The sequence below is a fragment of the Callorhinus ursinus genome, unplaced genomic scaffold, assembly GCF_003265705.2.
Source record: "Callorhinus ursinus isolate GAN/ISIS: 27379988/994484 unplaced genomic scaffold, GSC_fseal_2.0 scaffold21, whole genome shotgun sequence".
Lineage (NCBI taxonomy): Eukaryota > Metazoa > Chordata > Mammalia > Carnivora > Otariidae > Callorhinus > Callorhinus ursinus.
The window spans coordinates 15,976,670-16,120,848 of NW_027397083.1; the positions used below are offsets into that span (position 1 = coordinate 15,976,670).

The 144,179-nt window shown below is 38.3% G+C and overlaps 1 protein-coding gene across 7 annotated transcripts; it reads right to left on the reverse strand.

Moving 5' to 3' along the window:
• Positions 1-19,555: 19,555 nt before the first annotated feature.
• HIPK3 (homeodomain interacting protein kinase 3) lies at positions 19,556-111,335 on the reverse strand. Of its 7 annotated transcripts, none has more exons than XM_025879023.2 (17): positions 111,273-111,335; positions 78,526-79,624; positions 44,132-44,255; positions 37,044-37,163; positions 36,311-36,397; positions 35,625-35,809; positions 34,399-34,558; positions 33,878-34,001; positions 28,629-28,750; positions 28,239-28,363; positions 27,987-28,148; positions 27,767-27,829; positions 27,179-27,475; positions 26,742-26,882; positions 24,778-25,013; positions 24,360-24,487; positions 19,556-23,501 (listed from the first exon to the last, which is right to left on the reverse strand). In XM_025879023.2, the coding sequence occupies exons 1-17, from the start codon at positions 111,292-111,294 to the stop codon at positions 23,025-23,027; spliced, it is 3,672 nt and encodes a 1,223-aa protein (XP_025734808.2). In that variant the 5' UTR covers positions 111,295-111,335; the 3' UTR covers positions 19,556-23,024. The 7 variants fall into 7 exon arrangements, with proteins under 7 accessions (XP_025734808.2, XP_073760892.1, XP_025734809.1 ...); XM_073904791.1 differs by having other exon boundaries at positions 28,239-28,366; XM_025879024.2 differs by lacking the exon at positions 111,273-111,335 and adding an exon at positions 110,082-110,606 and having other exon boundaries at positions 28,239-28,366.
• Between the last annotated feature and the right edge of the window lie 32,844 nt (positions 111,336-144,179).

A 144,179-nucleotide genomic window follows, 5' to 3' on the forward strand; every position in this document is an offset into this window, starting at 1 on the left:
TGACCTCAGGAAAAAACTAAAACTCAGTATCCCACTTTCAGAAAACCGGAGATGTCTACCCAAAATGCCAAGGTTATCTACCCAAGATAAATAAAAACCTATGTCCACACAAATACTTGAATATAAATATTTGAAGCAGCATTATTCACAATAGCCAAAAATTATAAAATCCAAATTTCCACCAACTGGTGGGTAAATAAAATGTGCTACAACGGCATATTATTCATCAATAAAAAGGAACAGAGCTTTGAAACAGGCTACAATACAGATAAGCCTTGAGAATATTATGCTGAGTGAAAGCAGCCAGCCACAAAAGGCCAAATATCATATGATTCCATTTATATGAAATGTCCAGAAAAGGCAAACTCAAAGAGAGAGAAAGTAGAATAGTGGTTGCCCAAGGCTAGGGAAAAAAAATGGGGACTGGCCGACTGTAAATGGGCACAAGATTTCTTTTTATGGTGATAAAAATGTTCTAAATTACATCATGGTTACAGATATATCTCTGTAAATAAACTAAGTCAATTTTTTTTAAAGATTTTATTTATTTATTTCACAGAGACACAGCGAGAGAGGGAACACAAGCAGGGGGAGTGGGAGCAGGAGAAGCAGGCTCCCCGCCGAGCAGGGAGCCTGATGTGGGGCTCCATCCCAGGACCCTGGGATCATGACCTGAGCTGAAGGCAGCCGCTTAACGACTGAACCAACCAAGTGCCCCTAAAATGTCATTTTTTTCTTAAGATTTATTTATTTTAGAGAGAGAGCACAAGTGGGAGGGCAGACAGAGAGGGAGAGAGAATCTCAAGTAGATTCCCCATTAAGCACACAGCCCAACGCGGGGTTCCATCTCTCGACTCAGAGATCATGCCCTGAGTGGAAACCAAGAGTCAGACGTTTAACCGACTGAGCCACCCAGGTGCCCCATATACTAAGCTTCATTTAAAACTAGTGCGTTTTGGAGGAGCAAGATGGCGGAGGACTAGGAGACCTAAATTTCATCTGGTCCCAGGAATTCAGCTGGATAGGGATCAAACCATTCTGAACACCTGCGAACTCAACAGGAGATCGAGGAAAAGAATAGCAACAACTCTCTGAACGGAAAAGCCACTACTTTCTGGAAGGTAGGACGTGTGGAGAAGTGAATCCGAGGCAATATTCGGGAGGATAGACGGCGGGGGAGGGGGCCTCCGTGGGCCGCTTCTGCCAAGTGATAGAGCCGCGGAGCACGAAATCGGAACTTCTAGAAGTCGGCTCCGCTGAGGGACGTCACTCCAGTGGCTAAGCGGGGGGGGGTGGAATCCTCCCGGGACAGTGTGGTCTCAGGACCCTTGGGGTCACAGAAAGACCGGGGGTGCCTGAGTACGGCAGAGCTCCCAGGTATTGGAGCGGGGAAGCCGGCTGCAGAGACGGAGCCGAGGCGCGGGCTCTCAGCTCGGGGTTGCCATAAACTGTGATCCACGGCCCAGTCGGGCCACTGCTCCTCCAGCAGGGACCCAACAAGCAGCAGATCCGGGGAGGAGCGGCGCGGGAGCACACTGGAGGGATCGGATCTGCTGGGTTTGGAGACTCCACACAGGGTCGGGTGCCAGAGAGAGAAACGCTCCGTCACAGGCTGGGTGAGCATGGAGTGCGGCCGGAGAACTGGGTGACGGGAGTGACTGACTGCTTTTGTCGGGGGTGGGGCCCCGAGTTCTCAGCTCCTCCGGGCAGAGATTGGGAGGGCGCCATTTTCACTGTCGTCCACCAAAGCTGTACGGAAAGCTTGCAGGGAACAAAAGCTCCCGAGAGCAAACCCGAGCAGCTTGCTTAGCCAGGACCGGCAAGGGCGGGGCAATTCCGCCTTCGGCAAAGACATTTGGGAACCACAGCAACAGGCCCCTCCCTCCCCCAGAAGGTCAGCATGAACAGCCAGCAAGCCAAGACCAAGTTTACCGATCAAGGAGAACGGGAGAACTCCAGCGCTAGGGGAATACTGCACATAGAATCCATGGCTTTTTTCCCATGATGCTTTAGTCTTTCAAAGTTAATTTTTTAAATTTTCTTTTTCTATTTTTTAGTTGAATTTTTCTTCTTTCCTTTTTCAATGAACATCTTATCAATTCCCTTTTTAAAATCTTTTTTAACTTTAATAGTCATGTTCTATCCCTTCATCATATTTAACCTCATTTTTTGTATATATATATATATATATATATATGTTTTTCTTTCTTTAAAATTTTAGGATACAGGGGCGCCAGGGTGGCTCAGTCGTTAAGTGTCTGCCTTCAGCTCAGGTCATGGTCCCAGGGTCCTGGGATCGAGCCCCGCATTGGGCTCCCTGCTCAGCGGGAAGCCTGCTTCTCCCTCTCCTGCTCCCCCTGCTTGTGTTCCTTCTCTTGCTGTTTCTCTGTCAAATAAATAAAATCTTTTAAAAAAATAAAATAATAAAATAAAATTTTAGGATACAGGGCCGCCTGGGTAGCTCAGTTGTTAAGCAGATGCCTTCGGCTCAGGTCATGATCCCAGGGTCCTGGGATCAAGCCCCGCATCGGGCTCCCTGCTCAGCAGGAAGCCTGCTTCTCCCTCTCCCACTCCCCCTGCTTGTGTTCCCTCTCTCGCTGTGTCTCTCTCTGTCAAATAAATAAATAAAATCTTAAAAAAAAGTTTAGGATATAGTTTCTTCTAACAGACCAAAATATATCCTAAATCTAGGACTTTGTCCTAGTCTCCTGCCTGATCACATTCTCTTTTTTTTGTTAATTTCTTTTTGTTCTTTTTTCAACCAACTTCTTACCAATTCCTTTTTTAAAATCTTTTTTAATTTTCATCTTTACAGTCATATTCCATCCGTTCTTTGTATTTACCCATATATGTGTGTGTGTGTATGTGTATATATATAGATAGATAGATAGATATCTATCTATATATATATATATAAGTTTTCCTTTCTTTAAAATTTTGGGAGGCAGTTTTTTCTAACACACCAAAATACACCCAAAATCTAGTGTGTGGCTCTGTTCTATTCACCAGCCTGATCATATTCTTTTTTTTTTTCCCCTTTCTTTTCCCCCCAGTTTTGGGTCTCTTCTGATTTGTTAATGTTTATTTTTCTGGAGTGTATTGGAGCAAATTATAGCTGAGAACATCCCTGATTTGGGGAAGGAAACAGGCATCAAAATCCAGGAGGCACAGAGAACCCCTCTCAAAATCAATAAAAATAGGTCAACATCCTGACATCTAATAGTAAAACTCACAAGTCTCAGAGACAAAGAGAAAATCCTGAAAGCAGGTTGGGATGAGAAGTCCGTAACCTACAGTGGCAGAAACATTAGATTGGCAGCAGACCTATCCACAGAGACCTGGCAGGCCAGAAAGGACTGGCATGATATATTCAGAGCACTAAACGAGAAAAGTATGCAGCCAAGAATACTGTCCAGCTTATCCAGCTAGACTGTCATTGAAAACAGAAGGAGAGATAAAAAGCTTCCAGGACAAACAAAAGCTAAAAGAATTTGCCAACACCAAACTAGCCCTACAAGAAACATTGACAGGGGTCCTCTAAGCAAAGAAAGAGCCTAAAAGTAACATAGACCAGAAAGGAACAGAGACAATATACAGTAACAGTCACCTTACAGACAATACAATGGCACTAAATTCATATCTTTCAATAGTTACCCTGAATGTAAATGGGCGAAATGCCCCAATCAACAGACACAGGGTCTCAGATTGGATAAAAAAGCAAGACCCATCGATATGCTGTCTGCAAGAGACTCATTTTAGACCCAAAGACACCCCCAGATTTAAAGTGAGGGTGTGGAAAACCATTTATCACGTTAATGGACATCAAAGGAAAGCTGGGGTGGCAATCCTTATATCAGACAAATTAGATTTTAAACCAAGGACTATAATAAAAGATGAGGAAGGGCACTACATCATACTTAAACGGTCTATCCAACAAGAAGATCTAACAGTTTTTATTTTATTTTTTTTTAAAGATTTTATTTATTTATTTGAGAGAGAGAGAATGAGAGATAGAGAGCACGAGAGGGAAGAGGGTCAGAGGGAGAAGCAGACTCCCTGCCGAGCAGGGAGCCTGATGTGGGACTCGATCCCGGGACTCCAGGATCATGACCTGGGCCGAAAGCAGTCGCTTAACCAACTGAGCCACCCAGGCTCCAATCTAACAGTTTTTAAATATCTCTGCCCCTAACATGGGAGTAGCCAATTATGTAAGCCAATTAATAACAAAATCAAAGAAACACATCGACAAAAATATAGTAATAGTAGGGGACTTTAACACCCCCCTCACTGAAATGGACAGATCATCTAAGCAAAAGATCAACAAGGAAATAAAGGCTTTAAATGACACAATGGACCAGATGGACTTCACAGATATATTCAGAACATTCTATCCCAAAGCAACAGAATACACATTCTTCTCTAGTGCACATGGAACATTCTCCAGAATAGATCACACCCTGGGTCACAAATCAGGTCTCAACCAGTACCAAAAGATTGGGATCATTCCCTGCATATTTTCACACCACAGTGCTTTGAAACTAGAACTCAGTCACAAGAGGAAAGTTGGAAAGAACTCAAATACATGGAGGCTAAAGAGCATCCTACTAAAGAATGAATGGGTCAGCCAGGAAATTAAAGAAGAATTTAAAAATTCATGGAAACAATGAAAATGAAAACATAATTGTTCAAAATCTTGGGATGCAGCAAAGGCAGACCTAAGAGGAGAGTATATGGTGTTACAAACCTTTCTCAAGAAACAAGAAAGGTTTCAAATACACAACCTAACCCTACACCTAAAGGAGCTGGAGAAAGAACAGTAAATAAAGCCCAAACCCAGCAGGAGAAGAGAAATAATAAAGATCAGAGCAGAAATCAATGAAATAAGAACCAAAGGAATAGTAGAACAGATCAACAAAACTAGGAGCTCGTTTTTTGAAAGAATAAGATTGATAAACCCTTGGCCAGACTTATCAAAAAGAAAAGAGAAAGGACCCAAATAAATAACATCATGATTGAAAGAGGAGAGATCACAACCAAAACCAAAGAAATACAAACAATTATAAGAACATTTTATGAGCAACTACATGCCCCCAAGTTAGACTATCTGGAAGAAATGGATGCATTCCTAGAGACGTATAAGCTACCAAAACCGAACCAGGAAGAAATAGAAAACCTGAACAGACCCATAACCAGTAAGGAAATTGAAGCAGTAATCAAAAATCTCCCAACAAACAAGAGCCCAGGTCCAGATGGCTTCCCACAGGAATTCTACCAAACTTTTAAAGAAGAATTAATACCTATTCTTCTGAAACTGTTCCAGAAAATAGAAATGGAAGGAAAACTTCCAAACTCATTTTTTGAGGCCAGCATTACCTTGATCCCCAAACCAGACAAAGACCCCATCAAAAAGGAGAACTACAGACCAATATCCTTGATGAACATGGATGCAAACGTTCTCACCAAAATACTAGCCAGTAGGATCCAACAGTACATTAGAAGGATTATTCACCATGACCAAGTGGGGTTTATTCCTGGGCTGCAAGTTTGGTTCAACATCCGCTAATCAATCAATGTGATGCAATACATTAATTAAAGAAAGAACTAGAACCATATGATCCTCTCAATAAATGCATTTGACAAAATACAGCATCCTTTCTTGATTAAAACTCTTCACAGTGTAGGGATAGAGGGTATATACCTCGATATCATAAAAGCTATCTATGAAAAACCCACAGCGAATATCATTCTCAATGGGGAAAAACTGAGAGCTTTCCCCCTAAGGTCAGGTACACGGCAGGCATGTCCACTATCACCACTGCTTTTCAACGTAGTATTAGAAGTCCTAGCCACAGCAATCAGACAACAAAAAGAAAGAAAAAGCATCTGAGTCGGCAAAGAAGTGAAACTCTCACTCTTTGCAGATATATGATACTTTATGTGGAAAACCCAAAAGACTCCACCCCAAAACTGCTAGAACTCATACAGGAATTCAGTAAAGTGGCAGGATATAAAATCAACGCACAGCGGGGCACCTGGGTGGCTCAGATGGTTAAGCGTCTGCCTTCGGCTCAGGTCATGATCCCAGGGTCCTGGGATCGAGTCCCGCATCGGGCTCCCTGCTCCTTGGGAGCCTGCTTCTCCCTCTGCCTCTCTCTCTCTGTCTCTCATGAATAAATAAATAAAATCTTTAAAAAAAAAATCAATGCACAGAAATCAGTTGCATTTCTATATGCTAACAATGAGACAGAGAAAGAGAAATTAAGGAATCGATCCTATTTACACAATTCACAGCACTCACCATAGCACATACCCTTCCCAGTGTCCATCACCCAGCCACCCCATCCCTCCCACCCCCCTCCACTCCAGCAACCCTGTTTGTTTCCTGAGATTAAGAATATCTTATGGTTTGTCTCCCTCTCTGGTTTTGTCTTGTTTCATTTTTCCCTCCCTTCCCCTATGATCCTCTGTCTTGTTTCTGAAATTCCTCATATCAGTGAGATCATATGATACGTTTCTTTCTCTGACTGACTTATTTAGCTTAGCATAATACCTTCTAGTTCCATTCATATCGTTGCAAATGCCATGATTTCATTTTTTGATGGCTGCATAATCCAGTGTGTGTGTGTGTGTGTGTGTGCGCTTGTGTGTGTGTGTGTACACACCACATCTTCTTTGTCCATTCATCTGTTGATGGACATCTTGGCTCTTTCCATAGTTTGGCTATTGTGGACATTGCTGCTATAAACATTGGGATGCATATGCCCCTTCGGATGACTACATTTGTATTTAAAATTTCATTTTAAAGGTCTATTACTTTTTGTAAAAAAGAAAACCCACTAAAGAGTCAACAGAATTTGCATTGGAAAGGGAGGTGGGTGGGGGGATGGGGTAACTGGGTGATGGGCAGTAAGGTGGGCACGTGATGTGATGACCATTGCTGTTATACACAACTAATAAATCATTGAACACTAAAAAAAAGTGTTCATTGTAGCACTATTGGTAATAAAACAAATGTTCATTTTTATTTGAAAATCCTTCTTCTATTTCATTTGAAAAGAGGAGCAAGGTCTGCTTCCTTCATTTTACTTCCCCTTCTGCTTTTTTTTTTTAAAAAGATTTATTTATCTATTTTGAGAGAGTGAGAATGAGAGAGAGAGAGAGAGAGAGCACATGAGAGGGGGGAGGGCCAGAGGGAGAAGCAGGTTCCTCGCTGAGCAGGGAGCCCGATGCGGGACTCGATCCCGGGACTCCAGGATCATGACCTGAGCCGAAGGCAGTCAGTTAACCAACTGAGCCACCCAGGCGCCCCCCTTCTGCTTTTGAAAGGCAGTTTTCCCAAGTTTAATGCAAGAATATCTGACTGTTTAGAAAAGAGATATTGCCACAATCTCTGGACCGTTTCCAGGGTTATGTTTTTACTGAGCTTCATCTTTCCAGAATTGGCAAAACACTGTCCAGTCTTTGTTACGATTCTGTAATAAATGTGTATTTTTAAAAAATTTTTGGACATTACGGGAATAAAGGTATGTATGTATGAATGTGTATATATTATATATATGACATCTATTTTGGAAAATGTTTGTCCTGCTGTACCTCATCTTTCGGAGGTGTGCATGGGTGCAATATATGAAAATGGGACATTTTGGAACTTCTTGTTCATGGGGTTTTATCACCCTGTGCACTCAAGGACCAGATTTTCAGGAGCCAAGGACATCCATATGCAAGTGAATGTGATGGGACTGAAAGAAGTGAACTGAGACAATACCCTCTGGCTGTTGGAACAGAAGCATTTCACAGGAAGAGAAAAAAAGATCAATCCTGTATTTTCTGACACATAAAAGCTTCTTTTTGTAGTGAAGTAGAAAAGCTCTCCTCAAAAAAAAATAATAAAATAAATAAAGGTCTATCATTTTTGAAAGTCTGTAAGACCTGTAATATAAACAACATCCTATCAAGGATTTAGCCCACCAGCAAGAAACACCAACCCTCCCAACCAATCAATGCCCCTTTTTTGTTTGACAAAAACAGCTTTATTCTATTAGGAAGTCCAATCATATGCATCTTCAGACCAGGTCAAACTGTCACTCCTTTAGAGGCAACATGCACAATAATAAAAGCATCTTCCATTCTTTTTTTTTTAAGATTTTATTTATTTATTTATTTGAGAGAGGGAGAGAGAGAGAGAAACAGCATGAGAGGGGAGAGGGTCAGAGGGAGAAGCATCGGCTCTCCCGCCGAGCCGGGAGCCCGATGCGGGACTCGATCCCAGGACTCTGGGATCATGACCTGAGCCGAAGGCAGTTGCCCAACCAACTGAGCCACCCAGGCACACAACATCTTCCATTCTTAAGTACCTGTTAGGTGCCTGACAGTAGACTTTTTTTTGTATGTGAATCCAATCCTATCTATCATTTCTTCACAGTGTCAGATTTAAGCCATTTTAATCTTTCCTATTTCATTCATCGATAAACCTTTGTTGAGCACCTACTATATGCCTAACCCTGTGCTCACTGGGGCTATGAAGATGAGTAAGACAAAATCCATGTCCTCAAGGGTCTCAGGATATAGCAATGGAGAAATAAAATTAAAAAACAATTACTTCTGGCAGAGGTGAAAATGACATAAGGAAGGAGAGATTAAATCTCTTCCTGAGTCAGGGGAAGCTGACAGAGGAGGTCCCTGGCACTTGAGCTGGGACAGAACAGACAGATAAGATGGAGGCAAGAGAGAGGGTATTTGAGCCACGCAAAAATGGGAGTTACAAGTCAACAGGTGCCTTCAGCAAAGACCAAGGAGCTGATATGGCTGCTTAGTATGAGGAGAAAAGCAATGAGAGATTCTGTTGCTGAGTCAGACAATGGACGTGTCATAGAGAGTTTAACATCCTCCCAGGAGATTTGGACATTTTCCTGAAAGTGATAGTCAAGATTTTAAAGCAAGCAAGCATCCATTGGCTCCTGGAAACTCCAGGATTTCCACATGAGGAGCTTTGGGGAAACTGACCAAGACTTGCCTTGAAACTGAATTGGTTAGACAGAGCTCTGCTTTCACCAGGACTGTGGGTTACTTGCACTCCCTCCCCTGCCCCAAGCGTCTCCTTGTCACCTCCACCGCGACTATCTTAATTGGAATTGAATTCTGGTAAGACTGTAGGGCGAGTAGGAAGAAGGTTGGAGCTGGGAGTAGGGGTGGACAGGAGGCAAGGCAGTCAGACCAGAGCGTTAGTTGAGGCGAGTTCCTAAGCTGAGTCAAGACAGCACAGTGGCGGTGGTGAGGGGGACACAGGAATGGTGTTGACGTGGGTCTGACAGGGCGGACGCGATAGGACGGGGAGGAATTGAGGACGACATTCAGTTTTGGGGGTTGGGGTGAATGAGGATGCCGTTTCCCAAGATCCGGGAATAAAGAAAAGGGAGTTTGGGGGATAAGGAAAACACAAGCTAGAAAGGGCATCTGGGTGGAGATGCCTATTAGGCCCGAGCTTCACCAATTTTAATGTGTACGTGAATTTGTGGTCCTCGCTAAAATGAAGATTCTGGTTAAGTTTGTGGTCATCTGAGTCTGCTTTTCTTTTTCAGATTTATTTTAGAGAGAGAAAGAGCATGCATGCGGGGGGGGGGAGGGGGGGGGGGGGGGGGGGGGGGGGAGGGAAGTGGGGGAGAAGGAGAGAAGCAGACCCCCCACGGAGCGGGGAGCCTGATGTGGGGCTTGATCCCACCACCCTGAGATCATGACCTGAGCCGAAATCAAGAATTGGGTGCTCAACCCACTGGGCCACCCAGGTGCTCCCTGAGTCTGCTTTTCTAAAAAAATCCCTAAGTGATGCTGATCCTGATTGATAGGCCACACTTGGAGTAACAAGACATTAGGCCGTCGACTATAGGGCTTTTTTCTTATCTCAATAACGGAATTTTTTAAAAAATCAAGTCCCCGATAGTTTTTGAGAAGCTAGCTCTGTCTCCTCACAAGGAAAAACAAAAACCAGCTTTCTTTCCATTCTTTACTCCCCTGTCAGATTATACTTCCCCACCCATTGCTATGTGACTTGCAGTATCTTTCCGTGCTGGTTCTTTTTCCCCTCCCCATTGATATTTGGCATGGCCATGTGACCTCTGGGCTAAAGAATGTGACAGTAGAGACAGTGGGCCAGTTCCATTCATAGGCAAGAACCATGGCAGGGTCTAACTCTGTGTCTTTTCCCTCCTCCATTAGGACAGCACGTCCAATAGTTATTACTCCTTCAGTCCAGATACAAAAATGAAGGAAGCCCATGGACGATACATGGCCTGCACCGAGGAGCAGGGCTGCCACCAACCTGGGACCAGTATATCACAAGAGCAAGAGATAAGGCTGTGTTGTTTTCAGCTACTGAGATTTGGGGGTCATTTGTGACTGCAGTATAACACAGCAAAAGTTGACCAATAGATTATCGCAGCTATTAATGAAAGAAATAAGGCTAGGAAGGAATTAAAGGAGCTAAAATACATATTGCATTCTTTTGAAATTATTAAATGTTCGAATACATCCTCTTCCTGGATATTAAGAAGATATAGAATGAGGTTGTGGGCTTATGGTAACCCTCGAGATGATTTGAATGAAAGTTATCAGAAAAGTTGAAAGAATATCAGCCTTGGAATGATGGCTCTAGCTATGCCATTCTTCTTGTGAACTGAGCGAGTCACGGCCCTCTGCTGTTCACATAAATGAGGGAAGTGAAAGTACTAAATGCTGTATGGATGTGCTGGATCTGGCTGTACCAGCTTATTAGAGTCCGTTGTTAAACTTGCAGGAATTTTGTGAACCAGTTGTTTAAACACACTCATTATTAAAAATTGAATTACATAAAGTTACAATTAGGGGTGCCTGACTGGCTCAGTTCATAGGGTGTGCGGCCCTTGATCTCCAGGTTGCAAGTGCAAGCCCCATGTTGGGTGTAGAGATTACTTAAATATATAAACTAAAAAATAAATAAAGTTACAATTAAATTGTATTAAAAACAAAGGTAGGCTCCTGGCTGGCTCAGCTGGTAGAGCATGTGGCTCTTGATCTCAGGGCCGTGAGTTCAAGCCCCACATTCGGTATGGAGCCTACTTTAAAAACAACAACAACAACAAAAACAAAATATAAACAAAACCCCTTCTATTTGGAATGCCTGGCTAGCTCAGCCGGTTAAGCATCTGCCTTCGGCTCAGGTCATGATCCCAGGGTCCAGGGATCAAGTCCCGCATCAGGATCCCTGCCCAGCGTGGAGCCTGCTCCCTCTGCCTGCCACTCCCCCTGCTTGTGCTCTCTCTCTCTCTCTCTCCCTCTCTTTCTCCCAAATAAATAAAATCTTAAAAAAAAAAAAAGGTAATCAGTACAAACAACCCTCACTTTACACGGTTCCAATATGCACGAATTGCAGTTACCACAGTTTAGTTAAAAAACACAGTCTGCCACTGTGGGCCAGTTCCATTCATAGGCAAGATTCAGATTTTAGTTACCACAGTATATTTACTATGAGTGATAGCATGAGGTTTGTACTTTGCTGTTGGCTCTCCAGTCCATAAATCACCATATAAATAATAGATATGCTTCATAATCAGTGACCGGTCACAGCACGTCTTTCAAAGACTGTTGGTGATTGATCACTGCTCATCTGTTAATCAGTTCATGCAGACAACAAAGCATGGAGTTGTGTTAACCACTTGTCTTCTAGTGACAAACACATGTGGCATTTTACAAACACGGATAATGAAAAAAGGGAACTGTCCAACAGAGATGTAAGTGCAGCAAAGAAATGAAAATTGATAATGCTGGAGGCCAAATCTGAATCAAAGGTGAATGGACTCATCAGAGAAATAGCTGGTTGTGGGGATACTGACAGGTTGCTGTTTGGAGTGGTACAGATAAAGCCAGAGGAACTTAGTGAAGGCAAAGTCATCGACATGAATGAGCCAAGTGTTCGTGACAGAAAGGATGAAGAAATCCAGAGAAGTGATACCAGGAAAAAAAAAATTCACATTAGAAGGATTCTCAGAGATATTTCATGACATTCGAAGCACAAGGGATAAAATGTCAGAAGCTGATCCAAAGTGAGAAAGGAGCGTGACAATTCACCACAGTGAAGAAAAGATGCGTTGTGCGTTATACAATGAGAAGTATACAAGCACCACTAAACCTTCATTCTCAATGTTTCTAATGTCTTAAATTAGTATACTATATAAATATTAGCCTATTTTTTCATTTCCCTATATACATTTATAACCAATAGTACGAAAGTTTGGGGCGCCTGGGTGGCTCAGTTGGTTAAGCGACTGCCTTCGGCTCAGGTCATGATCCTGGAGTCCCGGGATCGAGTCCCGCATCGGGCTCCCTGCTCGGCAGGGAGACTGCTTCTCCCTCTGACCCTCTTCCCTCTCGTGCTCTCTATCTCTCATTCTCTCTCAAATAAATAAATAAAATCTTAAAAAAAAATAGTATGAAAGTTTGTAATGCTTTAACAAAAAAATATTGAAGGTCATGGAACAATTGTAATTTTTCCCATTGATTATGAAGATCACTTAGCATGGTTTTAGCTTGCACGGGCATTTTGAAGGTCCCCCAGTACTATCCAAATGAGGCCTGCTTGTTCACAAAGCTCACCGCTCCCTAATTACTTGACTACATTTTATTATTACCTGTGCTCTTGCAGTTATTTCTATTTTATCGATATAGTGGAAATACTGCATAATGGTCCACATCTCTTTCCAACTTTATGTTCAATGACATCATGTAAGTAGCTTGAAATTGTCTGTGGTGGGAGTTGAAACACTACAAATCAGAGTTTGGTTTATTGCTTTGTTGATTATCTAGACTTAGGTGATGGAGAAAATGTTAATGCAAGTTAGAAGTGTATCATGTCTGCAGCTGTCCATTGTAAGTAGCACAAAAAAAAAATGAGAGAAGGCATGTTTCCCAATGTTTGAAAACTATCATCAAATTGAGCAAAGAATTCACTCATGTCATTGGCAACAAGTGAAGTTCCAAGATCTGTCTTTGCTGTTTCACTTCAGTCTTAAATGTAAAAGAAAAGGACAATGAACATTCAGGTCAGAACTGCCCTTGTTCATCAATAACATAAGCAATTTCTTTGCTAAGTGAGATAGTAATCAAGTATTTATTCATAGCCTGATTTTGTCAAATTGTGATTTAGCTAGAACCAAAGGTTGGCTATAGATACAAGAGTTTGACAAAACTCAAGAAACGCATCCTGTGAGAATTGGGTATGTGGAAATAATCCTAAAAGTATTACATATTTTACTATCATTTGTGTGCCACATTCTTTTTTTTTAAAGATTTTATTTATTTATTTGAGAGAGAGAGAGAATGAGAGATAGAAAGCATGAGAGGGAAGAGGGTCAGAGGGAGAAGCAGACTCCCTGCCGAGCAGGAAGCCCGATGTGGGACTCGATCCTGGGACTCCAGGATCATGACCTGAGCCGAAGGCAGTCGTTTAACCAACTGAGCCACCCAGGCGCCCCCACATTTTTTTTTAAAAGATTTATTTATTTATTTTAGAGAGAAAGCGGGGGAGGGGCAGAGAGAAAGGGAGAGAAACTGACTCCCTGCTGACCACGGAGCCCACATAGTGGGCTCGACACAGGGCTCCATCTCATGACCCTGAGATCACAACCTGAGCCGAAATCAAGAGGTGGACCCTTAACCGACTGAGCCACCCAGGTGCCGCTGTGTGCTCCACTCTATTAATTACATTTATAACAAACTTATGTAGGTACATATACAGGCAGCCTTCATCTGCCGTGTCCTTCCTCAGGCAGTTGTCAAACATTTACCAGCACTGGGTTTAGAGAAGGTGGTGAGGGGAATTTCCACAATCTTTGGAGTCAAGTGGGGTCTTGCATCTCAGCACCGCTTCTTTCTGTGTTATCTGAAGTAAATTATGGAGCCTCTCTAAGCCTTTTCTTTCTTCTGCAAAGTAAAAAATAAAAATAAAAATCTTGGCACTGCAAGGGGTTGCTGTGAGGAGGATGCCATGTCCCTCCCCTTCCGGCTGCCAAATCCTCTTAAATCTGATTTCCTTTGCTGGAGATGAAATGATCCACACATTGTTGGACTACAGAGCAAGTCTATATGGCAGCTGAGGAATGGATGGATGAAAGGATGTCTTCCTTTGATTCCATGATAAACCAACCAGTTTAAGTAGTCTAAGGATTTGCTGAGGCTTGGAATCCTCTCTCATTTTTTCAAAATCTATCTACCAAAGTTAGAAACGTCTCACATTATATTATCAGTGTTCATGGGACATAGCCTACCCTGCCCCTATTTCTGTTTTGTTACTTTCATTCAAGTTACGGGGCCAAACTTGAGAGAAAAATTGGAGAACACTTTCTCCCCCTACTGGCCATACCACAATGAAGCAACACGGTAAGAAACAGAATTATTAACTGTCAAAACAGAAAGGAAACTCAAAGAATATTCCAGCAGACTGGTTACCCACAAACTAACCTGGCCTTGCAGATACTGGCGTTGCCAGTATTTTACCAACATCCATTTTCTCAAAAAACTGTAAGTTGATACACATTGGGTCAACCATCCAGCATGCATTTCCCGCTCCCTTTGGACAGGGCTTGACTCTCCACTGCGCCACAGTCCCCACTCTAATTCACATACTTAGGTCGTCTGCCCAGCCCTTGCTGCTTGAGTTTGCACCCCCAAACTCTCTTAATTTGCCAGTGAATAAACTGAAGCCCAAACTTGTTCAAAACCATACCACCTAATTAGTACCAAGGCAGGTGATAAAATTTGAACCTCCTAAATGCTATTCAGCAAGTATTTGTTGATTTCATTCATTCATTTTGCAAATGTTTTAGTGCTTACTATGGCCAGGCACATAGTAAGTGCCAAAGATACTGAGTATACAAGATAAAAATGGCCTTTGCATTCAGAGTTTAGTTGGTGGGAAAAGCAGACAGGGAATTAAAAGAAATACGATGAAAGTGACAAAGGCAAGGATGGGGGCTATGGTGTCGGGGCAGCACAATCCCTGCTCTCGTCGCCTCATCACCTGGTTCAATTCAATCAGCATGGTGAAGACAATGCAAATATTACTAAGACTTATTGAATAATGCCCTCCAACCCTAGGGTCCACATTTACTGCACATTCACTGGCACAAGTGCTAACCACTGGGGAAACAGCTATAAACACAGCACTTATTAGATGAATCCTACTTACATGCATGCCCTCTAAATTATCAATCATTCTTCTCCTCATTCACTCTGGCTTCGAATTACCATCTGCAATCAATGCACAAGGCCAAGAGGAAGTCAAGATCAGCAATAGTCACAAGAGAGTTAACAGAGGTGGGCAGCAGTTGCTTGGCAAGCGACATCTGTCTGCAGAAAAAGTAGTCAGATTTGAGCTTGAGTGATGGGGAGACAGGATGAAAGCTAAACTAAGAGTAGGAACTACTCTTGGTCAGCAACACTCCAAAAGACAAAGGGATTACCTATGTGTAGGACATAGACATTATTCAAACTAGGTCCTTTGAAACCTGGGCTCTTTGGAGAAATGACCAATTCCAGATCCAAGGCCAGAAGAATACAAGGTGAGCCTAAGACACTTTATTGGGCCAGAGAACAAGGAAACATTGAGACTAATGCAGTGATGTCAAAAGGATTCAGTAAACTAAAATTAACTTACTGAATAAAGCAAAATCCATGAATCCATAATGATTGGGGGGGCGGGGGAGGGAGGGGGAGCAAGCTCAGGGAGAAAGCCAGAAAGTCTTTCTTTATAGAACAATGATGAATGATGCTGGGTAATGAATGTACAAGGAATGACAAAATTGAAAATCAGCATTTGCAACCCCCAGTGTAATAACTGATTCAGACAACAGACATCAAGGGATGCTAAAGCCACTGAGGAAGATGTTATGCAATTCCCACAGTGCCACCCCACAGATGACAATGGAGAGATCTGCTACCAACCTTTTATCCCAGTGTCATGACTGATAACGGACAACCTGAAATTATGTGTTTCTTGATGTGATGCAATAAGGATACATCTCCTATAATTCTTGCAATGAACAAATAATTCAATGAACAAACATTGAAACTCATCAAGCCACTAGACCGAACTTGTACTTTACAGAAAAGATAGAGAGGAACTAGTTAGGGTGAAGAAACAAATTCAGAATGTAGGACATTCTAGCCTAAATTCTTAAAAAATGTCATAAAAATAGAGGACTGCTCTGATTTAAGAGTAGTCAAAGATACATGTCATAACCAAATGTAATGGGTGAATCTTGATGGGTTCCTGTAGTTGAGGGAAGAAGGGAAGAGTTATAAAAGATACTGAAACACCTGGGAAAATTTGATTATGGAATGGACGCTATAAAATCATTAACGTGGCTGGGTGTTATGAAGTTTTGTGGTTCGTTGAAGAATGTCATTGAGAATGTCATTCTTACCGTCTCAATGCTCGTGGTACAAGTTGGAAGTCTTGGGATCTAAAATTGCTTACATTATTTTAACTATCTGAACACTTACATTTCAATGAGTTTTCAAAATCTGTTTTTCTGCATTTCCCAAGTATATTATAATAATGTATTATTCTTATGATGGAAAAATATGAAATGTTAACATTTTATTTTTTCTATTTCAAATGACCATACTTCTAATTAGGGAACTACATGGGTTCTCGTAAGATAAAATAATGCCATAAAATAAAAAATTGACACAAAAGTTAACATGAAATGAATCACAGACCTAATAAAACTTAAAACCATAAAACGTCTGGCAGAGAACAAAGAAGAAAAGTCTTTGCAGCTGTGAGATAGGCAACAGTTTCTTAGGACACAAAAAGCACAAATGGTAAGAGAATATACTGAGAAACTGGACTCTATCAAAATTCAAAGCCTTTGCTCTTCCCAATACCCTGTAAAGAAAATGAAAGGACAAGTCACAACCTGGGAGAAAATATTCGTAATACAAACGTCTTGACATAGGACTGGTAGCTAGCATCTCTCATCTGAACTATTTCAACAACCTCGTCGTATCTAGTCTTCCAGCTTCCCCTCTGGCCCTGCCTGTCTGCCTGCTTAAAGTCCTCCCAAGGCATCCCATTAACATCTGATATTAAATCTAGACGCCTTTCTTTGGCAAAGACCTACATGCTCACCCATCTAGTTCTATCTTCTAGCTTCTGCTCCCAATTGCATGCTTTTTCTTCAGCCTCACAGGCCACTTTCCTGGTTTGCCCATATTAAAGTCACTGAATCAGCATACTGTATTTATCCCACTTACCCTAAGTGGGCTTATTTGCTTTCAATCTTTCCCTCCCACTAACAGGAAAGATTGTTAAGATCAAGAGAAACTTCTGTTTTGTCCCCTGATACATGCCTAGTATATAGTGCTTGAAACATGGTAGCTGCTTCATGAGTGTTATTGAATGATTCATGACACCTACTGTGTGCCCGGCACTGTGCTAAGTGCTGACTGAATGGTTTATACATGTTGCTCAAAGACTTTTCATCTCTTTAAAAAAAGAATTTTTTTTTTTTTACCTCCCTTGATCCATTTAAAATGGCTGAGTACTTCTTGGTACAAGTATCCCCCACTTTTCAAAAATTTGGATTATGGCACTTCTTCACTTTTAAGAAAGACTTTATCAGTACCTGTTTTTGCTAACCAAAAGAGGATTTCGGTTTTTATGAAGAGGCAAAAAGGGAAGAAAAGAGCCTTCAGCAGGTTTGTTGGCAGAAAGCCATAATAGCGGCAGCGCTCCAGAGCAGAAAGAGCGGCCCCCCCAAGCCCCCTCCTGGGGAGCCACACTCGGCATCCCAGCACCAAGCAGTCATAGCTTTGACCTGTGTTTGTAAACATCTGTGCTTTATCTCCATTTATTTGGTAGGGCTGTGTCCTGAGGGATCAGAAAAACCTGAGAGAGCTTATTTTTGGCATCTGGGAAAGCTCAAAAGCTTTTCCATTAAAATTAATGGTAATTGCTTCTTTACACCATTTTGGCTTACGAAAGGTTTCAAAGGCGTGCCCTACTTTCCATAGTGGAGAAACTTGTCTTCTCAAGAAGCCAATTTACTCTATTTTCAAGTAAATTACAAAATCTGGATCTCATCTATATGTAGGATCAGTGCTTTGGGCTAAACGGAAATCTTCACATTACTTTGAATAAATCACACCCACAAGAATGACTAAAATGAAAGAAAAAAATATGATGTGTGAGGACATAAAGTAACTGGAACTCTCATATTACTGCTATTGAGGGTAAATTGAATTTAACACTTTGGAATATTGTTTTAGTTATCTAATAATGTGGATACACCCTATGACCCAGCTCCATAGCTGCATATATGCCCAAAGGAAATGCATACATGTGTTCTCCAGAAGATATGGACAAAAACACCATCAAATAAATTATTATGTAAGCACACAAGAAAAGAACAATCAAAAGAACACTATACAGCAATGGGAATAAATGAGCCACTGCTAAACACAATATGGATGTATCTTACAGAAAAAATGTCGAACAAGAGAAGCCAGACACAAAAGTGCTTATGTCATACTTCAATTAAAAGTTTGCCGAGAGATTATGTATTCTCACTGTTCTGGCAGAATGCTCCCCCCAAAAACTCTCCTAAACTTCAATCCTTGAAGTATGAGATAGTATTTGAGGACCTAACTTAAATTGGCCTACTACAACTATATTCTTTTGAACTGTTTTCCTAGAGAGAAAGAGAGATGGAGCGTGAGTGAGCATGGGGGTGGGGAGGGGCAGAGGGAGAGAGAAAATCTTAAGCAGGTTCCACGCCCAGCACAGAACCCAACACAGGGCTCGATCTCACGACCCTGAGATCATGACCTGAGCTGAAATCAAGAGTCAGACGCTTAACCGACTGTGCCATCCAGGCATCCCCTTGAAGTCTCATGTTTTACATCTTAAAAATATATGTGAATTCCCTACTCTTCATTCAAGCATATTAAACAGAAATATTTACCTCAAAAAATATTCAAGGAAACAGTATTTAGGGGAAACAGGCTGTGGGTATCTTGTGGATGCAGGACTTCTGGCACACTGCCCCAGGCCTCAGTTTAAAAAGAACTGGTGCAGGGGTGCCTGGGTGGCTCAGTCAGTTAAGCGTCTGACTCTTGATTTTGGTTCAGGTCATGATCTCCTGGTCATGACACTCAGCAGGGAGTCCTCTGGACGTTCTCTCTCTCCCTCTGCCCCTCCCCCTACTCCTGCACACACTCTCCCTCAATCTTTAAAAAAACAAAACAAAACAAAAAAGGACTGGTGGGAAGTAGATTAGTTATGATTAGACAGCCTCATTCATAGATGAGATTCACCACTCAGCAGTGGGACTCCAGACAACTTATGTAAATACTTTGAACCTATTTCTTCATTTACATAATGGTGAAGATAATAATACCTATCTCACAAGTGGTTTTGAGAATTAAATGAGATGACTGATATAAGTTAGGTACTAAGTGTTACTACCCTTTTCCTTCCCTCCCCTGTAAGCAGTCCTAGGGTGGAAAAAAAGGCAACAAGCTGTTTGCTGCAATATATATATTTTAATTCAAAGTGAATCGACAGTAATACACCATAAATTCTTATTTTGACACTCACCAAAATAGTCACCTGGAAAACCCGCTTTTTGTGACAAAGTACAGAAGGCTTGGTCACATTTAAATCACTGAGAACTAGAGAGAAATACTAGCGCAAACCGTAATAGACATTACATCCATAAAAATTTTCCCAGTCCTTATTGTAATATTGCACAGTGCAATTGCTACATGGCAAACTAGTGTAGCATAGAAAAGCAAAAACAAACCAAAGAAAGAAAGCCACAAGTCTAAAATTGTTAAACAGTTAACAGTTCAAACTTAGTAATCAAATCTATTATCATTGGGTTCATTAAAACAAATCTTCCTACACCTTGCAGTGTATGATTTAACTTTTACTTAACACAAACCAAGATTAAAATTAGTAGTAGAGAATTGAAAAAGTGAAAAGGCTTTCCTACTATAGTAACATATTTAAACACCCTGAAGGAAAAGAAAAGTAAGTATCAGGGTATTCGGTAAAAAAAAAAAAATAATTTGCAAATTAAAATAGTATGCAAATATGCAACTTGGAAGTCATGCAGTGTTTTATTTAAGAAAGCAGTAAAACCAAAGAAAACTGGTAAAATGGTTTTAAAGAAGGTATAAATCCAAATTCTTTTGTCGATATGTTGAATTTAAAAGTTAGCAGGATTTTGACATTTTTAGTTTTTTAAACACATTAAAAAGCCCATGATTAGAATCGGTTAAGAGCAGTGTACTCAACTAGGGTACGCCTTTATCAAACTTGACTATTACGAAAACATTTACTGTCCATTTAACAAGACCATCTGAGTCCTGGAACTGAAATACAGAAAATACGACATTCCAGGGTAGTAAATCTGGCCCTGAACGAATATAAAACTGTGTCAGTTTTGTACCTGTTGTACAAACAGAAATCAATCCTTTGCACTTGGTGTTTCTGAAACATCCGCTGCCAGCACTGATTCTTTTCCAAGAAGTGAGCAGATACCAGTGATCTGCCGGACCATATAAATAAAAATTAATAAGCTGTGGAGGGCAGCAAGTTTACTTAAATAGTGACTCCATAAATTTGCCATCTGTAAATAATCTTTTAAATTAATCTTAGGCTACTCCTTTTTTCTGTGTAATATATATATGTATATATATTTCTATTTATATAAAATGCATAGAATTGATTACTAAAAACACTGAAACTTGTGGGGAAAATTAAGTCCTTCATTTTCAGTGTGACTAAAAATGTACTGCTGGTTTTTTTATTTTATGATCTAATACTGTAATTTTTAAAATCAATTTCAGGCACATTTATTTCATTGATGATTATTAAATAAAACACTGCTTGTGTTAATGGAGTAAAGAAAAGTTTATCCATTATTAGCTTATTGTCAACGCTGTATTAGAGCCGTACTAGTGGTATGCAATTCATTTATCAAAGAAATGCTGTAAATCCAAAACATTTGGAGAGTTTTACACTCAAATGCTTTGTACTGTTTATTCCAGTAAATGCTGTAAGATTATATTCCAGATTTTTAAGGAAAAAAAGTTAAGTCAAGCCTGCAAGATACAGCTTTCTCAAGTGTCTACAATGCCAGTATGAAAATAAAAAATTAAGTTACATTGATACATCCAAGTTTTTTATATGCAGTGATGAGCACAAACATTAATAGAGATAAAATACTGATGCAAATAACACACCCCAAAATAACATATGCAATTATTTTCCATCATTTACAATACAGTAGTTACAATGACACTCCAAACAGAAAAGCAAAGTAAAAAATCAAAACCCCAACTTCTATTTCATGTAATTAGACTTATACAGAAATTAGAAGGCTAAATAACAACTAGTTAATCACCTAATTTCACAGCTATCTGAAGTGGCAATCGTTATATAGCAGCTTATCTATGATACATTCAAGATAAATGATACAATTTATTACTTGCCCATAAGCTAAAACACAGCCTGTTTAATACCTTTCCTTAAATTCCACCTCTACACTACAATATACTTGAGGTCTATGCAAAAAAGTAGCTACCTTTTATATAGGAAATGGATGATTAAGTCTTTGGTGCTGTAAAAGCAACTTCATTTAAACATAACCACCAACCACCAAAAAAGAAAAAAAAAAGAAAAAGAAAATAAGAAGGGAAAAACCCAAGACACACTTCCTAGGAAAGAAAAAGCATGTAATTTCTGTCCCTGACGGAATGTATTAAATAAGCAAACACCACCAACAAGCAAAACAAGTACTACAATGTAAAAATACTTAAAAAAAAGAAAAAACCCTCTCACATGCATAAATGAACAATTGCACACAAAGAACTCACATCTTTTCAAGCTTCAATAGTAAATATTCTGCTACTATTTATTAAATACTGCATGGTTTGCCCAAGCTAAGATGAAACCACATCATGAATCAATGAGCATTTTGCATTTTCTTTCATTACCTACTCAAAGTCATGCCTACTGCACCTCTAAACATTTTATTAAATCCAATTATACAGCAAACACTCCCAAAATAAACTTAGATTGTATTGCAGTTTCACTTAACAGTATATAAAATGCTGTGTTGTGACAGATATCAACTATCCATTAGATACTGAATCAATTTTTCTTAAGCACTACTAACTGCTTGCTTTTCTTGAAGCTAGATCATTCTGAAAAATCAGACAGCAGAATTCAGCTATAGCAAACATGCTGCCCTCTTAGTAAGGAAAAAACAGCTACAACCTGAAATCATACCACACAAAACCAAAAATGAACATTACTCTATCAAAAGAAAACTAAAGAGTAGATCTGAATTTTAAGTGCTGCAGTCCTCAACATTTATATATAGGTAATAACATTAACAACCTCAAATATTTAAGGCACTATGTGTGGGAACGGTTTACAATGCAGCTGAGATTATTAGAACAACATTTAAGAGCAAAGTCTAGGCAACATTTTGCCCATGCAAAGACACATGCAAATGTAAAGAACAATAGCTCAATTTCTTAGGTAAGGGACCCAACATTTATACACTAAGACACAGATAATACAATTCACTTGTATGCTGTAATTCTGACATATGTGCATCTGTTGCTCTAAGTCTGTACACAGAATGGCTTCCCAAATGTGGATGTGTCTTGCACTAGTTAGAAGGCAATTTTATAAAAAATAGCAGGAGCAAAACTGGACTTCTGCTCCCATAAGTCACCTGTCTAGAGTTACTACATAAGAAGATAACATGACCAAAGACAAGTTATACCAAATGTGCAAAACACAGTAAAAGTGAGTTTTTTTTTTTAAAGCTCAAAGTTGTTTAAATTGCACCCAAGTCTACATGATTCAAAAATAATTTTCTTGTGCCATGGCTAATATTTATTAAATACCATGTTTTTATTTTTAATCAAATGTTTATATCATTGAGCTTCCTCAATATACTCTTTTTGAGTGTTCACATATATGGATACTGGCTGAGTTTTGTTGGACTCAATGGAAATCCAGTATATGCAGGTGATGCTGCAATGTAAGAATGTGGTGGGAAGATTGGTTTGTACGGAGTCTGATGAATGGTTGGGGATGGTAACAGACGGGGATTTATGCCCACTGGGACTTGGTGAACTATGCCACTGGGATGCGAGATATTGTAAGTTGGATGCTGTAACATAGGTCTTGAGGTACATGGAGAGGCTAAGAGGTGGGCCACTGGTGCAGCACTACTGAGGGGAGCTGATGATGGGTATGGAAGTAGAGTAGGCTGTCCTCCAAGATGCGCATTTCCAGCCAGATGGGCATGCATGGCTGTGTGATTGGGGCTTCCATGAGAAAGAGTGAATGGATTACTAGTAACACTAGTAGGGATATAAGCTTGCTGTCTTCGATGTCCGAAGTTTCCATTCCACTCTTGATGCCCAGATCCAAAGTGCTGAATCTATCCAAAAACAAATGAAAAAAGACTGAATACATATTTTATAAGTTAAAAAGAAAGGAAGAAAGGGAAATTACAATACACTCTGTGACTGATCATCCACAGAGGATCTCTCAGATCTCTACTTCTACTCAGCACAGAGAAGAGTGAAATATCAATTTTATACATACTAGTATTAAACATGTTAACATTTATTACCATGTATTTGATAATATTAACACTGCCACTACCACTGCTGCTGGGACCACCAGCCCCCCCGTCACCACTAATCACAACCATCTGGGGAGCACTTATTTTACGGAAAGCTAACACTGTACATATGTGACATTATTTAATTCCACAACAACCCTACAACATAGCTATCGTTCCCATTAACTGTGGTCCAGATTTGTTGAAGAGACCTGGCTGAAGTAATATACATAGTACTTGGCAAAGCCAGGATTTGAACACAGGTCAGACGCCAGTACCCGTTACCTTTTCTTTCCCAGAGTGAAACACAACTGCTGAGCACAGTACTGACCAGATGGAAAGTACTCCGTAAGGTAGGACTATTACCACAACTGACACAACAAAGGCAGCCATCAATCCGTTAGTGTGCAATCTGAGTGGACGGGTCTGAGACAACAGACATACTAAAAAATCATTTAAGAGAATCTAAAAGCCTAATGTTTCTGAAGAATTCAGGTTCTAGGATAATCTGCTTCATTATCCTATTATGAGGCCGATTTCTCCTTAGTCACGTGAGATAATGAAAAGGGATACATTTTTCAAGACTGTATACAGTGTCAGAATCTTTTTTCCTCCAAATGAAACACTGCTGATTTTGAATCCCAAAAACTCTTAGAACTTCACAAACCATACCTGACTGAAATTCAAATGCTGCTGCTGGAATGCTGATGTCAGTTTCTGCTGACGATTACCCACCGTGGAAGGCTGGTTTAATCTCCCAGGAGCAGATCGGCCTTTTATTAATGGCTGGCATATAGAATCTGGCAACGAACAAAACAGAAGACAGTTGATGCTTTTCCCTTCTCATATAAAAATTAGAAAGGTCTTTAGATATTTTACACAGTACTGATTTGACAACTTTAAAATTAAATAAGAAGATATCTCATGGTTCCAGCACCAAATGATATTAGGAAAGATTTCCCTTCTATGACAGATTAGGCAGGATCAAGTTGGAAATTCAGAGATGACTTCTGGCAATGTTGTTCTCTAAGGTTCCCCAATTAAGACTTTTTGAAGGGCTAGTCAGGGAAATAGGGCGGACTCAGTTTACCTGTGTTTGCCATATGCTCGTCGGCATTTAATCCATTCTCTAGTCCCATTGGTGGCACCACAACAGTACAAACAGCTGGTTTGGTTTCCGTGTTGGCCGAGCTCACCAGTTCTGTGTTTTGATGAGCATCCTCCACAAAGCTGCTCTCTGCAAAGGGACTGTCATGTCCCGAAGAGTCTGACGTTGGAGAGCCATCCACAGTATCACAACCACTTTCCTGTTCTTCATCTGACATACTATAAGAAAGCATTTTTATGAATATGTTTTTCAACATTACATCTAAAGTTAAGTACTATCCCGGCTCCACTAAATTAATGAGAATCTTACTCAGTTATTTCATATCTAATTACAACTTCTTCCTTGTCCAGTAATATTTTTTTCATAGACATTCTAGACTCTCACATTAATTCTCTATTCAGACTGTTAACCTTAATTCTATCCTGTTTAGGTACATCATTTTGGAACTTTATTTTCTCTCCTTTCCCTTCCCGATTGATTCTTAGTAGCGGTTCATAAAATTCCACTTTACAAACTCCAGAAAATCTCATCAAGACACTACAAAAGATGCACTATTCTGGATAATTTAAATGAAATGTAAAAACATATAGTCATGTGACCTGAATATTTCAAATTAAATTCTAATGTTAGGATTCATATCTTTAGTGGTAATTGGGGTCCTTTTAACTAAACAGTTATCTGAAAGGTCTTCCCCAGCTCTCCAAAGGCCTAGCCAAAGTCCCATTATTTCCCTTCTCTTCCTGGGCCCCCGAGGCCATGACAAATTCTCCCCTCTCTCCGAGAGCAGTGATGGTCTATTTTAATCATTCATTTCCTACTTAACAATTTGAAGCACCTTTATATATATATACTTTTAGTTATATTTATTTGTATTTATATGTAATATTTTTATATAGACATATTTACAGAGATGAATATATATATTATGAATATATTTATATATATATGCCAACTGCCAAACCATATTATAAGCAATTCACAAAAAGATGTGTTAAAACTTCTTTACATCTTCCAAAGTATTCAATACCATATTTCCTGACTAAGGAAAAAACAGAAAACAAATGTGTAAAATTAAGACTTTTTTTTTTTTTTAAGATTTTATTTATTTATTTGACAGGGAGAGACACAGCGAGAGAGGGAACACAAGCAGCGGGAGTGGGAGATGGAGAAGCAGGCTTCCCGCTGAGCAGGGAGCCCAATGCGGGGGCTCGATCCCAGGACCCTGGGATCATGACCTCAGCCAAAGGTAGACGCTTAACAACTGAGCCACCCAGGCGCCCCTAAAATTAAGACTTAAGGATTTTTTCAAATTTTGTTTCCACTAAAAAAAAAAAAAATTTCTGAAAGTTGAAATCAAATGTATTTCACAGAGATCTTTATGGCTTATGTCTTCATGTGTTAGTGTATCATGCTGACAAGGAGAAGCTCACTAGTTTAGTGGCAATGCAATTCCCTGGCCAAAAAAAAGAGGAGGAAAGGAAATATGGATAAAACCATGCAACTCAATCACCAATGAGAGAAAAAAGCCATATTGGAATCTTTATTGATAGTGGGTTATGACTTTATTATGTAGAAATTCCTTTTATTTTGCCAAAATGTTTATTTTGTTCTATGTTCTAATTCCAAATTTAAGTAATAATTGTAGTCTATGGAGAACTTGAGGACATGGCTTTTTCTACCCTTTCAAAAACAAATGATTCTTTAAAAATCATTTATTAAAAGCTGAATTTTTCATTTAGATGTGTTCTACAACAGTAGAAAAAAGTAAAAGAAAAGTATTACTTAAAACCCAAGTTTCTAAAAAAGTGATCTGGTTAAAAATTATGTTCAAGAGAGAAACCACTGTGGTAAATGGACAGGCACTTATTAACGTAAACAACAAAAGAAATTACAGGCTTTTTAGCAGACATAGTATTTATGGTATGCCACCATTGAAATTCCCTTACCTGTTCGGTCTCTTGCAAGGGGATGGGCTGGACTGCCCGGAGGAGCTGGTGCTCAGGGTACTGTCAGGACTACTTAATGAACACATCCGATCGATATTCAAAGTGCTCTGGCAAGCTTCACAATCCAGACTATCTTTACATCTAGTGAAAGAGGGATGAGAAAACCACGGGTCAAAAAAATGAGAAGCAGCCAAAATTTACATTATTTGATTAAGGATATGAAGCAGTTCAGAGTGCCCTACATCAACAAAAGCCTAAAGCTTACTAATACAGGAGAAATGCTATAATAATCATGTTAATTACTATTCAGGATGTTTACTCCAAAGGACACTGACAGACCAGGGATAAGTCCCAGAAAGGTGTTTTTCACCACACCAGAGGGCGCCATCACTATTTAAGGTTGCGGCATGAACACAAGGAACTGTTTTGGCACTTACTCTCTGAGTGAGTGTCTCTGCGCTGTCTCCTCCTCATCAGTGTCACTGCTAATAGTAATCACACTCACTGCAGGGCTTGGGGAGTCAGCAATGATGATGGTTTGCCGCTGTTTGTCGGAAACTGATGAGTCAGACTCCTGCCGTACAGATGTTTCACAACAGTCTCTCGCCTCTCCTTCTGAGTTATGATTGTCCCGTGTTTCTATACAACGTACTTCCTCGACATCTTTCCCATTTACTAACTTTGGAGAAATAAATGTTGAATGGGGGACATTCGTATTCTGCAACGAATTACTCCTGCAATCAAAGGAATAACGTGTCATTTCTATAATCAAAATATGTACATGACATTTTTCTAAGACATCTGTTCAAATGAACAATGTGAAGCTTCACTTGTTCCAGATCATGTATATAACATACTAACATATAGATCGTTTTATAAATATATTATCTCTGGAAATATCAGTGTAGATTGAAGTTACATACATTAAAATGGTCATTTCTTGGTAAATGGGGCATCTGAGTGTCTAAAATTGTCTAAGATTATACGTAGATAATAAATCAAAAGGGCAATAAAGACAATCTTACCAACTGAAAGCATTTATTTCCTCTCTTCCTGGCTCCCATTCCATTAGTTTTACCAAAATACCTCTGAGAAATTGAGAAGGGGAGCTGGCTTAGTGTTTGCAACACAGCTATCAAAGAGGTCATTTTGAATTAAACAGAGTGACCCTTTAGTGTACATGCAAAATTTACTTTAAGGACTAATTTTCAAAATGCAGAGGAAAGTTAAAATACTGACACCAACCTGTTCTGGCACAGTTTATTTTTCTTTGCGGTGGCAGGCTGGGGCCAGACAACATGCGCAATGCCCACACTAATTGGCTGCGGGGCCGATAAAGTTATCTGATTGGTTAGAAGAGGTTGCGGCATCACTGAGCTATAATGATTACTGTGTGAAATCATTTTCCTAGGGAGAAAGTTCAGAAAAATTGAATCCCTTCTATACCAAGATCTATTCTGCAAACTTCACAAGCAAGTATTTTTGTTTTTAACTTACCCCCAGTCTCCGAGCCTTTGGGAACCAGCCACCCCGTCCGAAGTTAATGCGGTAGTAGCGGGAGCCATGGGTGTGACCTGCTGCCAGGCAGGTACGAGCATCTGCTGTGTTCTGCCAGACCACGTCTGCTGCACCAGACGCAAAAGCAAAGCCAGTTAAGTTACAAGTAATTCAGCATTACTACAGCTTAAAAATCAAAAATACATTACAGTAACAATCATTAACAATTATGTAAAAGTTAAAGCCAAAGACTACAAAAGATTGAATTCCTGTCCAGATCATTTTTACTATTTCTCAACAGCACAGGCTGATATATTACAAGTGGATCAGTGCCCTTACTTGAGTATAAGGAAGACAGCACATATGCAAAAATAACAAATTATTACCAACCTGAGAGAGAACTCCTGGTCGGATCTGTAGTGGCTGTACAGCTGGGGCCTGAGTTACAAGTGGAACTGTATTATCTACTCTTATTGAATAACTAGTAGGTTTACCATGTGTTGCAGGAATACCTATGAAAAAGAAAAATCAAAGAAAACAAAAAGAGTTCTTAAAAACTATTTCTCTGAGTTAACTTACAAAACTCTTTTTAAATTCAAAGAACTTCTAAAATTCTGATTAGGATTTTAAAACCATCTCCTACATAAAATGTTCATAACATTAACAAAGCAATCTGTTAAGAAAGTGAGGTTCTTTCTATCTACGTTTGCGGTACATCATTCCAAAAACTGATATAAAGCTACTCCTTCTACTGCTTTAAAATGCATACCACCAAGTTGAATCATTTATTTTTCTTGAAACCTCCCATTCCTTTTAAAGTTTGCTATTCTAGCTTTATTTCCTTTTCAAATAGTTTTGCCACTATGATAAAGGACATGGAAAGGTGAATCTAGCCCAACATCCTGATCTTCTAGCAAGTAATGTACATCTTCTCATATAAACTTCTTTAAAAACTCTAAAAGGATCTTACACTTTTGGCACCAAAGGGGGGGAATGTATCGTAACTTCACACTTCAATGGCCATGATGGCTTAACATGATTCAAGAAAATTCAGGGATGACACACTCATTCCAACCTCCAAAGGAAAAGCAAAAATAATCTTTCATGATGATACAGCTGAGCTTTGACCAATGTGGCTTACTCTACTAGTATTCCTAGTAGAAAGCTACTGCAGCTCCAACACAAACATGTTCCACTTTGCTCGCCCACTAGGAAAATTAGAAAGCAGAACTGCCAGTCATGTTAATCCTATTAATACCTCTGTGTCATATACTGCAAAAGTACCTTGCAAATACTGTCTTATATTAAACTTTGAGACAGTGAAATAGTATCACCCCAAATGAGAACTTTGACTCAACAAGATTTTAGGGACATCCCCCAAACTCAGAAAGCTCGGTTATGAGAATAAATTCACTACTTCACAGTTCCAGTCTCTTGTAGCAGTGACTTTCAATATAGGCTGGCAGATTATTTAAGTATCACCGGTTTTTGCATCAAAGTGATCTTAGGTGTTTCTGATCAGTCATAAGAGAAAAATATTACAATTGTTTTCTTTTACTACTGAAAAATAACCTTATAATTTTATTGCATAAATACATTATAAGTGTTAATCCTAAAGAGAATGTGAATTTGGTTGTTTGTTTATCTTCATAGAGGCTCTTCTCCCACTACCAGGGTGTTCTACCCCGAGCTCCACCTAAAAAGCTAGGATTAAGTTTAACAAAGATCTACGGATTATTTTTTTTTAACTGACCTTCTTACCCTTCCAAAAAGCATGTCTTGATCAGCAAATTCTCCAAGAAATGGAATATAAGCACACCCAGGCAGTGTAGATATATGGCAGCAATAGACAATCTCATCAGAGAAAAAATAATTCACTTTGACAAGGATGAATGGACAGGGCGAATTCTCAAATTCCAACAAAAATCAAGCTGCCCTTAAATTCTCCTCATAACTGATGCCTTGTAATGAGAAGAATTCTATTATCTTCTTTCCTCATGAGATCTAATTTATTTTTATCAAATTCAACGTGGTTAAGATCCCAATTTTCTTTTTTTTTTTTAAGATCCCAATTTTCTATACAGTTATTAGGTTAGCTAAAACTTCATCTTTGTTTGATTATATTTGCTTTAATACCTGCACAGCAGGGCACAAAAGCTTAGACTGTTCTAATACAACAGGAGAATTTTGTTGAAATCTACTTGATTCTAAAATAGCAATTTTCAACCAAAGGGGATGAATAGCCCTTCAGGTTGCCAAATAATGTTAAATGCTTGTTTAATACATACTCAAATTTGTTAAATAAAAGCTTGGCTAAGTGTTTCTTAACCTAAAAAAGGTACACTGTCATGGCTATAGTAGCTATATATCTAGATCTACATGTTATATGTATAATATGACAATGTTATGGCTATGGTACGTAGATTATCTATAACCATGGAGAATATATGAAAGGCATGATGAACCTATAGACACTGTAGCCCCAAAGTAAAAAATGTCAAGTGGAACAGACATAAAATTTATTTAAAAATACAAACTATAGGGGCACCTGGGTGGCTCAGTTGGTTAAGCGGCTGCCTTCAGCTCAGGTCATGATCCCAGGGTCCTGGGATCGAGCCCCGCATCGGGCTCCCTGCTTGGCGGGGAGCCTGCTTCTCCCTCTCCCTCTGCCTGCCTCTCTGCCTACTTGTGCTCTCTCTGTATCTCTCTGCCAAATAAATAAATAAAATCTTTAAAAAAATAAATAAAAATAAAAAAATAAAAATACAAACTATAATGGTGCCATAACTGCTAACCAACAGCTGCCCAATAACCATTTAAAATGTTTCTTCAAAATGGATTGGCAGCACATTATGAGGGAAAGCAGTAAGAAGACCAATATTGGGATTTTCTACAGAGATACCAAAGCAGATTAGAGGGAAAGCTTTCATTTCTAAGCATCACTATACTAAGACAAGAAACAAAGAACCAACATATTTATAGAACCTACATGTCCTGCTACAATGTACCTGTTACATAAGCTAACAGGTATTCTGCTTTGTCTTACTGTTAATTCTAATTCCAAAATATTGTTCTTGACATTTAAAAGGTTAATGAGTCTGATGGTATTTCCTTTTCTTTGTTACCCCTATCCTGAGCCACTCATACAGCTGTTGGCATATGTATAGAAAGGTTACTAATCTTTTATCAACTGTAAGGCACATTCAAAGAGAAAAGATTTCTCTGACACCTCATTGGATGTTTAAAGAATGATGCTTGACTGTGTTCAGAAATGTGTCTCACAAGTCTCTTAAATTTTTGCTACAAACAGAAGGTAGACTCTGAAAAAAAGAGCTGCTATTCTCAATCTTGATGAGATACCCCATACTGTAGGTGAGTGACCCTCAAGCTGACTTTGGTACACAGGGGAAAATTATTACAAAAGAATCTGGAGCGCCTGGGTGGCTCAGTTGGTTAAGTATCCAACTCTTGGTCTCAGCTCAGGTCTTGAGCTCAAGGCCGTTAAGTTCAAGCCCCACATTGGGCTCCACACTGGGTGTGGAGCCTACTTAAAAAAGAACTTAAGAATCTATTCGTTAGTACACAGTAAAAACTCATCTAAGTGAAAACGCATCTGTCAAAAACCAATTTACATGATAACTGATTAAAAAACAAAGAAGCATCAGTCTTGCATGCTCAAGTATTTAGAAGTAAAATGTCTACCACTTACTATCAAACAATGTAAGTATGTCTAGATAGAGCAAATAGGGCAAAATGTTAACACTTGTTGAATCTAGAGTAGAAGGCATTATGTTATTCTTTGAACTTTTCTATAGGTTTGAAATTTTTATAATAACAATTGAGGAAAACCGAAGAAATAAACACAACAGCATCTTTAAAAGCACTGACATCATGATGATGTGGGTTTTTTTTTATTACCCCTAGCCATGGGTTACTGTCACAGATACTTACAGACCACCTTGGCACACAATTTCATCTTAAAAATCAATCACCTAAGCTCTTGTTTTTTATCTTCAGTGCTACAAATCTTTCTCTCGATGAAACCTTATACGAAAACCCAATATATATAAAAGATGAAAATAAAGCTACCCTGGCAGAACAAAAATGGCTGCAGAGTGAACATGTTTTCACATCTCTTATTACCAGCCAATCAAGTCAACAAACATACCTCAGTGCACTATTAGGCACTGTAGGAGATATGAGAACTTTAGAAACGTTGCTCAAATCCTTAAATCAAATAAAAATTTCAAATAATGTGCAGAATACAGAAATACTAGAGCTAGAACTCTTAAAGCTCTTATCTATTCAGCCCATTTCCTTTGACTAAGGCTGAAAACAGGTTACCAGACTCATCTAGAATAACAGTGCAAAGAGCAGAGAACAGGATGGTATCCCAGGCGTCCTGACCGAGCACCGACTGCTTTTACCAACACTACTACGCAGTACTACCACCACACTTCCCAGAGTCATTTAGGGCCTCATTTGTAGTTAACCTCTTGCTTTAAGACAGACGTAGATGTTAAAGCCTAGCAAAGACAAAATGCTAGGAAAGAACCTAGAAAGTCGCGTTTTATTCTGGTTATTCCAGCCATAATATTGGCTGCTACTGTCCTTTAAGAACCACTAACAAGTGCCTGGTTTGAGAATTTATGGCCTCTTCAAAGGTATTCTGCCACTCATCTCACTTGAGGTTTTAATTTGCTTTTTATCTAAATAAGGGACATAATCTAATCGAGTCAAAATCAATCTCCCTTTTTTTAATCCTAAGGTATGGGCAAAGAACAAGACTCTAAAATTTGGGGATAAAATTCCTTTGACCAGCCATCAAAAAAAATGAAATCATGCCATTTGCAACAACATGGATGGAACTAGAGGGTATTGTACTAAGCGAAGTAAGTCAATCAGAAAAAGACAATTATCATATGATCTCACTGATATGTGGAATTTAAGAAACAAGGCAGAGGATCATAGGGGAAGAGAGGAAAAAATGAAACATGATGAAACCAGAGAGGGAGACAAACCATAAGAGACTCTTAACCTCAGGAAACAAACTGAGGGTTCCTGGAGGGGTGGGGGAGGAGGGATGGAGTAACTGGGTGATGGACACTGGGGAGGGTATGTGTTGTAATGAGCACTGGGTATAAAACCGATGAATCACAGACCTGTATCCCTGAAACAAATAATACATTATATGTTAATTAATTGAACTTAAATTTTAAAAAATTAAAAAAAAAATTCCCTCGACCAAAATTTAAAGAACTGAGTTCTCAGTCACTTTAATGTCTGGTAAGAACAGACAGGTAAAAGGTACTTACCTAAACATCTGGAGCTGTGATAACCACTAACGGACAACCCCACAGCTTTCCAAGCTCGTTAATTTCTACTAAGGTATTTCATCGTGCTAGACTCTACAGGAAATCTCATTATCATATGACCCATTTTGTTAATGATGATTACAGTGGAGCTCCGGTCAAGAGAGGAATGTCACTGGTCTAAAGGCTACCAACCAGCTTAAATTTAATTCAAATGTGGCACTAAATATATCAAAAACTATGCAACACATTTAATTACTAGATGCCTAAATTTGTTTAAAAATAATGTATGCCTAAGTTCAAAGTGTAATTTAAATCAGGGAGTACCTTGAATAGCTGGGGGACAGATAATCAGGGTCTGCTGAAAAGCATCACCACAACCAAAATGAGCAGTTCCGGCCTGTAGAGGAATTCCATGGTGCGCCACTGAATGAGCGGACGTGGTTAATGCCTGAAAGGATCAGCACAGGCGGCATTATCCTGAGCAGTCTTCTAACTGCCACACGCATGCTTTACAAATGCAATTTGAATACACTTCTTAAAATCATACTTCTGATAAAATGGACCCAGAAAATGGACTGATAAAAATGGACCCAGAAACTGATTTTACTCAACTTCACTTTTCATAGAGTTGCTGTACAGAAAGGCAGATGTGATAAAATAAATGAGCTTCAGCAGACATGCTCTGATTGTCACCCTGAAATATTCGAGATTTCACAAAATAACCAGTGAGACCCTCACTGGCACGTGACTTCTAACTGCTGACACGAGACTTCTATATACCTCAAAAGCAAAATGAGCAATCATAAGAAAAGGAGTATAAATTATTAAATACTCTAAGTTCTTACCTGATTTCTTAATGTGCCAATTTTAGTAAAATTTGCTGTCAGATTAGCAGTACTTCCTGAAGCAACTGGTCTTAGAAGGGAAGTTTTATTGTGATTATTTGTGTCACATGAGTTTGGGTGGGACTTACAAATATCCATAATATGAAAACAGGACTTTACACTGCAAAAAAAAAAAAAAAGGAAAGGAAAGGTAATAATATTATTTTAAATGTTTAGAGTAGTTTAAAATTTAAAGTTTCCAAAAGAAAAAAATTTCTACCAGAAAACCTACAAAAGATTGAATTTTAAAGCAAGTCAAAGTATCTTATATCTGCAATATTTTCTAAGACATCAAAGCAATAGTGAGCATTTTTTGACTAGCACAATTTAATTTTATGACCGCTGCCTGAAATAATTTTTCCTAAATTTCTAGATCTCTACATTCCTAAACTACTGGTACAAAGTACATGGTTATCATGTTATTTTCAAAGTGCTTATGTATGGAAATCATTAGACATTTTTAACTGTTGGGGATAGGGATGGGGAGAGTAGTTGGGCTTTATAAAAATACCAATTTTGAGGGTAATCCATAATAATTAATACTGGTTTGTCCCTGTACCTTCTTCCTTCAGTCATTAAATAATATTAAATTATATTAATATATAAAAATATTAAAATATTTTATAAAATATTAAAAGAAAAGGTGTGGGCTTTAAAGAATTCATAAGATTTGTCTAAGGTAAATCTGGTAAGACCTTCTCAATTTGAGGATATATTCTTCTCCACTAACCCATAAAAACCCTCCTTTCCTTCCACAACACAGAGGAGAAGGTGTGGGCAGGGAAAGCAAACGGTGTGAAGGGAAATTAAAGACAGAGTTTGCAGGACTCAAAAGAGGGTGGAAAACTGTTAACACTTCCTTTTATTATATATATGCCTGGTTATTAAGTGATTAATATAAAACATAAATATATAAAATACATAACATAATATATAAAAAATAAAAACAAAGTGATTTCAGTATGGTTATTTTTGGGAAAAGAACATTGGAATGCAACTCAGATTTATATTCTGGTACTAGCTGCCACTTACTAGTCCACGTGAATTTGGCCAAGTTAGCTTAACCTCTTTTGACTCCATTTACTTACATTTAATAAATATACTGAATCATCTCTCTAACACACTAATTTTCTACAGACTTAGTATTATTTCTCCAGATCATTTTAAAAGATTTTCAAGTAACATACTGGTTGCTATGAGGGAAATCTAGAAGATGTTTCATATTAACAAAAGGATGGTTCAAAGTCTCAGCTGGAGTAATTCTTAAGTCTGCATCAATCAGCAACATTTTCTTCAACAGACTAACAAATTCTCTTCTATCAGCTTTCTCAGCCAAAAGATCACTTCCTTCCAAATCCATCACTGTGTTCACCTATAAGATCAAAATTTTAAGTTGTCAAAAAAAAAAAAAAAAGCCACAGAAGGAACTATATGTTAAAGATTCAGTTTAAAAAAAATACCACAACATAGAAAAGAACAGAGGACTACAATTATTTTGAAACAAGGATGAGTAATTGAGTTTTAACAAATTTGCAAAATGTTTCAAGGTACCAAATAGTATTTAAAACAAGGGAAAAATTTTTTTAACAAATATCCACTCTAACAAAATATAAGGAAAAGAAATTGGTACAGCTAGGATTTTCCCTCTTAAAGAAAATTCTTTTTACTACTAAAGCAAAGGATGGTATAAGTTAAATATTTGATAAAGACAAATGCGATTTAGTTCCTCAAAGGAACAATTTTGTTTGAAAAGCTTAAATCCAGCAAGCAATCTATAGTTCTTTAGAAGACGATTAACATGTGGTGGCATCCTTGGCATTCAAGTGCAGCATCGTAAGCAGGGAAGACTAACAAACATGACTGTGGTACTCACATGCACTATATCATCCAGACTGTTGAATATGTACTTTCTGGCTTCTTTAGACTTCATTCCTGTCTCTGCCTCATGTTCTTCTAGTGTCTTATTGGATATATCAAAGAGGGAAAAAATATATTATTACCCACCACTTGGAAATTCTTTATTTCTTTAGTTCTGGCACATCTAGTCTAATATATTGAATATTTTAAGGCAAGGAATTCCAGAAGATTAACTATCAAAAATGTACTTTTTAAAAGTACAAAAAAAAAAAATGAGAAGCCTTGGTTCAGGTAAAATATATACATCCTATTTATATATATAATCCTATTATATCCTTTATACAAGTAACTGGTTATAAAGTTAATCTTTGAGGATTTACTAATCCCATAAAGAGCCCAGGAATAAATTAGGTACTTGGGTTATGGAGTAAATGGTGAAATTTAGTCCCTGTCCTATAAAGCTTAATAATGGGAAACTGGGTAGAGAAGATGAAACATACAACACAGAAGTAATTACATAGATAAAATCTAAAAAACCATTTAAGATGAGTTAATAATTATGTTGCCAGGTTAGAGAATGAGCTAAGTTATTTGGGGAAGGCTTTTCCCCCCCATTAAAAAGGGGGAAGGGTCAAAAATGAAAATTCAAAAGAAGAAATACAGTAAAATAAAAATAGGCATGGGGGGTATTATCCACATGATGCATCTTAGAAAAAATGTTTTCCTGAGTATTTTTTTTAATGAATTACCTTTAATCTCCAACCAGAATGAGAAATATCTGTTTCTCTGCAAAAAAATCTTGTGGATTTCGTGCCCACATTTAACAACTGTTCTCCTGGTAAACCTTGAGTCTGAGAAATATATCGAATCTGAAAAATAATTTATAAAACAGAAGAGTTTATTCTTTCATGTAATAGATAATAACTGAACACCTATTCTCTATCAGACACTAAGCTAGATGTTAGGTCAAGAATTAAATGACATAGTCTATGCCCTCAAGAAATTCTAGTGGGGAACATACAAGTAAACAATTATATTACAGGGTTGTAAGTACCATAATAAATACAAGCTTATGGGAAGACAGAGAAGGGACACCTAAAATAATTGTAGTCACATAAAGTTCCAGAAGAGGTGATGCTCAAGTTGAGTCTACAAAGACAAGCTAAGAGTTCTTTAGCCCTGGGCGCCTGGGTGGCTCAGTTGGTTGAACGACTGCCTTCGGCTCAGGTCATGATCCTGGAGTCCCGGGATCGAGTCCCACATCGGGCTCCCTGCTCAGCAGGAAGTCTGCTTCTCCCTCTGACCCTCTTCCCTCTCGTGCTCTCTGTCTCTCATTCTCTCTCTCTCAAATAAATAAATAAATAAAATCTTTAAAAAAAAAAAAAAGAGTTCTTTAGCCCTGGAAAAGTGGGGAAAACCTGACTATGATTTATGCTAAGGTTGTAATATGAGTAAATATGCAAAATCAGGAGAAAATACTGACACATTCAGATCCTGGAAGCGCAGAGGTTCACTCAGTGAAAAATGACAAGAGGTAAAACTGAACTAGCAGGCAGAGGGCTTCATCAGTAAGGTAAGAAGTTTTATCTGTCCTCTTTCCCTCTATAAGCCCCAAGTGCCCATTGTTTTATCTCTAAATCTGTATATAAATATTTATCTCTAGCCCTGGAGCTGCAGATCCAACTGCTTACTGAAATTCTCCACCTGGCTGGACCTGAGGTACCTCTAAGTGAACATATCCTAAACCCAATTTTCCCTTAAATCTGCTAATCCTCATGTATTTCCCAGCAACAAACACCAACACTAACCACCCAAACCAGAAACCTGCAACTTATACCAGACACATAGCCTCTCCCTCATCTCTCTCTCCACAACATTCAAAACCCTAACAATTTTACCTCATTAGTACTTTTCCTAACTGTCCCTTCTCTCCATCCCTCTTTTAGGTCTTCTTCAATTTTGAGTTATACAATTTCACAAGCCTCCTAATGTAGTTTATCTGCCTCCCTAATGATGCCATCCACTCACCCCCAATTCATTATTCACACTAACAGCCATTCTGGCAAAACACAAATCTGTTACTCCCCTGTATAAAATACTTCCCCTCACTCCACATCCCCTAAGCGGCTGAGTTTGAGTTCCTTGTTTTACAGAAACAGAAAGTGAAAAGTACCCCAAGGGTCCAGTACCTAGATGCTACATCAGAGTTCTCAGATGGTAGGAAAGGTCTTCAACAATTCAACAAACATACACAGGGCATTTATTATATGTCAGATGCTAAAGATATGCAAATGAATAAAACACGGTGACAATCTGCAAAAGCATATTAATTCAGAATATTTAAGCACATAATATGCAATTAAGCTAGGAAGTGCCATTATGAAGAAGAAAACAAAGTGCTAAAAGAACACAGAATAGGGTAATCAACGTACCTATGAATTTGAGAGGGCACTGAAAACAAAACAAAACAAAACAAAACAAAAATGGCAAGTGATCTTGTGAGTTTATTTTTGGTCATAATGCCTGTCCTGTCTTCTAAAGAAAAACTGTTCCATCTATACCCCCTAATACATGAAGGAACTCACCCTTTGCCTCCTCCGTCCCCAGTGAATTAAGGGTGAAAACCTGACTCAGAAGCAATTAACTCATAAATTCAAGTTGTGAACTTGGCTAGAAATAAGCTAATAAGCAAATGAGATTTACAATGTCAGGAATGTGAATTAACAAATATCAACCACTGTTGATAGCTCATGAGCTAAAGGGTTACAAAATGGAGCTGGAGTTTGGTGACCACGCTAATCTAACCAAAGTTCAGAGTGAGCAGAAACTCTGAGTAGCAAGTTAGAACCAGAACAGATAAAAGCACTTGAAGAGCAGTCAACTTATGACCCAGCTTCACCCAAAGTGAAGTTCTATCATGTCTATTAATTCCATTAAGTGCTGCTTTGAATCCAAAAGCACTTCCAACTCCAGACTTCACAAAATCCAGTCATATCACAGCTCCATACTTGGATTTTTGTGACAGTCTACACATACATACAGGAACTCTTACTTGAGCCAGCTTGAGAAGGTCTCTACGTAAGCCAAATAGCCTGACAAAAAGAACTTTAAAGATTTCCACTCCCTCATAACACTCAGGAGCTGAAATAGTCAATTTTATTTTTCTTACATAGGATATGACTTGAAATTACCAAGTAAAATAATTTGAATATAAATTCAGACTTTTAGCTGTTCTTGATGAGATTCTAAACTCCAACAAACATTTTGCAAGAACAATCAACATTACCAAGTTAATACTGTCCATCTACCCATAAAAATATTTAATTCCCTAGAATGTTTTGGATATTTCCCTGATAAACAGAAGTTCAATCCAATACATGGAACACTAATAAGACAGTATACCTACAATTAAGACAGGAAGGGTTGATTCAAGCACAGTACCAATTAACAGGGCAGCCTTCTCTAAACATGCATACCATTTGTTTGTGTACGAATGGAAAGGAAATGCACATGAGAAAATATAACATGTAAGAAATTCTCAACAAGGTCAGTGCCTAGCTGTAGAATCCAAAATTCAAAGAGGAAATTGCCTTGGAAGAACTTTAAGAAACAGATGATAAAGATGATTAAAGAGCTAGAACACAAACCCTATAATGAAGAATTAACATAATCTGCATTATTTTTTTTCCTGGTGACTCAAATGTGGCTTTTAAGTATATAATAATTTTAAGTGTACCATTAATTCTTTTTCACCTCCTTTGGGAAAAATAAACCTGTTATTGCATTAGAAGGTTAAATAAAGGTTAGATATAAGACATACCAACAAGAGTAAAGAAAGAGATAAATTACAATATATTTCATACAAAGTCTTTATTTTTGTAAATGTTCCATGTGCACCCAAAGTGTGCATTCTGCAGTTCTGCACGTAGTATTGGATGGAGTACTCTATGCCTGTGTCATTAAATCAACTTAGTTAATCACGGGCTCAAATCCTCTACATACTGATCATTTTTCTATTTTTGCTCTATCAATTATTGAAAGAAATGTGCTATCATTTCTAATTATGATTGTGGGTTTATCTATTTCTCTTCTGGTTCTGTCAGTTCTAGATTTATATTACTTTAAAGTTATTACTACATGTATAAAATATAGAATTGTCATACGTTCGTGTTGAACTCCCCAAATTAACTGGCTAAGCTTCCCCTCTTTATAAATGCTAATGTATCTGTAATGTAAGAATACTTCTATTGTTAAGAGCATTGTTATTAATAAAAGCAAAAAGGGGAAAAAAAAGAATATCTTCTACAACATATTCTGAGAAACATCTGTACCAAATGTTATCACAGGACAAACTGATCAACTAAGCTCCTGGATCCATCCCTAGAACTCAGTCTGGAGTGAGAGAACACCGGTGGAGGTGGATGGATTTGAGAAACTAACATAAAGACCATAAAACCCTCCTCCAGGGACAGCAAAGAGACAGTGGTAGGGTGAAAGTGAGGTCTGGAAGAGGGCTGGAGCACAGACTGGAGCAGGGTTTAGTTGGGCCCTTTCTTGAAAGTATCATTATCTATAAGGTAGTGTAGAGGTGGTCCACTGCTAACAGCATAGATTCTGGATTCAAACTGCCCAGGTTGGATTCTTGGGGCAAGTTCCTTAACTTCCCCACACCTTGGTTTCCTCATCTGTAAAACAGAGGCAACAGTAGTACATACTTCTAGCAGTATAGGGTTGTTGTGAGCATTAAATGAATTAAAGTGTAGGAACAGTTTCTGACACATAAAAGAGCTCAGTAAGTAATAATAATATTACCATTACCCACTGTACTGCCACTGTAAGAAAAAAAAAAAACCACATAAAGGCATACCCTATTGATGGCCTCTTCACATCCTAATTAGACAATCGTAATCCAGGAAGCTGGTAAAAATCTATGAAATCCAACCACATTAATAAACAGACTAAAGTAAAAAACAACCAAAAAAACACATGAACATTTTAATAGATGCATAAAAGCATTTGAAAGTCCAAAACCAATTCAGGATAAAATAATAATTAGAAAATTAGGAATAGAGGGAGTTCCCTTATCTTGAAAATAGACATTTATCAAAACCTATATAGCACACATCACATTTGGAAATGAGTATATAAAGTCTAAGATTGAAACCAAAACAAGAATGCTTACATCATCACTCTTACTCACTTCCACTCATATATTTTGGAAAATAACCTTTAAAATACTGAACTAATAATTATGATGTAACTATTGATGCTATATGCTAATATATTTTTTAATCATTATATTCTTTTGGAATTAAAGTACCATACATTCTGAAAATACTGTTAATATGGATCAGATTAACACCTGTTCCCAGTTTACAAAACAAAAAAATCTATCATGGAATTTTGAAAAAGCTTTGATCAGGGCTTTGTCTCAAATGACCATTGTGACTTTCGACAAGGCATTTCATTTTTCTGGGCCTCAGTTATCCCTTTTATAAAATAGGAAGGAATAGTAAATAGATAATCTGTAGGTCCTTTTCAGTACTAATGTCAGGTGTCCAAGACCAGAACTGTAGAAGTCCCAATCCAAAGTACAGCAGCAAATCAATTTGAAGTTGCCACTAGATGGTGTCCTGCTCCAGAATACCACACACGTCATAACTTGTAGTCCACAAAACCAGAGGTATACTTCTAGCATCTGACTGGAACTTCAGTTCTTCAGCAACTAAGAGACTATGGGACTCTCCCAACTAGATCACCAACTCTTTCAAAACTAGCGCCAGTCTAGCATCTGCATCAAAGTTAGGTTGGTAAAAAGCCGAAGGAAACCAGGATGTATGGAAAATGTTACAGAAACTACCTTCTAGAGATACGCTGAACATGGAGGATGAAAGGTAGAGACTATAGGAAGCCTAGCATAAAAGAGGTGGTTTATGGGTAGAAAGTCTTTGTAAGAAGATAAGAGATTAAAGTTAATGATAACATCTAATCTAATAATTAATATTAAATGACTTTTAGGCTCATCTCAGCAACACGTAAATCACCAATCCATAACCTCGCATACCTTTTTTTTAAAAATTTATTTATTTATCTGAGAGAGGCATGGGGGGGGTACAGAGGGAGAGAGAGAATCCTGAAGCAGACTCTGCACTGAGTGCAGAGCCCACTCAACATGGGGCTCGATCCCAGGACCCTAGATCACGACCAGAGCTGAAACTAAGAGATGGCTGCTTAACCAACTGAGCCACCCAGGTGCCCCCTCATACCCTTTTTGATATAGAGTTAAAGCCCTGAAAATCAGAAATAAGGCACATTTTATTGTTACAATTATGTCATGGTTGCATTAAAATGTTCTATTTTCTTTTTTTTAATATTTTATTTATTTGAGAGAGAGAGTGAGAGTGAGAGAGAGAGCGAGAGAGAGAGCGAGAGAGAGAGCACGAGAGTGGGGCGAGGGACACAGGGAAAAGCAGACTCCCCGCTGAGCAGGGAGCCCAACGTGGGACTCGATCCTGGGACTCCATGATCATGACCTGAGCTGAAGGCAGATGCTCAACCAACTGAGCCACCCAGGCACCCCAAAATGTTCTATTTTCTATTTTTTCATTAAAAGTTAAATAGTATATCATTTTAATAAAAATATTTATCTACTAGAAACAAAACTGCTGTAAGCATTTTGTTCATTTTGACTAAAGTTTTCCACTAAAATATGAGTATATATCTAATAAAGAAGATGCTATGAAACTTTTTCAAATACTGATTAAGTTTATAACTACTCCAAAAAAGAACCTTGTTATTAAAACTAAACAAAACAAAAACACAAGAAAATAGCAAACAACATTCACTGTCTAATAGCTTAGAGAGGCTAATGAACGTAACTGAAAACTATCATGGAAAGTGTTTAATGGGGGCGCCTGGGTGGCTCAGTCAGTTAAGTGTCTGACTTCAGCTCAGGTCATGATCTTGGGGACCTGGATGGAACCCGGTGTCTAGCTCCCTGCTCAGCAGGGAGTCAGCTTGTCCCTCTGCCCCTCCCCCTGCTCATGCTCTCTCAGTCTCTCAAATAAATAAATAAAATCTTAAAAAAAAGTGTTTAATGAAGTAATTTGCTGGATTCTACAGAGAATCATTTAAATAATGTTAAACTAGATTTCCAACGTCACTCAAAAACAGCTTAAAATACTAAAGAAGGTTCAGGTGACTGAAGTACTTAAGCCCAATAATGGTTGCTGATTTAAGATCAATAGTTATGATGCCTTTTATTCCTTCAGAGTGGCTGACATTTCATCTGTCATCAAAGTCTGTCACCCAAGTGTAGCTTTATTATTTAAATGGACACAGTCTAGCCCTTTAAATGTCTATAGAATAAAAATGATACAAAAAAGTGTTTTTGCAAAACTGGTATGGGGGCCTGTCGATTGTACCTTTATGAAACCTTACTTCAGCTGTTAAAAAAGTTTTTAAAAACCAAATAGTTTTGAGATCTTGAATTTAAATTCCCTAAGATCTCAGGTTTTGTCACTTTATTTTAAAGATTTTTTTTTTTTTTTTTTTTTTGTGTGGGCAGAGAGAGTGAGAGAGCACAAGTAGGGGAAGCTGCAGGCGAGGGAGAAGCAGGGTCCCTGTTGAGTAGGGAGCCCAATGTAGGGCTCGATCCCAGGACCCTGGGATTACAACCTGAGCCCAAGGCAGATGCTTAATTGAGCCACCCAGATGCCCCTTGTCATTTTATTTTAAAAAGATTTTCATGGGTATTATATACCTGGGGAAATGCATTCCTATTAGCCTATTATTTTTCTTTCCATTCTATCTAGATCTATCATGACAGTTTTGTTACCTGGTCATACTCCAAGGCTCCTGGGTAGAGAGGCCATCCAAGGAATAATTCTGCAATCACGCATCCCAATGACCACATGTCTATGGCTTCACAAAATGGCAATCCCAATATAATCTCTGGAGCTCTGAAAAAAAAAAAAAAATCACAGTGATTTTCCTTTAAAATTATCTTATATCTGACATTCTAAGAAAAGTTAGTAAAATGAGAGTAGTCAACTTCTATTTATAGTAACTCTTCACTTTTCAGAATTCTTTGAAGCCTAGACATCATCTTGAATTAAGCTTACAAGGGTACGATGAGTACAACCATTGCTAGGTTAAAATCTCTATTTAACCTTATAGAGAATTTTAGAAAAAGCACAGATCTTGTATTTGAGACTATAAGAGATTAGAAATAATACACTAGAAAGAGAACTGGCAAACTATGAAATACACGCACTGCTGACATCAACAGAACTGAAAACCAGACATTGAGAGGTAAGAGCAAAATAAGCCCAAAGACTAAAAGTGGATCTAGGCCTAGATATTACTTCAGAAAACAATAATAATTATTCACAAAACCAGGACTGTTAGTCATCAAAAGAGAAAAGACCAAGTGTAATGTATTCTGCTTTTTTTTTTTTTAAAGATTTTATTTATTTATTTGACAGAGAGAGACACAGCGACAGAGGGAACACAAGCAGGGGGTAGTGGGAGAGGGAGATGCAGACTCCCCGCAGAGCAGGGAGCCCGATGTGGGGCTCAATCCCGGGACCCTGGGATCATGACCTGAGCCAAAGGCAGACACTTAACGACTTAGCCACCTAGGTGCCCCTCAATGTATTCTGCTTTAAAAGGCAGAAAAATACAAGACATCTAAACAGCTAGAAAGCATTTTAGCTCTTGAAGAGCTTCGATTACTTGGAAAATGTATTCCATGAAAAATATCATGCCCAGATAAATTATGTGCTACTTCACATGACTTTACATGAGAAAAATTAAGATTCTGAGAGGCTTCACATAGAGCTATGTAATTCCAAAGTGAGTCATACAATCAGTTACCCTAAACAGTCTTAAATTTAAGAGAAGTTGTAAGATCAATACAATGAATGGGTTTTTTCATGAACCACTTGAGAGTAATTTGCCAAGTTAACTGTATACTTTGTATTTCCTACAAACAAGGATACTGCCCCACATCACCACAATACAATCATCAAAATCAGGAAAGGAACACTGATACATCTCTACCATCTAAGCCTCAGAGTCCCAAGTTTGGCCAATTACACCAATAATGAATGTCCTTTATGGCAAAAGGATCCAATTTAGAACCATGCATCGCATTTAGTTGTCATATCTTTTAGAATATTTCCTCAAGTCTTTCCTTGACTTCTATGACCTTGGCACAAGCTACTACAGGCCAGTTCTTTGTAGAATGTCTCTGTGGGTTTGCCTGATGTTTCCTCATAATTAGATCTGGGTTATACATCTTTGGGAAGAGTATGACAGAAGTGATGCTTTTCCTCATGATGTGCGTCAGGTGGCATACAATTTTGATTTGTTCCAGTAGTGATATGTTCACTTTGATTATTTAACATGGTATCTGCTAGATATTTCCACTATTGAGTTCCTCCTTTTCTCTCTGTAATTAAATATTTTGCAGGACTTAAATTTGAGACTATATGTGTAAGCCATTCCTATCAAATTTTAAATTTCTTCATTTATTTGCCTATGTGAGTATAAATTAATAGAATCCTATTTTATTCAATGAGTTATAATCCATTACTGTAATTATCTATTTTGATACTCTAATTTTCCCAGACTTGACCAGTCACAACTCCCTCAACGAGCTATGGGTTCTCATTACTACTGGGATGGCACTGTTCCCAGGCTCTCTCGGTATACATATTATATACAGTTAGACAAAATAAGGCTTCTGCTAATTTCTTTAACTGAGACTGCTAATTGTCATTATCTCCTAAAGCAGCGGTTCTCAATCTTGACTGCACATTACAATCACTTTGGTCCTGGCCGCACTCCATACCAATTAAATCAGAAACTCTGGGGGAGGGACTTGGGAATCAGTATTTTTGTAAAGCTCCCAGGGTGATTCCAATACATGGCCAAAGATGAGAACCAAAGCCCTAGACTCAAGTAGTTAGACCAATGGGAAGATCGCTCCATCTTCTCCCTATAGCTCTTCTGATCAGAATAAGTTCAAGGGATAATAAATAAGCTGTTTTTTTACCACTGATGTAGGATCTGTCCAATGAGTCCTCTCCTGACATCTCTGCCATAATTAATACTTAAGGTATTAATTCACAAGCATTTGTTAAAAACAAGTACGTGCTATGAGGCATAAAAGATTTTTAGAACATAGTTACAAAAGGCTTTCATTCTTTTGACAAAATCCTTAGTATAGACGTATATATGTGAATTATATTGACATAACCAAATGCTACATTGTGTAGAAAGAGGGGAAAAAAACAAGTTACACTGAGTTATCATCCTTACATATTCACAATATCGTACAAAAGAAGACAGAGAAGATCTTATCCTTTTTTGTTCACTATGGTATACACAGAACCTAGCAGAGAATATGCACTCAGTAAACATTTCTCAAATAAATGATTCCTACACAGGTTGGGTCACACAAAGCAAAGCATCAGAGTTTTCAAAATACGGGTTTGAACTAAGCTTTGAGGAACAGAAGTCTAGGCAGAAAGAAAGAAAGAGAAATGGCCACAAGAGTTAATAAAGAGTATGTATTAACCCATACTAAAAAAGATTCAAAGCAAAAAGACAGTTTCAAAAGTATGGAATAAAAAAGGATTCACTAGTGATGTTTAATCATACTAATTTGAATTCTGAAGAATTATTAAGACCAACAGATCTATAGCCATGTAAGAGTTTTATGATTATTTTGCAATATTCACTATGAAAAAGTAATGGGTTTGAAATTGGCTACTGGAATCTTCAACGTCATATCTGGCAATGAAAGAAAAGTAAGAGAATGATAGTGCCTAGGATATACAACTTAAAGAGACTGAAATTATTTGATACCTGATTAACAGTAAGAAAGGAGTTTCTATCAACTAGACAAAGAGCAATGAATTCCTTCTGCTGTTACCACTGAATGAATGAGCCAAATTTCTAATTGATGGTGACAAGAATGTGGAGACATCTTTTTAAAATCCTGACCAGGAATTGCATAAAGCCACTTCAAGCATAAAACTTGAGATACAGGGCTTTCTCTTTTTCGCCGCCATCCTGCTCTGCGTGGCTGGCTGCTTCTCGCCATGTCTTCTCACAAGACTTTCAGAATCAAGCGATTCCTGGCCAAGAAACAAAAGCAGAATCATCCCATTCCCCAGTGGATTTGGATGAAAACTGGTAATAAGATCAGGTACAACTCCAAGAGGAGGCACTGGAGAAGAACCAAGCTGGGTTTATAAGGTGTCACACATCATGAAATGACACACTTAATTGCACACATATTTAATTAAGCTGCATGAAGATCATGTGTTCTATCATTCTGTAAACATCCTTCCTACCTGGCCATAGACTTGTCTTATCATAGAAATGATTTTTCTCTCTGACTATGCCTCTGCACCAGTAGGTTGGTTCAGTACTAAATGTGAGACCTTTCGGCTCTAAAAAAAAAAACAAAAACAAAAACAAACAAACAAACAAAAAACTTGAGATACAGGGGCGCCTGGATGGCTCAGTCGTTACGCGTCTGCCTTCAGCTCAGGTCATGATCCCAGGGTCTTGGGATCGAGCCCTGCATCGGGCTCCCTGTTCAGCAGAAAGCCTGCTTCTCCCTCTCCCACTCCCCCTACTTGTGTTCCCTCTCTCACTGTGTCTCTCTCTGTCAAATAAATAAATAAAATCTTAAAAACAAAAAAACAACTTGAGATACAAAAGTTGTACTCAAGGAAGAAAACTCAAATTTCTCATTTTAAAATATAAAAGTATTTTAACTGCAAGTTTTACACAAACTCATTGTGTATTAATGCATCAGCTAGGGTCTTCAAAAAAGCAGATTAGATGTGCAAGAAATGTCTTGGAGGAAGGCAGGGAGAGGAAGCAGGAGCAGGTGAAGACAGCCCTCAGACCCCTGAGCAATTGTGACATGCGCAAAAAGAGAGGCAAAGGGAGAGGCGAATAGAGAGAACCTCCCACTACAGCGCTGTCAGGATAAAGCCTTGGCTGGGCCAATGCAGAGTCCCGAAGCAAAAGATTACCTGCTGGAGGCGCTCCCCATCAAGCAAGAACAGTTCAGCTCTAGTACCCCTACTGTGTTTGGTCACTGGCTAGAACAGCCAGGACACATATCTGAAGGTGCAACAGGTGCAGACTCTCTGTCAACTGCGCTCCCCACAGGAGGTTCTCCTGAAGGGGAATCTAAGTGACACAATTCCATGCCTGCCACAACTATCCTCCCCAAAACTTCCGTATTTTATTTTCAAATACATATATGTCATAAAGCAAATGCAACAAATTTCCTCACCACGTCCCATTTAAATGTGCCCAAACTCCAGTCTACCCTAGCATGCCATAGATACTACCATTTTCTATGCGGATCAATGTAAAAGGTTGGGAAACAATACCGTAAAGCATTCACAATCTAGATGAAGCTGCCAGAGATGTCTAAGCTCTACCAGTCAGTCTCACAATAAACTTTAAAAATTAAATTATGCATGAAAGAACAATATATCCATCTGTGAGTAATGAAGAAAGCTTAGTTTTCTGTTTTCATCTTAACTGGCTCTCAAATTCTTCCCCTGGGCTAACTATACTTTTGGATAAAAATGATCGTAACAGGGATTCTAATCTGTGGACCATTCTTAAAAAAACAAAACAAAACAAAAAAACTTCTGTCCTACTCCTAAAGGAAATTGTTTCACTTCTTTTTTCATCTATCCTAACTCCCTTCTGAGCACCTACAACGTGGCAGTGCTAAGGCTGTAACAGGGAATAGATAGAATTTGTACTTTTGGAGACCAGGCACCATTAAACATGTCTACTGAATGGAGAGTATAACAAAACCTCTTGTTTACCACTCTATAAATAAAAACTCACAATTAGAAATGTCAAACCCACAAACTAAAAAAATTAGGTCATATGGTAACAAAGGCAATCTATATCTAAAATGCACTTTCTTTAGTATTTTTTGTCAAGTGCTTTTAATCAAATTTATCAATATTCATTAAGAATAAATCCTTTCTACTCTTCTGAAACCCTGAAACACTGACATAAAATATAGTAAAGTGGGTAAGATGAAAACAAAAAATTTTTTTAACTACATAAACTGAACTCTGGGGACTTTTGCCAGAGTAGAAGAGACTGTTGGCAGTCGATGCTTCAAATAAGAACATAGTGAAATACTGTCATTCAGAAAAGAAGACGACTATTAATGAAACACTGTACTTGCTTTATCTCATCTTTATTTACTTTGGTAAGTTGAAAATTCAATTACTGGCAGAAGAAACCCAGCTCTGTTAGGAAAAAGGGTATCTCAGTTCAGGAACTCAGTATGTCTAGCTCTAGGAACAATTACATTTTTTTAAGGGGGGGCAGAGGGAGCGGGAGAGACAGAGAATCTCATGCAGACTCCCTGCTGAGCAGGGAGCCAGAAGTGGGGTTCACTCTCACAACCCTGAGACCAAGACCTGAGCCAAAATCAAGAGTCAGACACTCAACCAAATGAGCCACGCATGCACCCTAACAATTACATTCTTATCACAGAGATGCCTTGGGTCATCACTCTAAATGCCATTAAAATATGAACTCATATGATGATTTCATGGCCATCAAGAAAATGTTGATCATACTCCTAAACTTATAGAGAGTGAGTTTTCTTTTTGACATAAAGAGAATGTAATGGTTAGGCCAGCGTGAGTATCTAGTCTGCCTAACAGCTTCCCTTCTCATTAAACTTAATAAATTAGCATAATGCTGATACACTTCAGCTTCTGGTGAGTCTAGTGGCAGAACCACCCAGGTCTGGTCAAGTCTAGAACACTAATCAAATAATTTCTGAAATGCCAAGCTAAAGGCCAGAAGGTAGGTAACATCACTCACTAAGACTGAGAGGTACAGTCATCCAGGCTACTCTTGATGAAACTTCTATACCAAGTATTTACACACTTCTCTCTGCTTTTGACATTAAAAAAATATTAGAGAAATGCATACAATCTTGGAAAAGGTAAATAAATGGTAAACTCGATAAAGATAAAAATGTTGTCTAAAATGACAACAGTCTTTTCTAAGGTAGAATATGAAGAAGGCATTTTTTAAAATAACAGTATTACTAAGCTATGGTATGATTCAATGGTTTTTAGTATATTCACAGAATAGTGCAACCATCCCCACAATCAATTTCAGAACATTTCATCATCCTGAAAAGGAAACCCTATATCCATTAGCATTTACTCTCTATTCCTCCCAAACTCCTCCATCCCAGGCCACCACAAATCTACTTTTGGTCGCATTAGATCTGCCTATTCTGGACATTTCATACAAATGGAATCACAGAAAGTAATGTTTTGTGACTGGTTTCTTTCACGTGCATGTTTTCAAGACTGCAGCGTGTGCCAGTACATCACTCACTTTTACTGCTGAATAGTATTCCATTGCCTGGATATTCCGTATTTACTTAGCCACTCATCAAGGGATGGACATCTGAATTTCTTCCACTTATTTTGGCTATTATGAAAAATAGGAAGTTAACCAAGAGAGGCCATATATCAGCTCACCACGCTGCGGAGCAAGAATATACTCCAGTGCTGAAGGAGGTCAGAGCAGAGAGGCCGCACACCAAAGACAAGTACTGCCTCAGACAGAACTAGCCGGTACAGGAAGAAAATGCCTTTGATGGAACAGAAATCCAAAAGGGAAAGGAGAGTACCAGTGTAAAAAGGACTACTGATTTTTCTACTTTGTTCAACGCTGCTGTCTTTATAATTGAGTTAATCTTGTGCTACCCCTTTTCAGACCCCTAGAGCACTAAAAGGAACCTCCTGCCCATGTCCTAGCGATCCATTATACAAGACCGTGGATCAGAGGTCCAATTCCCTTCGGGTAAGGCTCATGACAACATCATGCTATGCTGGTACTAAAAAACCGTGAATCTATGCACAAAAGCTCGGGGAAAACAAATTTTGGAGTCTGGTAAGGAGGCACTGATTTCAAACAATGAAAATCATCTAAAGAGAGCTATATTTTTAACACTCAAGAGTAGGCACTTAGCTCTCCCTCCAACAGCAAGTAATTTACCTGAGCCTTCACATTTTCATTTTTTAAAAGATGGGGTTCTACCACCCCTATATTTTCCAAAGATTACCTAAAGGACTAATCTTATACTTTTACCTATAAAAGAATGTGTGTAAAATGTAAAACAGTATATACATTCCTCTAATTTATTCATCCTCCCACTGTCCGAATTCACACCTCCTCTCTTCTCAAGCCACCACCTCCTCCCTATCCTCATTCCGGACTGTTGTCCTTGCATCCTACTTTACTGAAAAAAATAGACAGAATTTGAAAGAAACTTCCACCTTCTCATCACCACATCTACTAGCCCACTTGCATCTGTCAGTGCTTCTATCTAAGGCATCGAGGCTCACTTACTGAAGTATATCACTCCACCAATTTCCCACGCTCTCTCTACCCAGCCCTCTCTTCATCTCTTTCTCTCTCTCCAGAACCATCTTGTTTTTACACTGTCCATTAGCCAATCACCCCTTTCTTTTCTCCCCCTTATACCAGTCCTCGAAAGCCCTGTTTAGAAAAGCTGCCTCCAATTCTGCCCCTGTATTGAATTTACTCTAATCAGGCTTTCATTACCCCATCATTCCACCAAAATAGCTCTTGTCAAGGTCACCATCAGCCACTGCATTGCCACATCCTCGGATTTACTGGACTTGCAGCGTCTGACACAGCTGATTATGCTCTCCTGCTTTAAACAGTCTGCATTTGTCTTCCACGACACCACTCTGCTCTGCCCTTTACCTCACTAGACTCCCTTCTCAGATTCCTTTCTAGTTCCATCTCATTTCCACAACCTTTAAATTCTGGAGGCTAAGGCTTTGGATATCCATCTTCTCTATCTATATTCACTTCCCTTAGGTGATCTCATCCAATCACAGAGTTTTAAATAGCATCTCTATTCTTAACACTCTCAAATGTGTATCTCCAACCCAACCTCTCTCCTTACCTTCAGACTTAGGTATTCAACTGTCTACTCAACATCCCTCGCTTGTCTATTAGATATCGCAAACTAAACACATTCAAAAAGAACTCCTAATTCCCCCCAATCCACTCTTTCTCCATCTCAGGAAATGACAACTCATCCTTAGTTTCTCAGGCTCATAACATGGGCGAATCAAACTTGACTCTCCTTTTTCTCTCACTTCCCACATCTATCATCAGATCCCACTGACTCCATCTTCAAAGCAGATCCAGAATCTGACCATTTTGCTCCACCTTTACTGCTGCCACCCCAATCCAAGCCACCATCACCTCTCATCTGGATAACTGCAAAAGCTTCCTAACTGTTCTTCTTGCTTCTGCCCCTGTCCTCTCCCATCTATTCTCAACTTCGCAGCCAGAGTGGTCCATTTAAAACACAAGTTGGACACATCATTCTTCTCTTCAAAATCCCCCAACAGCTTCCCATCTCAGAGTAAAGTCAATTCCTTACAATGGCCTACAAGGTCATACATGATTCAGCCCTTACCTACATCTAATATTTCCTATCACTATCCTACCTGTTTGCTCCGATCCACCCACACTAGCCTCCTTACTTTTCTAACCACAGTTCCTGTCTCAAAACCTTTGCGCTTATCTAGGAGAAGATTCCAGGCAGAAGGAATAGCAGGACTTAACCTCTGTACTATTACTTTGTTTCTGCTCAAGGACCATCTTATTAGAAAGGCCTTCCCTGACCACATTAAATAGAAAAAGTAAGCCCCTGCCAACACATACACTTACCTCTCCTCCTTTATAGTTCTCTATAGTACTTGCCACAACTAATATATATATTTGCTTATTATCTATTTTCCCTTCCCCACTAGAATATAAATTCCATGAGGGCAGGAACTTTTTTTTTTTTTAATTAATCTCTATACCCAATGTGGGGTTCAAACTCATGACCCTGAGATCAAGAGTTGCATGCTCTACTGATTTAGCCAGCCAACTGCCCCAAGGATAGGAATTTTAATTCTCTCAATGCTATATTCCCAGCACTGAGAAAACTGCCTGGCACATGGTAGGCACTCCATCATTATTTGTTCAATGAACTAATCAACTAAAGGGAGCTATTAGCATACATTGATTTGAAAATGCTAAGAATATTTTTGTTACATCAAATACATGAGCCAAACAGGTATCAACTGAGAGACTTTTACATGCCAGCCACTTTGCATTAGGGACAGCTGATATATTTTGACTATAGAAAAAAAAAAACCCACCACCATTTACTGATCGCTAACAATGGGCCAGGCATCATGGAAATAACTTTTAATGCATTATCTCATTTAAAGAAGTGTTCTGAAAAACAGATTTCTGCATTGTTCTTCTGCTCCAAGATAAAAAATGCTGGTAAACAAAATGTTCCACGTAATACAGAAGCAGCCCTCAGTTGAGTACAGCCAGCCCACAGAATCATGAGAAATAATAAATCATTGTTTTTGAAGCAACTAAGTCTGGAGTTGCCACACAGCAACAGATAAGTGATACACTGCCCCAAGTTACCCAGAAAGTGATGGAACTAAAGATTGCAAATGCCTGATTCCAAAAGTCTTTCTCTAAACCATACACCCTCAAATTATAAAATCTTTTGACTGAAAGAAACACAAAAAGTCAAATAGAAAACCTAGAAATTAACACCAAAGTCATTTTAGCAATTCAATTAAAGTTATGCTCTAGTTTTATTTTCCACAGAACAGGAAAATACTAACTGATCTATGTTTTCTAATAGTTACATAACATGAGAAAACACGTTATGTGCTTTTTTTTTGATTAACTGGTCTTTAGCTTTCCAAGACAATTAAAAAAAAAAAGGTCTTGGGGCGCTTGGGTGGCTCAGTTGTTAATGTCTGCCTTCAGCTCAGGTCATGATCCCAGGGTCCTGGGATCGAGCCCTGCATCAGGCTCTCTGCTCAGAGGGAAGCCTGCTTCTCCCTCTCCCACTCCCCCTGCTTGTGTTCCCTCTCTCGTTGTGTCTCTCTCTGTCAAATAAAATCTTAAAAAAAAAATATTGCTGCCATTTTTTAAACCAATTTTTCATGCTATATAAATCCTTTAGGAAATATATAGTAACAGCAATAACATCAAACAGTTACATAACACTATGAACCAGGCAATGCTCTAAGTGCTTTGGAAGTATTAACCATTTGATAGCCCTGCTAATCATTTTAACAGATAAAGAAACAGACACTAGGATAAATAATTTGCCTAAGGGTCACACAGTTTATGGCAAGGTACAGTTAGAATCCAAAGCCTTTGAATTCATTCAAAGGTTTAATGACTTCAGAATCCACACTTGTAACTTTTAACTACTATACTTTAACATAAATAATTCCTAGGATTACTGAAACAATCACACTTTTGTCTTACTGGAAGTTCTTCCGCTCAGATGCTATACTTACCATTAAAAGCGTTCTTCTTTTCTCTTTAAACATATCACCTTTGATTTTAAGACTAACCAGGAAATGTGAAATATAAATACACTATGTAAAAGAACTTAGTTGACATTTTACTCCTTTTCCTGATCTTTAAGCATTTACTCATCTTAACCATAAATAATCTTTCACATTAAATACACAGTCATCTGCTAGATACATCTTAGTTAAAATAAGGCTCTCATTTTGGCAGATACTGTGTTCCGAAAGATGACTGTAATATCCTTTTACAGAAACAATTAGGAAACGAGCTCAACAGTGGATGTGACCATCTACTCATAAGTACCAATTCAACATCACACACTCAATCAATTCTTACATGTCAAAGCCCTGTACCTAGCAAAAGACAGCAAAGATCTAAAGTGGTTAGAAAATGCAAGCATCAGTAAATGTGCGTTTGTATAAGTACAATCAATCTAGGAAAGGATACACACTCAAGTTTTACCGGCAATTAACTCTGAGTAATCAACCTGGCAAGGGGGGAGGGAAAAGTATACATCTCCATGACATTTTGTTATTTATTTATTTATTTAAGAGTGGGGAAAGAACACATGTGCAAGGGAAGGAGCAGAGGGAGAGGGAGAGAATCTCAGGCAAACCCTGCTCTGAGCGCAGGAGCCCGAGGTGGCGCCCAATCTCACCACCCTGAGATCATGACCTGAACTGAAATCAAATGTTGGAGGCTCAACCGACTAAGCCAACCAGGTGCCCCTCACAATGTTTCTAAAAGAAGCACCTCATAATATACAATAAAAAACTAATGTTAAAAAAAAATTGTCAGTCACCTGGACTTTATAGGAATTTCACATTTCTAATATTACCATCAAATTAGACCACATAACTGGTGTTAAGTGAACCTTGTTTCCTTTTATTATAACGAACAATCTTCTGTTGAGAGTTTCTGAGGTAGGAATACACTGCCTCTGGAAAGAAAGAGCACTGGAGGTACATCTTAGAGCCTCTCTGTCTGTAGGGAAGACTGTGAAATAGATTCTTGTAAACACAACAGTGGAACTTACACTGGAGGGACCTCTAACGATCCTTGCAAATCATAATGCTACTAAAATTTATGAAAATATCAAAGAACATTTCTACAACTGGAACTTTAACAGAAGGATGACTGTTAAAATATACTAGTGAGTTAATTTCCAGCTTGATCAGCACTCTTTTCAAAATCCTGCAGTATGGTGCTTTTTTTAAAACAACCAACAAAAAAACCTCAATGCTCTGAGAAAGGCCAATAAATTTCCAAAGAGACAATCAACCACTTTTAGAAATATTTTTCTTTTTTAAGTTATGAATGTTTTTAACATGATAAAAAGATTTGTTGCTATAGGCAATAATATCACTATAGAATATTAGACAATCACAATGACTTTTTATGACTGGAACAGCAAACTATTCAATAACATGTGTAATCAAAGGACACACTCTTAGAATAGACACTCATTCAAATGTAGCTTAAGTCGTGGGCTAAAAATATCACAATTAAAAATATCCTTATTGCAAGGCCACTTAATCTTTTAAGTATGCAGGACAATGATCCAGATCAAAGCACCAAGTACAAAGAACAGCAATGATAATAAATAATTTCAAAACCTAGTAAATGTTAAACCTGAGAGGTAGAAGATAGGAGACAGCAAAGATTTAATCTTCATCACCAAATATGCCAAATGGGATTTAGAGCCCAATGTCCAAGAAGATGGGTACAACAATAATTTGTGTATCTATGACTGATCAACAGCTAATATTTTGTAAAGATAGGTAGGGCTCAGAAACATATTCCATTTATAGACAGCACTACATCTTTCATGTTTTATCAAGAACAGTGGCAAGATGACCGAAAATTCTCATGATATGGAAGAGAAACCAGAGAAAATTATTATTAACATATATCAAGAGAGAGAAGCAAAGGAGCTGAGTTTGGAGGGGAATATGAAAAATATCTGTAAAAAATAAAGGAAAAACATAACAACTGAGTTTGAATGTGTCTGTTCTTTATGTTTGGTTACATGTTATATTGGATGAAAAAAATCAATATGTAACTATCATACAGACAAGCTATATTATTAATATCTTACATTTGTATTGCATTTGTATTTTACAACCTGTTCATATATTTTATTCTATGAGGTAACAAGATAAATGTCGTTATCCCTATTCTATAGGTGATTAGGAGGGAAGTACAAAACAATTCAAGATTTCCTAAATTTTACTACGAGATATATTTAAAATTATAATGTATCATCAGCAGGTGCCAATAGAAGCTCATAATCTATAAGGTAATATTTAAACTAAATCAGGGGCGCCTGGGTGGCTCAGTTGTTAAGATCTGCCTTCGGCTCAGGTAATGATCCCAGGGTCCTGGGATGGAGCACCGCATCGGGCTCCCTGCTCAGCGGGAGGCCTGCTTCTCCCTCTCTCACTCCCCCCGCTTGTGTTCCCTCTCTCGCTGTGTCTCTCTCTGTCAAATAAATAAATAAAATCTTTAAAAAAATAAAATAAATCAGACAACAAAAAATATTTAATTGCAATAAATGATGCAATTTTTTAAACTGTATTTATTTACTTGACAGAGAGAGAAAGCGAGCGAGCATGTGAGCACAAGTAGGGGGAGCAACAGAGGGATAGGGAGAAGCAGGCTCCTGGCTAAGCAGGGAGCCTGACTCGGGGCCTGATCCCAGGATCCTGAGGTCATGACCTGAGCCGAAGGCAGACGCTTAACTGACTGAGGCACCCATGGGCCCCAAATGATTCAATTTTATAACTTCATAATAATTACTGAAAATGACAAAAAATGTTTATTGAACTTTTTTTAAAGATTTATTTATTTATTTATTTGACAGAGAGAGAGAGACACAGCGGGAGAGGGAACACAAGCAGGGGGAGTGGGAGAGGGAGAAGCAGGCTTCCCTCTGAGCAGGGAGCCCAATGTGGGGCTCGATCCCAGGAACCTGGGATCCTGACCTGAGCCTAAGGCAGACGCTTAACGACTGGGCCACCCAGGCGCCCCTATTTATTGAACTCCTAATAGGAGTCAGATTCTATGCTAAATGTTTTACGCTCATTATCTCATTAAATCCTAACAAAACCCTCTGAGGTAGGTACTGTATTATCCCATTTTAGAGATGAGGAAACCAAAGTACAGAAGTAACTTTTCAAGGTAGGGCTTATAAATAAACCTGTGCAGTCTGAGTGAGTCCAAGCTCCTCAACACCACATAGATAAATCATCTTTATTTTATGAACTATTGCAAATGCATTATTTAATCATAAGACCATATACCTATGCATTAATAAGCAAGTAAAAGGTTAGGCATTGATTCATCAGATGATCTTACACAATCTGGTGGCCCTCTGGAACATACCATTTCTTTCTTTTTTTTTAAGATTTATCTATTTTTGAGAGAGAGTGCATGCATGAGGGGGGTGTGTATGAGCAGGGGGTAGGTGCATGAACAAGGGGTGGGGCAGAAGGAGAGGGAGAGAACCTCAAGCAAACTCCCCACTCAGGGCTAGATCTCCCAATCCTGAGATTATGACCTGAGCCAAAATCAATAGTCAGACATTTGACCAACTGAGCCACCCAGGTGTCCCTGGAGCATAATCTCTTAAAGGCCAATAATCTTTTAACAGTTAGGCAAATAAAGTACTCCTCCCTTACCTATGAGGGTTATATTCTAAGACCTTCAGTGGATGCCTGAAACCACGGATAGTACCAAACCCTACACACACACACACACACACACACACACACACACACACACACACACACACACAGTATATGTTTTCTCCTATACATACATATGATAAAGCTTAATTTATAAATTAGACACAGTAAGAGATTAACAATAACAATAAAATAGAATCATAACAATATACTGTAATAAAGGTTAAGTCAATGTAGTCTCTTTCTCTCTCTCTAAATATCTTACTGCACCATACTCACCCTTCTTCTTGTGATGATGTGAGATGATAAAATGCCTGTGTGATGAGATGAAGTGAGGTGAATGATGCAGGCATTGTAATGTTTTGACCCTCTGACAGTAAGTCAGGAGGAGGATCATTTCCTGCGGGCGGAACCGCAGAAACAGCAAAAAGCAAAACCGTGGATAAGGGGTGAATTACTGAATATTATTAGTTTTTCATGCTTTTTTCCCTTGTATGTTGACATACTTCTAGACTCATAGAAAAGTTCCAAATAATGCAAAGAATTCTTCAACCAGATTCTCCAAATGTTAACATTTTGCCACATTTGTATTATCCTCTCTTATACACACACACAAATACAATTCTTCTGAACCATCTAAGAGTTAAGTTGCAGACACGGTAACCCTTTACCCCTAAATACTTCATTGTGTACTTCCTAAAAAAAAGGACAGTCTCTTACATAGCTACAATGTATTTGTAAAAATCAGGAAATTAATACTGATAGTACTATTATTCAGATTTTGCCAACTATCCCAATAATGCCTTCCTTTATATCAAACAAACATTTGTCAGCGTTTTTGTGGTTTTCATGATACGTCATTTTTTTAATACAGGCCAGTTATTTTCTAGAATGTCCCTCAATTTGTGTTTATTTAATGTTTCCTCATGAGGTTTATGCTATTTTCAGCAGGAGTGATGCTATCTTACACTCTATTTTTAGAAGTGTACATTATACTATCATCAGTTTTTTCAAGGAATATTTATCAATATTTCTCAGAATAGATTGTTATGTGCTAGTATAATCAAGTAACAACAGACTTTGGAGTTACAGAGAACAGAATTCAAATCCCAGCTCTGGTAGCTATTTACAAAACTCTAGGCCTTAGGCAAGTTACAAATGTTACTGCCACCTCAACTCATTCATTTGCAAATGAGGGATATACTTGCCTTTCCAGATTATTGTGACAATAAAATCAAGTACTTGGCACATAATTAATAACCCTTCCCTCCAACAAAAGCATCTGAAGTTGACTAAGTGATTTCCCCAAGGTCACAGGGTCAATAAATGGCGGTGCCAAAACAGAAACTTGGGTTTAACCTTTAAATCTTGTAAGATATAAAATGTGCCTTCTACAAGCAGTCCTGTTAATATGTGTCTTATCTTCTCTATTAAGAAAAACATAAGGTCTTTAATACCAGGAGCTGTCTCTCGCTTGGTTTTACACTTCATACAGCCGCTGGCAGAGTATTTTATAAACAGAAATCACTCCTTAAAGAAGTACAATGAACACAAAATATTCAATTAGACACAATGCTTCCCCAAATATATTCCATTTTAATATACATTTTAAATTCTCAGATATTTGATAACCTACAAAATGGCCAACTACATTAAGCAATGGCTGTACCTGGAATAATAGAATTAAGGGAATATGAAAATATTAAACACTCACACATATATATTTTTCCCTACATACCTAACCCTGCATACTTTCCTACCAGAACCATTAATCCCAACAAATAAAAATTCCAAAGAATTGTTAGAAATCATTAAGAAATTTTCAAATATACTGAGTTATATTCTACCTAATAAAAGAAAATGGAAGGGTACTACGTAGCTGCTATCAGATTAATACCCCCAGGGAGAACAACTACAAAAACTGGCTGAACACACACACATACACAAAACAGCTGTGTATAGCGGCTTTGGGGTGATAGTTATGTGTCAGTGTAGGTTCATCAATTTTAACAAATTTACTGATGTAGCTGAGGGGGCGGGGGTGTCATAATGGGAGAGGCTGTTATGTATGTAGAAGCAGGAGGGATATGGGAACTCTGTGTTTTCTGCTCAATTTTGCTGCGAACCTAAAATGGCTCTAAGAAATAAAGTCTATTATTTAAAAAAAAAAAATTTGTGTGAAGTCATCAGAAAGCAGACAAGACAGCTAGGACTAGAGAGAACAAAATCCCAGAGCAAGGAGAAAACTTATTAAAGTTGACCCTTACATTTCCTTGAGGTAGTCACCAAATGACAGTGAGATATGGTGGGGGGGCGGTGGGGAGACAGAAAATAGTGGCCTAAATTTAGCCTACAGCTATTCCACTGGGCTGGGAAAACAAAAACTGGAATTCAGAACCTGCCAAGAAAGATGGGCCTTGGTGAATACTCCAAGCTTTTCAAATGAAACCACAAAGGGCTACATCCTAGGAACAAGGGCAAACTGAAATAGACAAGCCTCACCTGGAATAACATGAGCTACCTACTCTACCCGGTTTCCAGAATAAAAGAGAACTATCTCTGGAGGAAGACTTTATCATCCAGAGTCACTAACACAGCAATGTCCAACAGAGCTTTTGGCAATGACAGGACTGGTCACATGCAGCTATTGAGCACTTGAGATGTGGCTAATGTGACTGAGGAAATGAATTTTTAAATTTATTCATTTTTAATTAATTTAAATTTAAACCTAAATAGCCATGAGTGATTAGGACTACCATATTGAACAGCAGAGCTCAAGAATTTTTCATACCTAAGATTGAATACTAAAGAAACAAGCAAGCAAGCAAACAAAAAAAGTTACCAGCCTAACAGGAAATCCAATCAAATGTAAAGAAAGAAAAGATGAAAAAAGCAAATAGAAACAGCCTCACAGTTATCTAGCCAGTGAAATTATAACAGGGACTTTAAAATAACAATAAAAATGTTCAAAAAAATTTCACCAGAAAACTGAAATTTACTTTTAAATTAACAAATTCCTGATTTTAACATCACACACACACACACACACACACACACACACACACACACACACACACACACCAGACACCTCAGAGTCAACTGCTTACAACAAAGAGAAAAACTTAAATGCAGCCACAGAGGGGAAAAAGGACACATCACCATCATCAAAAGAGCCAATTTTCTATGGAAATAATGGAAGCCAAAATATAACAGAATAACATCTTCAAAGTGCTGAAAGAAAATAATTCCCAAAGTATACCTGGAGAAAATATATTTCAGAAACTAAAATATTTTTTGCAAAACTGAAACATTCTGAAATTCATCTAGAAATGCAAAGAACCAGAAACAATGCTCTGAAGAACAAGCAGGAGGACTTACACTATTAGTTATGGTAATGACACTGTGGTACTAGTGCAATAGACAAAATAATGAAAGGACAGAACAAGACAGTCCAAAACGCACACCTGGTTTACAACAAAGTTGTTACTGCTGTGCAGTGGGATAATAAATGGTGTTCAGTTAAGGGATATCTACATGGGGGGAAATGTACCTTAATCCCTACCTCACACTATACGCAAAAATCAACTCCAGAGAGATGGCATCTCTAACTAAATGTGAAAGGTAAAACAATAAAGCTTTTAGAACAAAACACAGCAAAACAAACATCTTAGTGACCCTAGAGCAGATGAAGATTTGTTAAATAGGATACAAATGGTGTTAATCTGAAGGATTTTGAAAAATGAAACTACAGTTCACCCTTGAACAATGCAGAGGAGTTAGGGGCACCAACTCCCATACAGTCAAAACTTCATGTATAACTTCTTGACTCCCCAAAAACTCAACAACAACTAATAGTCTACTGCTGACCAGAAGCCTTCATGATAATATAAAGAGTTAATAAATATATATTTTGTGTTTTAAATATACAAATAATAGATATATGTACTATATTCTCACAATAAAGTAAGCTAGAGAAAAGAAAATGTTATTAAGAAAATAATAAGGAAGATGGGGTGCCTGGCTGGCTCAGTCAGTAGAGCATGCAACTCTTGATCTAGGGGTTGCAAGTTCAAGCCCCACACTGGGTATAGGGGTTACTTAAAATCTTTTTTTAAAAAATCATAAGGAAGAGAAAATATATTTACAGTACTGTGCCGTGTTCGTAAAAAAAAAAAAAAATCCACATATAAGTGGACCCATGCAGTTTAAACCCATGTTGTTCAAGGGTCAAATATATATTTAAAAAATGAGACCATGTATTAAATTAGTCCATGTATTCACCTAAATCAGCTCTAAGAAGGTCAAAAAGAAAGCCACAGAATGAAGACATTTCTCCAAAAGGTTTCATATTGAGAACACTTTAAAAACCACAAATGAGCAAGACTGTCAAGCAAATAGAAAATTAGGCAAAAGAAACTTCACCAAATAGAACATCCAAATAGTCGATTCACATTGCAATAATGCAGCTGTAAACCTAAAATTTGTGCACTTTATACTATCTTATACTTTAATAAAATAGTTTACAAAAAATGGCTGCATTAGCCATTATTAACACAAATTCAGTTACTTCATGAAAGCTTTCAAAGGTTCTGCTCTAAAGAGGAACAGCGGCACATTATACACCATGCAGGCCACCAGGGAACAACTGGGAGACTCCTTACCATCTTGCTACAACTGCATCATTTTCCTTTAAACCATACACTCTTTTTTTTCTAATAGTTTCTATTTATAAAGCAAATACAATGTCCCAAGACTGTACTAAGTGCTTTACACTTTGAGCAGGGAGCCCGATGCGGGACTCGATCCCAGGACCCTAGAATCATGACCTGAGCTGAAGGCAGATGGTTAATTAACCATCTGAGCCACCCAGGCACCCCATATCATATATTTTGAATACTATAGTGTTTAGAAGCTTGTTACTAATTCAGTGACATTCTCTCTGGAGGAGTAGTTATATGTTAATGAGAAGCAATTTAGAGCAAACAAAATAAAGCTTTAAAAGATTCACACACATACTTCTTTCATGTTACATGGTTTCACCACATTACTCAAATATAAATTCTCTCAATGAGTTTACTCTTTCTAAACACTTCTGGAAGTATTTTGTTTGAAAATGGCATCCTGGGGATGCCTGGGTGGCTCAGCTGGTTAAGCATCTGCTTTCAGCTCAGGCCAGGATCTTGGTCCTGGGATGGAGCCCCACATTGGGCTCCCTGATCAGCGGGGAGTCTGCTTCTCTCTCTGCCTCTCCCCCTCCCGCACCGCTCATACGCACACGCGCTCTCTCAAATAAATAAATAAATAAAATCTTTCAAAAAAGAAAATGAGGGGCCCCTGGGTGGCTCAGCCGTAGAGCGTCTGCCTTCGGCTCAGGTTATGATCCCAGGGTCCTGGGATCGAGCCCCGCATCGGGCTCCCTGCTCAGCAGGGGGCCTGCTTCTCCCTCTCCCACTCCCCTGCTTGTGTTCCCTCTCCCGCTGTGTCTCTCTCTGTCAAATAAATAAATAAAATCTTAAAAAAAAAAAAATGACATCCTATTTTCAGGTGACTTTCACCAACTGATTGACTGCCAAATTCCGCAATTATGCTTTACCACTTATAAAGAAGCTATATCCTTAGATTCAAAGGATATGTTTATTATTACTTTGCTATTACTAAAAATCAAAGATACCCACATTAAAACATGTAAAAATTAAAAGAGTTATTTATAAATGCTGATATACCAACTCTCATTGAAGTATACTGGATTTCAGTTGCCTCTTCTTTAATATAAGTTAGACTAAATGTCTATGTAAATGTTTCCCACTCTAAAATTATTTGCTTCTACATAACAACATCTTTAATACAAATATTTTATCTTTAGGAACTGTTGATGATTAATTTAGCCTTGAGGAAGGAAAGAGAAAAAAACCCCCCACATTTACAATGCCAGGGAACATTCTGCTACAATATGAAACAGCTCCATACCACAGAAGAGAATGGACAATCAAAGACTTGTGATACAGGAAAAGAGATATAGGGCTCGTGTTATCAAGGCGTGTACTAGAAAATCTACTGAAAAGTTACCAAAAGCTTCCTAAGCATAACATTCTACTCATAAAGTATTTGAATCACTTTTTTGATTACTTTGTCAGCTTTTTCCAATTATACAGGACTATTTCAAGGCCAAAGTCATGCCATAATCTTGATACCACTGCAATTAGGTTTCCAAGAGGTTGTTAGTTTGTGACATTTGCTGGTAAGTACACTCTATATCAGGAACTAGGGGGTAAGAAAGCACAAAATAGTAAAAATAAATTTTCAGGTAGTTATGTCTGTGTATAGGTCTGTGATTTCTTAAATCAATCCTAACACACGTATAACAATGCAGGATAAACTATAAGAGGCAGAGACTATAGGTTAAAAAATGAATTTCTAATCTAGCACAGAAGTCTAGACCAGAACAAGGCAGGGTGAAGTGTGGCAAATTTACATGTGGGGCTATTTCAGAGATAAAAATACTAGGATTTGGTCACACTATGATTAGATATATAACAGGGAAACAAAAACAAGCCAAAAACTCAGTTTCCTACACTGAGTAACAGGGAAAATGGTTTTTCAATAATCTTTTTTTTTTTTTTTAAGAGAGAGAGCGTGTTGGGAAGGGGCAAAGGGAGAGAGAGCATCCTAAGCAGATTCTACCCCCAGATGGAGCCTGACACGGGCCTCGATCTCACAACCCTGAGCCAAAACCAAGAGTTGGACGCTTAACCAACTGAGCCACCCAGGCACCCCTTAATAATCTTGATACAGTAATACAAGACGATGAGAAGATGTAGATCTTTGGGAGAAAGATGAATCATGAATGTGAGTTAATAACATCCAGAGACTGTCTAAGGAAAGAACTAAAAACAGAAATTAGGTATTCAACGGGAGGTCAGGGCTATAGGAAGGTATCTGAAAAGCTTACCATATTAAACAAACTGAAGTCAAGGGACAGAGTAAAATCTCCAAGAGGGAAATATACTGAATGAGAAAAGGGCACAGGACTGAACTCAGGAAAATGTATTCATTTAAGAGGTGAGAAAAAGAACAAGAAAATTTGTCAGAGAAGTGAAAGAAAAAACTGAGGGTATAGTGTTCAGGAACTAACTAAGAAAGTTTCAGTAAAATAAAACACTAACAGTGCTGAAAGACAGAAGTCCAGCCACATGGGGACTTAAAAAAAAAAAAATCCATCATATTTGGTGATTAACGAACAAGTCAACAGTATCCTTCAGGAGAGGGATTTCAGGAAGATGAGGAACAATTCCTGGACAAAGAACATGGTCAAGTGGAGAGGCAGAACTGAGTTCAAATCACAGCTCTGCAATTTATAAAGCTATGTACCACCCTAGGTAGGTTGCTTATTTTTAACATACTGAATCTCAAATTCCCTCTTTGTAAAATGTAGTATTACCACTAGTCAAGGTTGTTACAAGGGTATGGGGTAATAACGAAAAGTTTCTAGCACAGTGGCTGGTACTATGTAGTCAATAAATGTTGTTATTATTATAGGAACCCTGTTTATTTTCACATTTTCACTCCCCACATAAAAAAGAACATCTACCAGTACGTCATTATGACAGAAGGCTTTTTTTCATGTACTGCAGGTGATAAAAAAATTTAAAACTTGATTTTAGTTTTTGCCTACTTAAAGCCAACAGTTTGAAAAACCAGAAATATCCTTGTGATGACAAGACTGTGAAGAAAAGAGCATTTTCAAACACTATTGGTGAGATTATAAACTAAAGTAATATGTTTTCTGGAAGGAAATTTGGCAGCACCCATCAGCAAAATGTACATACCCTCTGACCCAACAAATCTCCTAGAAATGTCATGGAAATGTACCAAACAAGTGTCCAAGGACATACAAGAAGGTTTCCTGTGGCATTATCAGAAAACAAACAAAAAGAGGACTGCTTAAAGTATAAAATATAAAAAATTATAGTATAAAACCTCAACATTAAGTGGGGAAATTGCTCCTGCTTTGCTTCAGAGACTTCTTGATTACTGAATTGTTTCTGACAGTGAGCATCCATTACTTTTATAATTAAAAAAAATTAATTGAATAATTTATTTAGTATACTGGTTTTTAGATAAATATATTCAACATTTTTTGTAATTCAGCGTTTTCCTCACAAAAGAAACATTTGTTCTTTTTAATGTCAAAGTCTAACACATACTAGATCTTTCTCCTAAGTAATACAATCTTACCACACCAGCTGATGCTTAAATTATTCACTGGCCAACAAACTGGCACTCTTCTGCAGCAGCAGGCACTCTGTTAATAACATCCACGGCAATGAATTCCATTCATAGGAAAATGCTGAAGACTCAGAAACAAACAGGCACATACATTCTGAGGTGTGTGATGTCAGGGCTGTTATCATTACATTCTACTACAGTACATTCATGAGACAATACACACCTTTAAAACAAAGCCCTACAGCACAAGGGAAAAAAAAATTGATAACCTTTGACATTAAAGGCTTTTATTCAACATAATTTTTAAAAAATCACAAAAAGAGAACTACCACATGATCAAGGCATCCCACTTTTGGGTACACAGCTAAAAGAATTAAAAGCAGGTCTTGAAGAGATATTTGTACAATCATGTTGATAGCAGCCCTATTCACAACAACCAAGAGGTAAGAGCCACCAAATGTCCAGTGCTAAAGAATGGATAAACAGGGTGCCTGGGTGGCTCAGTCGTTAAGCATCTGCCTTCGGCTCAGGGATCAAGTCCCGCACTGGGCTCCCTGCTCAGAGGGAAGCCTGCTTTTCCCTCTCCCACTCCCCCTGCTTGTGTTCCTGTTCTTGCTGTCTCTCTCTCTGTGTCAAATAAATACATAAAATCTTTAAAAAAAAAAAAAAAGAATGGATAAAATATGGAATTTTTCAGCCTTAGAAAGGAAGGAAATCCTGACACATGCTACAACATGGATGAACCTTGAGGACATTATACTAAGTGAAACACACTAGTCACCAAAAGGGAAGTACTATATGATTCTCCTTCTATGAGATATTTAAAGCAGTCAAATTTATAGAAACAAAAAGCAGAATGGTGGTGACTGGGGGCTGGGGAAAGGGGAAAAAAGGGAGCTGTTTAATGAGTACAGATTTTCAAATGTACAAGATGAAAAAGTTCTAGAGATTTGTTTTATAACAATGTGTACATCCTTAATACTAATGAGCTGCATGCTTAAAAATGTTTCAGATGATAGATATTATGTTATGCTTTTTCACAATAAAAAAATGGAAAAAAATTCTATATTAAATTTGGCCACCAAATTGATAGCTCAAGATGATAGTAGTTTACAAATTATTCCAATATGTTTTTCTAATATAGAGAGCAGAATGGACAAAAGTTTTCAGAAGAAATATGTAAAGAAAGGGGTTAGTAAGTATAAAAATGCTCTAATATTATATAGCAATTTTTATTTATTTTTATTTTTTTTAAGATTTTACTTATTTGACAGAGAAAGACACAGCAAGAGAAGGAACACAAGCAGGGGGAGTGGGAGAGGGAGAAGCAGGCTTCCCGCTGAGCAGGGAGCCCGATGCGGGGCTTGATCCCAAGACCCTGGGATCATGACCTGAGCCAAAGGCAGATGCTTAATGACTGAGCCACCCAGGGGCCCCTATATAGCAATTTTTAGAAACATAATTAATATTTCTTTCTAAATATTAACAAATATTAATATATCTAAAATTGTAATTTGATGAAATAATTTCAAAACAAAGTGTAAAAGGATGTTTTTCTTGATTCCCATTAATAATCAAGATTTCCATTTTTCACCTATTAGAAATAACAGATTGCCTAAAACTAAGTAAAAAACAGGGCACCTGGGTGGCTCAGTTGGTTGAGCATCCAACTTTTGATTTCGGCTCAGGTCATGATCTCAGGGTCCTGGGATCAAGCCCCACATCGGGCTCTGCACTGAGCATGGAGCTTGCCTAAGATTCTCTCTCTCCCTCGACCCTTTCCCCACACTCTCAAAAAAAACCCCACACAATGCTCCACCCTCCCCCTCTCAAAAAAAAAAACCCACAATGCTCTTATCACATTAAAAAAAAAAATCAGTAATTCCCTAATACCATCTAACATTCAAATTTTCTCTATTGCCTTATAACTGTCTCTTTAAACTGTTCAATTAGTATCTAAATGAGTTCACACATGAAGATTCTATTTAACAGTTTCACAGAATAATCTACAGAAACTTACACTGGGAAAAAAAAAAAGGCCAGAGGTATAGAATTAAACAAAAGCAAACTGCAAAACAGAATGTAATCTGTGAGCCTATTTTTATTTAAATGTTTTTTTAAGATTTTATTTATTCATTTGTTGGGTGGGAGGAGAGCACAAGGCAGAGAGAGCAGCAGGCTCCCCACCAAGCAAGGAGCCCAATGCATGATCCACGGATCATGACCTGAGCTGAAGGCAGACGCTTAACCGACTGAGCCATCCAGGTGCCCCTTAAATGTTTAACTTAATAAATGATAACATAAAGTAGTCATTTTTAGAAGATAAATACTAACCATGATTTGGGGGAATTATAAAACAAATCGCCCTGAAATACTTCAACTGTAAAACAAAATGTGATTTAGCTTAAAGAAATTTTAAAGGCTACATTTCACTTCCTCTGATTCACGTAGTCAGTCATGTCTAAAATACCAGTAATGGAGAGTTTTCCAGGTTCCTTTGTTTTTCTTGTTTGTTTTTGTTTGGTTTTAATGTGGAGTTTTAACACATGGTGTTAAATATATATTTAGATATAGATATCCATAGAAGTCAGGTGCATGTCTAAATTCATATACAATTTAAGTCAAGAAATATCAACCATAACAAAGCATCTTCCCCCAGGAGGGGGAGTATCCTAGTAAAAAAAAAAAGCACAATCCACTGCCACACTAATACCAATCAATCCATTTCTTTCCACAGCCACCATGTCCTCTCTGTGGATTACCTTAATGCCTCTTTCCTAATGTTTCTCCTACTCCTACTCTCAGTCTGGTCCTCTTCCCTCTCCAAATAGCAGCCAGAATGATTAAAACATAAACCATTGCAGCTACCCTCCCAACCTCAAATCACAACCCTACATTATCCATTCTACTATGCCTAAGTCTCACTGGCAGGCTTTCAGATTCTTTATCAAACTCTTTCCAACCTCAGAACCTCCACACAGGCTCTTTCTTTGCCTACGGTTCTCATTCCATCCATTCTGGTTGGTGGTCTCCCTTCAGGCCCCAGTTTAATATATCATGTCCTTAGAGATTTTTCCCTATCCACTCAATCTAAAGTCCCTACAACTGATTAGCTACTTGAAAAAAAGAAAAAAAAATTAGATCCACACCTCACACAAATTATAATAAACTTAAAATAGAGATCTAAATATTTAAAATGTAATTCAGTAAGTACTGGAAGGAAACAGGGTGAATGCCTCTTTGAACTCAGCAAGGGAAAGGCTTTCTAAGTATGACTTAAAATCCAGAGGCAATGAATGAGAAGACTGATAAAACTGACCACACTCAGGGGGCGCCCGGGTGGTTCACTCAGCTTAAGCATCCAATTTCGGCTCAGATCATGATCTCAAGGTCATGAGATGTAACCCTGCATGGCTCTATGCTCAGCGTGGAGCCTGCTTAAGATTCTCTCTCCCTCTCCTTCTGCCCCTTCACCCACCGCCACAAACTCACACTCTTAAAACACACACACACACACACATACACACACACACACAAAACTTTTTATAAGGCAAATAAAACCACAAAAAGTCAAAATGGAAAAAAATTCAACATATATGACAAATGAAGGGCTAACACCCCATATATATAAGAGATCTCTAAAACTGATGGACAAAAGACCAAACTCTTAATAGAAAAATGGGCAAAAGGCATGAACAGGCAATTCACATTTATACACACAATTTTATTTCTTTTAAAGATTCGTTTATTTATTTTAGAGAGCATGCACTCGAGCAGGGGGAGGGGCAGAGGGAGAGAAAGAAGGAGAGAAGCAGACTCCCCACTGAGCAGGGAGTCCAACACAGGGCTCAATCTCGTGACCCTGAGATCATGACCTGAGCTGAAATCAAGAGTCAGATGCTTAACTGACTGAGCCACCCAAACACCATTCATACACACAATTTTAAAATGACCCTTAAACATGAGATGTTTAACTTCCCTCATAATGAGACATGTAAAATAAAACTATATAGATTAACAATTTTGCCAATCAATTTTGATTGGCAAAACTGTTAAAGAATAACATTCTGCTAGCAAGGCTATAGAGAAATAGGCACTATCGTATTTTGCTGGTGGGAATGCAAACTGGTACAGTTCTGACTGGCAATATTTAACAAAACTATATATGCATTTACCTTTTGACTAAATAATCCCACTTCTGAAAATTTACCTTGAAGATACAACTTGAATACAAAAACAGGTATGCACAAAAACTACTCTTTGTAACTGTAATTGGGAAACACTATGTCAATAATTAGGAAAGTGGCTGAATAAACTATGGTAATCCACATAATGAAGTACTATTCAGCAATATAACAGAATGAAAAAGATCTCTATGAATTGACGTGAAGTGATTTCCAGAAAACACTGTTAAGGGACAACAGCCAAGTGCAAACAGATATCTACAGCATGTTACCTTTCCTGTAAGGAGGGAAACTGAGAAAATAAACATTTGTCTGTTTATATACCCCCTGCCAAACACACACACACACATACTAATAAAAGAAAAACTACTGATAATGGTTACTAAAAGGAGTTAGGGAGGAATGAGATAGGAAGGATGGTGAGGAGGAGAGAGTGTGACATTTCTGATGGTTTTAGCATGCTTCTAATTTATAGATCCACATTGTTTCACATAGTCAAACAAACAAAGACACAGATGGGCCCAAAATGAAATACAAAGAAATGAACTTAAATATATTTCAAATAAATAACATAATCACACTTGAAGGTGGAGGTTTGGAGAAGAACCTAAGTAACTTAAAACACAGTATTCTGACTACATGCTCCAAGTCTATGGCTAAAGAATAAAAGAACTGTATAAAAGAACTATAAATAAATATACTCTAGTTAGTAAATTAGCAATGGTATGGGTAGCAATTCCAAAATTACATTAAATGTATTCTAGAATTGAGCTAATAAGTAACATATGGTGGATAAAGAGAGCCAAGTTTCCTGGTATCATAAAAGGGATTATAAATAAAGGAAGGACAGAATGAACTCTGAGGTGTCAGAATTGGACAGAGGAGTATGAATTCATGGTTTTAATATATAAACAGATAGATACAGAATTACATAAACACACACACACACACACACACACACACACACATTTTCTAGCTTTGCCACTCAAAGGGTCTAAAAGCAGTAACACCTTAGTACCAATGAGCGCATCTGCCATTAGCATCCATCTTGTTCGCTAAACACCATTCTCCAATAAAAGGAACCAGAGCTCCTTAGAGAAATAGCCAGTATCAGGGATGGGGAAGGAAGGTACAAAGTCAGTCTGGAACATCTTGTGGTACCAGAAAGTAAGTACTCAAGGGAGGATGGGGCCACGGCAAAGGGACAGAAACAAGCTTAAAGTGGCTCCCACTGGACAGTTTAGGACAATTATTCAATAAAACAAATAATAGTAAGTAACATTATAACCCAATGAATATGAATCCATGAGTACATACAGAAACAAAAAGACTAAGTAAAGGAAAATTCTTCCTTATGAAAGAATTCCTTATACAGGAGTGACAGAATTAGAAAATCATCATTTCACAACCCCATAGTTGTAACTGTTAAGGTCATATTCACCAAGAGAGGCTAAAACTGGTTTGTGAAAGTAAGATGAGAAAGCAGTATACTCTCAAAGTTCCTTTTCACAAGATACTTATTAATTACAAAAAAAAAAACCTTACAGTGGAAAAATCTGGCAGTCACCACCTCAACAAAGTGATCAAAGTTAACCAGTATGGGAAAAAATGACATCATGTTCCTCCCATATGTGAGAACACAACATCACTTCTGTGCAGCTATTCTAAAAATGCATAACCTGAAAACATCAGACAAACTAAAATTGAGGAGCATTCTACAAAATAACTATCCAGTACTATTTAAAAGTGTCAGGGTTGGAGCACCTGGGTGGCTCAGTCGGTTTAAGTGTCCAACTCTTGATCTCGTCTCAGGTCTTGATCTCAGGGCCTCACATTGGGTTCCACGGCTGGGCGTGGAGCCTACTTAAAAAAATGTCAGGTTATGAAAGGCAAAGAAAGAACCAAGGAACTACTCCAGATAAGAGGACATTACAGGGACATACATGGTAAATGATACAATGTGTGATATTCGATTGAATTCTGGGCAGGAAAAAGGTAATCAGTGAGGAAATTGGTAAAATCTGAATAAAGTCTATAAATAAGCACTGGTACTGAATTGATTTTAATTTCCTCAAATCAAATAGTATTTTGAGTAGTTCAAACAGTTCATCAAATCAATAATATTGAATTAATGTTAACTGATGATTTTAATCATTGTACTGGGGTTATGCAAGAGAATGTCCTTATGTTTAGGAAATATACACAGAAGTATTTAGAGGTAAGGGGGCCTCATGTCTGAAACTTACTGTCAAACAATGCAAGCAAAAATAGGTGTTTTTGTGTACATAGAGAAAGAATGAGTGATAAAACTAGGGTGGTAAAATGTTTAAATTTGAAACATTTGGAGAATCCTGGTGAAAGGCATACAGGAATTCTCTGTAGTATCTTTGCAAATTTTTTGTATGTCTAAAATTATTTCAAAGCAAAAAGTTAAAAAACAGAAACAAAAAAAGTAGGTATGCTGTTGTTCTCTCTCCCTGTTCATTTTCATCAGAGAGTACTACTTTACCTTTTTGGTTATCTACCCAAAAACACCATAATGGTAAGGTCTGCATTTCTGCTCCTCAATAAATAACCAGCACCCAGCAAAATACTTTACACTTTTATATGCACTAAATATCTTAAAGACTTAATTGTGGATTATTTTATAGTTTTCTATTCATGTATCTTTCCACTGATAAAATTTTAAAAGATCTCCATTAAATGATGAATGGATACACAAAATGTGATGTAGTTATACAATGAAATACTAGGTAGCAACAGAAAGAAATGAATTACTAATAACATGCTACAGCATGAACCTTGAAAACATTATGCTACATGAAAGAAAAAGTCAAAAAGGACCACATATTGTATGAACACATTTATATGAAATGCTCAGAAATGTACAAATCTATAGAGATAGAAAGTAGATTTTTGTTTGCCTAAGGCTTGGAGAATGAGAGAGTGGGGAAAGATGGCTAGAGGGTACAATAAAGGGGTTTCTGCTGGGGGTTAGGAAAATATTCTAAAATTGTGATGATGATGCACAACCGTGAATATACTAAAAACCACTGAATTGTACAAATAATCTGTATCTGTGGCAACAATGTATGGCACTGAAAACCACTTCATTACAGACTTTGGATGCTTCTATTAAAACTTCTTTTTTTTTTTAAGATTTTATTTCCGTATTTGTCCGGGGGGTGGGGGGGGAGAGCACAAGCAAGGGGAGCGGCAGGCAGAGGGAGAAGGAGGCTCCACGGAGCAAGGAGTCCGATGTGGGACTCGATCCCAGGACCCTGAGATCATGACCTGAGCCAAAGGCAGACACTTAAAACACTGAGCCACCCAGGTATCCCTTCTATTAAAATTTCTGTTAGAATGAGGGGCACCTAGGTGGTTCAGTCGGTTAAGCATCCGACTCTTGACTTCAGCTCAGATCATGATCGCGGGAGTGGTGGGATGGAGCCCCATGGCAGGCTCTGTACTCAGCAGGGGGTCTGCTTAAGATTCTCTCCCTCTGTCCCTCCCCCACATTTGCACACACTCTCTCTAAAATAAATAAATAAAATCTTTTAAAAAAAAATTCTGTTAAAACAAAACCCAGCTGACAACCTTTTGCCTAATAGGGATTCCCCCAAAAAATAACTATTCCGTAATACAGAGAAATTGTCAGCAATTTCAGCCAATACTGAACTTTTTTGGGTACGGGTGATTTAGAGAGAGAACTTTAATAACTAGTCAATCCTAACTCCTTCTCTACTCTCAAGGCTCATTCAAGGGTTATTTCTCACCAGAAGCCTTCTTTGAACCCTCAAATGAGGCTAAGTGCTCTCCTCTGTGTTCCCATAGCACCCTGCACACACCTGTACCACAGGACTTCTTAAGACAAACTATTTTTCTCCTCCATTAAATGATGAAATCATGTTTTCTCTGTATCCCTAGCACAGTGCCAGCACACAAAAAAAAAACTCAACAAAAATTGAGTTAAATTTGCAGTGTGAATTTGGACCTGTTTGACTTTTATAAGCCTGTTTTGTACTTATTCAATAGGAATTCTATCAATTGTGTTACCTAACTCAGGGGGGAGACATGAGAAACAAACTAGGAAATATACATAAAAGCACTTGGAAAAAAATGTAGTACACATACACAGTCTTCTATTATTATAGAGTACCCTATATAAAGTACTGGTTACCACTGTATGGGTCATTCTCTGTATCTTAATTTTGTTACAGGAACTTTGTCTTTGATACTTCGGCATAAAGGGATGGGAATACCCTAAACAAAAACTGATAAGCCTAAATTAATTATCATTACACACCATTCTGTCAACTATTACAGGCAAAATAGGAAGCATTTTTTACCTCAACAACAATTAATGCTAAATTACTCAGTAAACTTGCAATAAATACAACTGCTTTTCAGGTTACTTTACAGCCCACTTTCCTGTCTCTGTGTACTGAAATGACTCAAACCACAGGCTAGAATTCTACATTTAAAAGAAAAGGAAAATATTCGTGAACTGAATGTTGTCACCACACCTCATAAACAGCACCTTCTGCTGCTAAACCCTTTTATGCATTCAAGAGCCCTGCGTGTTCTTGACAGAAACCATCCTCACGCAGCTGAATTTAGAACATGCTGACCTTGAGCAAATCAATGCCCCTAGCATGTACTTCTGGCTTATATCACTGCAAGAGGTAGACAGCCTCACCATCTATAGTAGTCAACAATTTCTGGCCACTGTCGCCTGTCTATTTTAAGATATCCCTACTACATTTCTGTGTTGCACAGTTCAAAGAAATAGAGTAACACATGAACCTGTGTTTAAACACAAATCGTTTACCTTGGAACTTGGGATATGTGTGTTCATACCGTGATTAGCTCAAAAATATTTAATTTGGTAAGTTTCCACTTCCTGCTTTCAACTTTTAAATACAACACATTATTAACAAAGAGTTAAAAATCAAGTGTAAGACACTTTTGCTTACTGTCTAATCAAATTTCAAGTAACCTTAGTTAAAAACTCAGCCAAAATTGGTGAACAAATATTGAAAAAGATTAATCATTACCTGCTATTTTCATGCAAAACTACACTAGATATTAAAACTACATAATTAAAGACTATAAGACATTTTCACCAGTCTACCTTAATACTTAATTAACTCTTAACTCTTGAATCTAATTAACATAAAGTCCTTTTTAAATGTTTTTACCCAAGCAACATCAACCAAAATGCTACTAGCATGAGCCCTTGTTTACAAATAAGAATCTCATTTTTTCTTCTAAATACAAAATCTGTGTTAGCAATTGCATACCTTGTGAGATTCAGATAAATTATCTACTTGAAATTTATACAGAAAAACAAATTAGAAACTTACTAATTATACTTAGCAATTATTCATAGCTTTTTTTTTCATTCCCAACAGAGGCTAATATTTGTGCAAAGGCCTAATACTAGAAATCAACATCATAAAATATTTAGCATTTCAGATTGCTTTTTAAAGGATTTCCTTTACTCTCTTGAAACATTTAATAAATGTTTAATAAATGTTCTCAAGTATAAAAGTAAAGTTTTTTTGTTTTTGTTTTTTTTTTTTTACTCTCATCCAAAAGATTTCAAATAAAGAAAAGGAGTCTAGGTATCACAGGGAGCTAAATCTGATACACAGTATAATGCAGGACCCAAATAAAATGAAGTCATTTACTAACAAGTGAACTAAATATAGAGCCCAAGCAGCTGGAGCCTGGGGGTTTATATAATATGCTAGCTGACAACTAAAAGCTCTTAAGACAGAATCCATAGAGCACAAAGGGAAGGAAAAAAACACTATTCTTCTCATGCTGTTAAATAAGATTTTAAAGTAATTTTTCTGGAAAAAAATGAACTAAGCTAATCCTGTATTTCATTACATTAAAAAAAATCTGTCAGGAGTACAGAGGATCAAATAAATGTAATTATAGGATATATTAAATAGGAATTACTACTCTGACACAATTATCTTTTTTTTTTGAGAGAGAGAGAGAGAGAGAATGAGTGGTGGGAAAGGTCAGAGGGGAGAGAGAGAAGCAGACTCCCTGCTGAGCAGGAAGCCCAATGCGGGGCTCAATCCCAGGACCTGGAAGATCATGACCTGAGCCGAAGGCAGATGCTTAGCCAAATGAGCCATCCAGGTGCCCCTACAATATCTTTTAAACCATTTAAAAGGAATAGTATCTAGCACTCTAGTACTAAAAATCTTACAATCAAGAATATACTAAGGAATAAATTAGGCTATGTTCCTAATTTCTAATACATATTTTAATGCATTATCACTAAATGACATAAATATGGGACTCCTAATGACCTACCAATGGCAAGGCCTATATTTGGAGGTGGTTTTTGTAGTGGCTTATTAATTTCTCCGAGATCTTGTCCTGGATGCTAAGGCACGTATTTGCAAGAAACTAATCAGGATGAGAGGTTAGTACAAAGGTAGATACACCCAGAAAATAAGGGCACCTGGGTGGCTCAGTCAATTGAACATCTGACTCTGGATTTTGGCTCAGGTTACAATCTCAGGGTCCTGGGATTGAGCCCCACCCCACTCTGACTCCAGGCTGGGCACAGATCAGCTTGTCTCTCTCCTCTACCCATTCCCCCGCCCCCACTCACGCTCACTACTGCTCACTCTGACGCCACACTCTTTCTCTCCCTTCTCTAAAAATAAGTAAATACATCTTCGGGGAAATAAAAACAAAACAGAAAATAACTACCCCTTGCCGGGTCTAAATTTATAATCCTCACATTCTAACAATTCCCAGCAATAAACTGCATGTATCTGTCTATTCACTAACTTCTTAATGGCCAGTACTGGCAGCTCCTGTTATTTGCCCACTGTGCTGGGGCTCTAGAGTTCACCAAGACCACAAATTCATTCTTGCTGAAATGAAGACAATTTCTCAAAATGATAAAAACATGAATCCAAAACCATTTTACCTACTCAAGAAGATATTTTTGAATCTTGGTAATCATTAGCCCTTAAGACTACCTAGCATTATAGTAATCAAGACACTATAGCACTTTATCAATATTTACATGGAAATTATTTTCTTCTTTAAACCCCTAACACCAACACCAAAATAGCACTACCCATAACATATAGATGGAAAGATATTCAAACTTGTTAGGAAAAGTCTCCTGAACATTTATGGCAGCCAGGGAAGTGTGTTTGAATCTTCTGAATCTTAAAATTGCTAATCAGGATAACTTTTTGAATTCTCGTATGTAACTTTCCTAAGTAGCCAGTTACATCTAATTGTCCTTAATAAACTAGTTCTTTTTTAAGTGCTAAAATGCCCAAAGATATATACAAAAATTACTATAAACCTTTCCCAACATTTGAAGACTTCTGTTTGGTCATCATTAATCACCTACCATTCTTTCAGGTCTCCTATTAACAATAAAAATAACCAGTCAAGTGTCTTTGGCTTGGAACTGCATAGAGATTCCTATTCTTTGGGCAGATTTTATGCCTAAATTTTAAAAATCTTTTTAACACCTCAAACCTACACTGATCTTGATTTCTTTATTTATCCAAGCTTTTTCACTATGCGCACACACAAAATTATTTCATTTAGCCAAAATTCAACATTTACTAAATAGCCAAAAAGTAGCTGTCACCTACCTGTAGTACCGAGACTGTAGGTATGTTGAACAAACAGTCTTTGATACATGACTGGCCGACCCAAAGTCTATCACCTTAACCCTGTATGGCTGCCGAACAGGATCCACCAACATAATATTCTCTGGTTTGAGGTCAGCATGAATTAAACCAAGACTTTTCAATTTTTTCAGTGCAGTGGCCACTTGTTGAAGAATGGGTCGAATTACTTTTAGTGGCAGGGGACTGAACTTATTTTGTTTCAGAAAGTCATACAAGTTTTGTTCCAGCATCTCAAAGACTAAACAAGTATGGTTACGGTGCTGAAAGCATTCATAAGCTCGTACAAAGTTATATTCATCAGCATTTTCAGTACTAAGCCTTGCTAATATGCTCACTTCTATTTGCCCTTGACGTGCATAAGAAGGGTGATTCTTCAAAATTTTGATTGCTACAATTTCATTTGTCCCTCTTTTCCAGCATTTGACTACCTGGCCAAAAGTGCCTCGACCAAGAAAATCAAGGACTTCGTAAGTATTTTTCATGGAGCATAAGACTTCATGCTGTACTAACTGATAGTCACCTTCTCCAGTGGTACAATTCTGTTTTGTTCCTGTGGTAGCTGTCACAACTGTCACTGGATTTCCCATGTTGGTTTGCAACATTGCAGGAAGTATGGACAATTCATCGACAATCTGCATTGCGCTGCTATGATTATCCAACTCCTCACTCTTGCGCTTCAATCCACATCGCTGGGGGCCTTCTAGGAAATTTAACCTGTGTCGCCACGCCCCAACTGGAGGTGCCTCCACTTGAGCTTGCTGCGCCTGAGCTGCTATGACCTTTGTAGCACCCGCAGTGTTTTTTAAAACAACAGCACTTGTCTGCAATGAAACGCTGTGTCCTCGAGGTCTGTTAAATGGTATCTTTGTCTGAAAAACACTACCCTTCGTGGGAGGATGAGAATTTCCAACGTTTTTACCATTCACATAGGTCCGTGGATAGTTTCTTTCCTGGAATACACAACTGCTTGGCTCTACTTTGAGTTTCTTCACACTACAAAAGGCACTTGACTGAGTTTGATAAACATACGGTGGGTAGACCAAGACTTGTGAGGCCATACCTGAGGGGGAAAAAGAAAAGAAAAAGGACATATTAACTACAAAAATTTGTTTTTACTTTTAAATCTCATGAAGAAAACTTCCAAGGGTCAAGTCCATAATTTGTAAAAATAATTAAACTCCATTAAGATTTTTCCCCTTGAAGAAGGGGAAATATTCAGATAATTCAGGATCTCCATTTTAGCTAATTAGTGCATCAGCTATTTTGAGTATTGCATAAAAGGCTGAGAATAAAGAGTTGAGTGCATTCATTTAATCAAAAAATATTTACCAAGCAGCTGCAATCACCAGGATATGCCCTAGGAACTGTAACAACCATTTTTCCCCCAAAAGGAAAAGTACAGATCCCTAAACTATACACATTTGGCAAACGTAAAACATTCCATCACCAAATTATCATTTATGAACCAATGACAATGAAAGAAAATATCCATTACATAACTACATTCACATTTGTTCAATCTAAAGCTCAAGAATAGCCTCAGGAAAAATAATCAACTATAAAAATAAGTATAGAAGCCAGATATAGGTCCCTTTGCATGACACTCTCTTAACGTCTTTTTCCACATCCACCCTTGTACACTTAAGCAGACTTCTTTACATTCAGATCAACACGTGAATAAGTTCTTGCTGAAGATCTTCCTGGGACACACACAAGCCACTCACCCCCTAGGCAAGAGTTGGGCATTCAGTGCTCTCATAAAAGCTTCTAAGTTCTTCTAATTAGCACTCATGACATGACATTACATTACATTGTAATTGTCAGTGTATCCATCAGTCTTCCACACTAGATCCAAAACAAAGTTCCCAGGATATGGAGTCAGTGTTCAAGAAATGTGAGCAGTTCAGATTAATTTTAAAATATTTCCATTCTTTGCAATTTAAAAATCTATATTGTATTAACTGGGCAATCTCCACTTTTTTAACAAATCAAACATCAATTCTCTAATTCAAAAACAACAGGCTGCCATCATAATATGTAATATATATAATATTTAAAACAATGAGTCACCACCTATTGAAAGACTTACTATGCAAAGCATTTTAATAAATGCCTAATTTGTAATATTTTATTTTTTTCAAGATTTTATTTATTTGAGAGAGAGAGCACTAGCAGAGGGAGGGGCAGAGGGAGAAGCAGACTCCCCAGTGAGCGGGGAGCCCAACACGGGGCTTGATCCCAGGACCCAAAGATCATGACCTGAGCTGAAGGCAGATGCTTAACCAACTAAGTCACCCAGGCACCCCTGGATTATTTTATTTAATCATATTAATATCTTCCCAATTTGCTGTTAAGAAAACTAAAAACTCAAAGGAACTAGGTAACTGGCCAAGGTCACATAGCTGGGGTATAGTAAAAGGAACAGGAAAATACATTGCCCTTCAGATAAAGGCATAAATTTATGCCTCCTTCAACTTCCTAAACATTTTTCTTTCCTTTTTTTTAAGCTTTTATTTTTCAGTCATCTCTACACCCAACACAGGGCTCGAACTCATAACCCCCAGTTCAAAAGTCACATGCTCTACCGACTGAGCCAACCAGGCACACCCTAAACATGTCTTGTTAACCACATTTCTAAGCTGACCTGGCTCTGATAAGAAATGAGCAATAAAACCTTATTAGACAAATTAAGATTTGATGTTCAATGTGTAAGAAAAATCGTAAATTAAAATCTTGGAGTTCTAAACCATTTCAACCAGCATCAGAAGGTTTCAATTTATCCCCACCAACTTATCTCTTTTTAATGAGGCAAAGCCACACTGAAAACTTCTAACCATACCGAACCCATCTGCTAATTCACTTAACACTGTTTGTGAGGATCCCCAACCTTATCTTCAATAATTTAGCATTATCATGATTCTCATTTCAAACCATCTCTGTGACCCACACCCACAGAAACAGACTCAGGGAAACAGATGATGAAACTCAACAGATAAAAATTTCAAAAACTGTAATTATAAACATACTTGTGGATTTAAAGAAAAGCTTGAACATAAATAGGAGAGACATGAAAAGCATTTTTAAAATGGAACCAGTGAGGGACGCCTGGGTGGCTCAGTCGGTTAAGCGTCTGCCTTCGGCTCAGGTCATGATCCCAGGGTCCTGGGATCGAGTCCCACATCAGGCTCCTTGCTCAGCAGGGAGCCCGCTTCTCCCTCTGCCTGCTGCTTCCCCTGCTATGCTTTCTCTAACAAATAAATAAATTTAAAAAATAAATAAAATGGAACCAGTGAGCCCAGGAAACCGTACATACCATACACAGACGGCAGAAAAGCAATTTGGCAATGTCTAACAAAACTGACATACAATCCAGGCAACTCAGTAAAAGAATATTTATGCAGTACCGTGTAAAGAAACACAATACTGGAAATAGCCTAAACACCTATTCGAAAGACACTGGGTAAACACACCTTGATACACAGACCAACTACAATCTTTAAAAAGAATGAAAACAGGGACACCCGGGTGGCTCAGTAGGTTGAGCAACCCACTCTTGGTTTTGGCTCAGGCCACGATCTCAGGGTCATGAGATTGAGCCTGCATGGGGCTCTGTGCTCAGCGGGGAGTCGCCTTGAGATTCTCTCCCCCACCCCGCCCCTCCCCTGACCTGTGTGCTTGTAGGCACTAAAGCACCCCCCCCCCCCCCCCCACCTTTCGCTCTCTAAAATAAATAAATAAATCTTTAAAAAAAAGAATGAAAACAATCTACCCTGTTATGGATTGATTCCCATATTATTATGTGAAAAAGCAAGATTCAGAAAAATGTGTACTTTACAATAGATATTACCATGTGTAATAAAAAAGAATTACATATGTATATAACTGCACATATACTGAGTATTTGTACACACATAAACTGTTGGTTTCTTTGTCTCGGAGAAAAGTAACAAGAATACTGGGGGCAATGACAAAGATTTACTTTTCACTGTATATCCTTTTCACCACTTTAATTTTTACTACGTACACGTATTGCCTGTTAAAGATACGGTTTTGAATCATCTGAGAAGGCTATTAAAATATATAAATTTCTGGGTATTTACCCCAAAGATGCAAATGTAGGGATCCGAAGGGGTACGTGCACCCCAATGTTTATAGCAGCAATGTCCACAATAGCCAAACTGTGGAAAGAGCCAAGATGTCCATCGACAGATGAATGGATAAAGAAGAAGTGGTATATATACACAATGGAATATTATGCAACCATCAAAAGGAATGAGATCTTGCCATTTGCAACGACGTGGATGGAACTGGAGGGTGTTATGCTGAGTGAAATAAGTCAATCAGAGAAAGACATGTATCCTATGACCTCACTGATATGAGGAATTCTTAATCTCAGGAAACAAACTGAGTGTTGCTGGAGTGGTGGGGGGTGGGAGGGATGGGGTGGCTGGGTGATAGACATTGGGTAGGGTATGTGCTATGGTGAGCGATGTGAATTGTGCAAGACTGTTGAATCACAGATCGGTACTTCTGAAACAAATAATGCAACATATGTTAAGAAAAAAGAAAAAGAAGAAGATAGCAGGAGGGGAAGAATGAAGGGGAGTAAGTCGGAGGGGGAGACGAACCATGAGAGATGATGGACTCTGAAAAACACACTGAGGGTTCTAGAGGGGAGGAGGGTGGGGGGATGGGTTAGCCTGGTGATGGGTCTTAAAGAGGGCACATTCTGCGTGGAGCACTGGGTGTTATGCACAAACAATCATGGAACACTACATCAAGAACTAATGATGTAATGTATGGTGATTAACATAACAAAAAAAATTTAAAAATATATATAAATTTCCTATTTAGAAATGAAACAATACACCTGGGATTCGCTTCAAAATAATAAAGAAGAGAAAATGGATGGGGATATGAATAAAATGAGATTAGTCATAAATCATTCATTATAGGACCTTGACAGTAAAAAGGGGTTCTACTTTTGAATATGTTTATTTACATCTTTCCTTAATAAAAAGTTAAATAAGTAAATATATATTTAAAATTCCACCCAGAAAGATTCTGATTCAGTAAGTCTGTGGTGTGATCCAGGCATCTTTATGTGTACAAGCTCTCAAGGCCATTTTGATTCGTACTAACACCTGAGAAAAAAAATGATCTAGTCTGTACAAAAACCTTAGCAAATTCAAGTTCTACCAATTCAGAGCCCTCGAGTCTGAAAAAAATCGGGATGAAGTCCTAGGGAACAGAAGCACTCCTTGGCCAATCCATGCCATTTTATTAAAGGAGCCCGATGCGGGACTCGATCCCAGGACCCTGAGATCATGACCTGAGCTGAAGGCAGATGCTTAACCAACTGAGCCACCCAGGCGTCCCAATCCATGCCATTTTAAATCAAGGTGTTATGTGGATGACAGCTGAGATCCAGGTAACTGACCTAGAGATATTTAAGAATCTACTACAATTTCTGAATCCTGCTGTTCTTACCTTTTCTTTCCCAACATGCCAAGCTAGAAGGCAAACAATTAAGCCAAGGGCCCTAATCAAGGTCACCTAAAGGAAGCTTAGAAAATTACCCCCTCACCAACCACTGTGCTATGTGGGGCCAATCTCAAAGCAGACTTCAGAAAATAAACACAGAAAGGAATGTCACATAACATACATAGTACATAAGAAGAGGATGGGGGAGGTGCTGGAGCTAATGGTTATAAAAGACTACAAGTAAAGAACTCTAAATTACTAATTAACTTAGTCACTGTGACTCCCTGCCATATCCAGGTATTAAGTCTTTCCTTCTACCAACCCTCCATCAGATAAACTCATGATCTGGTAAGAGTTATCCTCTACTTGGAGTTTATGGATTTTAAATAGTAAGCAAAGTACAGGAGCTGCTTAAGTCCATGGAGTCCAAAATACTGACTCAGTACAATACTATTATTTCTTATTCTTTTTCATTGCAATTCAAACTATGTTATACCTCTGTAGCTATATTATTCATGACTTTGTCATTTGTTCTTATCAACTGACTAAGAAATGAAGTTTTGAAATACTACCCCTTTGTAAACTGGGGCTGCCTATAATATATCACTCAGAGGACTGTGAAGACTCCTATCAGAGCAACCATTAAGCTTCCATTCCTCAAGCTTAATAATGTCAGGTACTTTAACTTTAATAGGCTTTTTATTTTCCAACCGTCTAAAAGACTTTAAGATCCATCTGAATTCTATCCATATTCTTCACATCCTTTTACAATTACCAGAACAGCAATGTAACCAATACTGACACCCACAAGCAGGGGTCTGACTACCACTAGCCATAAAGTTTTCTTCTTTTTCTCCTTTACAGGCTTCCTGAGAAAGGAGGGAGGAAGCAAAACTAGAACTACTTTACTATCTTATATACAATGTATTAGCCAATATGAAACTTCTGAATAATTCTGCCAAACTTATACAAAGCCCATGTAACTGGTTCTTTAAAAAAAAAAAAAAGTACTGTGACATCACAAACAGATGAGTAAAGGCAATAATGCCTTGCATTCTTATTCAACTTTCTCCTTCTAGTTGTTCAAACCTCAATTTTTAAATTTTTTAAAAAATGATGATAAAATATGCATAACACAAAAAGTTACCATTTTGTGTACAGTTCAGTGACATAAGTACATTCACACTGTTGTGCAACCATCACCACTATCCATCTCCAGAACTTTTTTCCTCCTCCAAAACTGAAACTCTGCCCATTAAACACTGTCCATTGCCCCCACCCCCAGGCCCTGGCAATCACCATTCTACGCTCTGTAAGAATTTAACTATTTCTAGGTACCCTATATTATGAAACTATACAGTACTTGCTCTTTTATGACTTATTTCACTTAGCATAATGTATTCAAGGTTCATCCATGTTGCAGTATGTGTCAGAATTTCCTTCCTTTTTGAGATTAAATAATATTTCACTGTACGGATATGCCATATTTTGTATATTCACTCAGCCACCAAAAGATATTTGGGGGCACCTGGCTGACTTAGTCAATGGAGCATGCAACTCTTGATCTTGGGGCTGTGAGTTTGAACTCCACACTGGGTGAAGAGATTACTTAAAAATACAATCTTTAAGGGCGCCCAGATGGCTCAGTTGGTTAAGCATCCGACTCTTGATTTCAGCTCAGTCATGATCTCAGGGTTGTGAGATCAAGCCCCACATCAGGTTCTGTGCTGACTGTGGAGCCTGCTTAATATTCTCTCTCTCTCCCTCTCCCACTACCACTCCCAACTCACATGCTCATGCTCTCTCTCAAAAAATAAATAAATAAAATCGTCCTTAAAAAAAAAAAAATTTGCGGGCGCCTGGGTGGCTCACTTGGTTAAGCGACTGCCTTCGGCTCAGGTCATGATCCTGGGGTCCTGGGATCGAGTCCCACATCGGGCTCCTGGCTCAGCGGGGAGCCTGCTTCTCCCTCTGACCCTCTCCCCTCTCATGCTGTTTCTCTCTCGCTCGCTAATAAATAAATAAAATCTTTAAAAAAAATATTTGGGTTGCTTTCACCTTTTGACTACTGTAATACCGCTATGAACACGGATGTACAAATTTCTCTTCAAGACCCTACTTTCAATTCTTTTGTGTATATACCCACAAGTGAAATTACTGGATTATATGGAAATTCTATTTTCAATCTGAGGAATCACTATACTGTTTCCCATAGCAACTGTATCATTTTACATTTCAACCAGTAGTGCACAAGGTTACAATTTCTATACATCCTTGCCAGCACTTGTTATTTTTTTCTTCTTTTATATAATAGCCACCCTAATGGGTGTGAAGTGGTATCTCACTGTGATTTTTAAATCTAATTCATCAATACTGGCTGTACTAACATCCAGAGTTTGACATCATCAGTAGCTATAATAAGTAAGCTTTCTATTTTTTCATTTGAGTTCTTGACAAATATTAAACATTACACTTAAAACTAAATTCTACAGAAACCCACATTATTAGCTGGGCATTCCCAAATGACTACTGAATAATCCCCAGTTTTTTCAGACTATCAATGGAAATTACAGAAATTATTACATTACTAAAAGCATCAAGTTTTTCATAAATATGAAAATGATTAGCATTTGTGAGATCAACAAGAATAAATGAAAAGAATGAGTAAGATGAAAGACAGAATTTTAAGAATTTTTTTTTAAATATAGAGAGAAGCTCAGGGAAACTAAAAGATTATCTCATAATAAACAGGGTTTAGAAACCAAAGCATTAAATTTGTAGCCAATATTCTACAATCAAAAAAAAAAAAAAAACCAATAGCACTACAACAACCAAAAAAAAAAAAAAAGGCACCTCCATGCGTTACCTTAGGGAATATTTTCATTCAACTGGAAATAAGCAAACAGCTATACTAGATCAAAGTAAACCTTTAGTTCTGTTTACATGAAAACCCTGAATTCAGCGTTCTCTTCTGAACACTAATGTATATATCCAGGATACATATTAAAATAAGGTAGACACAAGAGCAGTTCATTTTCAAAAGTGACCTTATTACCAAACTCTGTTAAGGGAGACAGATGGAACAGGAAATGAAAAATACAGTTATGCTTGTTTTATCAGGTACAATGTACCAATGTACCTTTAACCTGATATCCTCAAAACTAACAGAGCTAGAGAATTATCCAATGTGAAAAGAATAATGATATGTTCTACACTGTTAGTGTAGTACTAAGTTCACTAATAGAATGATGCGTCTTTAGTCAAATTACTAAACATACATTACAGATTATAATTGCCTTTCAGCATGCTATGATCAGCACCAGATACAAAAAGATTTCAAAGCACTATGTAAAAATCATTGAGCATACTAAAAAACAAAGAAAGTACCCCCACCTACCCCACACAAGCAGTCCCCTACTACACCAAATTCCCATCATTCTTGTCTTTACCTGGATCCAAACATCTCTTCTAGCCTTGTTTCTCTCCCTCATTTCAATTAAACCTCAAGATCTGACCTGCCCTCGTCAACGCAGTACTTCACATTCTGTCCTCAAAATATTATCCATCTATTCCTATGATCTACCATCTCTGATTATCTATCTCCCACCATACAGATTCCCAATATCCTTTGCTAAATTCTAGTTTCTCTCCTTCTAGTACAACAGACTCAAAACTAACACCTCTCTTATGTAACACAAAAGGTATTTTTAAAGATGCTTAGTGGCAAACGAATCCAAACTTCTAAATCTGAATTCTCTCAATCTTTTTCCTGACATACTTCAGGTATGATGAGCTTCTAAGAAGTGAAACACTTTAGGGGAGGTAGTATTCAAAAGCAAAACTTTTTCAGAAAAGTAAAAGCACTTTAGGGAAGGTGGTCTTCACCAATGCATTTTTAAGTGCAAATCAGTAATTTAGTCATTTCAAGAAAGGAGCTTTCTACATCACTCTAATGACTTTCAACACTGCAAAATGCCTTTTTGAAAATAATAGGGTCAACCTAATTCACCCAGCTAGTTGCCCAAAGAAAAATTACACTTTTTTTTTTTTAGATTTTATTTATGCATTTATTTATTTATTTTAGAGGGCGCACATGCACGCACATGCCCTCAGGGGAGGGACGTAGGGAGAGGGAAAAAGAGAATCTTAGGCTCCAGCCCCAGTGCAAGGCCAACCCAGGGCTCAGTCTCAGGACCCTGAGATCATGACCTGAGCCAGTCATGAGCCAAAAAGAAGAGTATGTCACTTAACCAACGGAGTCACTCAGGCACCCTGAAATTACGCTGTTCTTAAATTACTTTTGCATTCCTCACAAAGCCTGGAACAGAGCTAAATGAATAAAAGCCTCAAGCTATGCTATAGCCTCACATCATTTCAAACATTTTTTAAGACTTTTTTTTTTTTTTAAGTAATTTCTACACCCAGCATAGGGCTCAAACTCACAACCCCAAGATCAAGAGTCACACGCTCCACCAACTGAGCCAGCCAGGCACACTTCAAGTTTATCTTTTGAATAAGATACTGCAAACATCAGTTTTATCAGAACTCTTAAGTTTTGTACAAATGTCTGTCTTGATTTCACAAAGTCTGACAAAGAGATCAAAGGAGATAGAATGAAGTCTTCTAGGTAACAATACTGTCTATAATCTAGTTTCATGTAAATAATAGATTTCAGCTTGGTTTATCCATAAAGATGTTGCTTTCATGATATACCTAGGAAAAAGGTTTACCTTGGAAATGTGTTTCAACTGAAAATTTGTGAACATTTCATGGGGTGGATAAAGGGACATTTTTCTTAGGAGCTTTATAAGTAAAAGATAAGGTATTAAATACAGAGAAGAACATTAAAAACAAATATTACACTATTTTAATGACACAGTGACTGATTAAAGCCATGAACTGAACAATTTGTTATTGCAATGGTATTTTTTTAAAGATTTATTTATTTATCTGAGAAAGAGAGAATGAGCATCAGGAGCAGAGGGAGACAGAGAGAATCTTCAAGCAGACTCCCCATTGAGCACGGAGCCCAACATGGGGCTCAATCCCAGGACCCCAAGATCATGACCTGAGCTGAAATCAAGAGTTGGATGCCCAAACAACTGAGCCACCCAGGCACTCCAGCAATGGTATTTTGACTTTATTTTGGATTATGTCATAAACATAATATTTTTGTTAATATTAATTTGTTGTATGTACTCAAAAAAAAATCATGTAACAGCCCCTGAAAGACTTATGATACCACAAATGGAAACCATTGGCCAAAAGCTGTACTATTTGAGTTGAAGTTTAAATTTCTGCTAATTAACCTAATTTTCAACTTATTTTTCAAATGATAAATGAGCAATTTATGAAAATTATATTGAACTTTATTTTTAAGATTTTATTTATTTACTTGACACAGAAAGAGGGAGAGCACAAGAAGGGGGAGCAGCAGAGGGAGAGGGAGAAGCAGGCTCTCTGCTGAGCAGGGAGCCTGATGTGGGGCTTGATTCCAGGACCCTGGGATCATGACTTGAGCCAAAGGCTGATGCTTAACCAACTGAGCCACCCAGGCGCCCCTTGAGCTCACTTTTTAAATGTCTTATAGCTATATCCACTGTGAATATTATCAAATAATGTTTTAATATTATTTTAATTCTACCTTTACCATACTTATACCTGACAGACAGTTGGCCTATTCTCAGAGTTGTAAGTTTGAAGTTTAAAGATTCAATCACTTGAAGCAAAAGAAAATTTAGCTTCCTTCATTAGTACCCAAACTTTAATTTGTGACAATAAAACCTATCAGTGTGAACCTATCAGTGTTTTTCAAGACAAACATCAAAGAAATGAATATTTTGTGGAAGAAATGAAAAAACTGCTAATTTAATTCAATGGAAAACATCTATAAATTATTTCCTTTTTTTTTTTTAAGGTTTTATGTATTTATTTGTTAGAGACAGAGAGAGCACAAGCGGGGAGAGCCGCAAGCAGAGCAGGCAGAAGGAGAAGCAGGCTCCCCGCTGAGCGGGGAGGCCCATGCAGGACTCGATCCCAGGACTCTGGGATCAAGACCTGAGCCAAAGGCATTAACAGACTGAACACCCAGGCACCCCTTTATAAATTATTTTCATTTGTAAATTCAAATTTGGGGTACTATTTTTTTTAAATAATCAAGTTAATTTACCTGAAATTGAATCACTCTTGCTTTTTTTCTTTAACATGTACAAACTACAAAGGTTAATAAAGTACTTTACAAACTCCTTTATATCTTGTATGGACTGAACAGGTAACCATGTGCTTCATTTTAGAACAGCTACCCACCTCACCCTACCCCAACTAAAAAGAAAGATCTTCACTACTTTATTTTTTTTAAAGTCTCCAGTTAGCGATTTCCCAAATTTTTATCATATAATGACCACCCATGAACTTACCATGAGAAGTCAACAGTGCTATATTTGTCCCTCATTAAACAGTTTCACACCCACATGCTCTAATTATTCTCCAACTAAAGTGCTAGAATTTCCTTCAAGAGGATAAACATAAAAGAGGAGGAAATCTTCACCAATTAATAGGTATTTCTACCTTTCCATTCCAAAGAACGTTAAAAGAAAAAAAAAAAAAAACACCCAAACCCTGTACCTATAAATGTCTCACAACACAAAAAATACCCTGGTCAGCCTACATGGAGGTTTGTATTTTTATGCCTTTCAGTTTAAAATTAATGTTATATGTTTTTAACATATCACAAACCTCTGAAAGAAGAAAGGTTTTCTTTAAACAAGATAGAAAAAGCATAAAGAGAAGACTGGAAAACTCTAAAATTGGTATGCATTTATCAAATGACTCCAAAAACAAAAATAAGCCATAGAAACAGAGAAGATACTGGCAACACACATAACAAAATATCTTTAGAAATCATATTGTATTTAGCAAAATTCAGTAGAAAAATGGACAGAAGATAGAAACGAGCAATTCACAGAAAAGGAAATACATGCCAAAAGACTTATTCTCAGTCTCACTAGTAATAAGGAAAACACTAATTAAAATAGTCAGACACCATTTTATAACCATCAGACTGACAAAAAGTAGGACAATACCCAATGTTAAAGAGTTGTAGGTCAACAGAGACTCTTAGAATCACTTTGAGAGCAAAGCTGAAAATGGACCCAGTCCGTAATCTATCAGTTGTTCCAGGTAGACATCCTGCCTATGGAAACTCACACACAAGTACAAAATGAAAAAAAACAAAAACAAACAACATAAAACACAGAGGTAAAATAATGTTCACTGCTGCTCTGTATATAGTAGCAAAATTTTGAAAAAAACCTGATTGTCAAAAGAATAAAGTATGTTTTTTTCAGACAACGCACACAAGTGTGGCATATACCACAGTCATTGTATGTTTATGTACCACAAAAAAAGCAAAGAAACACCAGTTATAAGCGTGAGACACCACTGATTTTAAGATGTATCACAATTTCAAAGATATTAAAATGTGGGGAAAACTGTGTATGTTAGAATTAACAACATGCAACAAAATGAATTAACTGAAATTATGTATATGAACATGGATAAATCTCAAAACAACAATGTAGAACAAAAACAAGTTGCGGAAGTGCATTATCCTATATTTAAGAGCTAATAGCAGACAAACCTATTCTGTATTTAGATATATTAAGTATATGGTCAAAGTATAGAAACACACGTGGAAATGATAAACATGCTGGGAAGAAAGGGAAAAGGAGGGACTTCAGCTACACGACCTGTTTGACTCTGCACCCAGGGTGACCGCTGCACAGGAAGTGATTCTATTACTCTCCATACTTTCACAGCCTACATTCAAGTTAACTTTTAAATGGAGAGGGAAAAAAATCTAAGAGAGAATAGAAAATCCTCCTTAATTGGTTGTATTTTTTAAAGTAAAAAAAAAAACCACTTTAGCAATATTTTATTAGCATATTCAATAGCCATATACTATGTCAGGTTTTTGGGGTTTTTTTGTTTGTTTTTCAATTTTTCTTTCAGTTTAAATCAAGTAAAGCCACTTACAAGCAGGAAGACATAGCAATGAAGAAAACATGTTTTTTCATCAATGAGCTGCTTCTAGCAAAAGGCAAACACACATATCCACATAACTACATCACTGATAAGGGCAGGAACATAAGATGTGCGAGACATGCAGGTCCAAGAAGGAGAATGGAAATGATTAAAGTATGCTCCTATAGGAGCAAGAAAGGATTCAGTAAGTTAACCTATGAGCTAAATTTTGAAAGATCATGGGAAGAAGTCCCCTATGTAGAAAAGAATATTCCATGCAACACAACCAATAGCATATATAAAGGCTAATGAAAATATGATGTATTAGCCCACAAATTATGGTTGGCCAAATCTGACTCAGCCTATTTTTGTATGGTCCACAGGCTAAGAATGGTTTTTACATTTCTAAAAGGTTGTTTAAAAAAAAAAAAAGTATACAACAGAGACCATATGGGGCTTGCAAAACCAAACTATTTGCCGTCTAGCCCTCAAAGAAAGCTTGCTAACCTCCACGCTAGAATATAACTTGCCAGGGGAGTGGGCCACTGGAGAAAACGATAATCCTTGAGAAGACAGACAACTGTAAAAAGAAAGCACAGATCATGAAGAACCTTGTCTTCCACGCTAAGGAGCTATAGGATGATGGGGGCCTCTGAAGGGTTTTAAACAGAAAATCAACATAATTATATCTGTATTATAGAAAGATTCCTCAGGTAAAGTTCTAAAGGATAAACTGGACAGAAACAATAATGGAAACAACAGCTGAAAGACTACCGTAATAGTCCAGGTAACGGCTGATCAGAGCCTCAGCAAAGGCAGTACCAAAGGAATGAAACAGTACTGATTACCAATAGGTAGCTAGGAGGAAGAACTACAGAGCTCAGCGAGGCGGGAAGAAAGGAAAGGACACAAGCACATTTCTGGCTTGAAAAACTGATAGCCAAATGATAATAGAAAACATAAAAAAAAAAGGAAAACTGAGAGGAAAAATTGGATTTTAGACATGATGAGTCTGAGGTGTCTTGTACACAGCCCGAGTTCCCCTATGTACAGATTCTTTTAGAAAGGCCTGTATGGGGTGCCTGGGTGGCTCAGTTGGTTAAGCGACTGCCTTCGGCTCAGGTCATGATCCTGGAGTCCTGGGATCGAGTCCCGTATCAGGCTCCCTGCTCAGCAGGGAGTCTGCTTCTCCCGCTGACCCTCTTCCCTCTCGTGCTCTCTATCTCTCATTCTCTCTCTCTCAAATAAATAAATAAAATCTTTAAAAAAAAAAAAAAAAAAGAAAGGCCTGTATGCAGGTAGTTTACTTGGGAAGTTACCATCCCAGAGGGCAGGAGTGAAGGACATGGGGAAATAAGTCAGCAAAGAGGGAAAAGCAACTCATAAAATTTAACATTGGGCAACAATCATAATCATTGATTCAAACAAGAATTATCTAAAGATGCAAAAACTAGTGGGAGAAAGCTTTAAAATTAACAGAGTATTACTGTTGGGAAACAATTCACCATAGGTCTCTCGTGTTTCTCCTTGTCTTGCAAGGAAGGGCACTGACTGCCTTTGTTCCCAAGTATCTTTTCAAAGGATATTTGTATATCCCTGAACATCCCTGGAAGGTAGAGATAGTGTAGTGTCTTCCTCCAAGGCAAAGGGCAGGTTGTTCAATGCCCAGTGTAATAAAGATAATGACTCCCTCTCGGTCCAATGTCAGGTCCACCTGCCCCTCATGAAAGATTCAAGTTTCCTAAACCTAGGGTTCCTCTCTAGCAATGCAACTGCTTTTGTGCAGAAGTTACCTGGCTGGCCCTGTTCACATCACCCCTGGGGGGAATTCAGTTGGGGAACCAGAGCAAATACTAACACAATGACTATTGCTATTGCTGTAAGTTAGAAAGTCCTTTATCTCTGACCTAACAGTCTCCTATCTTCTGCCAGCTCCCATGGCTAATTTGTTAGCTTGCAAGACCCTTCAGAGCTTTCAACAATTACACAGTTTCGGGGCGCCTGGGTGGCTCAGTCAGTTAAGTGTCCACTCAGATCATGATCTCCAGGTCCTGGGATCAATTCCTGCATCGGGCTTCCTGCTCAGTAGGGAGTCTGCTTCTCTCTCTCTCTCTCTCTCTCCCTCCCCCCTCGGCCCCTCCCCTCTGCTCATTCTCTCTCTCTCTCAAATAAATTAAATTAAAACAATTACACAGTTTCAAAATATATCCTCATAAGACACAACAGAAAGAAATCAGCAGGTGCTACCTTAAGTGATCAAGGTTAAAATCACTAGTAATGGGACATTATCAACATCATGTGCCTCCTGATACGAATGTACTAAGAGGAATACATTTTACTATGATATTTCTAAGTACAAGAAAACAAATCCAAACTGAGGGCCATTCTACAAAATAACTGGTGGTATTCTTCAAAATGTCAATGTCAGAAAACAACACAAAGACTGAGAAACTTTTCAGATTGCAGATAACTAAAGAGACAAAAACTGATTAGTCTTTGCTTTTAGGAAAAATATTAGGGGTAAAAATATAACTATATTAGGGGTAAAGGGACATTATGTCAGCAACTCAAAAAAAGTTCAGGAAAAAAATATAGAGAGAAAAGGTAAACACAAATGGAATAAAATATTAACATCTGAAGAATCCAGGTGAAAGACACATCAGAATTCTTTATACTACTGTAACTTTTCCATAGGTCTGAATTTCTGTCAACTGACAAATAAAACAGAAGAAAAAGAATATGAGTGACAGGCACAAAACAATGTGTTTGTTTTTTGGGGGTCTTTTTTTGCATAAGGCAGCTCTTCAAGAGTTACTCATTTGGGAATGAACTGTTGAGTATTTTAGGCATGACCCAGATCACCTAAAATCTAGAATCATCAGACACACAATGAGTCCCTGGGGTCATCTGCCAACATTAATAAAAAAAGTATTCATAAGCAGTGAGAAGAAATCTTTTCATTTAAAAGTATTACTTAATTCATAGTAGTTTTGGAACTTTTGGTCATTATGTAATCTCTCCAATGGAGACTAAAAGTAGAATTTCACTATGTGGTCCAATAAATTTGACAAAAAGGCCTTTTCATTCTTGAAAAGACAGAGAACCCTAGTACTAGTCTATACAAGGCTCTACAATAGGAATTAGAAAATAGAACCACATAACTAGCGCTATTCAGACAATAAAACGTAGTTTCTAGTCACACTGTTTCACTTCTCAATTACCTTGTTTAAAGTGCATATTTATAAAAGACAAAACAATATGTCTTCTTAGAAAAGATAAGTACCCCAGAAATTTAACTCTCTTCATTGGCCATTTAAATATCAGTATTTTAAATACCTGTATCATTAACAGATTATTTTACCAGTATTCTGTCCAGGAAATTACTTACACTAAAATATTTCACATAAGAAACATTTTCACATAAATGAACTGCTACATATTATAAAGCTTCATAAAATAAACCTGCTCTCTGAGGTGCCTACAAAACATTTATTTGAAAACACTAAAGTCTTGGGTATTTTCCAGCAGTATTGTGAACAAAGCATCTAGAGAATGTGTTGACTATAACACAAATCAGCATGTTAAATAACAAGCTTCATCTGACTTAGCAAAACATTCCAACTTTTGGAACAGAAAATGACCTGTTGGACATTTCAAAGCTGCTAGAAATCACCCTGAAATACCAATTTTCTTTAGAAAGGCTAGAAAAGAGTTAATTAAAACAGTACTTAAGGACTACGCTTACTAAAGCATATAATTCTCTAGATTTTTTAAAGCTATCTAAAATCAAAACCCCAGGGGTGCCTCCTGGCTTAGTCAGTGGAGTATGCAACTCTTGATCTCGGGGTCGTGAGTTCAAGCCCTACATTGGGCACAGAGCTTACTTTAAAAAATTTAAATTTTTAAATTTAAACTTAAAATTTAAGTTTTTATAATAAATTAAAATAAAACTTAAAATTTAAAATTAAATTTTAAAAAACAAAATAAAAGCCCAGAAATGAAATATTGATAGGAAATTTGACTAAAGATAAAAAGTTTACCCGAAGCAATCTCTTCCTTAAAGAAAACTTTAAGGCTAACAATGCAAATCTAAACCTTAAGTACAAAGAAAACTTTTCTTTAAATTGGTCATACAGTATCTGTCAATACCAGTTGCTAGAAAATTGCTAGAAAATGCAAACAGTTCTATAACTCTGTGTTATGAACAACTCCCTTAACAGAAAGCCAAACGAATTACTTTTTTTAAAATATATACAAAATTGTTTTATTTTTTTCTTTTTCTTTTTTTTTTTTAAAGATTTTATTTATTTATTCATGAGAGACAGAGAGAGAGAGAGAGAGGCAGAGGGAGAAGCAGGCTCCCGAGGCGCAGGGAGCCTGATGTGGGACTCGATCCCAGGACCCTGGGATCATGACCTGAGCTGAAGGCAGACGCTTAACCATCTGAGCCACCCAGGTGCCCTATTTTTATTTTTTCTTAAAGATTTTATTTATTTATTTGACAGAGACAGACAAAGCGAGAGAAGGAACACAAGCAAGAGGAGTGGGAGAGGGAGAAGCAGGCCTTCCACAGAGCAGAGCCCAATGCGGGGCTCGATCCCACGACCCCGGGATCATGACCCGAGCCGAAGGCAGACGCCCAATGACTGAGCCACCCAGCTGCCCCTTACTTTCTATTTTATAGAAAATCTGTCCCAAAAGAACCACCACAAAATTTTTATTTTTTTATTAAAAAATGTAATTTTTAGGCAAAGATGAGTATGAAATATTAAAAACAAAAAATAAAAGTCCTTACCAGAATACCTCCTAACTTAATCTACCTCTGAAATCAACAAAGGAAGCTGAATCCTAGATTAATAATTTGATCAAATGTCCACTGCTGACAAAGCATTATAAAGGAAAACATTCTGCTGTTCTTTGTAAGAAATAATGATTCAAAGTTCTAAATAAACATTCATAAAATCAAAGGTCCTGTTCTATAAAACTTTTCAAAATTACAGGCTATCCTAAATAAACAACTTGAATATTCTCATTTTATACTTCCACTAGTACAACATTCTACCTTCATAACTGAAAGAGAACTATCACTCCAAAGTAATGTATATCACAAGAACTAAAAGTCTAAAAACCAGTCATGTTGAGAAGAGTAGCTGCTCCCCACCCCACACACCCACACAGATAAGTTTTGCATTTGGAAAAGCTGAAAAGACAAATATTGACAGCAGTATAAGCTTGATTATAGTACTCTTAGTTTTGAAAAATATTTATGAACAGCATTTTAGGGCTTGAAAAAAATAAACTGCAACAAAAAAGTCAGCCACTTCTTTTCAAATTCTGTTAAGAACCTACAGGGCCCTTAGGTGACCTACACTGCTAAATTCAAAGTTGTTGGGTTTTGCTACAATTATGTTCTCTCCCTACTCATATTTTAGTTGCCAGATATGCTACTTTATATAAATGTCTTTTTTTAGAAATTTAGTAAGTACCTTCAAAAACCTTTCTAATGTAAAAACACTATTTTTTAAGTTTCAAATTTTAACTGTCATATATATCTTGTGAACTGGGGTCTCACAATGGCTTCAGGAAATCCTGTGCTTCAGGAAATTCTCTATGGTGTCTAATCAGAAACAATAGAAGGAACAGAAATGAAAATATGTTAAGAAAAATAAAGATCTCGGGCGCCTGGGTGGCTCAGATGGTTAAGCGTCTGCCTTCGGCTCAGGTCACGATCCCAGAGTCCTGGGATCGAGTCCCACATCGGTCTCCCTGCTCCTTGGGAGCCTGCTTCTCCCTCTGCCTCTCTCTCTCTCTGTCTCTCATGAATAAATAAATAAAATCTTTAAAAAAAAAAAAAAGAAAAAGAAAGATCTCTTTCTTATTCTCATGACAAATGTGAGGAAGGGACAAGGCAGAGATTTTACAACAAGCCTCCCTAGGAAAGCCAGAAAGAAACTAAAGAACAACGTAAATTCATAAACACCTGAAGAAGAAAGAAAACAAGCAGCTTCTCAAAAGAGTACTCTCAAAGCAAGGACACTGAATTCTTAAAAATCTATTAGAACGGCTTATGTTTGGCTCTACCTCTAATCATTAACTTTTTTAAATGACACACATTGTTGGGGCACCTGGCTGGCTCAGTTGGTAGAGCATGCAACTCTTGATCTCAGGGTTGAGAGTTTGAGCCCCACATTGGGGACAGAGATTACTTTTTAAAAGAATTAATTAAAAAAACAAAAATTAAAAATTAATAAAATAAAATGACACATTGTTGGGTTGCTTGTAATAAGCCAAAAACTGCAGATTTATATGGGCTTAGCAAGGGTCACATAAACATTTCTTTCTTCTACTACTAGCCCCACAGAAACACTGAAAAAAAAAATTTTCACCTTAGTGTAAAAAGTCACACTGCCATACATGATATTATCTCTGTGTATTAGAATTACAACCGTAAGAAAATCATATTCAGATCTATCAGCTGAAGAGATTTTTTTAAATGCCATCAACATATTAAAAAGATAAAAAGATGATTACAAAAGTTTAATTCCATTTGAAAATGCATAGCTAACACATTTTAAGTTCAAAAATAAAAGCCAGCTATTAATCCCATGGGATAAAATAAAGAAAAATATGTTAAATCATTTGACTGAAAATGGCCACACAACAGTTAACAGTTTACTGACGAGAAATTTATTCTCAGATAATAACTAAAAATCTCATACTGGCCAAAAGTAACTTCACGTCAATTTTCTGTCATTTGCATAAGAAGCTAGATAGAATCTCAGATATAAAGTAATGATTACATATCAATTATACATGATGAATATGCCAAAACAGTTATTTTATAACAACGTTAACACTTAAGGGGCACCTGGGTGGCTCAGTCGGATAAGCATCTGCCTTTGGCTCAGGTCATGATCTTGGGATCGAGCCCCATTCTCAGCGGGGAGTCTGCTTCTTCCCCTCCCCCTGCTCCTTCTTTTTCTCCCCCTGCTCCTTCTCTTTCTCCCTCTCAAATAAATAAAATCTTTGAAGAAAAAAAAAATTAAAATGTTATTTGTTCATAGTAACCTTGCAAGTTGAAAGGACAAAAATGATCACTAAGCCGTTACCATTACCTGGAATCAGACTGCTAGAATATGGGTAGACTAGACTAATATGTGAAATTTAACTATTTTGCCATAAAAACATGAAAAGATACACATTGTTCACTCCAGGAAGAGGGGGAATTTCAGTATGAAAATAATTTTTACATTATTCAATTACTATAAATTACAAAATATTCAGGAAAAAGAACCTATTTCCTTCTAGTCATTCTAACATGTTTTATTGTATGTTTACAATCATAGGACATGTATATTTTAGTATATGTGCTGCCGAAGCAAACACTCATAGTACATGTATAACTTGATATGCCAACTTGTTCTCTCTAGGATAACTTAGATATGTTCTATGTAGGATATTTTGAATAGCAGCATAATATTCTACCACGTGTGCATACTATAATTTGTTGAACTGCTTTTTCCAATTTTTCCACTATATTTATATAAAGTTGTGATGAATTTTCATATAAATAGCTTTTATACATTCTTAATTTTCTTAGTATGGATTTCCAAAAAGGAAACTTGATAAATACTACCAAATTTTGCTTTGCAAAGTGCAAATTTTGCTGGTTTTTTTAAATGCATCAACCAGAAATAAATATTTTAAGATTTAAAGTTTCAAACATAGGGGCGCCTGGCTGGCTCAGTCATACAGCATGTGACTCTTGATCTCAGGATTGTGAGTTCAAGCCCAACAATGGGCGTAGAGATTACTTAAAAATAAAATCTTTAAAAATAAAATAAAGTTTCAAACATAAACTCCAACAGAAAGGACTGAAGATACCAAAAAGGAAATACAGAAAAAGAAACAATGTGGAAATAAGATAATTCAATCTGAGTTACCTGTGGGGGGAAAATATGGAGCTCAATACTTCAAAAGATGAGCTGAAAGCTAAGAATAGGGTACACTATAAATGCAATCATCTGGAGGAATACATAAATTGTGAATAAAAGAAACTACTGGAGAGGTTAGTGGGAGTAATTTCACTGGAGTGGCATGGACAGAACTATACTGCCAAGGGCTAAGAAGTGAATACAAATTCAAATAGAAGCTAGAGTACACATTTAAGAAGTCTGGAAGAAATAAAAAGGTAGACAGGTCCAGAGATTGGAGGAGGCACAATTAAAAGATGGCTGATTAAGATTGCAGATATCTGATCATTTTTAAAGGCTGAAGAAAAAGGGCCCAAAAAGGTGGGGTGGGGGAGCCTTGAAGTTATTGGACAGCCTCAAGATGCTAAAAAACACATTTCAGGATGAAATCCACAGGAGAGAACAGAAAATAATCTTGGAGGGAAGGAGATGTTTCAGTCCTTGAGAGAGTGAAAACACAAAGTGAATACTGGTATAAGTTACATTCAGAGGCAGAGGGTTGGAAATCTTGAGGAAGTTCATTACCTACGACTTCTACATAGGAAACAGACTCATCTGCTAGAATTAAAGAAGTGAGGAGTAGAGTAAGGTTTTGAGAGGTAAAGTGTGTATATGACACATTCTCAAGTGCTTGGGCAGGTATCTGTAAAGCTGCTTAGTAAAGGCACTATACTTTTTTTTTTTTAAGATTATATTTATTTATTTGACAGAGAGAGACACTGCGAGAGAGGGAACACAAGCAGGGGGAGTGGGAGAGGGAGAAGCAGGTCTCCCGCTAAGCAGGGAGCCCGATAAGGGGCTCAATCCCAGGACCCTGGGACGACGACCTGAGCCGAAGGCAGACGCTTAACAACTGAGCCACCCAGGCGCCCAGGCACTATACTTTGATTAAAGGATATAGGTAGAGCATAGCATGACTGTATTTGATTACTTTTATGATAATTATATATTTGATTCCCCAATGTCTACTAGAGGTTTTATATCCATAAAAACCTTTAAGACATGGTCTCTGACCTCAACAGTTCAGATACTATTTTATATTTTGAAATGTAAATATTTCCCAAAATGTAATGGATTAGGTTACCTCCTAATAGGTTATAAATTCATGTATTTCATTTTCTTCCAATCAGACTAACAAGAAACAATTTCAAGCTAGATATATCTTCAGATGTGAGATACTTAAGAGAGATTTTAGAAGTTACAGAGTAGCCACTAGAAATACTTTCAGAAATGCCACACTATAAGGACTTAGGGCAACTCACAAGACAAACATCCCAAGTGTTTCTACTCAAAAGTACTGGCAAAACCAACTATATTATAATCCCTAACACCCTAAGTACATTTCCGTACAGAATTCAATTTTAAATACACATATATAATAAATATCAAAATATCACCAAATTGTCAAATTTCATTAAGAATGTATCATATGCAATTATAATGGGGCAATGTAATACTTCTTGCCCTTTGCATGACTCGGCTTAAAGGACCCCAAATTAAACATGCTTCTGATTTACATAAATTAAGTACACAAATAATATCCCTTTTGTATAGTGGTTTCAAATAAGATATACCTAGCAATTTCAATCTTCTTAAAAGTACCTTAAAATGGAATTCTATCTATACCTTCTTTTCACCTTCTATTTTCTTTCCACCGACTGGCATAGGAATGAGGTTTGGAGAGCTCTGCATTCCAAATTTAGAAGGTAATATAGTTAGAAAAGGCAAACCCATTAGAATTTTCTCAAGCAATGCAAGAATTGTGCCTGTCCAAAAGGAAAAACCATGAGAATAAGAACTAGATTGGTTAAGAAATATGAACTTCCGCTTGATTTAAATTAACATACAACATCTCTCTATAAAGTCATTAGACTATTAAACTGGTTAGACTGATGGAAAAGCTTTTAACAGAAATTAAATTCATAGAATTGTTTTCGTATTTTTTAAAGATTTATTTACTTATTTTAGAGAGAGCACGAGTATAAGCAAGGGTAGGGACAGGGAGAAGGAAAGAAATCCTCAAGCAGACTCCCCACTGAGTGCAAAGCCCAACGGAGGGATTGATCCCAGGACCCTGAGAGCATGACCTGGGCTGACACCAAGAGTTGGCCCCTTAACCGACTGAGCCACCCAAGTGCCCCCAATTTTTTTCATATTTTTAAATGACTTTTTTTGGCTTTAAACATTACAAGGAGTAGCAAGTATTAATATACAACTTTCAGAAGCTGAACCATTCCTGATATTTTAAACTTTATTTATTTTTAAAGATTTTATTTATTTATTTATTTGACAGAGACAGAGACAGCAAGAGAGGGAACACAAGCAGGGGGAGTGGGAGAGGGCGAAGCAGGCTTCCCGCTGAGCAGGGAGCCCGATGTGGGGCTCGATCCTAGGATCCTGAGATCATGACCTGAGCCGAAGGCAGACGCCTAACGACTGAGCCACCCAGGTGCCCAAACTTTATTTATGTAAATAAACAGTTTTTAAAAACTTGAACATGCTATATATAAATCATTGTTTTTCTCAGGCAGTGTTTTCCAGCTCACATACACATACGCAAGTATAAAAGAAAATTTATAGTACTTGGCTAATTTCGCCTACTATTTGCTCAAACAAGAACCATGTCTTACTCTCTTCATTCATAGCAGAGTACTTTGCACTTAGCGGACACCCAAATATATACCAGGTAAAATAGTTTCCACACACATATTTTATCACTGTTTTACCTGACATAATAGAATTTAATTGTGGTGAGAGTCTGTGATCCAGCTACAAAAAATATTTAAAGCATAGTAACCAGATTAAAAACCTAGTATTTTTGAAGCCAATACTATTCTTATCTAACTTAAAACACAAAACTACGGGGTGCCTGGGTGGCTCAATCATTAAGCGTCTGCTTTTGGCTCAGGTCATGATCCCAGAGTCCTGGGATCGAGCCCCGCATCAGGCTCTTTCCCACTCCCCCTCTCTCACTGTCTCTCTCTCAATCTCTCTCTCTCTCTCTCTCTCTCTCTCTCTCTCTCGGTCAAAAAAAAAAAAAACCCACAAAACTACAATTAATATACTGCAGAGATACTTGTATTGTCTCTAGTGAAACTGATTACAAGTTGGCCCAAAACATGTTTTGAGAATGTGGTGAAGCATAGCATCATAGCTATAGGCTATGTAGCTCATAACCTGCAATTTTCATTGTGATTTTATGTCACTTTACCCTACTTAATCTCAATATAAATTGACATAAATTACATATTTAAAGCCCTCTGAAGTATTAATTTAAATTTTACTTTAAAAGAAATATCTTTAGAAAGTCAGGTTCAATTTTCAATATGTTGTCACTCTCTCTAACTTATTAACTATTTAAGACTGTACATTATATACCTAAAGTCGTACAGTTTACCAAACCTACAAGACTCTCGTATTATTAAACAGGTAACACACAGTCAAAATATACACAAATGATATCTTTAGGCCTTTAAATCACCACTTTATAGGGTATGAAATATTTTCTAAGCAAGTTATTTTCGGCAAATGTTTCAAAGTTTACTATTGTTTAAGAAAACTAAGATATTTTGTTTAATTTATGAATAACATGCAACAAAAGTAGGGGGAAGCTGAAGAATTTGAAGTTAACAAACACTTTTAGTAAGTCACATGCTTTTTAATTTCTAAACTGGAAAACAGATCTTCCTCAACTTAAACAGGGTTACATCCCAATAAACCCATCATAAGCTGAAAATACGTTTAATACACCTAATCTACCGAACATCATAGCTTAGCCTTGTCCACCTTAAACTTGCTCAAAACACATTAGCCTACAGTTGGACAAAGTCATCTAACACAAAGCCTATTTTATAATAAAGTGGAAATATCTCATGTAATGTATTCATACTGTACTGAAAGTAAAAAAAGGAATGGCTGTGTGGGTACAGAATGGCTTTAAGTACATCATTACTGACCCTCATGATTACATGGCTGATGGGGAACTGTGGCTCTCTGCCTCTGCCCAGCATCAAAGGAAGAGTATCGGGTGCCTGGGTGGCTCAGCTGGTTAAGCGACTGCCTTCGGGGGTGCCTGGGTGGCTCAGTTGGTTAAGCAACTGCTTTCGGCTCAGGTCATGATCCTGGAGTCCTGGGATCAAGTCCCGCATTGGGCTCCCTGCTCGGCAGGGAGTCTGCTTCTCCCACTGACCCTCTTCCCTCTCGTGCTCTCTATCTCTCATTCTCTCTCTTTCAAATAAATAAATAATCTTTAAAAAAAAAAAAAAGGGAAGAGTATCAGGGGGCGCCTGGGTGGCTCAGTCGGTTAAGCGTCCGCCTTCGGCTCAGGTCATGATCCCAACAACCTGGAATCGAGCCCATCAGGCTCTGTGTTCAGCAGGGAGCCTGCTTCTCCCTCTCCCTCTGCCTGCCTGCCTACTGGTGATCTCTCTCTGTCAAATAAATAAATAAAATCTAAAAAAAAAAGGAAGAGTATCAGACCCCACACTGCTAACCTGGGAAAATATCAAAATTCAAATTTCCAAGTACTGAATGTGTATGACTTTCACACCATGGTAAAGTCAAGAAATCCTAAGTCAAACCATGGTAAATAGGGGATCATCTGTAATTGGCTAGTCAAATGTAGCCAGTTTTATAGTTTCTATCAAATTCTATAAAGGCAATGTTCTTGGCAAGCCATATGTAATCAAATGTGATTCATAATAAATAGCTACAAAATTCTAAAGGGGGGAGGGAATGACTCATTCTGTTCATCTAATTGTTTCAATATCAAATCTAAATAATTTTTTTCCAGTTAGAAAAGATGCTCCAGCATTAACAATATGCAAAATAAAACAATTTATCTGACCACCTCTGGCAATCCTCTATTTTCAATGAGACCAAGAAATGGTCTTTCGCAATTTAGATCCTTACCTAAAGGATTAAGTACAGCTCAAAGGAACAACGTACTTTATTATTCTTCTCTAAATCTCTACTTCTTTTAGGTGTAATATTTTTATTTAAAAAAAAAAAAGGTAAAGCAGCAAAGAAAATGCAACATGAAAAGTGTATTTGGAAATCTAATTTTTAAAAGAAGAGAAGAGATGTTAATATCAGAAAGTAAAAATGGACTGAGTGACAGATAACAGAAAAATTGGGTTTTAATTCAGTTTGAAAAACCTACACTCATTTATTATGCACCTTAGTTTAAGTATCTCCAAAAACTAAAAAAAAAAAAGTTATTCCTATATATCAAGCTCATTTTAATGGCAATAATATGTTCTGTGCTCTTCACACTTCTGATTTCAAATTAGGCATTTAACATAAGATTTTTGTAATTGTACAGGACGTTTATCTTCCCTAAATTCTACATTAAGGAAAAGTAGTTTCGATTGAAGAAATAAAAGGCACAAAAAGGAAGGGTGTGTAAGTGGTTTTTAAAAACTGGTCAGGGATGATACATAGATATTACTTCACAACTCTCATCTTTTAAGAGGTGTTATGGTGTATTCTTAATCTTTTACCCAAGCTACCACATATTTCACTGATTTTATATCTAAGTGAACTCTGGTCTCTAGCAAATTAAACATTTAAGTCAAAACAGATTTCTAAGTCTCCCAAATTCAATTAAATCAACCTCTTCCCCCAACTTAGGGCCCAGCTTCCTCTACCTTACCTGTCCACTAGCTTCCCTCCCCCTCAAGTCTTCCCCCAGCAAGGAAAAATTCTCACTCTCTTAGAAAATTAAAGAAATTGTTTGGGTCAAAGTAACAAAATATATTTAAGGTAAAACATATTGCCCTTCGCTTGTTTCCGTTCAAAGACTTCCTGTTGGAAAAAGATAACTTTCTAAAGTACTGACTTGGCCATACCTACTAAATACAAAAGATAAATCAGTTTACTGACTTAACTGTCCTCAAGCCACAAATGCCATCCCTAAAAATATAGTATTTCCAATACTCAACCAGTTTTTTTTTTTTAAATTTCCACACAAGTGCTAACAGCGGAGGCTCTAGGTCCCCAGCATAACAGTGCGTGCCTCAGAATCCAGACAATATGTTGCCTTTGTGTAGCGACATATGGCCCAAGTATCAACAGAGGAGAGCAGCCTGATCTGCCAAATAGGTCAAGGTCTAATCTGACAAACATTTAGGTAAAATGTATAACATACATGTCCAAATACTGATTCTAGCTTCCTCCTAACAGTGATTAAGATAAGGTCCAAAAGAACAGCTATGACAAAACTACAGAAGCAACACACTAATATTAAGTTGTTTCTCTCCACTTTTTTTCTTTCCCCAAATCACTCTTAATCCAACCAAAAGAAGTGGACTGTGTTTGCTTAGGTCAGCCACATAAGTGCTTTGGCTACCCTGAAAACGTACACTGATTCCAAACTTCGATTCCTAGGGTGCTTGGGTGGCTCAGTCAGTTAAGCGTCTGCCTTTGGCTCAGGTCATGATCCCATGGTCTTGGGATGGAGTCCCGCATTGAGCCTGCTTCTCCCTCTGCCTCTCCCTCTCCTCCCTGTTTGTTCTTCTCTCTCTCAAATAAATAAAATAAAATCTAAACAGAAAAACAAAAAAAATTCGACTCCAAATATATATTCCTTTCAACTTATGTTAAGTGTTCAAAGATACTAGACAAGTTATTTTTTTAAGCAGCTGGATCCAGAACCAATAAAGACACTTAAAATAATTCCTTTAGACTTACATTTGTATCATATAGAAAGGGTTACCATAACAAAGCTTTCAGCAAGTTGGCAGGTGGGCAAGTAGGGGACACCTTTAAAGAAGTAATAAAACAGACTGGTAGATTCCTCCATTTTAACAAAATTCTAGTAGTTGTGTACCTCTAAGATAAACATACCACACTGGAAGTCTCAACTTCAGACATTAGAAAATTAGGACAGCTGCAAACCCAGAAATTTTTACATGAACATTTCTTTTGGCAGCAACAATATAACCATATAGCAACTTATTTTGTGTCCTCTAATAGTTAAGAGGCAAGAATAACTCTGGAGAGATATTTCCAATACAGAGAACTTCAAAGTTCCTTAGAACACACTTAAATCTAAATATTGCCATGACATCTTTATCTCCAAACTCAAACAAAAATGGAATGCAATGGAAACTACGTTACTTATGCCTTTTAATTAACTACCAATAACGCAATTCTAATCTACCACATCACCATCTTTGGTGAACTGCTGCAGAGAGAACACAGAAAACTAACTTCAAAAGTCACCAGAATAAGTCACTCTAACACTCCAATGGAAAATAACATGTAACCAAGTATTCCATTTAACTGATGTGAAACAGGTTTAGGAAACAGTATTTCAGCATTCTGAAATCCACATTTTCTCTTTCCTACCTATAAATGCCATCAGTGTTCATGTACCAATATTTAAAACAAAAGCTCAATCAGAAAGTTCATTTGACAGCTGTTGCTATTTTAAGTTGCAAGGGAAAAAAAAGCTTTCAATATCTTACAATAAACAAATAATACTTAGTGCCCTGCCATACTAGCTACAGTAGCCTACCTCTGTAATTTGCACCTTATTTTATGTACTCCATGACAGAACATCCAAAAAATTAAAATAGTATGATCTGAAGCTTCTTTTCAAGCATGTTTACAAGAAGAATTATCTCATAAAAACCATCCACTTTTATGTGACTCTAAAACTCCATGCCCAGAAGCCAATGACTGGTTTATAAGCAAGATAATGACTAGTTCAATGGAAAAGGTATTATGACAATAAACGAAGACTGCCTCACCATGTTATGATCTGCTTGCCTAATATGTGTTTAGCTACTGTAGTCAGCAATGTCCAAATATAAATTTGAAACATTTAATGACTGGTTCTGTTCTAGATTTCAAGCTCATCTTACCTTTTTAAAACATAGTTTTAATCTAAGGCTCTCCACAAAAAAAAATCTTTTTTAGAAAATATATTCCCTAGAGTAGAGAAAAACTTCAGGAACAAATTGTTATTCAATTTTACGGTAAGTACAAAAAAAATTCCACAGTGAAATGTGCAAAATCTCAAATATTTCAACACACTTCTACCTTAACAGAAATTAAAATCAAGTAAGTTTCAAAAGTAAAAGAAAAATAAGCCTCAAACAGGTTGAGCATTATATTTTATAAATAAGAGGTCTATATTTTATGAATGGACCCATAAATATACCAAGAAAACCTTAATTTAAAAGTACTTTACCTGGTTGGTTACATTTCAATTACTGCTAAGTGGCATGAAGGCATAAGGCAGCCAATAAAACTATAAAAAATATTTTTTTAAAAAGGTAAGTTTTGTTGAATAAGTTTACTAAGTTTAATACAGTTTAATCATGACCTATCAAAACCTTATCATAGCTCACCGTATAAAATTAGCACGGCACTTGCAAACATAAGCAGAATCTAGACTTATCAAACATATGGTGAGGCCTGCCCAGCTTCTGAAAAACTAAAGGAGAATGTAGGATTAAAATGTTTTAGCTGGGTAACAAAGCCCACCGATCCTGCTCAAAAAGTTTTCAACAAAAATCTGATCAAAAAGGGCACCTCTTAAAAATTTTAAAGCACCAAGAAACTAAAACTTTTTTTTTAAAGATTTTATTGATTTATTTGACAGAGAGAGAGAGAGCGAGAGCAGGAACACAAGCAGGGGGGAGCGAGAGAGGAAGGAGCGGGGAGCCCGATGCGGGGCTCGATCCTAGGACCCTGGGACCATGACCTGAGCCGAAGGCAGACGCTTAACGACTGAGCCACCCAGCCGCCCCTAGAAACTGAAACTTTGAAATAAATTGAAATGGTGTGAATATAAGTGATTCCACGCCAGAAGCTATACAGCTAACAAGCAAATACCTAAAAGCGGGGAGAGGGATTCAACCGATCTCCAAACTACTACAAGGTACACAAAAGCACAAGCACAGGCTGGTCTACCAGCTAACTTTCCCGGCCCAGGACCAGGGAGACATCAAAGTTGACAACAGAATCAGCCATGAGCTTTCCCTGTAAACCGGACGATAACCTGAACTTCACTGTTGCTAATAGGAGAGCCTTATAATTAGAAGCAGCGACCTGACAGGTGGAAAAATAAATTCTAACAGGGCAGCAAGAGGTTGTGAAAACACAGTTCAAGGACTGAACATGTTATGACCACTCGGTAACAGGTCCAAGGTAATTTACGCACACACCCTTTAGCGCAATTCCTCAAGCCTAGATAAGATTGGGAAACAGGCTTCACTGAGAGCCACATACCATTTTAAAACAGCCGTCTCCCTCCCGACAGGAAAACAGACATTCCCATCCGAAGTCTTTCCGAGAGTTCTCCGCGAAGGGAAGCGGGCGGCCGCCACCTTAACGAGAGAAGCCGGCAACAGCCCCGCCGCGCGGCCGCCACGCCTTCCTCCCGCCGCGGCAGGGGACGCGGAGCGGCGGGTCACATTTCTCCTCCCCAACAATCAACACGCACTCACGTCTCCAGAGTTGACACCCTCTAAACGGCCGCTCGGCGACGCTGGTGACTGGGCCACAAAGCCAGGGACGCAGCCATCGGCTGGGGCGCTCAAGTTGCGTGCGTGCGCGCGCGTTTGTGTTTGCTCCCCGTAATGAAAGACAAGAGGTCTCCGTAGTTACGGCCTAGGGTTGCGGTGGGGAAAGAGGCCCCCTGTGGGACTAAACAAAACTTCGGTTGCTGGGAAGAGCCGTTGCGCAACCCTGGCAGGGGAAGGCCGGGGCCGCCCAGCCCGGCTCCAGCGCGGCTTCCCGGAGGCTGCGCCACCGCTCGCACCAGCCACGCGCGGCCCCAGCGTCCGGCGGCCTTCGGCCCCGAGCGGCCCCCGGACCCGCCACCCGGCGGGGAGCCGCGGCGGAAACGCGGAGCACCGGAGCGCAGGGGATCTGCCGGGGATGTAGGACGCGCGACGGGTGCGGGCCGCTCCGGAGGGGTTGGGCCTCGCCGGGGTCCGGCTGAGGGGCCCGGAGGCCCCGAGAATGAAGCTGGTCCCCCCCACCCTGGGGTGGGGGCGCCCCGAGCCCCTCTCCCTCCTCCCTTACCTTCCTAGAGGCCTGAGCTCTCCCCTCTTCGGGCGGCCGCGGCCCTGAGCATGTCCGGAGTGGGGTGCGGGGCCGTGCCGCGGACAGGGAGCCAGGCGCTTCAGCAGGCGGCACCACCCAGCCCGGGCTCAGCCCCTCTCCGCGGCCGCTGCCATCTTGTCCTGGCGGCTGAGAGGAAACGGCGAAACACCCTCCCCCGACCGCTGCTGCTGCTGCTGCTGCTGCTGCTTCTCTGGCTGCTGAGCGCCGGGCCCGTCTCCCTCATCTTCCTTCCCGGGGATTTGGGGTGGGGACGACAGGGCTGGGGCGAGGGGTGGCGAGAGGCCGGCCGGCCGGCCTCCGACTGCTGGGGCCTACGGGCGGCGCAGGGTGCGGGGCCCGCGGCGGCTGGGGCCCATTCCTGACGCCCCTGCCGCGAGAGGAGGAGAAGGAGACAGCCAGGAGAGGCAGCGACGCCGGGGCCCGCGGCTCGGTCTCCTCAGGCCGCCGCGCTGCCGGCAGTCGTCACGGAGGCAGCTGCCGCCGGTCGCCCCAGTCTCGGGCCCCTCCTCCGCGCCCGCCGGCCTCGGCCGCCGCCTCCGCAGCGCCACCGCCCGCCGGGCCGCGCTGCGCGCCGAGCCCGGGCGGCCCCGCTCGCCTCGGGCCGCGGCGCCTCCGCGAAGCCCCTCCCCGGGGCCCGCCCGCAGCCGCGCCCTTGTAGCTCCGAGCCCGCCTGGCGGCCGGCGTGGACCCGACCCGGAGCTCCCTCCCGCCGGCCCGCCCGCAGAAGCAGCATCCGTTAGCGCCCCCTCTGCTGTTCTGAACCTCATTCTAGGCCCACTCCGACAAAAATACACATTTAAAAAAAGATCCTAACCCCCCAAAGAAAGGATTAAAATGAGGAAGTGGGATTTTACAGGCCTTTCGAGATGCCGTAATCACAACTTCCCCTTCCACCCCTTTAGGATCTGTTTCTTGGCGACTTGTTTTTTTTGTTTGTTTGTTTGTTTTTTTAAGGGTCCAAAAATAAAGAAAGGGGAAATGCTTGGTCAAGTGAACAGTCCCAGTCTAAAATAGGTCCTTCCCGCTCCCCCATCGCAAAGAGTCAAGAGAATTGTAAAATCGGGTTAAAGAACGGGGAAAAGGCCTTTTTGCACATTTTCCAAGAGCATCTTTAAGGTCCCAAACCCCTTAATTGTGAATTATACCCACCTCTGCATTGATAACTCTCCATCAAGTTAGTTCCACTCCCAGAGACTAGTTACCTCTCTCCTGGAGACTAGGAAATCAACAGAATGGCCCATCTCAACGTAATCATAGAACTGTAGAATTTTAGAGATGAAAGAAACTTAGAGATCCTTGGTCCAAACTCAAGCTAGGACAGGGCTTCAGAGAAGCTTCTGTGACCTGCCCAAGATTATACAGCAAAGCCCTGGTCTGCACACCCTGTCCCCTTCTTTTCCCTAAGAAACCGCTGACCTTCTAGTACCTATCATTGAGAGTTAATTAATTTTTTTAATAATTATTTTCTTTTGTTCCTAATCAATGTTTAATGGGGGGAGGGGAGGACTGAACACCTTTCTCTAAGGAAGTGTCCTTTCTTTGTTCCTTTCATCATCTTCACTAGGAGGTTTGACTCTACCACATATGTATTTATCCCCAGACATTTCCTATTGCAGTAACTGGGGGAGGGCAAAGGGAGTGGCAAATTGCTGCATATTTAATACTACACATTTATTCCCTGCTGCTTTTCAAATGGAAGGGAGTATTTTTGAGAAGGCCTTTTAAAAAGAGAAGAGGATAGTACGCCCTGAAGCAGTTGGAAGTACTTTCGAATGACAGTTGTTTTCTTCAAGTTAGGGAGGATAACCAGTTGAAAAGTCTTCCAAAATAGAAAAACAAAACAATGACTGTCTCTCAGAGAGATAGCAGCATATTAGCCATTCCTTTTTACTTAGTATTTAGTTACTTTTGATTTTTTAAAAAAAACAATAGTTAAAAGAACCAAAAAAGGATAAAAACACTATTCACAGGAGAAAGTTACAATTAAAAAAAAAATCTTAGTGAAACAAGGGAACTATTCCACTAGAACTTCGAATTTCCAGAACTTTGGCTAGATATTTCTCTAGATCACTTTTAATAAGAGGCTTCAATTCTCCCTATTTTGTGGCATTACTACATTTATGGAAAAGCTGAAAAGGAGGAGGATTTTTTTTTTCCTTTATATCCCTGACATTGCTCTCCACTGTACTGTAAGTTCCAGAAGGGGATTCTGTCTTCTTTTTTTTTTTTAAACAATTGCATTGCCAGTGCTTACAGTGCCTGATTTATAGTTGTTTTTAGTAAATGTTGCTACAGAAGTCAATAAACACTATTAATTCAAGTCCTCCTTCACTTTATACCTGTTGTCTCTTAGCTTAATCTCTTTACTTGCAATCTCTTATCTCTCCAATTCATTCGGAACACCAACATCCAGATAGCTTCTCAAAGCCCCTGACTTAGCCATTTTATGAAGTTTGTAAGAAAAAAAAATGGAAAACTTCCAGTGTTCTTGTTAAAAATGAAGACTACTAAATTGTATATGAAAGAGTTAATTGTGTGTAAAAAGATGGTAACCAAAAAACTCAAAATCTTTTCATTCAAGGGACGCCTGGGTGACTCAGTGGGTTAAGCTTCTGCCTTCAGCTCAGGTCATGACCCCAGGGTCCTGGGATGGAGCCCTGCCTCTGGGTCCCTGTTCAGTGGGGAGTCTGATTCTCCCACTCACTCTCCCTCTGCCCATCCCCCCTCGTGCGTGCTCTCTCTCTCTCTCAAATAAATAAAATCTTTAGAAAAAAATCTTTTCATTCGGAATTACTACTTAAATACTGTGTACCAGACATTGGACTATAATCTGAGGATACAAGGAAAAGGGAGACACCCTATGAGTTTACACTCTCTCTAGAAAGTTGGTTATTATACAAATAACTAATTATAATATTAATAAGCATTATAAAAAAAGAGCCCAGCCTGCAATGAGAAGGTAGACCCTAATCAAATGAGATGGTGGGGAAGCCATAAAAAACCTCATTCATTTCTCACTCTCCAGGACTTAACTAAGGGCTTACTTCCTCAGAAAGAACCTCCTGACTTCTGTAATCCACATCCCCATATATCCTTCATGGGTAGCATTTTTCTCAGTTTCTCTTTCCTCAGTTGTTTGTTTTCTGTTGTTTGATTGATGCCTACCTCTACTACCAATCTGAAAGCTCTACAAATGTAGAAAGCACATCTTTTTGGACACCATTGTATCCCCAACTCCAAGAAAGTGGTACGTAGCAGCTGATCAACAGGACCAGCTACATTCAGGGCCCCCTGAAAAATGAAAAGGTGGGGTGCCTTGTTCAAAATCATGAAGGATTTCAAGATGGTAACAGTAGAGGATTGAACCCATCATGGGGGCCCTTGAAGCATGGGACTGTGTGCAACTACACTACACAGGTTGAATGAGTAAATGAAAGTTGAGATCTGAGGGGCACCTGGGTGGCTCAGTCGTTGAGCATCTCCCTTCAGCTCGGGTCATGATCCCAGTGTCCTGGGTTCGAGCCCCACATCAGGCTCCCTGCTCAGTGGGGAGCCTGTTTCTACCTCTCCCACTCCCCCTGCTTGTGTTCCCTCTCTTGCTGTGTCTCTCTGTCAAATAAAATCTCAAAAAAAAAAAAAAAGTTGAGATAAAGGTGTGTGGAAAGTAGCCCACGCAGAGAACACTTGAGACAAAAGAAAAGATACATGCAAAAGCCATGTAGAAAAAGGCAATAGAGAGTAGAAATTTTGAGAAAGTGAAAGTTTTTAGTCAGAGTGAGAGGATAAATCCAAGCAGATGAAGGTAGAGGAAGAAGCAAAGGCCAGATTAGGATTTACAACCTTATTCTACCTGCAACGGAAGCTACTGAAAGATTTAAGGAGGGACACGACATGATCAAAAAAGCCACTGGCTTTGGGTATGGGAGCTATCTATTTTCTTCTTTGCACTTTTCTGTATTGTTTAAGCATTCCTTCCAATAACTTCCAATTTCATTCAGAATAAAAACTAAAAACCTGACAACAGACCTAAAATGGTCTATAAGATCTTGCATAGAACTGGTCCACAAGGAACATGCCTCCTGCTTTTTGTGTCCTTACTGTATACTCAAGGACTTCAGTCACTCTTCCTCCTCAGGTCCTTACCCAAATGTCTCCTCAGTGATAACCACCTATACATACACATAAATGCCCTCGGTTTTTATTTTTGTTTTTTAAGTTTGTTTGCTTATTTATTTATTTATTTATTTATTTTCTCTACATCCAATGCGGGTCTCAAATTCATGACTCTGAGATCAAGAGTCACATGCTCTTCTGACTGAGCCAGCCAGGTGCCCCAAACTCCCTGTTTTTATTTTTATCCTTAGGACTTACCACCATCAAAGGTACTATGGTATAAATTTTTCGGTCCCCTCTTCCCCACAAAGGTAAGCTCCCTGGCAGCAGAATTTTTGGTCTGTTCTGTTGGCTGCTCTATCCCCAAAGGGTAGATCATGCCTGGTATACAAAGGAACTCAATAAATACCTTGAACAACTCCAGGGTTAGGAGTGTGGACCCCCCACTCACTGCAGTCAAAAATCTGCATATAACTTTTAACTCCCCAAAAACTTAACTACTAATAGCCTACTGTTGACCAGAAGCCTTAATGATAACATATATACATTGATATACAATATTAGTTTCAGGTGTACCACATAATGATTCAACATTTATATACATTGCTAAGTGGTAAATCTAGCTACCATCTGTCACCATATAAAGTTCTTACACCATTATTAACTATATTCCCTGTGTTGCACATTGTATCCTGGTGTCTTAGTCCATCCATCTTGTTTGGATCTTTACAGGTCCCTGCTGGGCCCCTGGGTAGCTCAGTTGGTTAAGCGACTGCCTTCAGCTCAGGTCGTGATCCCGGAATCCTGGGATCGGGTCCCACATCAGGCTCCCGGCTCAGCGGGGAGGCTGATTCTCCCTCTGACCCTCTCCCCTCTCATGCTGTTTCTCTCTCTCTCAAATAAATAAATAAAATCTTAAAAAAAAAAAGTTTTATCTTTACAGGTCCCTGCTCACAAACCTTCAGACTGTTTCAGTTACTAAAAATGTTCATATTTCTTAGTTTGGCTATTGAGGCACATTATAGTTGGACTCCATAAAACCTTTGTAGCCATTTTCCTATAGGCTTTATGACCCCACAAAAATGTGCTTTTCTCTCTTGCCAATGATACCTTTTATTTCTCCATGCTTGTAACATTTCTGTCATTAATAGTGCCTTCTCTTATTGAGATCCCACTTGTCCTTCAAAGTAAGACAAATGTTCCCTCCTCCAAAAAGCTTTGAGTGAACATACCATTCCGAAGTGATATTCATGCATCCCACAAATACTTTTTAGGTCCTACCATATGCCACACACTGTTCTGAATGTTTTTATTTAATAACTCAAGGATAACTGTTACTATTCTCATTTTATAGGTGAAGGAACTGAAGCACAGAGATTAAGAAACTTGTCCAAGGTTACACAGTAAATAATGGAGCTGGATTTGTGCCCAAGCTGTATGACCTTAAGCATCTACCCCAAATCAAAGATTTTCATGAAATGCATTCTTGAAATTTTTTTTTACAATTTTTTATTATTATTAACATAAACTGCGGGGCACCTGGGTGGCTCAGTCGTTAGGTGTCTGCCTTTGGCTCAGGTCATGATCCCAGGGTCCTGGGATTGAGCCCCGCATAGGGCTCCCTGCTCCGCGGGAAGCCTGCTTCTCCCTCTCCCACTCCTCCTGCTTGTGTTCCCTCTCTTGCTGTGTCTCTCTCTGTCAAACAAATAAATAAAAAATCTTAAAAAAAACATAAAATGTATTATTTGTTTCAGGGATACAGGTCTGTGATTCATCAGTCTTACACAACACAGAGCACTCACCACAACACATACCCTCCCCAATGTCCATCACCCAGCCACCCCATCCCTCCCACCCCACCCCCAGTCCAGCAACCCTCAGTTTGTTTCCTGAGATTAAGAGCCTCTCATGGTTTGTCTCCCTCTCTTGTTTCATCTTGTTTCATTTTTCCCTCCCTTCCCCTATGATCCTCTGCCTTGCTTCTCAAATTCCACATATCAGTGAGATCATATGATAATTGTCTTTCTCTGATTGACTTATTTTGCTCAGCATAATTCCCTCTAGTTCCATCCACGTCGTTGCAAATGGCAAGATTTCAATTTTTTGGTGGCTGCGTAATATTTCATTGTGTGTGTGTGTGTGTGTGTGTGTGTGTGTGTGTGTATACACCAGATCTTCTTTATCCATTCATCTGTGGATGGACATCTGGGCCCTTTCCATAGTTTGGCTATTGTGGACATTGCTGCTATAAACATTGGGGTGCAGGTGCCCCTTTGGATCACTACATTTGTATCTTTGGGGTAAATACCCAATAGTGCAATTGCTGGGTCATAGGGTAGCTCCATTTTCAACTTTTTGAGGAAACTCCATACTGTTTGAAAATGTTTTTATAAAACGTAGTCATAAAGGAGATTATAATTGCCCTTGGGAAGAGTTTAAATTAAAGAATGTGTTCTTATGGCTCCTGGCAGGCTCGGTCAATAGAGCATGCTACTCTTGATCTTGGGGTCTTGAGTTCAAGCCCCGTAGTGTTTGTGGAGCCTACTTAAAAAAAAAAAATTGTATTCCTGACAGGTCTCAGCATCAAATCATGGATATAACAAACATTAAGCTCTAAAAGGAAAGTAGAATTTTACAATCCTCTAAAATGGTACATGGAGAAGTCATCCAAGCTTGTCAGGTCCCACCTTTTACAAAGGAGGGAACCGAGATTCCGGTAAGTGAGAACAGAGCCTCGGGCCGCTTTCATTCCTTACCCAAGACCGTACACACCCAGTCCTCTTGCCTCAGTCATGCCATCTGATTCCACAAAATGACTGCCCCAGAATAGGAACTCCCTGATCTGTTCCCAAATTCCTTCCTTCCTCCCTTTATACCTGAACTAGGGAAATAGCCAGTCCCTCCATATTCAGTATCAACTGCCTGACTCCTGGTAGTAAATTGCCCTCCCTATTTTCTGAGGTCATGTGCCATAGTGGAATATAAAAGGATGCATGCAAGGATCATCCAGAAGAAACTGTGCTCACCTCACAAAAGCGGGGTGTTCAGTCATGCAGAGCCATGTAACAACTATGACAGTTACAACTACAATAAAAACTCTGCCTGCTAACAGAGTCCTCTGGGTTAGTGAAATTTCAGGCATTTAAGGAGAAATCCTCTAGGCGAGGGTCTGTTCTCATATCACATCCCAATCTACTCTGCATCTGTGTCAATCCAGCCGTTCTGGGTGACAGAAAATAGGGAGCTGCTCCCAGGTTGTTAGTGTGGGGGAGGCGGGGGAACAACCTGAGAATAGCCATGCCTTTAAGACTTTCAGAACAGACGACAGAGACGGTCTGGGCAAAGTTGTGACGGAAAAGTTGTGATGTTCGGATTGATTCTCTCCTCTCTCTTCCTTGGTGCTTTTTTCCTATCTACTTGTGATGCCCCTTATATTACATTCCCCCTACATACCTGGTTTCCCCCTCTGCTGATCAAAGACACTCCCTTCAGACTGCTTCAGATGACGCTCTGGCAGCCCAAAGTGTCCCCCTGTGACACTCCTGTTCCCACCTCGTATCCTTTTTTTTTTTTAAGATTTTATTTATTTGTTTGACAGAGAGACACAGTGAAAGAGGGAACACAAGCAGGGGGAGTGGGAGAGGGAGAAGCAGGCTTCCCGCGGAGCAGGGAGCCCGATGCGGGGCTCGATCCCAGGACCCTGGGATCATGACCTGAGCGGAAGGCAGACGCTTAATGAATGAGCCTCCCAGGCGCCCCTGTATCCAGATATCCTTAACATCAAAATTACTCATCTTTGATCATTCCCCAAGTAAATTCAAGTTTAATCTTAGGAAAAGTACAGTAGTCCCCCAGCATCCACAATCTTGCTTTCCCTGGTTTTTGTTATCCACAGTCAACTGCAGTGAAGAAAAAGATGATCTTCCTTCTGAGGTGTCGTCAGGTCAGTGACAGCCTGACGCTACCTCACGCTTATGTCAGGCTTACATCACTCACCTCACCTCATTCGTCAAGTAAGCGTTTTACCATTTCACATCAACACAGGAAGAAGAAAGGTGAGTACAGTACAATAAAATATTTTAAGAGAGAGACCACCTTCGCATAACTTTTATTACAGTGTATTGTTATAATTGTTCTATTTTATTATTAGTTATTGTCACTAATCTTTGTACTGTGCTTAATTTATAAATTAAACTTTATCATAGATGTGTGTGTATAGGAAAAAACATAATGTATATAAGGTTCAGTACTATCTGCGATTTCAGGCATCCACTGGGGGTCTTGGAACATATCCCCCGTGGATAAGGGAGGACTTCTGTATGCTGTTTAAAATATACTTTCTAATTTTATGTTTAAAAATAGCCAAAGCTGCCAATAAACCAAACAAAGATTATGTTGGAATTGGAAAAGGCACTTTTCATGAGGCTTTGCTTACATCTGTCAGAATATTGTCCTAATATATCAATTTTGTTAAGGCAACACATTTTCTGCCATATGTCTGAAAGGTGTCATAATAAAAATACAAATCTGTGACATCTGCAGTGTGACTCATACCCTCCCATCCCCCCACTCATCACAGCAGCCCTGCTGATACAGCCTTCCTTTTTTGTCCTTTGACCCTTCCAAGAAGTGGTGGAAGGAGACTGCACGAGGAAGAATCAGGGGACTCTTCAGTCAATGTGTCACTTTGAACACATTTCACACTTCCCTCAATCTTTTTCCTTATCTTCAAATTCCATGAACACCTACCTTGCAAAGAAGCTAAGGATTAAATGAGATCACTTATGCTAACGTTGATGTATAGTAGGCTCGAAGTAAAGTTTAGGTGAATCAAAATGTTTAAGAATGTCTAATTAGTAAAATTTCAGGCTAATTGGAGAAGATATTCAGGGTCACATTGTCCCCTTTGAGGGGTCCACGTCCCCTCTGAGATCAGCCCCAGAAGTAAGAGAGAGAAGGGGAAGGTTTGAGCTACAGAAAGAAACATTTGGTTTTCCTCATGATTTCCTTTCTCGGCTTTTCTTCCTCCTCTTCTCTTCCCCTGAAAGGAGGATTCAGTCACTCTCAAGCTTAAACCTCTTTTCTTACCTTTACTACATTCAGCTGTATGTCTGGACCATCCTTTTTAGTTTTTGGCCCACTTTGAAAGGGACAATTTTCCTTCAGAGAAGAAAATTCATTGTCTTGCCCTCAATTCCAAAGTCTATCCTGCGGCTGTGCCCCAACCAGAAAATTTAGAGTCCCAACTGTCTGGATTCCAGTTGGTTAATAACCTATTATCTACTGAAATTTCTGCTCAGACTAAGTTCACATTTCCTCTATCCCCAACTGACCCCCCAAACGCCTGATTTGCCTTCATTAAATATAAGTATGGTTATCTGTGTCACCTGCTTACTACCCATTTGCCTAAATTACTATGTAGCTCAATGATTATGTATGTTATTAGATATCCATGAGATTAATGCTGTGGTGCATCTTGTTTGTTTCTTAAAACACTGACCCCTATTCCAGCACAGTCAGTCTTTACAGTTTGTTTCTCATATAGCACAGAAAACTGCTCACTCCTTTGAAATAATAGAAGAAACATTATTCATAAAACTGCTATTGGGATTAATGCAGCAATAAATCTTTTCTAGTAGGGTTAAAATATATTTGCAGAAAAAATGCAAAAGAAAAAAAGAAGGATGGGGGTATCATAAAGGGCCTCTGAGATGATGGGGGAAGCAATCAACTATGAAAGCAAAAGAAAAATGACATATTTTCCTGTGCATAGTACAATTAGTTCACATTGTAGTAAAATGAAATGGGCAACAAAAGCTAAACAAACACTTTCTTTAACCAACACACCAAGGATAACAGTGTAAAGGTCATTGTTGATCTGCAGGCAGAATTTAGGTCTTCCTCATTTAACATGAGGAAGAACATTCATGGGGCACCTGGGTGGCTTAGTCAGTTAAATGTTTGCCTTCGGCTTGGGTCATGATCCCAGGGTGCTGGAATCGAGCCCCACATCGGGCTCCCTGCTCAGCGGGGAGCCTGCTTCTCCCTCTGCCTGCCGCTACCCCTGCTTGTGTTCTCTCTCTCTGTCAAATAAACAAATAAAATCTTTAAGAAAAAATATTTTATATAAAAAAAAGGAAGACCATTCTTCGTATGACAAGCAGTAGAATATTTCAAAACTGTAAAGGTAAATCTAATCCGCTTACATATAGCTTATGTTATTTAAAATACAAATTATACAATGACCTAAAATAATGGTCTATTAATGTAGTTATTATATAGTTGATATAATAGGAAAATAGTATTTCTTATTTACACCATCTAAATTCAGAAAAAAAAAAGATTCCATTGCTTGGCAATTATAGATTAAGTTCTGGGGCTGAAGATATACTTATCCAAACACTTGAAAAAACAAAATAAATTTGTTTTTAAGATCTGCAAAAGGATAAATACACTCATGACTGTCACTGTGTTTGTAAATTTGTTATTTCTAGCCCCAGAAACATATAAAATAAAATTTAAACCTCATGGTTTTATGCTTATCATAACTATGGACTTCCATTACTGAAAAAAAGAGATAGACCATGGACTACTCTAGAATCATTGACAGAAATTTAAAATCTATAGTACATATTTATGAGTATATTACCTTGCATAACTGTGGTATTATCTTCAATTAATTTAGAGATTTCTGTAATAACTTGTGCTCACTTTGATGAGTTGAGATCATAGATTGGAGAACTTAAAGGCATTTGAAATATTCCGGGTCAGAGCTGTGGTATGAGATCATCTTTCACCTAGACCGCTGTTTTTCTCACATCTCTGTGCCTCGGCTTTCTCATCTATAAAATGCAGACAATAGAATGATGCATACCTCATAAGGTTGTTCTGAGGATTAAGTGACTTAATAGCTGTCAAGTGCTTCGACCAGTTCCTGGCACAGAAAATGAATTAATAAATGTTGGCTAGCATCAGCATCAGTCTCACTGGTTCTGTTTTGCCTCCCAGAGTCCATTCTCAGCCAGTGATTGTTTAAAGATATAACCCAATTTATATATCCTTCTGTTTGTTTTTAAAATATGCCCACAAATTCTGTAATACCCCTCCCATTAAGAAATGAACCTTCATTCCCCTCCCTTTGAGTGTGGACTGGGTTTACTGACTTGTTTTTAGCAAATAGAATGAAGCAGAAATGATGGTGTACAACTTCAGAATAGGTCATAACTAGGTACTGTGGCTTTCACCTTAATCAGTTGCTCTCTCGCTCTCTCTCTCTCATCGCTTTCCAACTGGCTATGTTGAGAGCCACCCTATGGAGAAACCAAGGCACTGAGGCCTCTGACCAACAACCGTATGAAAGAGCTTGGAAGTAGACCCTCCTGCCGCAGCCTGGGCCAACACTTACTACAATGCTGAAGCCCCTGAGCCACACCCACCCAGCTTAGCCCCTCCTGATCCATAGAAACTGTGAGATAAATGCTTATTGTTTTAAGCCACTAAGTTTTGTGCAATATTTTGCATAGAATAGATAACTAATAACATTACCCGCTATGTGCTAGACAATGTTCTAGGCACTGGGGATACAATGTTGTACAGAGCAGACAAAATCCATGCCCTTATGTGGCATTTACAGTCTAGGGGAGCTGACAGAATTCACACACGTAAAGAAAGAAATAAAGTCAGGTAGCAGTAAATGCTCCAAAGAAAAATCAAGCAAGGGAAAGATATAGAGAGTTCCTAGGGATTAGAACGGAGACATCATGATGGGGTGGGGGTAGGGAGGAGGCATTTTTAGCTAGGATGTATGAGGAGAGACCTCAGTGATATGAATGAGGGAGCCACATCATTATGTGGAAGAATAGTGCTTTGGTTTGTTGCTATTGTTGTTGTTGTTTTTTGTTTTTTAAGATTTTTATTTATTTATTCATGAGAAACAGAGAGAGAGAGAGAGGCAGAGGGAGAAGCAGGCTCCCAAGGAGCAGGGAGCCCGATGCGGGACTCAATCCCAGGACCCGGGGATCATGACCTGAGCCGAAGGCAGATGCTTAACCATCTGAGCCACCCAGGCGCCCGTTGTTGTTGTTTCTAGGCTGATCAAATAAGAAATGTAAAGACCCGGGACACCTGGGTGGCTCAGTCCATTAAGCGTCAGCCTTTGGCTCAGGTCATGATTCCAGGGTTCTGGGATCGAGTTCTGCATCGGGCTCCTTGTTCAGCAGGGAGCCTGCTTCTCCCTCTGGTTCCCACTTGTGTGTGCTCTCTCTCTGACAAATAAATAAAATCTTAAAAAAAAAAAAGAAAGAAAGAAATGTAAAGACTCAGAAGCAGAAAGGAGCTTTACATATTCCAGGAAGAGTCAGAAGTCCAGTGTGGCCAAGGAGGAAGGACCAGGGAGAGAGTGGTGTGAGAGGTGAGGCAGATGAGCAGCCAGGAACACCTTGAAGCTCTCCAGTCTGAGCCCTCCCAAAGCTCACCACGGAAATGCAAATAACACTCGTGCTTCCTTCCACGAGGCATACCTCTCTGACTTCATCCCCTCAATTACTGCATCCTAGTCACACTGGCCTTTGGCTAGCATTTATCATCCTCTAAAAAAATCTTGTCCACTTGCTTACATGCTTATTTTGTCTGTTCCTTTTAGAGTGTAAGCTCCACTGAAGCAGTAGACTCTAATAAAACTCTGTTGCATGAATGAAAAGAATGTCTTCCTTGAAGACTCTGGCCATGGAATTGCAGCCTGACATACTCTACTATAACTCTTACAGGGGGTTTGGATAAGTAACTGTGGTATAGCCATATAATGGAATACATGGCAGGATTAAAAAGCATAAAATCTTAAAAAAAAAAAAGCATAAATTTTTTTTTAATTCCAGTATCGTTTTTGTTTTGTTTTGTTTTTAAAGATTTATTTATTTATTTATTTATTTGACAGAGAGAGAGAGAGAGCACAAGCAGGTGGAGTAGCAGGTAGAGGGAGAGGGAGAAGCAGGCTCCCAGCTGAGCAGGGAGCCTGATGCAGGGCTCCATCCCAGGACCCTGAGATCATGACCTGAGCCAAAGGCAGTTGCTTAACCAACTGAGCCACCCAGGTGCCCTAAAACTCCAGTATCGTTAACACACTGTTATATTAATTTCAGGCACACAATATAGTGATTCAACAATTCTATATATTACTCTGTGCTCATCATGATAAATGTACTCTTCAATCCCCTTCACCTATTTCACCCAAAATCTATTTTTATTTACAGGAAAAGATATCTAAGACATATTTTTTAAATGTTAATATGATCTATTTCTGTAGAATAAAAATATATCAATGTTTATATATGCTCAAATATACATATATACCTAATTAGAATATATATATACCCACACACATAATTGTTAATTGTAAATATTACTGAGAAGTGAGATTATGGTAAACTTTAACTTTGTTTTGTTTGGATTCATAAAAATAAACATGTTTTACTCACACAATCAGTAAAATATATAAACAATCAGGTGAAAAAACATCCTTATGGTAAATCTTTGAATAAAGTTAATGATTATCCACTGACAAAATTTCATTTAAAGACTGTTCTTAAGCAAAAAAGTTAATTGTACCAAGAACAGTTCTAGATGTTTCCCATACATTCTCTCTAAAAACAACAACCAAAAAAACTGATTAACTACTTACCACAGATTTTATAAGGGAAATTTCTACATAGAATAGAATTTTTGAGCTAGATATATACAATTATTTTTAGTACATTTATATAAATGATGAGAGGCAACTATTAGTACCTAAAAGATTCTACTAATGTGTAACTCATCTTTAAAGACGATTTTAGGAAATACCATGCTCTAATGAAAATATACTTATTAATGAATCCTAACTCAAGGATTTAAAGATTAGAAAAATACTTATTAAGGGAAATAAGTTAATGAAATGTGTGTTTAGTCTCTTTGTTGGTCACAAATGTTCAAAAAATGAATTGACATTCATACTGATTTTCTAAAATCCTCTATCACATTACTAATACACATTCACACTACAGACACACATGGGCATCCACGTGTATGCGCACACATTCAACCCGTTAATTCCCCTATTACAATAGTACTTATCTGGAGCTGATATAATTTCAAATTATATGGGCATGAATCTAAGCAGATTAGGAAGTGTTGCTTTTCCTGTATTGGCAAAACAAACCCAACATTTTAAAAAATGCAGCCTAACACTGCTTCAACTTTTGAAGTGAGGAAACAGATGACAAGCTTAAGGAAATCCTGGACTAGATATTTATAAGTTCCAAAGATATCACAGTTGTTGAGCTTCTCTTTAAAACAAGCCTTTTCTAAAGAAGAATTGTGACTAATTAAGTGTGAGTACATGAGCATATGCAAGCAATTTGACAAAAATCCCCCAAATTAAGGAAGAGTCCAGAAAATCTCTTGGGGTTTATGTTCCTTGCAAGTACATAAACATCTTTCTACAGGTTAGTGTTCTTTTAAAGAGTTCGTCAAAACTGACATCATAGGAAGATGGCACCACTTCATATGCTATTTCTTTATTTTTTTTATTTTTTTTATTTTTTTAAAGATTTTATTTATTTATTTGAGAGAGAATGAGAGATAGAGAGCACGAGAGGGAAGAGGGTCAGAGGGAGAAGCAGACTCCCCGCTGAGCAGGGAGCCCAATGTGGGACTCGATCCCAGGACTCCAGGATCATGACCTGAGCCGAAGGCAGTCGCTTAACCAACTGAGCCACCCAGGCGCCCTATGCTATTTCTTTCTTGTCAGAATGAAAAATATTCTGAAAAGTAAAGGAAATCAGTTCATGAACAGTGAGTATAGAAGGGTTTAAAAAGTATCTTTGGAGAGGGGGGCCGCCTGGATGGCTGTCATTTTAGTGTCCGACTCCTGATTTTAGCTCAGCTCCTGATCTCGGCTCCATGCTGGGCGTAGAGCCTGCTTAAGATTCTCTCTCTCCCCTGCCCCTCCCCCCTCCATAGAAAATTTAATCCTGAGTCACAGGACCAAAAATAAACAAACTTGAAAAAGGAAAAATAAACATAAATTAACTCCTGGGACAATTATTTCGTTTGGTATAACAAAAGTAGTTTTGTACAAAAGTTTGCTTTAAGATTTTGCAGATCACAACTGCTGAAAGCCAACAAACGTATCTATAGCTCAATAGGGTTTAACTTCATATCAGATGTTACAGAACAGTTCTATTTGCTCCTGAAATACTCAGTTGTACTACAGCTTTGCATCTGTCCCTAGGAATTATGTTACAAAAGCCCAACTCTGCTTATGTTTCACTTTCTTAATATGTTTTCAAGTTCTCAATGTAACAGGCTGTTGAGACTGGCATTCAGGAAAATGACAAAGTGTCAAGTAGAAAAGAAGTTTGTTGCTATGATGGACAGATATTAAAAGAATTATTTATTTCATGGGATCACGACTATAACAAATGTACTATGTCCTTACAGATAATTCACTCTACTGTAAAGGAAAATATTCTATTAAATAAAGAAACTTCAACTGATAATCCTCACCTGAGATCTCCACAATTCCCTCTTTCCCTTATGTCATGTACATTCATAAGAAATTGAAAACTTAGTATTGAAAGATTCTAATCCACTTTTAACAGCTTCTACAAATCATTAAGAAAAAGACCAACTTGATACAAAAAAAGAAAAGACAAAGGCTTTTATCCTACAGATATGCTCATACATTTGTGAAAATTGTATATATATACATATATTCTTTGCACCATTGTTTATAATAGCAGAAGATTAGGAACAACCCAATGTCCATCAATAGGAACTCAGGTATATTATGACATATCCATACAATGGAATACTGTACAGCCATTAAAATTAAAATAAGGCAGATTTCTATGTGCTAATATGGCACAACCACTAAGCTATGTTGTGATAAAAGCAAGGTCTGAAACGATGTGAAAAACATGCTCCCATTAGTGTGGCAGATAAAGATTTATGGATAAATGCATATATGCAAATACATAGAAAAGCTCTGAAAAAATAAACAAGAAACTAATACTTGTGTTCTCTCCAGAAAATGACCTGGGTAAGTTGGGACCAGGGGAGAAAGGGAAGCTTTCTTTTCACTGTATATTCTTCTCCATCTTTTGAAACAATTTTTAAGAAGGATATGCCTTTGATTTCCCAAAGGTTTGGTGGCACTGATTTGAGGATTACGGGAACTGCCAGCCACAATTCCCAATCACATGAGAATTCCAGTTCCACCGAGTTACAGAGATGGGGTGTGGCAGCAGCTGATGGCTTGAAGATAACCAGAGAAGTCTTAAACTGGTCAGTGGAGCTCTCTTCTTTTATTTTTCAATATTTTTTATTTCCTAGAAAAGCTCCTACTCTCTATCCCACCCCAAGAAATGCATTCCTTTAATCTGTAGTGTAAGAGAGGGGTTCTCCAGGCCTACCTGGGTGGCTCAGTCAGTTAAGTGTCTGCCTTCAGCTTGGGTCATGATCCTGGGGTCCTGGGATCAAGCCCTGTGGTGGGCTCCCTGCTCAGCAGGGAGTCTGCTTGTCCCTTTCTCTGTGCCCCTTCCCCCACCCCTCACTCATGCACTCTCTCTCTCTAAAATAAATAAATAACATATTTTAAAAAACATAAAATTGAAAAATCCATTTTAAGTCAACATTTTTTGCAGAATAAATTTAATTTTGACATACATTTATTTTATAAGTTCTTATTTATATTTACTTTTATTACATCAATCAAAAGGAGCAATGAAGCCATTTTGATGAATGTGAAAAATAGAAATCAGAAGTTATGTATAATCATTTGTCTTAAATTTGCCTCTGCCTCCAATCCACTTTTATACTTTGTTTTGGTTGTATAGTATCTCAATACAATGTGATTATATTGTGACATCACACAAATATATAGTTACAAGGAGTTATAGTTGTTTTTTATTTTTTTTTAAACATTGTGCCTTGGAACTTCAAGTTGCTCTTTAATTAAACTCATTCAGAAATACAAAGATTTGTGATAAGAAGTTTCTTCCAAAATTGCATCACTAATAACACCTAACAATTGCTTTATACTATAGAAGTTAGATGAGAAATGCCCAGAACTTACAATAATCATGGAATCTATCTATAAAAAGATATTCTCATGAGATGGCAAATGATGCTCTGTGTTACAAATTAGTTTTTATCCAAAGCAAATGAAAACCCAGAACCAACTTCGGAAAGCATGAAGCAAGACATCTGAATCCAAGGGTAGTGTATTGGCTGATAAGTCACAGAGCTCTTGGCAAGAAAAATTGCAAATTTAGCAAAATAATATTAGTGTCTTACTAGTCAAGGCAGAAAAAATTTGACTCAGAGAGAATTCTGTTTCCTTCATCATAAACGTGTTGAAGATATGCATGATAAAATGCATACCATGTCACTGATGGAGTTGCATGGTTCATAGATCTTTTTTTTTTTTAAGATTTTATTTATTTATTTGACAGAGAGAAACACAGCGAGAGAGGGAACACAAGCAGCGGGAGTGGGAGAGGGAGAAGCAGGCTTCCCATGGAGCAGGGAGCCTGATGCAGGGCTCGATCCCAGAACCCTGGGGTCATTCCCAGAACCCTGGGGTCATGACCTGAGCTGAAGGCACACGCTTAACAACTAAGCCACCCAGGCGCCCCGTCAGAGATCCTTTAAAGAGAGAACTTGCTGAAGAGTACAATCAGCTGGTACTCTTCAGCTGCAGTACATTTAGGACTTGTGGCAGCATCCGAACCCAGGGCACTCTCCCCCTAGGCAGCTCTAAGCCAATGAGTGAGCAGAGTTGGGGGCCTAAGGTCTGGGCCATTTCTGCCAACAGAGAGAACTCCTCTATTGGCAATCTGCATTGCCACTCTCTGTAGGGGGGCCCAAGACTTGCTCGGAGCCACAACTGAGCCCCAAGCTCTTCCTGTTCAATTCTCAGTTCTTCCCTTGCTCCTCCTACAGGTGCCAGACTTTCATCTCAGACTTCTGCTCTCTCTCACCTTTATCTTTCACAGACCTTATCACTAATAAATCTCTTGCACTTCTTCCATCTTGACGTCTGCTTCCCAGAGGACATGAAGTGACATATGTATATTAAAAATATATTCACCATCTTTATAATGCACTTTAATCCACTGATAGCAGACACAAAATGACCATTCATCTCTTTTTAATTTTTTTATCTTTTTATTTAAGATTTTATTTATTTATTCGAGAGAGAGAGAGAGAGAGAGCATGAGAGGGGGGAGGGTCAGAGGGAGAAGCAGACTCCCCGCTGAGCAGGGAGTCCGATGTGGGACTCGATCCCGGGACTCCAGGATCATGACCTGAGCCGAAGGCAGTCACTTAACCAACTGAGCCACCCAGGCACCCCACATTCATCTCTTTTTTACTTTCTTGTTTGGGCCTTGTAAAAATGCAACTTATACAGCCACAGTGATACCTTTGTTCTCCTTTGGCCACTTGATTTATTAAACAGATGCTACCTGTAAGCATTTGCAGTTTGAAGAATCATTTCCCAAACAGCCCATTCCAATCTTCACGTTACTCTATAGTTGTTTTCTTGGCAAAAGATACCTAAAATGCTATACCACTTTTCATCGTAAAAGTGATAAAGCCAAGACATCCAATTAGCAAAAAGCTTCTTCCCATTTGAGACAACAGCCCAATTTGTTGAAACAAGTGCTTTCTGTAAATTCAAAATGTTTATTACTGTTTTTTTTAAGTGTTAGGAAATTTGCAAAGATAGCTTTTTTATTTGTTGCTTGTGAATCTCACGTGCTAAAACTGTCAAATATTTAAGATTCAACTCAAAAGCAGAATGTGAGATTCAGCAGTAATTAAACCAATTTAGTAAACATATATCAGGACTGCTTACCAAGACTCCATTTAATTTTCAGACATTGAGGCATCTCCATGAGCTCTATCTGCCTGCCATGTTCATTATAACGAAAGGACATAATGCCCAGAAAATGTCCTCATCGAGCTTTAAAAGCCCAAGAAAGGAAAAGTGACACCATCTCTTCAGCTTTACCCTACCAAAAACTCAGAGATAAGTTTTATTTGAGTTTGTTTCCCGACTGTTGAAAATAGGCTGATTGCAACAGAGGTGTTGGGTTGCTTCTCTTTATGTCAACTTCAAGTTCAAATTTAGGAAGTCATTCTGTCATCAGAACATGTTGTGCAAATTAACAATAGATTTCTAAGCCACAAATACATTTTAACAGATCTAAATTTTGCTGAGGTTGTTCCTTTTTCCATCTCGTTATAGGTGCTTTATAAAAGTGATTGTTACTCCCATGATTCACTGGGGGTGAAATACCTTATCGGAGTCAACGTTTGGAAGAGCATTTCTCAAGAATAACAGTGTTCTTGGTTTTCAATGTTCTGAACACTCCTAGCAATAGACAGTCTTTTCAGTAAAATACTGAGGGGAGGCAGGGAGGCAACTGAGGATTCCCTAGTACAATAATTTTATTAAATTAAGTAACTGTTGTATAGCAAGACCCTAAAGGAATGGGACCAGGGTTTTTGTTGAGCTGAAAGTGTGAAGCATAGAACACAGCTTGGAGAGGGACAGAGTCAGAAGAGTGAGTGTACTCACAGTGGTAGAAAGGCTTAGTAATGGGATGGTTCTGGAAGCTGTATGAACTCACTGGGGAACTTAAATAGGGTAAAATGTGTTTTTAAAACCCTAGAGCTTTTTGACAGAGGTTGTGACAATATGCTTTCCCTGTTTCTCAACTTGCAATAGGCCTAATCCTAGGAATCACATTTGGAGACACATGTTATTTTCCCATTTCGTAGGCAACTTGGTGATTAAGAAGGCAACAACATCACATAGTACCCCAGAGGGGCCTGGAAGAATTAACGCACCTCCCTGATTACTTAGGTCTTTAGGAGAATCTGAATTAGTTTCCTAATTTAAACACAGAGAAAGGGTACCTGGCTGGCTCAGTTGGTGGAGCATGTGACTCTTGATCTCAGGGTTGTGAGTTTGAGCCCCATGTTGGGGGTAGAGATTCCCTAAAAAAATTTTTTTTTAATCTTAAAAAAAAAAATAGCACAGAAAAGGCTAACGTCAGCCTAAATGGTTATACAGGGTCTTTTTCAGCTTTGGGTTCCTACTTCTCTTCTTAAAATTATCATATGCCATGAAGGTTCATGGTATGTTACTGCCTACTGAATACTAAACAGAATTCTCTAACAATATCTTCATGGATTGTGAACACTTGTAATTCCAATGTGAAGCCTGGTACTAACAATCAATTATACTTTGGTGTATAACAGAGCCACATTTTCCGTAAGGATGGATGAAGAAAGGCATATCCATGCTGAGAAGTTATTAGTAGCTAGCACATTAGTTTGTTCTTCAAATCTGAATGAACTGTAATTAAGTACTTACCATTTAATTGGGTTTTCTCTAATTGGATTTTAAGTGTTATTTATAAAGAAACTAAGCATTTTAAACAAATATAAATATTTCACATAAACAAAATAATCAAAACAGTTATATATGAATGATTGCCAAGAAATTGTCAAATTAAAAAAAATGTTTGCTCAAAGTTGCTTCTATTTTACAAAAGATTCTAAGTTCTTATTATTTCTCATTCTTCAAAGCCCAGTGCGGATTCTACTCCCCGATAAAATCCCTCCAAAGACCTCAGTCACAAAAATTTCCCCCTACTCTGAATTCATTCTGAACATAGAGATGTTATCTCTTAGCTTAGCACGTAATTATCCCAATGCAAGTTGGTTTAATATTTCAAACTCTTAGGAATCTGGATCCATTTTCCCTTGCACCGTAGTCAAAGTTTACTACAATGTTGGGCACACATTTTCATAGGATTCATTTGTGTCAGGGATGCTGTGCTAAGCATTATATAATACGTTCCTCACAATCACTTCATAAGGATAGATTTAACTAGCACTCTTCTAGAAATAAGGAAACTGAGGCACAACTGAGGAAGTTGAAGCATAACAAGTGAACGAGTAGTGAAATGAAGCCCTCAAACAAGGCAGAGCCCAGTCTCCACCACCATGCTACAGAAATATAAATACTGGTGAAAATAATAATAAATGGCGCTTTGGTCTATTCTGAAGAAAAATGACATTTAACTCAATCCTTTAAAGAATCAGATCTTTGAATAATGAATATAAATAAAATATTCTCTAAATCAGTGCATGACTATTACAAAGGATTTTATTGCAGAGAATATAGAAAACTATTCTTTAAAGTCTTTTGAGGGGCACCTGGGTGGCACAGTCAGTTAAGCACCTGACCCTTGATCTCAGGTCTCTATCTCAGGGTCATGAGTTCAAGCCCCGTGTCTTTTGAAAACTTGTATTTATTAATATTAGTAGGAGTTAAAGTCAAATCATGGACTCTATAGACTATTTTTGTGTGTGAGAAAGCCCTACTAACTGAGAGAGAAATAACTCTTACATTTCAATACTGTAAAACTAAGTGCCTACATGGATCTTTGTTTCCAGGATATTAGTAAAACTTAAATGAGGTGAAATTGCAATTCTGTGTGTGTAGTTGTACTGTGGTTATTGGTAGAAAGGGTAAAAAAGCATGACCCAGTACTGCATATTTCCAGAAGTTTGTTTCTGCAACACATTTTGGTCATGTTCTATTTTTACTCCTGCCTCAGGGAATCAAAATGGGGAAATAGGTCTCTAAGGACACATGTCAGAGTAAGTTTTTCTAAAGTCAACAAGTACTTTTGTGAGCCAAACGCTGTACTAGGTACTCTGGGCATTGCAAAAGAAGCCTAAAACCTAATTTTGTGTTTAAAAAAAAAAAGCCAGAAACTTAATGGTTCCCAAACCCCGAGTTCCCTTCCTCATCAGGTGCCTCCCATGTTGTAGAGTTTCCCTAAATGTATATATTTGTGGCTGTGTTTATTAATGTTAAATGTTATGTGGCAGTGACTTTAAATCAGTGAAAAAACAGGGCCAGAAAAGAGGTCCCGAGATGGTTTAGAGTATTCTAACTAGTATGTTGATTCATCTAAAATTCACATATATGCAGCATGTGACTTTAACACACTTCTGAGAACAAATTTCTTTACATATGTATCCAAGAACCTTGCCTACACACTCTCTTTGATTTCTTTAAAAAAAAGAAACAAAAAACAGGAGCGCCTGGGTGGCTTAGGTGGTTAAGCATCTGCCTTCGGCTCAGGTCTTGATCCCAGGGTACTCAGTAGGGAGTCTGCTTCTTCCTCTCCCGCCCTGCCCCTTCTCCTTGCTTGTGTGCACTCTCTCTCACTCTCTTTCTCTATTGTGCTCTCTCTCTCTTTCTCCCAAATAATTAAATCTTAAAAAAAAACAAAACCAAAAACAAATGGTAATTGCACAACCTTGTGGTTTGATAGAAAACACTGTAGTATGGTTTTAAAATTCCCTCTTCCTCTTCCTTTTTTTTCTTTTTTTACTTTTATAGTGTCTACTTGGTAAAACTGAGGGCAACTTAAATTCTAGTCTAGCATTAATGTAAAGTTCAGTGTAAAACCCTTCCCTCATTAAATTCTTGTGAACTCATCAGGAGTTATGAAAAGAGTTCAGGCTTTTATTTATACTTGGTATATAAGCCCCTCCCAATAGTTGTACTCATTCCTTTTTGGGTTTTTTTTGTTAAATAGGTGCTGATTGCTTTACGTCTTTGGTCATTTGAACACAATACAAGCAAGTTCTGTTGAACCAAGTACTTAAAATTTCCCAAACATCTATGAAGGAATGGTTAGAAAAAGTAAACAAAAAACCAAATTGGCAGCTAAGCTTAGCTATGATAAGGCTGGCTGACTCTTTCAAAACAGACTCTAGACAGAAGCAAAAGTGCAATATAGTTGACCTTTGAACAATGCAGGAGTTATGGGCACTGACTCCCCATGTAGTCAAAAATCTACATATAAATTTTGACTCCCCCCAAATTTAATTACTAATAGACTACTACTGACCAGAATCCTTATAGGTAACATAAACAATAGATTAACACATATTCTTCTCTGTTATGTGTATTACATACTGTATTCTTATAATAAAGTAAGCTAGAGAAAAGAAAATGTCATTAAGAAAATCATAAGAAGGAGAAAATAGATTTTACAGTACCATACTGTATTTTTATTTATTTATTTAGGTAATCTCTATACCCGATGTGGGGCTGGAACTCAGGACCCTGAAATCAAGAGTCACATGCTCTTCTGTCTGAGTGAGGTCCTTTTTCTTCAGAAGTATGGCTGGACTTTTTATTGTTGTTGGAAGTTACAAATACAGGAGATTATAGAGTAACATCCTAACGGTCCCTCTTCACTCCTCCTCTAATGCATAATTCCTTCCCAAAATTAACCACAGTTAATAGCTTAATGTGTAACTTTATAGTTCTTTCTCTACTTACAGATACACAATTATATAAACTTTTTTACTTGTTTTTTTTTCTTCAAGTAGATTATCTTATTTTTAGACAATGTGAAACTTAGAGTAAACTTGCAAGTACAGTACAAAGAATTTCCCCCCTGAATCATTAGAGAGTAAGATGCTAACATAATGCCCCATCACTGGCCCCCTAATACTTAGGTGTGTATTTCTTACAGACAAGGATATTCTACATAACCATAATTCAACTATCAAAATGAGGAAATTAAGGGCACCTGGGTGGCTCAGTTGGTTGAGCCTCTGCCTTCAGCTCAGGTCATGATCTCAGGGTCCTGAGATTGAGCCCCAAATCAGGCTCCCTGCTCAATGGGGAGTCAGCTTCCCCCCTCCCTCTGTCCCCCTCTCTGCTCATGAATTCTCTCTCTGTTAAATAAATAAATGAAATCTTTAAAAAAGGGGGGGCTGTGACGCCTCTATTTGAAAAAAAATGAGGAAATTACATTGATTCATTATCACCATCTAATCCTTAGACACCATTCAAGCTCATCAGTTGTCCTTTTTTTTTTTTAAAGATTTTATTTATTTATTTGAGAGAGAGAGAATGAGAGATAGAGAGCACGAGAGGGAAGAGGGTCAGAGGGAGAAGCAGACTCTCCGCTGAGCAAGGAGCCCGATGTGGGACTCGATCCCGAGACTCCAGGATCATGACCTGAGCCGAAGGCAGTCACTTAACCAACTGAGCCACCCAGGCACCCTCATCAGTTGTCCTAATAATGGTCTTTATTGCCAAAGGATCCATTTCACAGTCCTGTGTTTTCATTTAGCTGTTGGGTCTCATTAGTCTCCTTTAGCCTGAAATGATTCCTTAGTCTCTCTTGGATTTTCATAATTGTGACACTTTTGAAAATTACAGGACAGTTATTTGGTAGAATTTCCCTCGAACCATGTTTTTCTGATGTTTCCTCACTAGTAGGTTTGATTATGAATCTTTGGCAGGAATGCATCTGAAATAATACTGTATTCTTGTGGCAGTTTTCTCATTACTAGATGCTATTTGCTTTGGTCACTTGACAGAAAGTGGTGTCCACTGATTTCTCCACTGTGAAGTTTTCTTTTCCCCCTTTGTAATAATCACTTTGTAGGAGTTTTTTGAAACTAGGTAAATTTCCCATTCCTTGTCAAATTCTCAATTTATTAATTTATTTATAATATGAACTCATGGTTCCCACTTTATTTAAAGGTTTCTAAACTATTGCTATTATTATTTTGTACAGATGTTTAATTTTTCCCATTTGGCCCGTTGGAGCCCATTTATACTGGTTTCTGTGTTTTTGACATGACTCCATCATTCTTTCAACATATCCTTGCTTTCTGACATAATATAAACCAAGCTCATCTTTTATTTCCTTTTCACCAACCATGCAGTCAGCCATTTCTTCAGGGAACTCTGGTTCTTTTAGTGGAGAATGGCATTTAGAACTCAATATCTGAGCACTAGGTGTGCTCATTGCTGGGGGATGTTGCTTCTAGGTCCTCTCAGCAAGACAGAGCAAGGGAATATACAGGTATATATACAGACCTACAAACTTAGACCTACACACATTTACATCTTTCTTTCTCTTCTTTCTTTCTTTCTTTCTTTCTTTCTTTCTTTCTTTCTTTCTTTCTTTCTTTCTTTCTTTCAAGATTTTATTTATTTATTTGATAGAGAGAGAGCACAAGTAGGCAGAGCAGCAGGCAGAGGGAGGGAGAGGGAGAAGCAGGCTCCCCAGCAAGCAGGAAGCCCAATGTGGGGCTCGATCCCAGGACACCAGGATCATGACCCGAGCCAAAGGCAGACACTTAACCGACTGAGACCCCAGGTGCCCCTACATCCATATGTATTTAGATACCTGTCTATATTTATTGAAATCCGTGAATTTATACTGATACTGCCAATTCCAGAAATTTCATCTTAGCTTTCTCCCTTTCCATATTTGTATCTTCTTTTTCTTTCTTTTTAATCTTTTTAAGAGAGAGCATGCAACATGTGGCAGGGGGAGGGGCACAGGACAGAGAGAATCTTAAGCAGGCTCCACACCCAGCATGGAGCCCGACACGGGGCTCCATTTCGTGACCCTGAGATCATGACCTGAGTTCAAACTAAGAGTCCAGCGCTCAACTGACTAAGCCACACAGGCGCCCATGTAATTTCCTTTCTGACACAGAGAAACCTGGCTCACATTATCCTTAATATATTTACTTATCTGATAAAGTTTCCCTTTACACAGCCAATCTTCCATCACTGCTGCTAGCCCTTTACCCTCCATACCCTACTTTACCCCCCCAAAACCTCCTTCTGGGTCACCCACATGCATGGATGCCCTCTTCACTCAGCTTAACCTCTGACACCTGGGCAGATGTCCTGCTCCTCTTACCTTACTGTTTTCTACTTGTTGCATTTGTTTTTTTTTTTTTCTTTTTCTGCTTTCTATGGTTCTAATGGAACATTTTATATGATTCCATTTTATCTTCTGTCATAATGTATCAATTTACTCTTCAAAAATAATGTTAGTGGTTGCCCTAAAGATTACAATACACATTTTTAACTAATATAAGTACACTTTCAAATCACACTACTCGGTTTCACATATAGTACAGACACCTTATAAAAGAATATTCCCAATTCTTCCCTCTTGTCCCTTGCAATATTTCTGTCATTCATTTCACTTGTCCATATGCTCTAACCACTCAATACATTGTTACTATCATTGCTTTGAACAAATAGTTATCTTTTAAAATCAGTTAAGACTAGGGGTGCCTGGGTGGCTCTGCCTTCGGCTCAGGTTATGATCCCAGGGTCCTGGGATCAAGCCCCGCATTGGGCTCCCTGCTCAGCAGGAAGCCTGCTTCTCCCTCTCCCGCTCCCCCTGCTTGTGTTCCCTCTCTGGCTGTGTGTCTCTCTCTGTCAAATAAATAAATTAAATCTTCTTAAAAAATGTAAAAAAAAATTTTTTTTTTAAATCAGTTAAGACTAAGAAATATAGGGGTGCCTGGGTCACTCAGTCAGTTGAATGACCGACTCTTGATTTTGGCTCAGAGGTCATAATCTCAGAGTCGTGAGATCCAGCCCCAAGTCAAGCTCTGGGCTGGGCATGGAGCCTGCTTAGGATTCTCTCATTTTCCTTCTCCCTCTGCCCCTCTGCCCCTCCCCTTTTCTTAAAAAAATTTTTTTAAAAAGACTACAAAAAAGAAAAGATTTTATTTTACTCTCATTTATTCCTTCTCCGATGCTCTTCCCTTCTTTATGGAAATTAAATTTTTGACCAATATAATTTTCCTCTTGCCTAAAAATTTTCTTTTAACATTTCTTGTAGGGTAGTTCTGCTTGCAATGAATTTCCTCAGTTTTTGTTTGTTTGTGAAAAACTTTATGTCTCCATCACTTTTCAAGGATAATTTCACTGGAAATTATCACTGTATTATTCACCATATTCATTAGGTTGGTAGGGTTTGTTTTTTTTTCTTTCAACATTTTAAATATTTCACTCCATTCTATTCTTGCTTACATGATTTCTGATGACACGAACCCTGTAATTTTTTGGTAAGTTGATTTTTTTGCCCTCTGGCTCCTTCAAGATTTTCTCTCTTTGTCTTTGGTTTTCAGCAGTTTGTATACAAAATGCCTAGGCATAATTGTTGCTTCTCCTATTTAGCTCTGACGCCCTCCTCTCCTTGTAGAAACTTTGCTTAAGCTCTGACACCTCGGTCTACTCCCCTCCTAAACACAGAAGCTCTCCTCACCTGTTCAGGCCCTGCCTCTCCACACCCCCTGCATGGACAACCACCTCAGCCCACTTGGGCTCCAAAATCCCATTTTAGGTCAGTCCTCTCTACCTTTCTTGGGCTCTGATACCCCAAACCAGGCCACCCCCATAAGAGGATGCTCTCCTTGCCCAGTTGGGGCATTAGGCCCTCCTCTGTGGAGATGAATTCTTCCCCACACTTGGATTTTGATACTCCCTACCAGGCCTACTTCCATTCATATGCCCCCCTCCCGTTTTGGCAGGAACATCACAGAGATGATGCTGTTTTTTTCCTACCTCATCTTGTTCACTGGCACCTGACTTCAATTTGTCTCATTACCAATGATGTTCACTTAATACTTGATTAAAGTGGTGTCTGTCAAGCTTCTCCACTATAAACTTTTCCATTTGTCCAAATAGTAAATATTTTGTGAATACTCTGTAAATGCCCTATTCCTCATCAAACTTTTAGTTTAATCAATGATTTATGTCAGTATAGATGTATGGTTTTGTATGTTATTTGAGAGACTGTAATCTGTTACTTTCATTTTATTTTGATGCGCAAATTCCTCCAGATTTGGTTAATGGGGGCCCCGTCAAGTTGGTTCTGCATCTTTTTGTTGTTGTTGTTAGAGAGAGAGAGGCAGGCAGAGGGAGAAACAGGATCCCTGAGATCCTGAGACTGAGCAGGGAGCCCGATGCGGGACTCGATTCCAGGACCCCGGGATCATGACCTGAGCTGAAGGCAGACACTTAACCAACTGAGCCACCCAGGCGTCCCCGGTTCTGCATCTTTTGACTACTTCCAGCATTCTTTGACTACTTCCTTACTTTCTGACACAATAAGATATCCTGAGATCATCTTGTCCTTTTCTTGTGCCAGACCTAGAAACCACCATTCTTTGAAGCAGTCCTGATTCTTTTTAATAGAGAATATTTAAAAATCAGAATCTTGTCACTGGGCATGCTCATTACTATTGGGGTGTCACTGCTTTGGTTCTTTCAATGGACAGAGCTGGGAAATGTGCGTGTATGTATGTATATAGGCACACACATTTACAACTATATTTCTTTCTCTCATTTGCCTAATTATATACACATGCATTTTTTATTGATATAATACATATAACATGAAATTCACCATTTTAAAGTATACAGTTCAGTGGCTTTTAGTATATTCATTATGTTGTGCAACCATTACTACTATCTCATCTAATTCTAGGATATGTATATAATAGTATTATTCCATAAAATATATATAACTGAATAGAATTCATTCCAGTGTATATAATATATACAATATATTGAAAACCATGAGTTCAACCATGAGTTCATACTTCCCACTCCAATCCAGGAGCACAGGATTAATTCTAGTTTTCTTCCTTTCCATATTTGTGCCTCTTTTTTCCAATAGCAACAAGCCTTTCTCCCATTACCCTCAATATAATTATTTTATGAACCCCTCTGTATGTAGCCAATCCCCCATCTCTGCCACATCCCCCTCCCCCATGCAGATGTTCTCTGACCCTACTCAGGCTTTGACTCCTCAATGAGGCCACACCCCAAGCAGACACCTTCTTTACCCTATTCAAGCTCCAGCACTCACCTTGGTCAGAGCCTGCTCTAGCTGCTATAGCTCCCCCCTCCTCCGCCAGACATAGATGTTACCTTGCTCAGCTCTACCTTATAGCTTCAGGACCGAATTATTCAGGGAAGGAAGAAAAGGGAAAATAAGAACAATGATTGGAGATTTAACCACCGAGTTTTGGTGTGGTTTGTGGCCCGAACAAAGTGATAATACTAGCTTTTACTGCTCCTGCCCTTACAGTGTTACCTTGAAGGCATAACCAACCCAGTCTGAACCAGCTTGCCTAGTTTTTACTTCAGTATTCCCCACCTGCTTCTCTTCACCCTTTAAGAGGAAGGGCATTAGCTATTCAGCTAATCACCAAGGCCAGTTAATTCTGCCTCTTAAAAGTCTCTGAATAGCTAACCTAAACCAGGGCAGTGGGGGTGGGGCCAGATTAAATCATTGATTATCCCCTGCTGCGTTAAAAGAGCTGGAGTCAGACATAAAACCAGAACATTTAAATAAGGGAGTAAGGATATAAAGAGGAAAATATGAGTCATTAATTATAAAATTATTTTTAAAGTCAATTCTCAGTATAAGTAACAAAAAGATTATAACAGAGCATTCACCATACCTAGCAGCAAGCAAGTCCTAACTCAGGCTGAAATTTAAGTGTAACATAGAGACCAAGGAGGCTAGAAAAATGAGCTGAGGTTGTGCAGGCTGGCTAAAAACATGTATGAGTAGACTTCTGTTAAAATGAAATAGGAAATCTGTTTTATAAATGACTAGTTTCATGTGTTTGATTTTAGTTTCTTTTTTCTTATGAAAAAATTCTAGCCTTTGCCATTTGTAAATTGGGTACAACCCTTTCACAATTTGGCATTATACATTGAGAGTTATAAAAATGTTCATACCCTTTGGCCAGGTAATTCTGCTCTTGGCAATATATCCTAGGAGGAAAAAAACTGTAAATGCATGAGATTGCAGGCCTAATTATAAAACTGCTAGATTAACAGTCTAATGAGCAATGATAGTGAAAGGGACAAGTAAACACGGATTCTTTTGTAACCACTAAAAATTATAAATACGGAAACTATGTAGCAACTTGAAAAATAACTTATGGGATAATGTTACCTGAAGTAACCAGGATACATATGTATATATACACTATGATTCAACTATTTTAAATTGTTTTCAAAAAGAGACAAAAGACAAACACATGGAAAAATAACAGTGTACTTAGATATTGAGATTATGAGGCTTCTATTTCTTTTTTAAATTTTGTTCTAGTGTTGGAGTACTTTGTGCTATAAATAAAAATCAAGATGGAATAGTGGAAAACCCAACTTCATTTTAGCTGAATTAAAGGTATAAGGTGGCTAAGTTGGGAGTCAGAATGCCCTCAGAGGTGAGTGATGAAAATTATCATTATCATTGTTGTTAACATTATTGAGCATTTACCACTTTCCAGGCATTGAATTAAAGGCTTTGACATACGATGTCCCAAGTCAAGACCTATCTATGAAACTATAGGATCGGGGCGCCTGAGTGGCTCAGTCTTTAAGTGTCCGCCTTTGGCTCAGGTCATGATCCCAGGAGCCTGGGATCGAGCCACGCATCGGGCTCCCTGCTCTGAGGGAAGCAGGGCTTCCTGGAGCCCCAGTCATTTACTTCCCATGCTGTCCTCCTTCTGAAGTTCTTGCTGAATCCAGTTGACTATAAAGATCATAGGGCGCCTGGTTGGCTCAGTCGGTTAAGCGTCTCAGTCGGTTAAGCGTCTGCCTTCGGCTCAGGTCATGATCCCAGGTCCTGGGATCGAGTCCTGTATCGGGCTTCCCGCTCAGCGGGGAGTCTGCTTCTCCCTCTGCCTGCTGCTCCCCCTGCTTGCGCTCTCTCTGTGTCAAATAAACAAATATTAAAAAAAAAGAAAATATAAAGATCATAAAAAATGGGTGTGGAGCATGACAAAGTAAGAGAATAAAAAGCACTAAGTCATTGGAACATTTGTCTTTTCCAGAACAAAATGCAGTACTATGCCTTCATTGGAATGTTCATCTTTTCTTGACTAGAAGACAATCTTTCACTTCAGTTAGATCTGTAGACATTAAAATACCAGTGCCATTCACTATGACCACCAAGGCTGCCCCCTTTAATAAAAGCTGCAGGTACCAGATATCACTCTCCCCTTCTCCTCTCTAGGTGGGGACAGCATAGGCAAGTACCCAATCCGGTTATGGGACTGGCTGGGAAATCAGAGGGATCTCTGATAAAGATTTATTCTCCTTTTAAAATGGGACCCATGAAAAAAATTGCCCTTTTCTTGCCTATGGACACAGTTGTTTAAGAGCATTATTAGTCCTGGAGCTGAGACAACCATTTCATTACCATGAGAAGCTAGCCTGAGGGTGAGAAATCAGCATATTGTAGACAGCAGAGTTCAAAAAGATGGAAAGATCCTGGATTCCTCATAACATCTTTGAGCTACTGCATCAACTTAGAACACCATGTCTCAAGCTTCTTGCTTAACGACAATAATAAGTGTCCTCACTATTGAAGCTAGTAGTCCTCAGTCAGAAGCTGTACTGCACAAGGATTTGGAAACGTGGGGGTGGGGGTGGGGTGGGCAATTTTGCTTTAGTCAATGACTGGGTGGAGGTAGTAGCATTTGGTGCCTAGAGATAAAGGATGCTAAACATCCTCCCATGGGTGGGACAGTCTTGCCCAAATGCCAATAGGGCACTTAGAAGCACTGTTAAGCACCGTTTTAAGTAAACTTTAGTTAGGTTATTTGCAGCTGAAAGTATCCAAACTGATATAAATGCACACCATTAAAACTTTATCACATTTTTATAGAAGAACATGTATCTTAAGTACTAAATATTAGGTGGCTGATTTTTAGTGCCATCAACTTCATGATCACTAAAAACTTTTGTATGTTGAAATGGCTGAGAAAACAGTGTGGACTGATGAGAATTATAATAAGTGGATTATTATATTATCAGACTTTATCATCTTCAGAACTCTGACTTTAGAAATGATTATTGCTTTAGGGGTGCCTGGCTGGCTCCTTCGGAAGAGCGTGCAGCTCTTGATCTCAGGGTCCGGAGTTCCCGCCCCACACTGGGTGTAGAGATTACTTAAATAAATAAATAAACTTAAAAAAAGATTAATTGATTTAAAAAAATCTAATCTTCCCTCCTAAAACCAATTGCTTTCTTCGATTTAAAAAACATCTTTATTACCTAAAATGTTTTTGTCTTTACTTATTGATAAAAATATCTTTCCACAAATATTACATGAACACATTCTCATTGTAAGTGCAAACAATAGAGAAATATACAGAACAAAATACAAAAATCACTCTTCATCTACCTTCAAGTCCCTTTCCTCTCCAGAGAAAACCTCTTTAAACGGTTTGGTTTGAATGCTATATGTACTTGTATGCATATACACATTCAAACTTTTTTCTTTTTAAAGGTTTTTTTAAAAATTTGTTTATTTGAGAGAGAGTAAGAACAAGAGGGAGAGGCAGACTCCCTGCTGAGCAGGGAGCCTGCTGTGGGGCTTGATCCCAGGACCCTGGGTTCATGACCTGAGCCATAGGAAGCTGCTTAACTGTCTGAGCCACTCAGGTGCCCCAAATATTTTTTTCTTTTATAATGATTTTCTTTCCCTTATGTTTTCAAGATTCTTTGCAGGTTAATACGTAGAGACCTAATAGATTCATTTGTAACTACAGGATACTATTACACAGTACAAATTACCATAATTTATTAACTCATTTATATTATTTCTAGGTTTTTTTGTTATTCCAAAATGCTAAAGTAATGAGTATACACACACACTTCTTTGTGAATATGAGAGCACTTCTTTAGAATGGATTCTTAGAAATAAAACTATTTGGTCAAAGTACATGTGAATTTTAAAATTTGATACATAAATGCCTCTTTGATTTCCAAAAATGCTTGGCCATTGTGCAGGCCCACCAATAGAGTAGAACAGTATCCTTATTTTTGAATATTCACTAAGAGTTGATGTTACCCATTGTTTCAATTTTTGCCACTCAGATGGATTAAGATATTTTATTGCTATAGATTATATTCCCTTAGTTGCTAATGACGATAAGCCTCTATTCATGCACCATTTTTACATATTTTCTTCTGTGAATTGATTATTTATAGGCAAAAGACCTGTATTTCTTTCAGGAAGTTTATTTTTTTATTGATTTGTCATAGCCTTTTATGTTTTGTGGATATTAATCCTGTCATGGATGTTTCTAACATATTTTCCTGATCTTTACTAGTCTTACCTGTTTAAAAAAGTTACCATGGGTTTTACCAAACAAGTGTTTAATTTTTTTTTAATTTAATTTTATTATGTTATGTTAATCACCATACGTTACATCATTAGTTTTTGATGTAGTGTTCCATGATTCATTGTTTGCATATAACACCCAGTGCTCCACGCAGAACGTGCCCTCTTTAATACCCATCACCAGGCTGACCCATCTCCCCACCCCCCTCCCCTCTAGAACCCTCAGTTTGTTTCTCAGAGTCCATCGTCTCTCATGGTTCGTCTCCCCCTCCGATTCCCCTCCCACAAGTGTTTAATTTTTAAGAGAACTCTATCTGTTGGGTTTTTTGTTTGCTTGTTTTTTATTTTTTAAGTAGGCTCCATGTCCAGTGTGGAGCCCAATGTGGGGCTTGAACTCAGAACCCCAAGATCAAGACCTGAGCTGAGATCAAGAGTTGAACGCTTAACCGACTGAGATCAAGAGTTGAATGCTTAACCGACTGATCACCCAGGTGATCAAGAGTACTATTTCTATTCTTAAATATTTTTCTGATTTAAAAGATATATTGGATATATTCATTGTAAGAAGTTGAAAAATACAGAGCAAGTGTGAGGGAAATTGGAATCGTTCTTATTTCAACTGACCCACAGAGAATCACAGCTAAAATTTGGGGTATTTATTTTCGTTTTTTTTCCTCTGTATCTCTCTATATAGTAATACATAATATATAATATATGTTCTCTCTCTATAGTCATATATTTGCTCATCTATATTTTCATATATTTGTAAAATGAAATAATTCCATATATACACAATTTATCTTTTTATTTTTTATGTTTAAATTTTCATTAAAAATTTAATTTGGGGCACCTGTGTGGCTCAGAAAGGTAAGCG

Coding starts and splice junctions, on each gene's coding strand:
- HIPK3 (XM_073904791.1), bottom strand. CDS start 111,294: ATGGAGAGTTATCAATGCAGAG. Junction 28,367..28,628: donor GACCAGGAGTTCTCTCTCAG/GTTGGTAATAAT, acceptor CGTCTGGTGCAG/CAGACGTGGTCTGGCAGAAC. Junction 27,476..27,766: donor GAAATAAATGCTTTCAGTTG/GTAAGATTGTCT, acceptor CTTTGATTGCAG/GAGTAATTCGTTGCAGAATA.